Source organism: Streptopelia decaocto (genome assembly GCF_964273445.1).
Source record: "Streptopelia decaocto genome assembly, chromosome: Z".
NCBI classification, from domain to species: Eukaryota; Metazoa; Chordata; class Aves; order Columbiformes; family Columbidae; genus Streptopelia; species Streptopelia decaocto.
Genome location: NC_138657.1, coordinates 47749111 through 47893289, shown reverse-complemented (window position 1 = coordinate 47893289; position 144179 = coordinate 47749111). Strand labels below are relative to the sequence as shown.

At 41.5% G+C, this 144179-nt stretch overlaps 1 protein-coding gene across 5 annotated transcripts; it reads left to right on the top strand.

Annotated features, from left to right (window-relative positions):
* Positions 1–24134: 24134 nt before the first annotated feature.
* Positions 24135–140762, top strand: SEMA6A (semaphorin 6A). 5 transcript variants are annotated; one of them, XM_082074647.1, is made up of 19 exons: positions 24135–24672; positions 76019–76156; positions 78811–78928; positions 84372–84432; positions 85899–85961; positions 86814–86915; positions 89698–89788; positions 92719–92838; positions 93890–93978; positions 94891–95108; positions 97974–98105; positions 100881–101036; positions 102455–102631; positions 103357–103497; positions 103593–103673; positions 105671–105729; positions 107554–107574; positions 114693–114857; positions 136728–140762. In XM_082074647.1, the coding sequence occupies exons 2-19, from the start codon at positions 76057–76059 to the stop codon at positions 137915–137917; spliced, it is 3084 nt and encodes a 1027-aa protein (XP_081930773.1). In that variant the 5' UTR covers positions 24135–24672; positions 76019–76056; the 3' UTR covers positions 137918–140762. The 5 variants fall into 5 exon arrangements, with proteins under 5 accessions (XP_081930773.1, XP_081930775.1, XP_081930776.1 ...); XM_082074648.1 differs by lacking the exon at positions 24135–24672 and adding an exon at positions 26565–26586; XM_082074649.1 differs by lacking the exon at positions 86814–86915.
* The last annotated feature ends 3417 nt before the right edge of the window (positions 140763–144179 follow it).

The window sequence follows — 144179 nt, the reverse complement described above, 5'->3', positions numbered from 1 at the left end:
TTTTTAGATGTTCCCTGTAGTCTGACTTCTCCTTCAGATCTGATAACAATATGAAATTATATATTTCTCTTTGAAAAAAAAAATAAATAAATAAAAACTAGTCTGCAAGTGATTCTGTTTGCTGCAGGCACTGAGAAAATTCTGTGCATTTGCCTAAGTCTCTCCTACGATCCTGGTTGGATTAGGGTTCTGCTGTGTAAAGCCCTATTGTACAAAAGGCTTCCAGTCTTACAGACCACAAGCCAGGTTCCAGAAGAGCCTTCAGGAATCTGCAATAGGCTTCAGCTGAGTAAAGATAAATTGCAGTCCTCACAAATGTCACTGAGTTGCTGCCTAAATCTGGAAAGTGCTCAGGTTTTCAGCATTACACCAACTCAGATTATGGTCATTCCCAAAATTACTGGGAAGCCCTGACTGGGGAGCACTTTCTGTCTCATGTTCAAGCCCCCATGAGTCCCACAGTCCAGGTCTGTTGCCTGCTGAGTGGCTCAATATAATCTGCCCTGTGATAGCACACCTGCCAGACCTTGTCCTGCAGAAGTCATGGCCATTGCATTGCTCCCAAATGTACCAGATGATGGACAGGGTATGCCACTGCTCCTGCTGCTTATGGAAGATCTGTTTTCATTCTATTCCTTACCTGAGAAGAAGGGAGGGAGGGAGGGAGGGAGGGAGGCAGGCAGGCAGGCAGGCAGGCAGGCAGGCAGGCAGGCAGGAAGGAAGGAAGGAAGGAAGGAAGGAGAATATTTTGTAATGCTACTCATGCCTAGTTTGTGAAAATGTCAATTAGTTCTCAGTTACACACTCAGAGCATTACCATGACATTGGACAGCCTACCAGACCTATTACCATGCTTGTAACACAGGTATTCTCTATCCTTGGACTGATGGAGCTGAATACAGCTTAGTTTAGTTAAAAACTATTACTGGTTTGATGGCTGATGAGTCCTGTCTTTCATTAGAAGTCCATCCATTGTGAGGGAGTTTGGATGTGCTTGTTTTTTGCTGAACTCAGTTCACTCTCTCTTTCTACAAAAGTTTGTTTTTGTTGCAGGATTCCCTGCTTTGGCTACATTTTTTTCTTTTCCTTTCTTTAAGTGCCCTGTTTTTTTTCTAATTTCAGACAGAGCAAAAAGAAAAATATTGCGAAAGATAAAAATCTTCAGTGGAGTCACAGTTACAAAAATTTACAGGCCTGTTTCTCATCCAAAGACATTTAAGAAAGTTTGATCAATCTCTGAAATGAAACGTACAGCTCTACTGAAGCTCCGTGTCAAGGCATTACCACTTCTAATACTATCAGTATTGCGCTAACATGCCAGAGAACTTCGGTCCGATTTTACAGCAGCTAATCACCTCTGTGGCTCTGCTGGCCTGCCTTCACCAAGGCTTTCGCATCACACACATCGCCCATCTGCAGAAAACAGGCACTAAACCACTCTCCAAGATCTGTATAGATACCAAAAAGATGCACATTTCCCTAGAGGTCTCCCAGTCACTTATTGTTCCCATTCCCTCATTCCTTGGAAGCGTAACTCTGGAATTAACCCTTTATTCCCAGGAATACATCAAAGTAATAGAAGCCTAGACTGTATGATACTTTCTAAGGAATAGCCACAGTTCAAGAAAACTCTAGAAAAATATGCTGTTATTCCTATTTGTTGCAATGTCCCGTCTTTCATTATTACACTTCTCTCTTGCAGAGAGACCTCCAGCAGCTTTGGTGGGGGAAGAGAGGGGGAGGTGATTCAGATCCCCCTTCACCAAGGTTAAAAAAAAACACCACCACAAAACACATCCATACGAGAGGTCACTTCATTACAGGTTTCTCAGGGGAACAATCCAGACCTTCATTGTAAATGAATTATGGTTTCTAAGGTACCTTTGTGTTTTGGATGGCGATTCCAAGTAATTAGAAGAAATATACAGCATGTAAGTAAAGCTAGTAATTTTTATCAGGCGCTTCATTGAAAAATGAAGCTGTATGATTTTTCTCTCTGGGTTTTAGTAAAAGGGAAAATATAAGAAAAAATAAGATTTTTTTCTTCTGTTTGAATTCTGTTGAACCTTACTTGGACTGAACAGGGAAGAGAGCTATAGAGGCCCTAGAAAACCCAGTCTTATCTGTTCAACTAGTACACTGATTTATTTTGCTTTTGAGTGAAAAATGATGATTTTAAAAATGCTTGTGAAAAAAAAAAGGAATCTCATATGTCTATCAATTTCCAGAATTTATAGCTAAGGCAGCATTTACACTGAAATTTCTTAGCTTCATTGTTCAGTGTTCAGAAGCCTTTCTTGCATTTTAACCTTTCCACAAAATTCTGTTTCTGTTTGTAGCAATATATAGGAAATCAGTAGTCTAGGCGTTGTGAGAAAACAAAATATATTAATATTTTTGAGTATTTGAATCATGGAAAGTTAGACAAGTCACATCATTTTATTTCTAGATCTATTCATAATGATCCTACATATTTAAGCCGAGGAAGGCATTACAAATAAGCCCTAGACACAGTATACTTACGAAGTTTAATTTTTTTATAAATTCACATTTTCTCTGAAAGTGAAATCTAGTGATCTGTCTTACTTTCAACTCAGCAGATTAAAATAATCTCTTAAGGTCCTACTGAGAAAGAATTTTACAAATACTTCATTAAGTCTATTTATTTAAAACTTCACTACCAGCACCTCTGCATCTACAAAGCAGCATCTTTCCACAGGTCAGTTTGGGGATTTTATTTTCCCTTTATCCAACAGTGGTATCCTCAAAAATAATGAATGTTTCTGTCAGAACTCCCACAGTTCCTTAAGAATACCACAAGGACTTTATTGCTAATTGAAGAAATAGATAACATGTGTCTTCACTTCAGCAGCCTTTATTTATTTTATGGACATTTTTCATCAGCTTTCAGACGTTTTCTATTTGAAATTCTGCATAATTCACTGTTCCCCATCTGGAATGTTAATACTCAGCATGAAGAAAAGGAAGTCAAAGGGAAAAAAAAAAAAAAGAAGTAACAACATTTCTTTGACTCCCGTGTCAGTAGTACCAATTAGCTACATGAATTTTCCATCTGCTTTCGCTAAAGAATAGGTGAACAGCTGCATCCTACAGGAAGACAACCTGATGCAGCCAACAGAAACTGTCAAGCACCTGGTCATTTCCTGTCACTACCTTCACTAGTGCTGCAGATATCAAATCACACAGGCTTTGCCTGCTGACTTTGAACAAACTCTACTAAAAAAAAAATGCTGCTATTCTGCATTCCCTTAGTGAAATCTCTTTGCCTACTGATTTAAGTGTTTTGGATTTATATTTTACTTAATGTGCACTGGACTGAATAGCAAAATGCCATATGTGTGGAAAATTATGGGCCTTACAGTCTTCTAAACAATAAATACACCAGAGTAATGCTGCAAATTAAAGAGAAATCAATGTGGTTTTGTTGGCATGGCCTAACTCTGCTGTTAATTGCTAATATATATTGTGCTGGGTGGTTGCATCTTGTCTATTTACTTAAAGAAATACCCACCACTTTGTCCTTATGTTTGACTGTATTCCATGCAAAGTTTATAATTCCTCAAATTTAAAATGGAGAGATTTTCTACCTTCCTCCTCCCTACCCCTTAACCTCCTCTCCCCGACTCAAACAAAAAAAAAAAAAAAAAGCATAGAGATTATGGGCATAGATAACTTCAAAATGTCTGACTCACTCACTCACACAACTGGAAGAACGGATGTTGTCAGATATTTTTGCATGAAGCACTAGGTTTCTTGCAAGATAACTAGACCTTTTGCTAGTGCCTCCTGTCAAAAATGTTGACACAATATCTTTCTCCTTGTTCATTGTTGAAGCAATCTTCTTACTTGCATGGTATTGTTCAACTCTCTGGCTGAATCAGTGGAAGGCTTACGAAGAGGTAAGACCACCTGTGGTGTTAGGAAGAGAGTGAGAATGCTTTCTGGAACTGTCAGGGGAATTAAGAGATTTCTAATATTTTTAAACCCAAGGACTGTGAACCCTATAATTTTGACCTTGTGAAATAACCAATTTTTAAAGAAATAGATCATTTTGAAAATAACGGTGTCAGAATTTAAACTTACACTCAACATATCACAAACAGCAACTGAAAATCATACATTCATATACAGTTTGGGACATAATGCACATGTACTGATGTAATTTCAGTGCTGCATCTCATATCAGGAGTTTTGCCTGACTGTAAGAACTGCCTAGTAGACTGCCTGCCTTATTAAATTTGCTGATACCATGGCTGTGGTCTGCAGAGCTGTGAATGCAAGACCATCTTCTTCATATTTCTAAGTTTGTTAGGATTTACATTCCTCCTAGTTCCAAATGGTCCGATAAACTGTCTTTCTCCTCAGTTTCCACAGTAATCAGCTTTAAAAAAACTGTTGCAACAGAAGTTTTGTATTGTACATGCATGCGTGCTCCATGGGAATGCAGTCAGGATTTGAGAATAGTTTCATGCCTAGAAATAGGAAAGGTGTTTGGGCAGAACTTTCCCTGTGCTCTTTGAATGCCTCTGTTGCAAAGTCTTGTTCTGTGCTGCTTCCCTGCTCCTTAGCACGAGCAGGCTCGCAAAGGGAGCAGCTGGCAGGGAAGCACACGTCCACATGGGAGCCTGGGCAGACGCTGGGGGACAGCTTTATCTCAGTTATGCTAGCATAGCTGCATCTTCACAACCTAATATTTCTGTTAGGTCAGCTCACACTGGGATGTGTGGCACAGCAACAACAGCCTCTTTGTGTCATTTGACTGGGAAAGGCAAGTTTTCTGCCACAAACTCACTGTGGCACCTCATTTCTATGCATTTGTGATTATCCTGCATTTTTAGCAGAGGGAGTTGAAATACAGGGGTCAGAGCTATAACCACCAGGTGTCTTAGTTAATTGTCAGTATTCATCCCACAAAACCCACAGCGTAAGTTTACAGTGTTTCATGACATTTCATAAGTTACGGGTGAGCCGTTTCATCTCACTCCTGTGTTCACACCTGTCCCCACAGTGCCTGTCCCTCATCTTTTCCTTTCACAGTTGACAGCCCAGCCATTTTTTGGTCTTAGCCTAAGGAGCTAGGAAAATAATCATTTGGACTCTTTGATTTATGAGGTTGCAAGTAAAACTGAATAAGTATCTTGGAATGGGAAATGCATATGATTGGTATTCACTAAACTGAAGTTGTGATGGCAATTATTAAAATTCAGAGCTCACATGACCCCTCAGAGATAAAAAAGAGTTCTTTTATGACCCCTTTTATAGTATGTTTTTCTAGTCTCCAGAATACCCAAACATCTGTATCTATGAAAAAAGCAGTGACTTTTTAATATAAATATCTCTGTCTTTCAAAGATAATAGCTGAAGCTAAAACTGCCTTTCTTAAGATATATTTAGATCCTTCAGATAATGTTTGTTCATTCAGAAGAGAACATAAATGGCTATTTTTGGATCCTGAATCACTAGGTTATCATGTTATTAGGGTTTTTGTAATCACAATGTAGAAGTATTTGTTTCACAAGTACCTTCTCTCTTTATAATCCATTCTGCTGTGGATGTATCTCTGTTCTGTGTTTCTCTTTTAGGAAATTGCCCCTGACAATAAGTATGTCCTAACAAAATCAAACTTTAGGTCTGAGAACTGAAGATAATAATAGGAGATTCTGTTATTTGTCCTCACAGATAAGATAAAATACCTATAAAGCAAAGATTAAGCTGCGGTAGATATTCTTCTTCATTCCTGGATCTACCTGTGCAATGTCTATTTCTGAGTCCTGTTCAACAGCTTCTAAACTTGCTTTAGCCATATATAGGCTCCTGTTTCAAAAGATTTATGGTAGGTGTGCCATTATCTATAAAATCAGCTCCAGATACACATCTTTTGAAAATCGGCACCTATTCTATAAGTTCCCAGCTCTAGCTTACCCTCCATAAACACCTCCTAAGCACCTAGACATTATTAGTCTCCCATAGCAGTGTAACTCTCTTTTTAAGACTCTTTTATGATGACAAAATCTCTGATAAGGGCCTCCTAGTACATCAAGTTTCATCATTATCACCACTGCTTTAAAGGTACCGCTCTACAACACACAGACAAATTGGCTTTTGAAAATTGTTTTAGATTGCACCAAGTATCTGTTAGACAGACACATACAGTATGCCGTGTATCTGCATTGGATAGCAAGCAAGGAAGTGGCAAAGTAGCCCATTTTTTCAGATGAGGGTCTGTCTTACTGAATCATTCGTGTTTTACTGACTGACTCACTGGATGAACCAAATGCTGCAGAGCAGGGAATTATGTCAGATAAAAATACTGAACAATAATTCAGTTAAAAACTGAAACAGAGGTAGGTGTATTATCCTGTATTGCTTTATTCAGAAAGCAGAAGGATTTTGAACCTGTTGAGGTAAATTTATTTCTTTTGATTTACAAAGCCATCCATTTTGCAGTCTTTAAACTCTGCACATTTTGTCATGTAGTAAAGTTTCATAATCTGAAGCATCAATCACTATGTGTAACTAGAGACAAGGCAAGGACCTTCTAATTCCATAATAGCCACCATATAAATATATACACAAATACAGAGCATCAGCCACCAATTGCTTCAGTGTTTCCCATCAAGTTTAGAGCTCTGCTGAGTTAGGTGCTGTACTAAAATGGAAATATTTAATGCCTTTTATATTAAACAGAATGGATTTCATTTAATCCCTATGGTTACTTCCAGGCCTAAGGATGTAAGCAACAATAACAGATCATCAGAGAAAGGTTGATAACAAGTACTGCAATGAAAGATTTTGTATTTGCGCAGCCAGAGAGGTACCATACACTATCTGCTGGTATGGCTATACAATATTTATCCCCTTTAATCACCATGGAGCACTATAGAGAGACAGAGGGTGGGCAGCAGAAAGAGCAAAAGAATGAGAGTAAGAGGGAGACGAGGGAGAAAAGGAGACAATAGTTGTTCAAAGTGTGAGAGGAGAGGTGGTGAGGGAAGAAAAGCAATTTATTAGCAGCAGTCAGCTATGAGGAGCTCCACTGGGGAGACAGAAAGCGCAGCTTGAAGGCATTGGTGTGAAAACCATTGGCTGTGGTGTCAGTTTTGATGTGGTTCTGTCTCTAGCTACTACTGTGGTTGTTCGCACTGCTCACATCTATCACTCCCACAAGCCTGAAGGAGGAGGCAGGCTTTGTACTACCACCAGGTGGGTGTAAAAAAACAGAGAGCCACTGGACTGAGGAGAGGGAAGGAATTTCTTGCCCGTGAGGACACGTTGAGCCTGTCCTAGCAACTCCATCATTTAAATCACCAGAGCAACAGCTTGAGCTCCTCCAGTCACCCCAGCAGTAACGTGCTGTGAAGGGAGTTATGGTTTCTCGGTTACGCAGATTTGTGCCAGAAATCATCAGTGTCAGTGAAAATGAATAATATTGCATGGGAGGACTTGTGCTGATTCTGTGAGTAAAGCTTTACAGTGGAGACCTCACAGCTTTATCATAAAGATTTCTAAAGGAAGAAGCTGAAAAGATGGTGCTTAGTGTCTAATTTCAGACACTGTACACCAAGAGAAAGGGAAAAGATATTCAGTGGACGTTGGACACAATCACGTCAGTCAACCAGCAATATCTTCTTTCTTGTTGTACACAAAATATTTTCCATGTTGTTCAAGTGTTCATAGATTTTTTTTTCCCATCTCAGTGATGTTACTATTATATAGGCAGAAACCCTGATATAAATGAATTCCTTGTTCTATTTGTCAAAGTAGTGGGACCCAAAGTATGCCTTACTAGCTATGTGTAAATGACAAAGACTATAAAGAAGTCAAGTTAATTAAAAAGATATGAGAACATGAATTGATTGTTTCCCATTGCTGCAATTTTTTCTTATAACTCTTTATGCTCTTTCTTGATGCACTCATGTGAAAAATAATGCTGCTACTTGAATCAGTCTTCCAAACTCTTTTCAAGTCTACTGTGCACTCCAACCTTTAACGACAAGCACTTAAACAAAATGCACTGTTCCACTGGATTTACTGTGAGCCTCTTAAGAGATTCTTCTGGTCAGCAAACTCATTTTAGAGCTGGAGAATCTAGGGTTTTTTTCCAAGTTGAAGAGGAGCTAATTTAAAATCATTGTAGAAATCACATGTAGGAAATTAAAGCAACGTATCAACAGAGGAAAGGTGAACAGAATTAAAGGGCTGGTATCATCTTCTCTGATCATGGATAAGTTATGCAAAGCTCACCCCTCTTCCTGCTGGTACTTCTTTAATATCACTAGGGGTGAAATAGCTAGTTAATACACACCCTATGAGTAAAAATAATCTTAAAATATTTTTCCATAAATGCCCTCATTTGAATTCATATCTCTGTTGTGAATTAACTCAGTATAAACTATATGTCTAAACTGGTTTCCATGTAGCATAATTTCTGATGTGATCAGTTAACAGGAGTTAGACAATAACAAAACTATGTTTGGATATATTTTTTCTTTTGAAACCAGTTACAAACCAATTTATTTAAGCCATAACCCTGTCTTAGTGGTCCTGAAACTAGTTACAAACTTGCTAAATTATTTTGACTTAAAAAAAAAAAAAAAAGTAGGCTTCAGAAAACCAAGGGAAGTGAGGGAAGTGTATCAATGCTACCTCTGTCCTTTTTCATCTCATGGGTTAGTGATATATGTGCTCAGCCAAGATCAGCTCTCTCATCCCCCTGATGGGGATTTCAGCTGGCACCTCTTGCAGCACACTGCCTCTATCAACATGCCAAAGCTTATTCCAGGATGATCAGTCTCCCCATTCATATCTCATCAGCCTCACTGCTGTCTTGGTGCGACGACCCTTCAGATCGGTCACATGAAGTGGGATAGTGTCACAAAGAAGGCTCGGAGCACTCCAGCCTCGCATACATGGCAGCACTGGGGCAGCAGGAGCCCTCCTCTGAGTTCTCCAAGCTCCAAATCCTCTCAGACAGAGGAGGGATCAAACCCAAGCCTTGCCTGAGCTATTGAACAGACCAGTCCTCAGACAACCAGATGGATGAAGCTGCTGCTGCAACTACAGCAATGCCAACATATAGCTACTAAAACTCTCAAGAAAAGGAGATCACTCAACTTGAAGCTGAGCATGTGAAGTTTTACCCTCTTCACCCCTCAGCCTTCTGATTTTCTTGCCCAGGCTGTAACCCACATTGTGTTAACCTTTTGATGCACAGTCACAGAATCATAGAAACTTAGAATCATAGAATCACAGAACCATAAAATCATAGAATAGTTTGGGTTGGAAGTCACCTTCAAAGGTCGTCTAGTCCAACCACCCTGCAATGAGCAGGGACGTCTTCAACCAGATCAGAGCCCCATCCAGCCTGGCCTTGAATTTCTCCAGGGATGGGGCATCCACCACCTCTCTGCACAACCCAGGCCAGTGTTTCACCACCTTCATTGTAAAAAATTTCTTCCTCACTTCTAGCCTGAATCTTCCATTCTTTAGCTTAAAATCATCACCCCTTGTCCTGTCATAACATGCCCTGCTAAAAAGACTGTCCCTATCTTTCTTATAGGCCCCAAAAGGTGCTGAAAGGCTGCAATAAGGTCTCCCTGGAGCCTCCTCTTTTCCAGGCTGAACAACCCCAACTCTCTCAGCCTGTCCTCATAGCAGAGGTGTTCCAGCTCTCAGTCCCATATAACGGTGGTTAATCACTTTGTCTTTTAAAAACTCCAACAGGCAGTGTCCACCCTGGCTCTCTGAGGTCAGCCTTCTGCAGCTCGCCTGGATTATCACCCTCTTCAATCTGCCAGGGGAGCTGTTTGTGTGATTGTCTCTTTCATACATGTCAATCTGGACATGTCAGGCTGGAAAAACACTACCACTTGAATTGTTTAAGTCAGATAAAACACTGTTTAAAGAGGCACATGAGGACCTTTCACACCTATTCTCCCTAAAAGTATTTCAGAGGCAAAATAGACCTCTCACTAGTGGGAGAAATGTAGAACTGTTGTGACTTTGTGAACAAATAAAAATAGCATGTCATGGGAACTTCTTGTTTTTTCCCAATGTCTGCAAAAATGAGAGAAAAGTAATCATGAATATGCTGTCCTGTTTTACACAGGACTAGATCTCAGACCTGAGATATAGTCAGAAATTGTTAAATCACACACAAGTTTTAATAAGACACAAAACAAACACCTTCAACTGTATTTTAGGTCCTTGCCTTTTTTTTTTTTTTCCTGCCTCTACCCTCTGCTGACTCCCATATGGAGAACTACCTTATATTTTATTTTCTTTAAACAAAACTGTGATTGCTTAATTTTAAAATAATTTTACAGGAAAACAGGTTTTCATACAGGTTTTGTACTTGGCTTTTTCAACATCTCATCCCTGAGATATGCACATAAAAAGATTTCCATGATGCTATCTCTGTCTGCTCCTAGTTAACAGTCCCAGTGCAATTCTGCCCCACTGAACTCAAAGACATTTTAAGGTAGATTGCTGTAGCATTGGACTCCTTACCTATTTCCAGGGACAGCCTAGAGAAATCTAGCAGCATACGTTTTGCTTTGAATGTAATGGATTAAAAGTGATGGAGGGCAGATTCATGTCTCTGTCTTCCCACTTGCTGCTGCAGCTCTATTTATTAATTCTGCAGTGGGTATTTTATAGGTGCCATGCAATGCTAGCTGAAGGTTACCACAATAAAGCAGAAAAAAATATGAGGACTACAAAGTCATTGGCAGTTTATTTTAATTCAGCTGGATAGAGCAACTTCTGCTTTTATCATCCTTTGTATTTGGCAAAGGTTAGAGTTTATCTGAGTTTCACAAGCTGCCAAAATACTGAGTAGATCCTGCCATTGTCTCAGTGAACACTGAATTGCATATTAATTGAAGATCTAAGGCTCTACATCAAACAATAGAAGTGTAACCAAACATTGCAGATCTGGGACATGAATGTCTCTGGAGCTAGATGGGAATGTTTAATTTAACAAGACCCTATAAATGTTTCCTACAGAAACATCGCTAAATTATTTGAAACTTTGACAATGTTTTGCTGCTAGCTTCAGTTAAAAATTGTTTTCTGGAGGTCAGTCCAGTCTGCTTACCTTGTGGTCATATCCAAACGACCTGTGTTAGGAACATCCCCAGCATCCCATCTCCTAGGACTGCTTGAGATGACAGACATCATGGAGATTAAACTTCACCTCCCAGAAGGCCTCTTGATCATGCACACAGGCACGTTCTTACTTTACAGCTTCCTAATAAAAGGAGAAATAAGATGAGGGCCATGAGAGGAACTGCCTATCTCATCCTTCCAAGAGGTGTGTGAGTGTCGCAAGGGCAGAAAATAGCAGCCAAGGGAGACCTAAACCAGCAAAGTGACATTTGTGCACTGCTTGAATAAACAGGTGTCTTCAGTCACACTGTAATGCATTAAGAATTTGTATCAGCCACAGACAAGAAGACATCTGCGAATTAAATCCCAGCTTCATCAATGAAGAGGTAACTGGCAAAAGTCAATATCCTCATGGCTAGTTAAGTCCATTGCCTTAGAGGAGGACCCATAAATACATGTTACAGTGTGGATATGATATCTTAATTGCATACTAGATACCTGAATCTCTTTTTGGATCTGACTCCACCTGACTGCCCTGTGTATATTGTTTGTCATTTACACTGGATATTTTGCTGAGCAAATCCCTACACATCATTTTTCTCATTGAATTTGTTATGCAAAAGGTAAATAATGCACAGATGTAGAAGACTTGCAGGTATAAGTAATTAATGATAACATATGTAGTTTTAACAGACCTTCTTTTAAAAGAGGATGGATTATAATCTTCAGCATGCAGTGGCGTAATTTTAGATGTGGTCTAAAAGTCTAGGAATCAGACATTTGAAGTACTAAGTATCTGCCACAATTTTAGATTCTCAATTCTGTAAACTGCAGCCAGGAAAATTTGCATTCCAGAGCTGGATATCATCCAGAGAAGATCTTCAGGCTCCTACAACTTCTTATAGACTCACCATAGCAACTTCCATCTCTGCCTCATGCATACAGCTGACTGCTTTCCTTCTGCCCCACACTTTGCCGATACATTCATAGATATTTCCATGGAATTCATGGGGAAACTGACTCTTAAGATTGCAAACAAAGGTTTGGTGAACTGAAAGATGTTAAGGCTGTGTTTCTGTATTCAGTGCATATCCTTTAAGTAGCAGAGGTTTCTTGAGTTTATTTCTTTTCACACGGGCATATAACTTACGCATTAAAAAACTTTGTCCTACCACTGCTGAAGACAGAACAAAGAGGTCATGGTTTTGAGAAGTCATTTATTACCAAGTACCTCCTTATATAGTTAAACATACATAAAACCTGTGATTCTAAGAGGTAGCAATAAAAAAAAAAGGCAGCAGTGAGATAAGGGAAGTAGGTTCAGTGAGATAAGATCTACTCTGTGTAAAAAAAAAAAACTCTACATCTTTCTCCTATCAATACAGCAAAACGTTTTTTACTGTTGTTTATATTTCACCTAATTCTACCATATGCTGTTTTACTTCAAAGTTACTACTTACACGCACTAGTATTAGACATGCTATATGCTATAAATAAATTACATTTAGCACTGTTGTAGAAATGTTAAGTTCTATAAACAAGAAAGTGTGTGCGAGAGCGTCACCTCTCAAGGAAAAAGTTATAATGTAAAACAGAGTTCCAAAAGTAAAAGATACTATTCGTGATTTACCCACATGCTCAGAGGTGACAAACAATCCCCACCCTGCTACAAGTCTAACAATAAAAGAATGCTTCATAGGTAGTTCTTCCAAGACAAATTACAACTTCAAAGGGAAGAGTAGCTCCATTCACAAAATAGGTCACCAGCAAGAGCTATCAGGTGGAAGGAAATGTAGCAAGGAAGAAGCACAGAAAAATTAGAAGTAAATTTACTGAGATCTCCTTCATTACATACAAAAGAAAAAAAGAAAACCTCCACCTGTTCTCATTATCTCTGGAGAATTTTATAGCCTTGCTTTTCTAGCTCTGGATATGGAAACTTCAGTAACCAAAACAAAACAAAACAAAACAGAATTTTTTATGCACAGCGCAAATTCAACTGGAACATATTCTCTCTTAAAAGCTTCATGTATATATTGCCCCACGCAGTAAAAATAAGAATAGCCTGTATTTTATCTCCAATATTTTTTAAAATTTCCTCATTCGCCACTGAATTCATTCAGTCTTGTTCTTCCAGTCACATAACTTGAGGGCAATAAGTTGTGTAATGGAACCCTCTCTTCAACTCTTCAAAAAAACCTGAATTGTTTAGCTAGTTTGGAGACAATGGTTACATAGGAGCCAAACTTGCACAAATCTGCATCCACCTGTTCTTCAGAAACTGTTGTCTTCTTTCTGCCAGTTTGCTTGTAAAACATATTAAAAGCTCCTCCCACTCTTTTGTGCAGCCAAATAGCATAGCTGGAGCTTTTCAAAGAGATGGCCACCCTTACTTAATTACCTGTTCAGTTATACAAGCTGAGCTAATAAGGGTAATTGAGTTTCCCATGTCACACTGTAAACGCATCTGTAGAAGGGATCAGTCTGCTGATCTAAATAGCTGGTGCATTTTGCCTCTCATCTAACAAACAGTGGTCAGAGAAAATATGGTAGTCACAGAATTTTAAAAGTCCTCATATATTGCCCATTGCCATACAGTATTGTCTTCAGTGCTTCCCTGCCAAACTTACAGACAGGGCGTTCGCTATAGAGTGTGGTAATGGTGTTGTATTTTAGGTTTGTAACACCAGCCATTTGTCTGGTAGCACAGCACATACTGTTTTGTCATCCTAAATCCAAGGAGGTTAAGAAGTGGGTTCTATCAGTTCAAAATTAAATGTGGATCTACAGGACTCCTCCATTTTGGTTGGGTTTGTTTGGCCGTTGTTTTGTTTTGTTCCATTGGGTTATTGTTTTGTGGGTTTCTTTTTTGTTTGGTTGGGGTTTTTTGGTTGGTTTGTTTGTTTGTTGGGGGGCAGGGGGGTTGTTTTGTTTTTGGGGGATTTTTTTGCAGCCAGATATTCAGCACTGAAATATCCAGCTTGCTTGTTCCATTGTATTTCCTCCCAAAGGGGACATTTATTTGGCTGCTGAATGCCCTGTATTTTCTCTCTTCACTAATCATGCATACTGTGTGATGTAGAGTTTGAACTGCTAAACATAGTCTGATTCACTTTCTTATGTGAAAAAAAAAGGCAGGACTGTTGCACTTCACATCAAAATCAGCAAGTTTGTAACTGCTGGGACTTTTAATGATTGATGAGAGCTTTGGCATAGTTTCTGTTTGGAAAAGAGGGCTTTGAACTGGTGGATGAAATAGAAGAGGAGAGACTTGCATAAAGGGCCCATCTCCCCTAATCTCCTCACCAAAGAATACACAAGGAAGAAAAACAAGGAGTCCCTTGTAACCCTTGCAGTGACGAGCGCCTTGTTTAATGTATTCAGTTACTTATTAGTAGGCCAATATAAATCTAGCACAACAGTGTGCAAAGTCAGCAGGGGGTCTGAATCTTGATGTTGTTTTTCCCACCGCTGAATAAATGATCGCAACCACCAGCTTCAGAAGCTCATCCTCATTAGTATGTATGAAATAAGTGGAATAAGCACTGGGAGATTTATATTGTTCTGTATTCAATTTAATTAATAAGAGACGGTGCCGATTTTTGGAGGAAAGAGGAATCCATAGATTCCTGTGCACCTTTCATTGTTACTAGTGAAATCTATCACAGCATGGAGGCCTTAAAAAGTGCCCTCATCATTTTCTAATCCTACTGACATTCATTAACTAGACATTTTAACAACCTGCATATTAAAATCAGCCACCATCATTAAGGTCACGGTAGAGCTTTCATTATAAACTCCCGACTTATAATGTTTTGTAACTCTAGTGGAAAATTTAAGGATAACCAAGGAGCACTTTTTGCAGTAGTCTTGTTTATTTTTAAATCCTCAACAGGCCAAAACAAAGAACAACATACATGCCACTTAAAAAAAAAAAAAAAAAAAAAAAAAAAAATCCAAACCATCTCTCTCTTGGTGTTTGCTCTGAGAGCAAACATTACAGGTGAAGTCACCATGAAAGCAGTCCCCAAGAGGCAGGAATAGGATAGTCATTTCACGAGCATGAAGTAGACTGTGTGAAAAGGTGGCTTATATATGTCTTATCTGACATACACACAGACCATGCTACAATGTGGATTTGGACTTGAAAATCAGCATCTGACCACACTGAGGTCAGCTACATTTTTGCCATTGACTGCAGTGAGACCAAGAATTGAAGAAGACTTTCCAGTTTAACGCCTATTTTATTTTATTTATTTCATTTTACAGTTACGGTCTTCTTAATTTTCTGTTTTCACAGAGTTAGGAGGTGTGGTTATAAACTGGTTAATGTTACAGATTTTGCATGTCAGCTGATGTTCTGGTCCCATGAAGGTCAGTGACAAAGCTCACAAAGACTTCTGTAAGTCCACTTATTTACCCCAGGCACTTCAGCCCACATCAAACATAGCTCATTTATAAATTTACTTAGTTTTTTTCTTCAACTGACCAGGCAAATAAAGATTTCAATAGGCCCAAGCAAAACCTTCATACTCTTAAATCAAGTTTTATTTGTCTTTGACATAGGATGTAAGTAAAATCCACATATGTTTTCTGCTGATTTTCTGTGTAGACTAATGGATATTCCACACAGGACTGAATGTACAATCCAAGCATCATCCACAGGAAGTCCTTGCCAAAAGTGAGGAATAATGTTGTCTCCAGGACAGACCAAATAAAGTTAGTCACCAAGAATAATACTATAAAAGATACCCTGGGCAATAATACATGAATTTATTTTTCAGCTAGTGGGAGTTTCATCACTGATGGCACATAAGTGAGGACACCTGTGGTTTATTTCATGCAAGTTGATGTTTTTCTCTACATTTCATCTTATTTATACATAGTCCTGACACTTCTGCACCTATGAGGTATCCTTTATCTACTAAACTTCCACACATGCAATAGTAAGCACACTCTAATACACTATGTTTGGTATGATGGTTTAAGGAAAGGACAATGGTTTGACTCAGAAATCAAATCTGTCTCCAAGCAATGCAAACCCTCCTTTCACAGAGAGCGAAACCAGCTTCTCCTAGCAGTCAGTTTCTGCACCGTCTCTTGCCCTTCCTGTTCAATCAGTGACAAACCTTCCAAATAGCTTTCCCTCATTTCCTCTCAGTTTTGCTGCACTATTATCAGGCACAGTAGTGACTGAAACTCACTTGGGCAGGGCTGGAATGTCTGGGCTGTGATTTACCTGGGACAGTCACACCCATGAGCATCAGCTAGCTAATGATTGCCAGGAATGAGCAAACACGGGAAGTCTCTGCTCCTCTTCCCTCATTCCCTAGTAATAGTCCAAGCTCCATTAGCAAACGTTTTTCAGCTCTAATAATCACCAGGAAACTCCAGACTACAACCAGCCCGCAGGGAGGGAGGGAAGGGTTGTACCTGGCAGTAATGCTGTTGCCATCATCATCCTCAGATGGGCTAGAAGCTGTCACCTCTGCACACAGTGGGAAACATCTAACTCCACAGCTACCTGAACTAGCTCCAGTGCAGCTTCTTGTGGAGTAAACCCCTTTTAAATACAGGTACCATTGGCAGAGTACAGATAGTTATCTGGAAAAATCTAAAGTACTGAATTTGTGTCTCCAGCATTCTTATTACTACTTTTCTTGACCTAATGCAATAAAGAAAAAAAAAAAAAAAAAAAAAAAAAAAAAGAAAAAAGGAAACAGGGCTCTTTCCATGCCAGTTAATTGAACTAGAGCTAGAAATGCCATCCTGTCATTTTCCTCTTAGGAAAAGGATTATGGACAAGCAGACAAAGGAAAATATAAATTTCAGCACTTTTTCCTGAATAACATCTTCACTAGATAAAGCATACTTCGAAATCACTGAAAGGACTCCATCAGCTCCCCACTGCCAGTTCCCCACCTTATCCCATAGAAGCCACACTGCTGGAAACGGATGGCTCATCCCATGTCCTCCCTTGGAGAGGAATAATTTTCTGCTCTTCCCCATGAGAGACAAAGGACATTAACTTGCTCTTGGGCAGGTGCACAGGAGGATGGGAGAGGTGTGCTCCTGTTCACCTCCTGTTTTCGTCTTGCTCAGAGGTGTGAACCAAGAACTCCAGCCAGCCCAGCCAGGGGTGATGGCTGCTGGGCACCACACTGCCTTTCTAGAGTGATCCACCATCTAACCCATGTCCTGGACCACTGTTGTTTCCTGGCTACCCTGTGTCACTTTTTCCACACAGAATTAGTTTCAAATAGATATCAGGCTCTGTAGGGAAGTGGCTGACACTGATGGAAATTTCTTTGCCAAAAGCAGGACGTGCTTCTTTCTTGCCAAATATTTTGTCATGTCTTTCAAGTAATTTTCAGTCACTCTTCCGTATCTTAGCAGGCCATACTATGTTTGACATTAATTTCTCCTTTACTATGTAAAAATATTCATATTGTTTAAAAGGAAGTGTAAACCTAGAGCAACTGAGCCTCTTGTTTCTTCTTGTTTTAATTCACCAGTCTTACAGGAGCAAAGATAATTTTCCATTAGCTGCTCATCTGTGAAGGTTTAACCAATCCCATTTTTCCTACATTGCTTTACTATATCTCACTAGCCTTTTGCTTCACACAGAGACTATTGGCTTCCCTCTCTCTTTGGTCCTCTTTGCTCCTTCCTCCTTCCCCCATCACTTCTCTCTGTTTTCCTTCCCTCCCACTGCACACTCTGCTTCACAAATTTTCTCAGCTGGACCCTTCTCCCCATTTCTTCCATTTTGTCCTGGCTGCTCTTTTCCCCTCTATTCTTCTCCGTTTTTTTTTAATCTGTCAGTAGCAGACCAGTTTTTCTTCCCACTGCCATCATATTGAGGGTTAAAAATGGATGGAATGAAGCCTCTTTCTTTCAGATACTGAAACCATTTAAGGTTTGTCTTTGATAATATTGTATTGCCTGGCAATTCCACTTACTGAATGCTGATAGGGGGTCAGTTCAGCAGGAGGGACACTGAGAGCAAAGATTTTGACTTACTGTACTAATCACTTATTATGTAAAATTGGATTTGCTCTCAGTTTGATTTTGTAAGTGTATTTAAAACACTTTATTATAATATTGACCTTTTCAGTGTTGTCTTTCCAATTGTGATAATTTTACACTTAGTTCCCCCATTTACATCTGAAGCGTTCTTGGTTTTACTGGGAGCCACTACAATGATTCACTTTGGACCATACTTATCCACTGCAAGAACACAGGCAAAGCCAAAATAAGTCTATTCTTACTGTTTTCCTTAAGATCTTGATCAAGCCCCTGATTTTACGGAGTCCTGACAAGAACAGAGTATTTACCCCAAGAACAATGTATGAGTTTGACTTAATTTTCAACCAAAACATACTTTGCGTGTTTTCAGAAAGTCTCTCTACATCTCTTTGCCTGCTGTTCAAACAACTCGGTAGTTAGTGTCAAACCTTAACCATATGGAGAAAAACAGCATTTGAGAGACAAATTTTGTTCTGTTCAGTTCCTCACTGTACTCAAAGAGGATGCAACATCTGAGCACAATGCTGGAAAAGCTGGGGAGGAAGGAATGTCTGAAATAGTGAACTGAAAATTTAGAGCATAATACTTGAAACAAAACCACCATGAAGTAACTGAGGAACATACTGTCTTCACCTTGATGGGAAAGAAACCCTGAAAACTCTCTTCGGATGCTCTCTGTACAGTTTCTGATTAATTCTCCTCTCAGAAACTCTAAGTAGACAAGACTAATGTGAGATCATCAACATACAATGTGCAAAGACAGTAAGCTTCCTTTTATAGAAAATCAGACAAATTCAATAGCAAAAAATGTTTCTAATGACTTAAACAACTGTCTATGGAACACAACAGATCAGTTATATTCCTGTTGTAGAGCTCTACAGGCTAGTTAAAAATTAACATACACCCTCTTCCTGGTGAAATTTTACAGAACAGATCATCAGCAGGTGAAATTGATATGGATGCACTAACATTAATAAGATTGTTAACTTACACCAGGAAAGAATCTGGCCCATCTCTTTTTAGAGTAATTTGATAATGAATATCTGCAAATTTCTGTTCATTTTAAGAACTGTTAAATTCTACATCACTTTCCATGCTCTGTTGTTTTGTTTTTTAATGGGAAACCACTCCCTTCACCATATGGTCCAGCTGCTATCCACAGTATTCTCTGCTTATTTCACCATCATGTAACACTCTCCTCTTCTGGGAACTAGATGACACAGTGACATGTGAATGTTGCTTGCAGCGCAACATGAATTTCTGCTGATTTTTCTGGCACAATACAGCAAGGCCTGACCAGGGCAGCCTGCTGCATAAAACATCTGCTCCGCAGCCTTGCTTGCCTTCCAAAATCCTCCATAGTTGTAAAGACCAACCTGCACAGAACTGGCAGTCTTTGGGTTCCCCATCAGAGACAAATGGAGTCTCTGGCATTTCTAGTGAATATTTTGAACCGCTTTGCTGGATTTTGAATACTTGGGTGCCCCTACTGAGCACACCCCGAGTCAGTCTACAGTCATCTGGGCATCCATTTGGAAGATGTCTGAATAAAGTGATGTAAAAAAGCAAATCCATATATGCCATCTAGTAACGAAAAAATGTGACATTTCTAGTGAGGTCCTTAGTTATAGAAGGAATTTTGCAGTGATTCACCAACCATTAAAAATCACACCCATGGAGGAAACTCATGGTTTACCTGTTCTTAATCTAATCTAATCTAATCTAATCTAATCTAATCTAATCTAATCTAATCTAATCTAATCTAATCTCATTTTACACTTTTACAGTGGTCTGAAAAATGTCTAGTGCTCATAATTTTGAACTATAAGGATGACTCTGCAGGAGTCAATTGGGCAAAAGACCCATTGCCATTTCATGTTAAGAGACTGAGAATTGGGTCTGTGCTGGGTTTTATGAGCCTTCCTTCCTTTAGCTGCAGTGTGCCGAAAACCAGCTACCTGCTGACTGAAAACCTGCCCATTTTCAACCGCCTTTACAGAGCACAGCTGAGTTTTGTGAATTTCTGAGAGTGATTAAAAGAAAGATATTATTTTTCTCCGTGTAGGAGTAATTACTTTGCCAGGCACTCAATAATGTTGTCTTGACAAAAATAATATTTACAGTTTGATTAAGATGTCCTGCACTCAACATTTTGTTTTTATTTGTGATGAGATATATCCCCACAGGTAAAGGCACCTCTTCTAATGCCAGAAAGGGAGAGGGGGAAAAGGAGTTACAAGCACTCCAAACATTACAGGCTTCAACTGCCTCCTGGACCAAAAAGAACCCATAGTGTTTCTCAGACAGCTGTCAAAATCCTCAGCTCTGCCACTCTTGTGAGTTGTTTCTTGTCAACATAAAACTCTGCTGCACTTTGAACCTTGGAAACGGGTAAAAATGAACTGAACTAAATCTAACAATAACAATTGATTCAGAAATTGGGGAGCATTTTACAGGTTATTATGACATGGGAAGATGAGTGGGGATGTGCTCAACAACACAGTGCCATTGTTACCCCTGCAGCATCCCATCTCCTTAGAACTGTATCTAATGGGGTGCTGCCTCTGTGGTCACATAGCTCCGGGGAGTTGGTGGAGTAGACAATATACACACCTATTGTGTGAGGCTCAGCACGCCAACTGGCATCACACTTCACACAACCCAACTGAAGGAGTCAGTTGCTGCTAGGGAGGGAGATCCAAGAGCCCTTCTCCCATACAGGACAGGTGTCCCACAAACTTCAAGTCAACATATTTTGTATGTGATTAGGAAGGAGAGGTAGAGGTAACATTTTCATATCAACTCAAGTCAAACTTTTGGTAGAGACCTACTCTGAAGTGGGGTTGAAGCGAGTTGGAGAACTTATTTGCGGCTTGTGTGAAATGTTCAGATAAAGCTTTTGAAATGCACAGCTCCATGGAGACCTCACCAAGTATTCCTGACTGGAAACCCACTATACTGTACTTCTGCAGCTGCCAAAAAGCAGCCATTGAAAAATCTGTCTTTTCCCATCAGTAAGGGTAATAATTCCCTTCCCCAAGTCAGTGTGAGTAGCCCACAGTTTTTAACTAGCCTGGGCAAAACAAATAAGGTTGTGTCTCTGTTTTCAGAAAATCTGACAGCATGGAGAATTGAGATTGATATTAAAGTTCCACAAAAACAGCCTAAAATAACTTGATGGGAGAGGAAACACAAGAATAGTTTACTGGATTTGGTACAGAGAGAGAAAGGGAACAGGGAGTCAGGTAAAGGAAAACAGGGTGGTTTTTAAGTCCTGAAGACATGTCCAATTTTGCAGATTGATTCTAGTAAGGTAAGAGCAGAAGGAGCAGTGAAAAGAATGAAGGACAGAAAAGCTGACTTTTGTTTTGGCAGAAGGCTAAATGAAAAGGGGCTAAACTGTGTGACTTAAGTGAAGAAATCAGGCAGTGCAGGCTTGGAAATTAAAGACAGGGAAAAAAAGTGGATGAATGGAAAATACTATTGTAAAAGAAACTGAATATAAAGCTTCTAGTAACTGATGCCATAGCTACTACCACTGTCTGGAAAACAGGGGTTTTTAGTGCTTTCTGTTTCTTGCAGAATTTTCATAACATAAAAATCTGGTCTGTATTTTCAAAACCTTAAATATAGGGTGAAAAAATGTTCTCTGTCAGTAAGACCTTTTTGATTAATGAAGAAATGCAAGTGTAAAATAAACCATTCAGTATTGTGGAAATATTTCTTGAGTATATGAAGCACACAGTAAGGGCTCAATCTAGATCTGCTTACAGTTCAAACCCACAACAAAGTCAGTGGAAGTTTTGAACACCTCAAAACGTATGCAGTGATTGAGTATAATGAAATAATTGAATGTCAGCCTTTTGTATTGTTGAATGGGTATTTTCCGCAAATCCTGACTGTGTTCACTCTTGGTTCTTGTTTCCTGACAGAGGAAGAAGTATCATGAGATGATCGGGGGCCTCTCTGTGGAAACACGGTTTGCAAATCAAGGTACATTCATCTGGTTTACCTCCCTGACACACGCTTGGGTACCCAGAAATTATTTGCACCAGTTCAGTTTCTCTAATTGCTTTCAGATCCAGGGTAAGTTTGTTTTGTTAAAATGTATCTGTCCCCAGCAATTATTCTGTTTGGTACAGAAGTCGCTTCTGTTTTAGATTTTCAGGGAAAGAAAGAAAATACATATTAAGTCTAATTTCCTTTGGCTAGAAAATTACCCTAAGTATACATTCGGTTTAAACTGACTGAAAGGAAAGAAGAAACTTTTCCTTGATACAGATGAATGTCTTCCCTTATAATCTAACAACTAGAAATTGAATGAATATGTGTGTAATTTTAGCTCCCAAATCAAATACCGAACCAAAATCAATTTCTGAGACTCCTTTCATTACTGAAAATAAAAGGCAAAAAAACCAGCTGTCATAAACAAGTAATTATTTTAATTTTAATGCCACACTCCGTGGTCCGACAGCAATTCCCCTATCTGCAGTCTGTCCTTTCACTTATCTGGTTTGGAAAAAAAAAGAAAAAAAAAGTATAAATCATGTTAAAGCAATTGCACATGTTAAATGAATCCTCTGGAAACTAGATACGGTCGCACTGAAATAACTAGACGCTCTCTTTGCAGTGTTACTACGGCGAGACCTAGAGGGTGGAAATCACGGCTAAAACTCTTGAGGGAGTGCTTGCCGCCGTCAAAGCAACGTGCACGCGGATTTTCAGCTCGCCGGCCTGGGGCTGTTTTGTCGGGTTTATATCGTGGTCCTCTCCCGCAGCTTGCCTGTCCGATCCCCGATGCTCTGAGAGGTCAGCGGGACGCGGGGGGCGCCCCACGGGCAGGCGGGTCGGACCACACGGCGGCCCCGCCCGTGGGCAGCATCTGCGCGCCTCCAGGTCGCACTGGGGTCTGCGATCCTGGCGGTCCCGCAGCAGCTCCCGCTCACGGGGCCGCTGTCCCGGGGCCGCGGCGGGGCTCGGGGAGGCGCGGGAGCCGGGATGGACCCGCGCGCGGTGGGTGGGGAGCGGTGTCCGGCACAGCCCCCTATCGCCCCGCCGCACCGGGACCGGAACCGGCGGGATTATCGGCGGCTGGGGAACCTCGGTGCGGTGCGGAGTAAAAGGGAATTAGCGTATTAACGCCTCTTGCTCCTGGCCCTGGCGGGGGCAGCTCCGAGACAGGGCTTAGCGCAGCGAGGGACCAATGAGGCACGATTTGAGCGGAGGAAGGGAGGAAAGGAAAACAAGCGGACGGCCAAGACCTGCACCAGCCCGCAGCTGCGGCCCCAGTCCCCGGTCCCTCGAGGATGCGCCTATGGGATACGGCCCGGCCCGGGGCCGTCTGCCAAGCGGCAGCGTACTCGGGGCCCCGCCGCCGGACCGGGCTCCGCAGCGGCCCCTGCTGCGCGCCCGCAGGCCGCGGAGGAGCCGCACATCCCCCGAGGGGCTGAGGGCGGCTGCCCGGCACCGTGCCCCGCGGGCGGTCCAGGCCGCTCGTGGGCGTCTTCGCGCGCCCCGTGGGCGTGGAACGACCATGATGCTCGCAGGCGGTGGCAGCTCAGGAGGGACTAGCGGGGGCCGCGGTCACCTGGTCGACATTAGCCCGATAACGCACCGCATCAGCCCCGCGCCGGCGGGAGGCGGGTGTCTCCGGTAAAGAGCACGGGAACGAGAAGCCCAGCCCCGCCCGCACCCACACGCGGCGCATCAGCGCCATCGCCCTCACCCGGGGTGGGCAATCCACGCACGGCGCCAGGCACCGCCCCCGGCCCCAGCACAGCCCCCTCCGAAACACCGCCCGGTGGGGCGGGGTTGCCGGCCACGTGCCCCGCCCGGCGGGGCGGGCGGGGCGAGAAGAGGGGCGGGGAACGGGGCGCGCCCGCCCGCCCGCCCGCTGGGGTCCAGTCCGGGCTTTGTCTCCGCCTCCGCCGGAGGAGCCGCGTCCCAGGGGCAGGGAGGCGGCGGCGGGCGCCGAGGGGACGCAGGGCAGCGGCGGCCAGCAGCGGCTCCACCGTCCTCGCCGCGCACAGTCCAATGCCCGGCAGCCCGGGACGAGGAGCGACTGCGCTTTCCTGCCGTGGCACGGCGAGTGCCTCCAACCTAGGAGTTTTCCTGAAGCAGCCGTCACACCGGGAGCACTTTTGGTAGAGAGGGAGCAGAAGGAGACCCCGAAATGACTTACCTTCCGAAGCGCGACTGAAGGGGACTTACTGGAGTGGAACCGTAGTGGAATTTGGTTCTGGAAAGGAGTTGCTAACGCCTTTTTTTTTTTTTCCTTCTCCCTGTTCCCTCTTTTCTCCCATTATTGGAAATGAACAAATTGCATTTGCAATTCAGAAAGTAGAAATATTAAATATTCCATCCCCCGGGAAGCACACATGTAGTAATGACAAAGGATTGCAAAGGAGAGAGTGGCTCCAGTTTCCCAGAGAGATCCCCTTAAATGGATTACTAAATGGGACACTACATCAGCTAGTTCTGTCCTCTAGCTGCCTAGATACATGCACCGAAAAGGTACAGTACTCCCCCGTCCGTATCCCTACCTAATGTTTTGGGGTTGCTCGGAAAGGAAGACTGCCGGGTCGCCCCGGCAGGCTCGGGAGGACCAAGGCTGGTGTGTGGCTGAAGGCTGGCTGCTGCTGTCTCGACAGCGTTTGCAGCGCCTAGGGAGAAGAGCCGCCTGCAAGTGCACACGCTGCGCTTGCCGTTGCCACTTTCCAGGCATCTCATGGCTTCGCCTTTCTTTTCTTTTTCCTTCTTTTTCCACCCACCGCCTCCAACTGCTTAACGTGCTAGGCTGCCTCCTTAGCCCCTTGGCACGGCTTGCACGCGCGGTGCTCGGGCTCCTCTCCGCCTCCCCGGCCCCGAGCCCTGCTTGCAGAGGGCCGGCGGCAGGGGGTCGCGCCCGCCGGGGCGCCGCGGAGAACTGGGCGGCCGCGGGACGCCGCCGGGGGACTGGGGCCGGGGCCGCCACCCGCTCACCCCGGGGCCGTGGGGGATCGTGTGGGGCTGGGCGGGGTGGGGGGGAGGGTTGTCTTTGTTACAGGGACAATGTGGGAGCTCCGTGCAGAGGCGTAACCCACCGGTCTCCGCTCTTTCACGCGTGGTAGTTGGGTTGCGGTTTCCGTGTTCATTTATTTATTTCAAGGCCGGGATTCCGTTATGGGGGAAGGGGCCGAGAATCGGGGAAACTTATTTCGCGGTGCAGCCCCCTGGGCTGCCACAGGCTTTGTTCGCGATCGTGGGCTTGGGCCGCGGGCTCCCCTCCCCGCCCGCTCCCCGCGGACAGCGGCTCCCTTCCCCTCCGTCCGGCCTCGACGGGGGAGAGTGCCAGCTGCTCTCTCATCGTCCCGGGACAAGGATGGCTCTGGGGCACGGCTGCTCGCCCCTCCTTTTTGCAGGGCGCCGCCAGCTTCACCCCACGGGGCTGGTGGCTCTGCCAGCCGCTTTTCCGCGGCTGGTGCGTGTGGGCAGGCGGGCTGGTCCCGGCCCGAGCCAGGACGAGATGAGACCCGTCGGGGCGGGCCGGTGGGTGGGGAGCAACGCGGGGGAGCCCAGCTCCTCTCCCTCTGCACCCCGCGCCCTCGTCCTTCTAGTCCTTCAGCCCCTCTTTTCCCTCTGGTTCCGGGAGAGAAGGGCGAAACGGCGGAAAAGAGAAAGTTTTTCTAAGGAGGAATAACAGGGCTGGCCAGCACAAAGGAGTTCCTGTTCGGCTAGCCCTCCCAGAGGGGCTGCGGGCTGGCGGCGCGGCGTCCTACACACACCCTACGCCGCCGGGGAGCCCCGGAGCCGGCGATGGGGCGCGGGCAGGCCTGGTAGGGCCGGGAGCGGGGTGCCTTCGTGCTGGGGATGCTGAGGTGGGGAGGGATGCTGAGCAGGGAACAGGATGCTGCTGAGGAGAAAGGTTGCTGAAGAGTGGAGGGAATTCCCCTTAAATACGCATACCCCGTTCTCGGGTATGCACGGGCAGGGAAGACTCCCAGCTGAGGGCAGGGTGCATTAGGAGCCCTGGCTGCGGCCCCGCATGAGCGGGAGCCCGCACGCCCCGCGGGCTGTTCTGCCGGCAGCGTGCAGGGGCTGCGGAGCCAAAGCGCTGGGGGCGACGGCTCGGGCAGCCGCTGAGGCCGGCTGAGGGTCAGCACCGCCCCGCGCTCCGCCGCCGGGGGGAGTAGGGGGGGCGGCGAAAAGTTTGGGTGTCCTTCATCAGGCGTCGAGAAAGTACCTGCTTCTTGCGAGGGCTCGACCGTCTCACCACCCCTTCCTTGCTTCCTTCCTCCCTGAGGGAGGCGTTTCCCGGGGCGGCTCCGGCCGGCGTGCCGGTGCGGGGCTGGCTGGAGAAGCGGGGCTGAAGCTGGAGCCCGGTCAGTCCCAGCAGAGATGCCCTTTTGCCCACGGCCGCCGCCTCTGTCCTGCCGGGGTCTTCCCAGGGTGAGTCGCAAGGCGGTAACTGCTGGGTTTTCCTTAAGCAAATGGCTCTTTTTGTAACCTTGACGGCTTGTTCAGAGGGAAATTTGTTCTCCTGTTCCTCTCCCGAGCTAATTGCTGCTTTTGAAGTTTGTAAACATGCGCGTTTGTGCCAGCGTCTGTGCAGCGCGGATCTCTATCTGCCGCGGACGGAAAATTATTTCACTAACAGAGCGGCAAAAATAAAGGCTTTAGTCAGCTCTGTGATAAATTGTAAAATACGCTAATTCCTGACTCTGCAAGGTGAATGCTTGGCCTTCCGAAGGAGCACACCCGGCTTGCAGGTGTTGTAAATAAAGAACAGCTGAATCTCCACAACCATTTTCTGTCACAGAGCTGCATGCGATGGCTTATTATTTAACATAGATTCTGCTAACTTTTGTTTAGTATCATCCAGCAAAGATATTAATTATTAAGCTAACCTCAAATATAGTAGCTAGAGGTGTGATTTTCCCACTGTCTTTGCAAAAATTAGTTCAGCGGCTGGTTTTGTTTGCATTCATTTAATGTAAGTGTTATCCAGTGAGCCATTCTCATGCAAGTAATCTCCTACTTGGCAGGTAAATCCTTTGGCATCAACGTGAGAAAGTCCAGCAGAGTCAGGCTCTTTTAATCTCAGAACTCATGGAGATTTTGAGGAGTCTGTGGCATTTCTCTTGGAGTATGATTTATGCAGCTGTTATGTTCAGGGCTTCCTTTGCCATTTGTTTTCAGATCAGAAAAGTAAAATTATCTTCTTCTGGTTAACTTCTGGGTGTTCTGTTTTTTGCGTGTTTGTTTTGGGGTTGGTTTTTTTTTTTTAATGTATTGTGAGGCAATTTGGGTCTGTTCCAGCAACCCCCTTTTTTTATGGAATTGCCTCATACATGGCTGAAAGCAAATCCTAGCTTCAGTGAGATGGGGAAGGCTTGTTACTCTTAAAAAAGATACAGTTGCCAAGGCATTTCACTGTCTAGGATATAATTTTATCTAAAAGAAATCCACTTTAATATGATAGTTTCTCATAAGGTATAAGACAAAGAGAGATTATACTAACTCTCTTTAAAGCTCAACAATTTCCTATGCATGAAAATGCTGATTTCCATCCTTCCCCACTCTTCACTGGAGAAAATCTCTGGCTTTCATGGAAGTTTAGTTCAGGAGAAAAATGCCCAGATGAGGTTTCTGTCTGAATGCTGAAAGAATTTTTAAATAGTAAGTAATACTATAAAGTATATTTGCAACATTTGCTTTTCATGCAGTAGGGGTCAAATACTTGAAGCATGGGTGAATACTCTCAGAGAAGATGAATCATATGGTCACAGATTTTGTATGTATTTTCAATGTCTACATTAAAACTATATTCTTACTGAATAGCAAAACCAACCTTATCAACTGAACTCACACCACTTGAACCAAAAAATAATTGGGCGATAGCATCTGTGAGAAACACAACTAAGTGACATCTCTAGCTACTTGAAGATGAGACTGAATATTAGCCATGATCCCCTCTTAATGTTGGTAAATAGAGGATCACAGCTATTGGAGTTTAAGACTAAAGAAGGAGGTAGGTTGGGCTATGGATGAGGAGTTGCCTTCATTGAATTTTTGAAAAGAAAAAAAAAAAAGGAAAAGGAGAGAGATCAAATTAACGACCTGTGATAAATCCAGACTAGAACTGTTTGCATTAAAAAGGAAGTAGGTGATTGTGAACTTGGTTGTGCATGTTTTGTGAAGGGAAGGGGAAATTTGTCATCTTGTTTTGAAGAGCCATACATAAATACACATGAAAGGAGTTCACATGGTTTACAGCAGGGGAGACATAAAATGGTTTAGGATTAAATTGACCTGAGCTAATACATGCATTGCATTAAACTTGTTTGCAAGAACACATTGTTATACTACCCATACAAATGTTTCGTGTGTGGTACCTGATTCCCATACATTATAGAAGAGTGCTGAAAACAAATAACAGGGTAAATTCTGGAAAATAACATTCAACTCTATTAAATGTGGCATATGCTAGAGAAAAGTTGAAACATAGTAAAGCAGAAGTTTTTGCTATACTAATTCTATACAGATACTGCAGTATTTTACTTCCTACTATACAGCTGTTAAGGAGGTGAATCTTCAGCCTATATAGTTCCAAGTCTCATTCATGCAAGTAAGCTTCAATCACCCAACAAAGCCTTGCTTGCCTGAGAAATTTTCTGAGAGTAAAAGCAGTTGCTGAATTGTAACTCAAATAGGGACTTTTTTCATGTTTAGGCCCAAATCTGAAAATACTGTTGTCTGTTGGGAATCAATACTTGGTGACGACCTGAAGGTATGGCGCAAGTACACTCTCTCTGGATTGACCTTCAATGTTAAGTCAGACTTAGGTCTGCGTGTTGTGGAGCAAATTGCGTCTGACAAATTCTGACAAGCGTTGTCTTGACAGGGCAACTGAGAAATAAGAGGAATAATCAATCTTTTTTACGGACCGAGCATTTTATGCTCTTTAATTCTGTGTATCAGAATTACTCAGACATGGGTGAGGCATACGCAGATTGTTTTGGCAGTAAGATACAGTCAGTAGTAGCACAGAGTCCAGCTGCTGATCAACAAACAGCACGCAGCAACCACGAACAGTGTTCAAAGGCAGAAACAAACAGTTGGGGGAAAGCCTGAGCCTGACCATGACAACCCTCTGTAGGAATATTTTTACTTTTGGCCTGTTGCACTAGTCTTGTTAGTGAGGAACAGCTTAGAGGTGTGTGTAGGGTCTCTGAAGGCAGAAGTGGACTTCCTCAGTTCAAGTGCTAATGTGGCAGAGCAGAGTTTGCATGTCTTTATTTTCTTTATGTGCTCTCTTTTGGGGCAGCTAAACCCATTACTTATGGCCATGGAAGTAACTGAATGTTCAAGTTTATACAGTGTTAAGGGATTGTTAATTGTCCATGGTGAACAATGCTTTGGTTTTGGGTCTTGATTGCAACATGGCAAGTATGGACGCACAGCTCCAAGGCACTGCTTTAGGATTTAAAGGGAAGAGTGCCACCTACTGAGTTACAATTATACACATTGCACATCCTGCATGTATTCTGGAGTTCTCAAGCTGCTTGTTTGCCTATCGTATTTTAGCAGCTGGAGGATGGGAAAGGATTCAATATTAAATGTGGTATGAGAATTGAGGGAGAAAAAAAATATAAGAAAACGGGTATGCACATACAACCCCAGGATGTTCTGCAAGTCTTAGGAGGGGTTCACTGAAAGGCAGACATAGGGGCATTTGCAGTTTTTGTCACTTCAGATTTATAAAGGCTGCTAACATTTAACAGAGAGGCCACTAGAAATAGGGAAGGGGATGAGATATGTGTGCCTCCCCCCATAAAATAATAATATTTTCAGCTTTCATACACCAGGTGAATATAAATGAGGCTGCCAGACTTAGGTCCTGTGTAATCTAAAGTTTAGCTCCAGCTATAGTTTAATACACAAAAAGGAAGCAGATACCAGTTTTTTAAAAAAATCAACTTTCAGAAAAGGGAGAATAAAACAAGAAAAACTCAACATTAATTGTTCTGTAATTCGCTGCAAAACCTCTTGAAGTCTTTCTCAGTGTAGAACTGTAGTTATTTATCAGCCAACAGGAGGAGTGTACTATGCTCTATGTGAATACGGAGTCATTTTTGTATGAAAGGAATTTTCCCCCAAGCCCCAAAGTGTTTCTTTAATGGCTGAAATAGAGATGTAAAATGAAGTAGATAAACCAGCTATTAACAGAACTGCCAGTTGCTGTATCTCTAGAGTGAAGACATATGGTAATTCACTACATTCAGTGATGACCTTTCCTTAAAAGTATTGTTAATAATAATAGGCATTTCTATATGGAGTATTTATACTGGGTACTTGAAATTCAAGTAACATGGACTACCCCGTGCCATTTTAGGGTGGGTTTCTTTTTTTTTTTAGCTACTGACAAAATTGCTAGTGAGGAACTTTCTACAGAAATGCAGTTTTACAATGTTCATGCAATGCCCAAGCTAATTGCAGCACATTGTGCAAGATCGCAGCAGATGTGCTTTCCTAGGTGTGGGAAGCCTTCAGCTCCTTCTCCCTCACCCTGCCCAGGTAAAGCCTTGCCTTGAGCGCAGGGTTATACCCTTTGTGAGATACGGGCAAAAAAAGCATTCTGTGCTTTTGTGATCTCTGTACCCAGTTGCCTGTATTGAAAACTTAATGTTTATGAAAGTGGAAAGAAATAAAGAATATTTTTATTATGCCCCTTCACCTTAGTCTGAGACTGTCTAGTGGATAAGGACTATTATACTAGTGTTTCTACTGGAGATAATAGTGGAAGTTTGATTATGCGCTTAAAAAAAGGTATCCCTTACCATAATCAATTTTGCAATGACCCTGACAGACTTACAGGGCCTTCTAGTAATGAAAATGTATAGCGTATATAATAGATATGGTTGGGTGTTCCAGTTCAGCAGATGGAAAAAGTACTATCTTATATGTATCCTCAACACAATGGGAAAAACTGTGCCCTAATATATTCCTGACTGCAGCAAACATTATTTTTACTTTCTTATCGCTGCCTGTTCAGCTTCATTCAGATGTTCTCTATACTGAGTATTCCTACGTATGGATTTGATAGTCAGATGGGAAATATGCTGTGTTGCTTCTTTTCCTGTTGTTCATGAACATTTATCCATTGCTTGCACTCGAGGCAGCCGTTCATTGAAATGTTAATGAGAATTTGAACAGTTTATAGTTTTATAGAATATTTTTTTTTTAGCAGAAAAAAAATCTGTTTTGTTGATATACTTTTTATTGGTAGATTGAGATGGATTCTATGCTAATTCCTTCTGCATTCCTGAATTATGGCCTAGCTAGGCACTGTTGCTGGGATCTTCATCTATTAATCATGGAAGCTGCTTTCTTATTCGGTTGCCATAGTTTCAGTGCCTCAGATAGTCTTGGGGTGCCTTGGGAAAGGCTTGAGATATACTCGGACTTGCAAGCCTTGCAGTTATTTTGGCAGTAGTAGAGCTCTGAAGGAGCAGGGAACAGCATCCAACATTATTCAGAGTTGGATTAAAAGAGGAAACTTCTGGATATGTCTCTCTGGACCTTGTTATTTGAACATCCAGCTGATATTTACTCCCAAGATTTCTTTTTGTTTTGTCTTGCTGGTAAAATTGTACACTTCAGAGACTAATGGCTACCTTTACCCGTTGCAAGAGCCAGAAAGGCTTTTCATTAGTTCTGCTGATAAATGGTTGGGTAAATTAGGGCATTTAGGGTTTCCTAAGCAATCCAGGTAATTTGTTTTACATTCTCTTTTAACCTAGCTACATACAGCATGACATCATGTTTGAGACTGAGTTAATGTTTATTGTTACCTTAAATTTAATAAAATGACAACAAGTACCCTTTTGTTAGCTGCAGAGCAGCTTGAATTACAAAGTAGAAAAGGGGAACTAAACTCTTTCAGACAGAACTATTCTTCTTTCTGCACTGCATTGGCAGTATTTTTTAAAAACAGTGTTTCGATATCTGTTCACAAATTCAGGATTAAAACATGCATACTTTCAGAAATATGGAGCTGTGACCAGTCAGAAACACCTTTTTTGACAAATAAGAAAAATGGTAAGGTAGTAAATAGATCTAACAGGAAAGTTGCTGGAAGACTGACTTGTCAATGTAGTGCTGAATATTAATTATTTTGTCAGTTATGCGTAATATAAAATAATACAAACATCTTTCACTAAGCAAATCGTGGTCTCATTTTTCCTTTCCCATTGAGAAAAAAATTTCTTCACTCCTTAGTGAGCAGGAGTAAACCACATATTTTAGCAGGTATTTAAATCCCATTTCTTTTGCACTTTACAGTGTCTCCAGTATTAAGTGATTTCCCTTCAGTTCTAATAAAGCAATTTGCTTCTTGCACAGATAAGCTTGATACATATCTTCTGTTCACAAAAAAAAAAAAAACTTGAATATTCACATCAAGCAAAGAATCATGTTAAAAGCTGTGCAGTTTAGATTAAAGAATTCAGTATAATTGGAACTAATCTGGAAAATTAGCCACTTTTAAACTTTCAGATGGTTAGCTTGAATTCAAAGATGAGTTTTAAAGCTTCAGCTTGGGACTTTACTACACAATCTTGTCAATTTTTCAAGTGAGATCAACAAGCAGATTGAGAACATGTGCCTGTTATTTGTAATCCACCCTCAGGAGCCCTACCACTTAACAAACTGAAGTCCAGAAATTTCACATTAATTTTAAAGATGGCAAAGCTTGTTTTGCTGGTAGATGCACAGAAAAATCTGTATTTCTAATTTTATACTCTGATAGTATGGAAGTTCCTGTTTTAAAGTCTGTTTTTTTCATACTCTGTTGTATATGTATATTTGACATGAAATTAACACCAGCCTTTTTCCTTTTAAACTCATGAAATGCATGTATCAAGCACATTGACAGTCTGATAAAACAAAATAATAGGCCCTGGTCATTTTGTTGTTCCCTTTGAAAAGGAGACGGTGATTGTGTAAGAAAATTGTTACAGTGGAAAAGTATCTTAGGTCAGAAGCTTTAGGAGTACAAATTCTATTGTGTTTTTCTTCTCAGAATTTATTGTTCTCCATTTAGTTTTAGGTTAGGTATAGAATCGCTCTGTATAGAAATTAATTTAAGCCATTCTGTAGGGTAGGTTTGTGCTTTCTTTAACATTATTTTTATTGTTTATTGTTTAATTTTACCTCTAAGATGCAGAGAAGTGAGTGATAAGTGGTTGTGTAGTCAGTAGAGAGGCCCAGTCTTGTTCCTTTTGGAAAGAAGAGTTTCTACTGAACATCTCAGCAATATTGAATACCTCAGTAATTCGGGTCTACGAAGATGATCAGTGATCTGGAGCACCTTTTGTATGAGGAGAGACTGAGAGATCTGGGCCTGTTCAGCATGGAGAAGGCTGAGAGGGGATCTTATCAATGGTGATAAATATCTTAAGGGTGGGTGTCAAGAGGATGGGACCAGACTCTTTTCAGCAGTGCCAAACAATAGGATGAGGGGCAACGGGCACAGACTGAAGCATAGGAAGTTCCATCTGAACATGAGGAGAAACTTCATTACTTTGAGGGTGCCAGAGCACTGGCACAGGCTGTCCAGAGAGGCTGTGGAGTCTCCTTCTCTGGAGACATTCAAAACCCACCTGGACACATTCCTGTGTGATCTACTCTGGGTGAACCTGCTTTAGCACATGGGTTGAACTAGTTGATCTCCAGAGGTCCCTTCCAACCCCAACCATTCTGTGATTCAGTAATAAGCCCTTATTCCATTTATAGTTCAATTTTGTTCTTTCAGTTTATTTTATGGTTGGTCATGTGAGTTCTTCTGCATCCCCAAGCAGCTGAATTTTAGCATCAAATATACTAATCTCATCAAGGAATGAAAATAATCCTTTCTGAGAAAGTAATTTGTTACATTTGTGTCTTTATAGCAATGTTACAGAGTTTGCTTTGCAAATCTTGCGTGTTAGATAGCATCTCATTGCCTGAATGTTCCTGGAAGGCTAAAACTTGGCTTGGGCTGCAGGCTCACCAAGCGGCCTGAGCAAGAGGGACAGCCCTGGCTCAGCCACGGGAGTCCCTGCTGCCCACAGCTAGTCCCTGTGCGTGGGCAGAGTGGATCCCTGGCCGCTTGGAGCGGGTGGGGTGGGCAGGAGTGGCAGGACGGCAGCGCCTGGGTCTGCCGGGAACCCCTGCGTCTGCCATCTGCGCAGGCCTTGGGGATGCCGCTGCACCCTGCCCCAAAACGCCAGAACAAGGAGAAGGATGGGATGGGGTGGTTTGGTGCCAACTGGAGCTGCTTTTTCACTGCTTGCTCTACACAGAGGGTGTAGCCCGGTCTCTGTCACCTGGTGGCAAAGTAGAGGTTGAGTCTCACAGGATTATCTTCCTTTGGTAGTACTTCGTGAGCACGGCTAAATCCAGCCTGGTATTTGATTCAAAATGCCTCATAGTCTGTTTAACTGCAATCCTGAACCTCAGGTCATAGTCTTTACAGTACTGGCCTTTCGTCATAGCTCTCTAATGAAAGAGGGGCATCGTGCGTTAAAATAAACTTTTGAATTAAGTTTTCTGTATGAACAGAATTTGGAACTATGTGCGTAAACTTCTAATGGCATTCAGCCCACTCCGCTTCTGAACAATTTGTACTTATTAATTAGAAATGCACAGCTTTTGCAGTTACAGCGTACTGATCCTAACCATATTAATCAGAAATGACCACAGTTAAATTGATTTTTTAAATTTGCTGGAGTCTGTTTTAGGGAGGTGATTATGAAACATATTTTTAAGAACTGTCTCCGTGCAGTAAGACTTTCTTTTATAGAAGTATGTTGTGCAGATGTTTTTCGTTCTTGGAAATGAATTGAAGTGGAGAGTCTTCTCAGGTTTTGTGAAGAAGAAAGAAGAAAAAAATTTTGTAGTCATTCTTTGGGATGCATGTTTTCTCAGCTGGTAAAATTATTATTGAATTTGAATAGGAATTCATTTTTCTTTAGAAAGAAATTAAGAACTGAATTCTTAAAGAGCTGTTGTGGGAAGAGGAAAGATTTTTGCATGAACACACTTTTTCATTATTATCTGCAAGGTGTTTCCTTTTAATTCTGTTGTAGGGAAGTTCAGCATGTTCAGATACACTGATTAATTCCGTCACGAGACACGTATATTGTAGGGTGGTGTCGTCTTTTTTGCTTTATCCTGTTTTAAGTGTAAGACCTAGAGATACTGCCAGAACACTTCCTTTCCCAAGTACTAAAAAAAAAAAAAAAAAAAAAAAAAAAAAAAAAAAAATCCTGTTCTTGTTCAACAGAATGTATAGTCCAAAAGGCAGATTTAGCCAACCTGCAGCTAATAGCCTGAAGGTGTGAGATGAAGGCTGGTGACTGGCTGACTGTGGGAATAATGCAGTTTTGATTTGTCTGAACATTTTTCTTAAGAGTTCTACTTACATGTGTTAGAATATCTATCAGAGAAAAACTTTGAAAATAAAAGGCAAAGTGTGGAGTAAGAGTTCTCTGACACACAAATTCTAGTCCCTTTTCAGAGCACTTTACATTTTTGAGCAGTTGTTTTTGTTTGTGTTCCTTTGTGTTTGTCATGAGCTCTCTTGTGTAGCTGAAGGTAGCACCCATTCAGCCAGGCCATTTTTGGTAACACATTGGTGGAACTAAATGCTGGTGATATGCTGCATAAGCGTGGAAAATGTAGACTGTATAATGACTGCTCTTGTCAGAGAAGGGGTCTGTAAGAATGCTTGCATTGATTTACCTTGAATAGCAAATCCGTTCTTTAGACTTTTGTTTTTTCCTCTATAAATGGTCAGTATTCTATTTTACTTTGAAACAGATGAAAGAATTCATTGTTGCTACAGTCAAATAACTTGAACTTTGCAAAATCTCAAGCACCCCTACATAGATGCTTACACCACTGTTTTTTCAGAAGGACTAATCCTGACGTTCTTTGTGCAAGGCTCCCAAAATCCAAGTATCTGGAATGCCACCTGTAAACATCTATTCAAACAAGTCTCCTTAGCTTACATTAATATGTCATCAAAACCAATTACATTGCCCACATGGATAAGTTCAGAGGCACAAAAATATGGGTTAGCAGTATCTAACTTTTGATGTGTTAACATCAAACAAAAAAAATGAGGGCACAGTTTTGCCTCAGATTGCATGCCCATATTTATTTCACCAGGTATGGGATTTGTCTAGAAGAGCTGACCTCTGGCTTGTTCTTATCAGTGACATAACTCCTGCTGAAGTTAGCAAGATTTATTCATTACCGAAATTTAAAATTTCTGGAGGAAATTAATTAATGAGCAAATTAATACCAAAACCATCAAGGAGGCATTGTACTGTAATGGCATCTGTAACGTGGAATTGATATTTTAGCTTTAAAGAGTCTAGTTCTGGAAATTTTTCAGCAGTAAACCAGCAGAGAACATGTTAGTAGGGGGGCTGGAGTGCTACTTCGCAGCTGCACTGCCTACTTCTAGACAACCATCATATGACAACCTGCTCTGACAACTACCCACATTTAAAAAACAGGGTTGTGTAAGAATGAACACAACACATTTACCGAAATACATTTATGGGAGGAGGGCCTTAAAGATTTCAACGGACGGAATTTACTGAGAGGTAATCCATTGCATTTTCATTACATTGCATGTCAAAGCCTGGAAGAAGGCAAGTAACTTTTCTATTACCTTAGAAAATGCTACAGATTTCAAGAGAAAAAGACCGAAATGTAGAGGTATGTCTGTAACTAGTGGAACAAGGTTTTTCAAAAAGACGGACCCAATTACTTAATAAGACTGCTTTGAAATTAAGTTCATCTTTTTGAAACACCCTGTATACTGTCTGGAGAAACAGAAGAGGAGCTTGGTCACATGTTTTTATGCTGAAAGTGAGAAATGCACCTCTTAAAGTTTTCCGACAGCCTGTTTGTTCCACTGGGTGTGTGAAACCTACTCGGAAAAGGCACTGTGCTTTTTCCTTTGCATCCAGCCTGCCCTCTTGTGTTCCAGGATTTCAGTGCAGACGCTTCAGGTGTCCAGATGATAACGAAGAGTAGTGGAAAAACATGGAACAAAAACAGGAAATGATGGACACAAGCCATGCTCTTCAAAGGCACTGATTTTGTTCATGCGTATGCGTGTTGTCTTACTGTTTGCAGTGCAAGAAGCAATATAGTTTTCAGCTTGCTTATACAGAGACATGAGAAAGTGGGTTAGCCAAACTGATGTGTGGAAAAGCTCTGGGAGTGAATTCGCAGCGACGGGTAAAGGCCGTAATGCATATGATTAAAGTGAGATATGCTGCCTACACAAGGAATTGCTAACAAGATTCTTTCACAGCTTTCATGTCTCAGCCCTGCTTTTACAGAAAATAAATTCATGATTAGTTTCAGTGGTTGCACTATTTTGCTCAGCCCTACAGGATAGATAAGACAATCAAACTATACAAGTGCAACCAGTTGAACATAAAATAATACAGTTTGCACTGTTAGCAAAACAGTGTCCCAGGTTAACACTTGCTTGGTCTATCTTGAACTCCTGCTCTCTTACTGCTTAGTTCTTTGATAATCATGCGGAAAGGAGTCTAAAAGCACAGATTAAGCTAAGGAAAACCAGTTGCATTTTCAAGAGAGAAGGCAAGATAGAAACAGATTTCATGTCCTTTAAACATTTTTTTTTCTTCTGTTCAAAGAGGAGGGTAGAAATTGCTTCAAGCTATTAAATAGTTTCTTGCAATATTTCGAGCACTTCCTCTTACTTATATGAAGCATATTTTCCTTAGCTCAAAAGAGTATTTAAATACTCTCTTGCTTTTAAAGAACTTCTAGAATTCAGAATTATCTAAAGTTTTTGCAAGATGCAGAAAACAGACTGCAGCAGTTGTGTATTGTCCCAGTGTTTGGAAGAATAAATAAATAGTAATTTAAGTAATTATTTCTTTTAAAAACCACTTAGAAATCAGCTAGAAATGGGTTTGGCCCACAAATCTAAGACCATTTTAATTTTCAGTTTTCCAATCAATTTTTTAACTTTTTGAGAAATAGCATGCATTTAGATTTTTTTTTTTTTTTGCCTCAGGTGAGGCCCATAGGAACTCACTGCTTATTTTAAATCATTGTGTGTGTCTTGCATGAGACACAGCATCTTTCAGCATAATTTTCTTAACAATAATCATAGTATATATGCAGAACAGGCAAAATGCAGATTCTGGAAGTGGTTCTTTTAGGATCCAAGGGTTACTTTTGCATTAACAACTCAAATCCAAGTGGTCAAGTCCTAACAGAAAGAACTTGCCAGGGTTAGCATGGCGTGTTTTGGTTTGGTGGTTTGTTTTTGTTGTTTGTTTGGTTTGTTTGTTTGGTTTGTTTGTTTTGAGGGTTGTTACTTCACAGCAACATACCCATGGAGAGAGTTTTGTATGTTTTGGAGTAATTTTGCTCCCGCAACTGCTGATCTCTTGAGATCCACACAGGCTGATAAATCAGCAGAAGGGCGCAACTGGCTGATCAAGATGACTAGGCTCACGTGCTGATTTTGAGTCTCTTCACTTCCCTTGTGGATTTAAATTTGTGCCTCTCCTGAATCTGTTTTGCCAAGGTACAGTGGACTCCCACCTGGGGAAGACCCTTCTGAAAAGGTGGCATGTTTCGATTTTGCAATTGCTCTTTGAAAGATGTTCACTTCTGGCCCCAGTTCACACCTTTACTCTCTGCTCAATCTGTACCTCATTCTTAGATCTGGAAGCCTGCAGGTGGTTTTAGGCAGAGCCTTGTTTAGAAAGCTGCTGTCAAGGAGCTGGCATTTTGTGTAGGAGAAAGGCAATGTGTTCACAAAGAAAGTACTTAGTTCTTCAGTCTCTGATCAGGTCTCATTTTTTTAAGAAAACATAGTAACTAGTGTGTGTTTAGAATGTGTCATGGCTAAAATGTCTAGAGACTTACAACAGAAACAACTAAAATGCATACATAAATAAATGAGATGTGCCAAAGCTTTCTCTTCATGGGTACACTGGGAAGGTGATGCATGGAAATTCATCTGCAAATGAAGATGTTGCCTGATTGTTTCACTTGCACCTGTTACCTGCTGGTAAACCAGACTGTTCAGACAGGCATTTGTTTATTTAGATTTCTGCTTTATGCGAGCTAGTAATTTCAGGTTTGGAGAAGTTAAGACTATGGAAGCCCCCAGGTCTTCTCAGTACAAATCACAGACTCTGTAGGCATCTGTCCCAAGCTCATCTCAATATTGACTGAATAGCCTGGAGAATCAGGAGGCTGTACATTGGAGACAGTGTTGGATTTTCCATGCAACCAACACAAGGTGAGAAGAGATGGAGAATATCTTGTACCACCAAGTCATCTTGCCGAGAGTTGTGTCTCAGCAGCCTTGGCTTTGTGGACATGATTCCAGCTCAGGTCTCGGTGATTCAGACAAGGAATGGGGGTCTCTGCAGCTCTGCAGTGAAACCAGTTAGGATCAAACAGAAGTGCCACTGAGTGACAAGGCAGCTCATACTAAATAGACAGATTGTCTTTTAAGAAATAGGTGGACAATCCATAAACTATTGTGTTACTCTCTTGTGATGGAACCTGTCGTCTCCTAGGAACACATGCAGCATTTCCATTGACATCAACAGTGTCCATCAACATGGACACTGTCTTTGGCTATGGCTTTGGCCTAGAAAACACTAGGATGTCTTAAAGCGACTGCTGTCATTCTCTGCTTTAAACTCCATTGCAACTTTTTGTTATGGTGTGAGATATAAAAATGTTAAACGTTTTTTCTGGAACCTGCAAGAATAAATGGAAAATTACGGCCAAGATGTCTCCTTTAACTGCAGGAAAAAGCTTTACTTTTTATCAGTGTAAATGAAATCCTCTTCTTGAACCGAGTTCTTCATACCTAATACATTTTTTTGGCACTAACTCAGCAGGCAAAATATGAGAAGCTGTGTTGTCCTGCTGAAGGGTACATTGTAGGAGAATAAGTAATAGAGAATTTATCTACTTCAATATTTGTGGTGTCTTTGAAGTGTTAATAATATTTGGAAAAGTTTATATGTCAGATTAATGCCCGCTCTGTGAGCTTGTGAGAGAGAGATTGCAAGAAAGCTATGAATAATTTGCTGATTTTTTTTTTTCTTTTTTTCCATAGCAAAACCATTAAGATGGTCCAGGCTGAGGTATCTCTTTATCTTGACAACATTTTTTTTTACTGAAGCTTCACTCAAAATATTTTAATGAAGAACAAGGTGCTTTTGGTAGGTGCACCTCACTTAATGAAGTTAAATTTATGGAGGTATATCAGTGCCTTTGATATATGTAATCTCTCAGAAACATTATATTTGGAAAGATAACATCATGACTAATTCAAGAAGAAACCCATAAACGTTGAAATTATGAGCAGAGACGGGTGTGGTACCATACTGCTCTTAGTGGATCCCTACTACCCCGTGTAAGTGGTGGGACAAACACAGATATGCAGACTAACTTTTAAGGAAAAAAATGGTTAATAGGAAGAAAAGAATCATAGAGTACTTTGGGTTGGAAGTGGCCTTCAAAGCTCATCTAGTCCAACCCCCCAGCAATGAGCAGGGACATCTTCAACCAGATCAGGTTGCTCAGAGCCCTGCCCAGCCTGGCCTTGATGTCTCCAGAGATGGAGCATCTACCACCAATCTGGGAAAGGTGTGCAAATGTTTTACCACCCTCATTGTACAAAATTTCTTCCTCATGTCCCGGCTGAATCTCCCATTCTTTAGTTTAAAACCATCAGCCCTTGTTCCATCGCAACAAGCCCTGCTAAAAAAGTCTGTCCCCATCTTATAGGCCGCTTTTAAGTACTGGAAGGTTGCAATAAGGTCTCCCCAGAGCCTTCTCCAGGCTGAACAACTCCAGCTCCCTCAGCCTGTCCTCACAGCAGAGCTGTTCCAGCCCTCTGATCAAGGAAAGTATTGAAAGGTTGAGGCAGAGGAGTGGAAGGTTTCTAGAAAAGAATGGATTAAGGGAATAGCTGTAGGTATATATCCATACTGCTACAGAGGGGTAGCCAAAGTGCTGAGATATAGGAGGGGAGGGCAGAATAAAAGTGCTGTATTTTCTCTACCTTACAAACCAGCAGTATGCCGTGGGATGATTCTTTTCTGATGAGCTGTCACCCTCTAAAGTGTATAGGAAGCTTGGAGTGGAAAAAGCAGATGGTACAGGGGAGATGCAAGTGACATGGCTTGTCTCTCTGCCTGATTTCTTTACCCTTCGTACAGAATTCGGCAGTTGAGGGAGGAAAAAAGCCCAGATGGGACTCTCCTCTGTTCCCACACCCTCCTCCCTCCCCTGGGAAATCTCACAAGACTCCTTCGACTTCTCTCACAAGCTATTGGTAGAGAAAATAAGGTTTTCCATCATTGCCGAGCATCTTGCGTGATTGGCTTGGAAAGGCGGGGTTTGTTTCTGTGGGGAAGAGGGATTGACATGTAGCAGTGCAGAGGTGAGGCATTGAAAAGAAGTACAGTAAGCAATTTGTTGTAATAAATCCTGGGCAAAGAAGTGGAAGAAGACTTTACAATATTTGTATTTTGAGGACTGTATGATCTTCTGCCTGCCAGGCCAACAGTGAGTTGATGTGTTTGCAGCTATGAGAGAAGGGCATTGGCATCACCCTTTGCAGCTGGTGGTCAGCTGTCTGAAACAAGTTCATGGCTTTTTGCCAGTTTCCACTGAACTACTAAAACTTCCTTTTTTTAAAAAAAAAAAAAAAATCCCTGGACCTGGCAGTGTTTAGGAAAATTGTTGGTAGCCTCAGCAGGGAGACAAAAGCCTAGCTCAACAAAGAGTTTTAAATCCCTAAAAGTTAGATTTTGTTATAATATACCTTAGAAAAAAGGCAGCCTGTCTTTTTGGAGATAGAGTTTTTGTGGGTGGAGAAGGGAAAGGGAGAGGCTGGTGGCTCTGAAGGCAGGAGGACACCTGGTCTCTCCCGGACCCAAAACTTGCTGAATGAGCAGAACTAGTCTTTGTGCAGGCAGCAGGTACAGGGTTGGTCTTTGTGGTAGGGAAAGAATAAGGTTGATGCAAGGATTGTAATTTTAAGGTGTGATTGTCACGCCGTGGCTGTAACTGTTGATGTACCAGGAGGCATGTGAACTTAAAAGCCTCTTTTCCAGCTCTGGACCTGTATGTTCACTGTGGAAAAACCTGGTGAGCCGGCAGCTCTGGAGCGACCCAGGGGTGTGCCATGTGGCTGGCCCAGTAGCACCAAGAGGCAGGGCAGTGTGTGTGGCAACTCCGCCCGCATCATGGTGAACGTGAGCAATCTGGTGTTTGTCACAGGTCTTAAAACTAAAACTGAGTGTAAATAAAGAACCCTGCTGCAAGCAAGCAGTATTTTCATAGCGGTTTCCAGGAATGAAATCAAACCTAAACTGCAAGGGAAATATTCTCTGCCATATTCAAAGTTTGTGTACAGAACTTTTCAAATAAATGCTCTGTAAAAATGATTTAATTCTGCTGTGATTATGAACCTTCTCAAACATGCTGTTTCACGTTACTCTCTTAAATAAATTAGATTACTAACAGCTGTGACTCCTCAAGTCCTTCCCCCCGCCCCAATTTTGTTTTCTCAATAGAAAAGAGTTCAAGAAATCCCCAAATTATTGTAAATGAAGATTTTGTTTGTACTTCAAGCTAAAATGTGCTTGACAACATCCTAGCAATAGTTAGGTGAACACACTCCTGCTTGGAGAGGCTGCAGTGAACTGCCTTCAGTTCAGACAGACTTTTTAGTTCCTGGAGCACTTTGTGAGTATTAGTTGCTGCATGCTGAACAAGTACTAAAATCTAAGCCAGTTGTAAACGATGCTACTCCATGGCAGCCTGTTTGAACCCAGACGCTGGCTGCCGTGGCTGCATTGTGAGTTACTCCCCCAGCTCCCCTCACAGACTAGATGCAGACGCTCACCCGCTCCCACACACACATATATCGCATATGTTTTCTGACGGTGATGTTTGTTTACCGCCCGTGTCTGTGTTGGTTTGTTCACAATATGATGCTCTGTGGTACAAGACAGTGATCGGATGCTGAGGACAGGTGTTGTCTTTCCCACCCGCTCTTCCTTCATGCAGAAAACATACTAGGTTAATGGAGAAAGGATGTCCTCTGCCTGTCATGCTCTGTCCTGTCAAATCCATTGCTTGGCTTCCCCCCAAATGTGCCCAATTTCACTCTATGGCACAGTGTGCAGCAGAGTTTTCTCTTCGTTAGGAGGACAGACTTTCCTGTCCCCAGTTCTGCCATCAACTGCTGTTGCTGCCAGCGCTGGGTGACTTTCTGCACGTGTGACTGCAACCTGCTTCCCTGCAGTCCTTGATGTAAGCTGGGGCTGCAGGCAGACTTTCCTATACATGTCTGCTAATGAGCTTGTCTGCTAATTAAATAGGAAGATGAAGCTGGCAATGTCTTTGATATTTATTCTCAGTGTGGCCCTTTTGACATGTTTAGAGTTTCAGGGTGGTCTTGGGGGAAGAGGTTTGGTAAGCAACTGCTGAGTTTGTATTATACTTTATCAACACTGAAACAAAGTTTGCAAAATACTGTTTTGTCCCTTCTAAGCCAGATAATGCAATATAATCTAAAAAAAAAAAAAAAAAAAAAAGTGAAGCTTAACCCAGACCCAACTTAGAATTTAGAAGCAAAAAATGTCACGTGGGAAACTCCTTTTGAAATTTATTAATGTTTTTGTGTATGCAACACATGTTGCATACATCCATAATGAACAACAGTCAGAGGTTAAACAGCATTTATTACACACTTTTGACCACCTTACTTGCACTTTGCTTCCTAATTCTCCCTCAAGATTATTTTATCCATTTCAGCCTTATTGAACAGCTTCAGGCAGCTGCCATTTTCTTAAAGAAAAAAACAAAACCAAAACAACAACAAAAGCCAAAAAGCTAGCCCAGGATAGGAAGGTTGCTGTTTACCCAGGAAATGAAGAGAGTCCTACCTAGAAGTATATTTGCCAAGGGTAAAGCAAATTTTTTCCGAGGTAGGAAACAGGTTTAAAGCTGAGATCCTCTGATCTGGTAGGGTGAGAGGCAGGTGGCCAGATGCCCAGGTGATTTGTATCTGCTTACTCACTGCTCCTCAGTACTCTGCAGTATGCAGAGTGGGAGATTTCCATACCTCCCAGGAGAAAGACGCTACTTACCTCCTAGTTGTGTGACTTATATAGCCATCAGAATGTAAAGTATTCATGCGCTTAAAAAAAGCTAGACTGGGTCATTCCAAGGTCTGTAATTTTTAATTAGGTACTGTTTTTTCCTTCTTTCCCCTGTCTATCTGCCTCTGTAGCTGGGTAGCTAAAGCACTGAAGCTGGATATTCACAAAAATATGTGAAAAATGGTACAAAGCTGTAAGACAGTTTAAATATGTGAAATGTTACAAGGATTCAGTAATGCTGCTTCTGTTTGTGGCTCTTCTCTGGAGGTTTGTTCATAGTTGTTGCTCAAGACAGGATAGATGTTTTTATGGTCATGATGGCCAGTATGTCCATTCCAATGTTCTGATGGTGTGGATAGTTTTGGACATGTGCCTTGGTCTGCAGTTCAGTAAAAGAGTTACTGCTGGAGGCTTGTATGCAGATTGAATTAAGAAATTTAATTTTATGACACCGGCCTACTTCGCTGGGGTCAGGTCAATAAAATAATAAAGGAAAAGTTGAGATAACCGTATGTCACCTTGGTGGCACGGTTATTTTCACAGACTTTCCATACAGCAGAATGATTTGTGACTTCCCACAGTTACTTCACAGTGGTAATTTCAAGCCCAAGAATCAAAAAACTGCAGGTCTACTGGTGTTGATTAATACCTGAGAGACCAAGCCTACTTGTAGCCTTTTGGCAGTCCTGGTAAGTGGTTTTGAGTATGTGGCAACCATCAGGCTGTGTGATCCATTTCAGCTGCACTCATTAAATGGAAACAGGTGCTGCTTACGTTTGTGTCTTCTGAACGAGAAAATTTCAGGTTCAGAAATTGGCATTAGGAACAGATTGTATTAAGAGAGATTGTGAAAATCTGCAAACATTGAGATCTGTGTTCGGGTGAACGGCATTGAAGGATAGATTTGTGTTATATAGGATAATGTCTCTAATTACTTCTTGGTAGTTCATTAATATTCAGTATGTATGAGAACTGATCTAGACGTAAAGTAAAATGGAAAAGTGGCTAAATAATTTTTATTTTTATGATTATGTAGAAGAGAAATGTGAGATCTCTTTATAGGCCATACATGGGCGAGCTAGGCTGGCAGGGAAAGCACTGTAGGTAGAGTTATTTTCATTCTGATCCTTTCAGTGATCATGACTTGGTACTAACCACTAAATATATTGTCTAGTTAGTTCAAAACAGAAAAAAAAAATATTTTCCATACAGGGGCTTGAATAGGTGTAATATTAATTGCCTGCTCTGTATTTTTAGTGGAAATACTGCGGAGTGATCAGTTTTATTATTTTTCTTAATGATAAAGATTCACACTCAAGAGAATGCTCTACTAGAGATGTATCTGATAATTTTCCCTCTCTTACAAATGAAGTTATTTTAATGTTTTATTTTCTCCAGAGGTTTGCTCTTATGCTTAGCTTTAGTTTGCATTTGTGGAGGCTTAAGGTAGATGTCACAATTTTCAGAACTGCTGAAAAATTAAGACCTGCTGGTGCAGTTGTTGGCATGGGAAGGTGCAGGATGCTTTCAAAGGGCAGGCCATGGATCTGTTCTTTTCACTTACAAGAACAGGCAGCACAGATCTTTTCTATCCCCATGGACCGTTGGCATCAGGTGGGGAATCGGCCCATCTGGTGCAGCCACCCCAGCCCACTCTGCCCCTTGGCTGGGCCTGCTGGGTTGGATTGGGCTGAGCTCTGCCCAAGGGCCGGGACAAGCTTGCCTTTGTCTGCAAGAAGTGATACTTGAAAAGCTTGTTTTTATCAGTGGTTTGAATTCCTTAACCTGAGTCTGACAAGTGGCAATAAAATACGTCACTGAGTCTTTTGTAACTCTCATAGGAGAGTGCTGGTTTTTTGCAGTCTGGAAATACGAAGGGACACGGTGTTGCCAAGCTCCACGGATTGAGTCTTCAGAATTATGAAATAGAGAAGCTTGCAATATGTACTCAGGGACCAAAGAGTTCTCTTGCTCCTGGAAATTCATTTAGTATCATGATTCCAGAAGCCAGAGCATCAAAGAAAATACCTAATGTTATATAGTCTTGTCATAAAAATTATACAAATTAGCAATGCTGGCACACAGGAAAACTTTTATTTAAAAGTATAAATAGACATTGCATTAGCTGGCAAGTGATCTTCTGTTGATTCTTAAGTTGTCTTCAAAAAGGCATATGTTTTTGTGAGCTACCACTTAACACAAAAGGTGACCTGATGAATAAAGCAATAAAGAGTTTATAAGCTTTGGTGTTACCGTTCATTCATTGTCTGGTGTGTCAGAAAAAACGAGACATTCCCTGTGAGCAGACAGCATGGGAAACTAATGGTGGGCCTTCAGATGCCAAGCCTATTTAGTGATGGGTTTCTTGCAAATCAGTCTTTGGATTTAAGTCATGTTTTAAACAGATTTATTCATAGACTGTGGTACTGGAAAGCAAGGTCAGTGTAGAGTCCATACTGTAGCTATTAAAGCAGATGGTTGAAAAATGCAAGCAGACATCTGCATCTGCTTTGCATATTTAAATGCAAAATAAAAAAAAAAAGACAAAGCATCTCAAGTTCTGTGGGTCTTTTAGACAGCAAATGTGTATTTCTGAGAGGAAACTCAGAATAACTTTAAAAATTCAGAAGCGCTAGGGCAGCATGAGAGGGAAATTGGGAAGAGTGTCTGTTGGGCAGTAGTTTTTTAGAACTCATGAAGAATATGAAGAGCTGTGACATTGCAGTTTGATTCTTGAACTTTGTACAAGAAATTTAGGCCATCATCAAAAGTCAGACTGTCACTGGGAAAAGAAGTATAATCGGGATATTTTTTTTTACAGAGGAGAATTTTCAAAACTTGTCTCTGACTGTCAATCCTATTGCATTTTAAAGTAGGTACCAAAGCTACTGTAGCAGGGCTGACCAAGAAAAAAAATATAAAAAGTGAGGGTCGCTCTGAATATGCTGAGAGGGTAGTTCCACAGTTACCAGCATATCTAGCAATGACTCTATTTAAAAAAAAAAAAATAAAAGAAGAAGAAAACTTACAAAGAACTGGGAATTCATTCGGTAGATTTGCTGCAAGTACATTCACTCTCTGGTGAATGGATTTGCAGCAGCTCTGTGCCCGCTCCAGCTAGGTGCTCTTGTAGAGCAAACTGACATGGAATGGCTTTTTTAAGCCCTTGTATGTAGGCGCTGGAGGAGCATCATCATGGCTCAGTGTGCAGAGGTTTACCAATTGGCACTTGGTGATTTGTGCAGAAGCCCTATGGCTTTGTCAGCACAGGGCTCTGCCAGGGTGAATAAACTGCTTTTTATGGTCCTGTAACAAACTCAGTCCTTTGATGTATGCTCACTGTTTTATCATAGTAATACTGTTCCTATGGAATATTCCAGGAAATAAACTGATTTACTTGAGTATGTCTGTATAGAAAGAGAAAAAGAGTATGAAAATTCTACACAGAAATATTTTCTGGTGATGTTCACAAATGAATCAGTCTTATGGATGTTAGAGCTATTAAGATTTTGCACCCACTTTCAAAAACAGGATATAACATCTAGGTAAAATAGATATGTTAAACTGACACTAAATGGTATCTGTCTTCCTTACAGAAAGACCAAATATTTGATAATTGCTTGTCATGAAAAAAACTCTCCTCCTTCTGCTCAGGTAGAAAACATATTTGCAGCCAACCCTTGTAGTGTGCGAACCCTTCTGAAATAAAGTCAGCTAGTGGGAATGAATTTCTTACTGGAATTCACAGTGGTTGGAGGTATTATTCAGCCCAGTCTCACATAGCTAATTTGCAGCTCTTTGAAACTCCTTGCTTTGGAGAAGTAACAATACTGTAATTTTCAGGGCTTGAAAGGAGGGGGGGAAACTATAGACCCTGACTGCAGACTCTATGGAAGAAAGTTCCCATTGCCTTTAATAGCTTCTCATATCCCTGGGAGCTGCAGAAACCTGCTGTTATCCCGCACATGGCACGATGAGCCTTCAGAGCAGCCCTCGGTTACGAAAGCCTGGCTTGGGGACGTGCTGGGGAGAGGTGTGTGAAAACCGTGTCACAGCCAGGGGCTGGCCGTACTATTCCTGGAAATCGGCAGGATGCAAAGGCACATTGTTCACGGCTTCTCTCCCTTCTTTATTTCTTGTGCAGTGGTGTTTTGGAAAGCGATAGTTAAGGACACAACCTGGCAGCCCTGTGCCAACATCAGATGACTGCATTTCTGAAAAAGTCTTGTTGCAGCTTAGCTGCAGAGATCTGTGTCCAGTTTACCCTTGGAGCCAGGATGACAGCACTGAAAGGGTCTGAATGAAAAAATAACTTCTCCTGTGAGCTGGCCAGAAAAGTGCTGTTCAAGCCTGTGGTTCAAAAGCAGAAATAGTTCTTTATCATGAAACAAGAAGGGATAAGGAAATATTTATTAGTTTTGTGTTGGGTTGGTTTTTTTTTTCAACTCCCTTTCCTTTTAGAACACATTTTTTAGTTTTGTTACTCATTGCACATAAAACTTACTAAACTGCCAGATTTAATCTGAATGCTAATTACAATAGACCTCAGCGTTTTTGCATGCTTTTTTGGAGCACAAAACACCTGCGCTCCACATGGCTGAATTCTCCACTGATACCACCGGAGCCATCTTCTCCAGGGTAAACAGAGACTCCAGACATGGCTGGCTGGAAGTGGTGGGAAGAGTTTCTTCATATCAGGCAGTTGTTTGCACTAGCTTTATCCTTATCAGAGAATTCAACGGCAGTTACTTGAGAAAAGGTACTTTTATTTTATTTGTTCAGTGAGCTCTTGTAGTTTATAGCTAGAAAACATCTCAAAAAGTTTTTGTCTGAAAGGAGCAAGGGAAACAAACACCTTGTGTGTACAGATGTCATATGGGCAGTCGGAAAGGAATTAGGGGAACTTGGAAGCCACTGCTGACGGGATTGAGGTGGGAAGTGGGTCCGTGTGTGAAGGAACAGTCTGATGCGTGTCAAAGTCCTGCAGTCTTACTGCCTTAGCTAAATTTTTAACTAACAGGAACAAGAGAGGTGAAATATCCTGTGCTCTTGCTTGAAATGCCTTTGCTGTTTTCATTGTTTCCTGTAGCAATGCACAGGATATCCAGCTGATTAGCCACAGCAGGCTATGTGATCTTCACAACATCTACAGGAACCTTTTTGGACATAATGTCATGCTGAATCTGCAGAAGAAACTTTTACAGCTTACAAGTAACTGCAAATAATGGTAGAAACTGTGCACAGCCGAGGGTGACAAAGATCTGGTCAGGATAAAGTCTTACCATTTTTTTACCAACCAAACCTTTTCAGGTCTCTTATTTTCTCTTTATCTTTTATCTACCCATATCTTCTTTTCTTTATATTACCATGTCCTTGTTCTCCAGGACATAGATAGGTAAGACTCACTATGTGCATTGATCGCTGTATGAGTGTATTTATTCTGAAATGGCCCTACTTCAGCTTAACTATGCATGATTTGGAAGACATGTATGTTTTAAGTACCAGCTTCAAATTAATGTCTTTCCTCAATTGTCTTGACTTTCCTCAGGATCCCAGAATCGACAAGCTCCTAATCTTTACTGCAGTTCAACCAATTCCTTCCTTCCTCTGAAGGATTAATATTTCAAGCCTTTCTCCTTTCTTCTTTGTAGTTGCAGCTGCCTTTCTGTGCACATCTTGATTGCAGTGGTGCCTGCTCCTCCATATTGTTCTTGCTTTTGCTTAGTTTCTGACTCTTTACGTCTTGTTTGTTTGCCTTGGTCTTCCAGTACCTGACAACATCTCAGGAGGTCTGATCTTCAGGCTCTTTGATGCCTTGTACCGTCAATCTTTGAGGACAACCTGAATCATCTGAGATTTAGGAGATCCCTGAGAAGGAAACAACATCATATTTGCCGATCCCCATTATATTAATAAACATAGTTTCTTTGTAAACAGTGAGCCTGGCACAGAGAAGCAGCATTATTTATGTAAATGTGAGGAAAATGGGGATGGAGCTCAGGATTTGAGCTGGAGTTCCAGTTGCAGCTGGTTCTTAATTTTTCCCCAGATCAAAGCAACTACTGCTAACTCAACCAAAAAAAATAATGTTGTATTGAAGGAAAAGACTTGCATTCATTTTTCTGCATCATTAAAAATACTTTGACCAATAAATAACATGCTAATATGAACAAAATTGTCACTAGCAGAGCTGTGGTAGTAGTTAAATCATTTTTAATAAAGCCTGTTCTTGCAGCAACAGAAAGTGTTAGCTACAGCGTGTGCTTGAGAATGAATGTCAGAGGAACCTGTCATCTGCAGGTCTGTCTACATGATTAGCTGCAAAACTTGTAACTTTTAAAGCTTTTATTTAGGTTACTAACCTCTATGTACAAAATAGGCAAAAATATCCAGCAGTGCATCTCCATCTTAAAAGAATGGGTGCTTTCCTGTTCTTCATCTTAATAAAAAATGGGTGCTTTCCTGTTGGCGTCAGAGCGAGTGTGAGTCTCCCAGCAAGAGAGAAATACTTGCTCTTGTGAGGTCAGTGGAAAAACTCTCACTAACTCTGGTTTTGTTCCAGGTTCTTGCCAGACTGCTCTGAACACGTGTGGATTTATCCGGGGTTGAAACAGCTGGGGTGCCCTTCACTGCTCCCTGCCAGAGTGGCCTGTGCTCTCAGCCCTCTGCGCTGGCAGCAGTCAGAGCTGCCTGTGGTGCAGATCCATCTCCTCTCACTTGCATCCACATCAAGGCTGCTTCCTCTCCTCTGCTTAAAGCTGGAATTCAGAAGTACTAGTGCACACATGGGCTGTGCGTGTCTCAAGAGCAGTATGTACCGCTTCCCGGTTTGGAAAGCCTGTAGTAGTTTAAACATTTTTGTATTAACCCCGGTGCATACATAGCTTGCTGTTTCTTGTGTTCGTTTTAACTATTGGCAAAGGTGAAAGTAGGGATGGAGGTAGTCCTTTGCTTGAAAATAAATTCTCCAAAGGGAAAGAGAAATGGAGAATGAGAAAAGTGGGAAGAGCCACATCACCTTTCATGCCCCAGGTTCAGCTTGCAAGTGGATCCCAGAAGCGGTCCAGCTGGAATCTCTAGTGACCGGGGCTGCTTCAGTACATTAACAAGGAGTGTACGCAAGATACAATTGCTCAGGTCTGGCCAGAAAAAAAATAACAAGCACACCCTCTGGTACTCTTTAAAGTTGCACCAGTTGCAGCTGGCACTTATTCAAACCTGTCCTCACTTCACCATTTTTGCTAAAAGGTGAAGGCCTATGCTTTTCCTCTTGTTTCATCTGCATAACTTTTTATAATCTTCTAGTAAATAAAAATGCCACTTAGGTTCCAAGAGGCCTCTGGTCACAATGCTTGGTCTTATGGAAACTCAGATTTATTAGCTTGTTTTAACATGTTGATTATTCATCTCAAACAGAGTCAACAAACATGAGTGCAGAAAGTCTTGAGAAGGAAGCCATGTAACTGGGTAACTAAACTTTTTAAGATGCAAAGAATTAAGTTCAAAACTGTTGGGGGAAAAAAAATGAAATTAAGATATTCTGAAAATCCATGGATATGAGAAATGCCATGACCTTCCTGTTTGCAATCGTTAAAAAAAAAAAAAAAAAAAAATTCTTAATCATTTGTAAGGGAGGCTTTCCAGTTCATTAGGCAAAGAAAAAAATAGCAAAGAAATTGGAGTGTGAGGGCTATATGCAATGTGCATTATATTTATTATTTATTATTTCAAGGGAAAAGGCCTTCAAAGCTGACTTAATAATACACCGTATTTTTAATCACTACAAAGGCCGAAAATGTACGCTTTCAAACCATGGAGGTTAGGTGTCCATTGAATTATTGTAAAAAGCATGTTCTACCTCACTTCACTATCACAGCAGAGGAGGTTGGGAATTATACCACCAAAGCCAATACCATTGTTGGGTATGAATGAATCTGGTGGCAGTTAGGTAAAAGTCTTTTATTTCAGTGAGTACCTAATGTGGAATTTTCCTGTAGAGCAGAATTTAAACAGTGAGAGTTCCTGTGTAGTTTTCACTATTGCTAGTGTGGTATTCTTTGCTGGGACTAGCAGGATGCATATTTTTCAGTATATTGAAGCTTCAAGGAGTTCCGCTGAAAGGAGCACCATGTTGGTAAACAAATGTCTGTGAAGGCTGAGGTTGTTCTCAGAGTCTCTGGGCCCGCAGAAGTGCTTTCTGCAGCCCGCTAGCATTGTGTCTGCTGCACGTTTCTGAATGCTCTTTTTGTGATTGAAGGGATTTTATTAAATCTGGCAGAGTGAAATAACTCACTGAAATCAGAGTGCACTAATTTAGTAATGGGGGTTACAGAAAGCAAAAAGACATGTGAACAAGGGCATGATGCAGCTACACAGGAGAATTCCCATGTGGATAAATCAATCTTCTTTAAGGCTTACAGAACTTAGAGCTTTTTCCTGTCCTAGATATCCAGCTGCCTGTAAGATAGCAGCAAGTGTGCTAGAATTACTACAGTGTTTGAACCTGTAATGATAATAACGTGTTAAGTACTGGTAGACAAAAGTTATGTGGGTGGACTGTCATCATCAGTACATAATCATTAACCCCTTCCTATGTCTATGGCAATCTTCTTTTTAGCAATTACTTCAACTATATTTTTAGTATGGCGTCTTGTATGATGTATTCATTCAGAACGTCATGGTTTTCAAATTAAATCTCTCTGCAGTTGTTCTTTTTCTTCTCAAAATGGACACCTTGTTTTTATACGACACATAGAAGGACTGCATTGTCTAGTTTCACTTCCAACAAGTTCAGGATTTTTAGACTAAACTAATCCCAATTAATGAGTAATTTGCTTCAGCAAGGCCAGCATGTAATTCAAGCTTTCCTTTACTGCTGGGTTTTTTTCTTACTGCACCCTACACCTGCTTCCCACCCCCAAATCTCTGCAAGTGTTCACAGGGATATTCGGCCCTCAGCCCATATGGCACAAAACCAATTGTCGACCTTCAAACACTCTGCAATCTTTTAGGGAGCTCTATAAAGAGCCTTTTCAGCAGGGATGAGAGAACTGGTTTTTTTTGTTACTGTCGGTATACCTTGTTTTAATTCCCGTAGTTTACACTAAAAACTCTGACACTGAGCCAACTTTGCTAGTTGAAATTTATTTGCGAAGAGTTTTTGGCATCGATTTAAGACAGAGCAATAAACTGTAGCGCAAGGGTTAAGAGAGATTAAAATTAAGCAGGGAAAAGGGAGAATTGTGCCAACTAGGAAAAGGGGGAATTTCCAGGGAACAATAACATTACCATACACTTACCTAGCATCCTTTATTTGATTATCTTAAAGCTCATTATGAGAATTAATGGAGCCTCATAACTTCCTTGTGAGGCAGGTACTGCATTACGATACTGATTTGCAGATGAATAAACAAAGGCTTGTGCAATCTTGGGACTCTCAGCAAAGTCATAAATATTCCCAAGAGGAAATTGGGAAGAGGTAGCAAAAGATGAGCTAACGTAGCATGGGCTGGTATCTACCAATGAACCACCCATGCAGCGTTCAGTCTTAATTCAGCATGGCTGCCTGGCATTCCTCTCCTGGAGAAAATTGGCTTTGAATGTTAAGAAGAGGATGCTGAAGATCCCTTCACCCTAAAAAAAAAAAAAAAAAAAAAAGAACAACTTTTGAGACCTGGTAGTTCAGTGGGCTCCTCACCTGCCACTGAACAGCCACTCCAGTCCTGCTCTGCCTTTCTCTCCTGATACTTTGTTTTCTGGTTCCTTCAGTGCAATACAATTGAGTTAGTAGTGGCCTGTCTCTGCTAACACTGGGTTTGACTCAGCAGTCTAAAGGGAATTTCTGACTTCTGTATTTGGCTATGATTTATTCTTAGGGGAGAAAAGATTTGGAACTGGGAAAAATCATACATTTCCCAACCTTTAAAAAATAAGCTGAAAGACCACCAGTGGGTGACAGCTTTATATCTCCTGTGTTTGCCCCTACTGGAGAGCACAACTAGTGAGAGGAAAATGCCCCACTTACATCTCATCATGAAGAGCAGGCTTGACTTGCACTGTGACTAAGTGCCTGATCCCTGCATGCCAAAATACATACCTCCTAATTGACATGAAAGCAGCTTCTGACTTGGTATTTAGGATGTAACACAGCTCCTAGCACAGGCTTGGTTTGCCAGAATAAAGCACATTCTTTTCTACCATGCATGTTAATGCATTGTCCTTCTTCCTTCTCCTAATAGCCCGTGAGATTTGAACTTGGAGTCAGCAAAGTAGAGGCTTTGTGAAGCACAAAAGAACACCAGGTTTTTATCACATCATGCCTGTATAAAGAGCTGTTCAACCATTCAGTTGCTGCTTGTATTGTGCAGCTGTTATTCTGCTGCTGAGAACATCTTGCTGTCGACACTGAGTAGTACCTGCAGGAAACCCTGGCACACTGAGCTTTTCAGGAGGAGCTGGGCTTGGGCATTTGCCAGATCCCTGCATGCAGAGCCAAGATATTTTTCTCCCCCCATGCCTTTGCCATTCCAAAATCCTTGTTATTATTCTTACTTATTTAGTAAGAAAATTTTTTCTGCCTGCCAGCATCTGTTCTGGGGTGTTTGACAATGATGTCTTCCTGACCTGATGAAGGTCCATGTTTCTTGTCTTCCAAACCTACTTTTCCAAAGCTGACAGTGGGGCTGTGATGGGTGATGGCAGCACTGAGCTGGCTGTGTTCTTAGTGGGGGCATGCGGTTTTCTTGCACAACGGCCCTTTCTTTGCTGAACTGATGGTCAGTATCTGGTCAGCCTCATCTATTTAAAGTCAGCCAAGCAGGAATCCCAGTGCTGGTGGAGAGGGTGCTTTGTTTGCTTACCAGTTAACAGGAACTTCAACTGTTTCCAATTAAGAACAAACAACTGTGTGAGGACAGAGTGAAGGAAGTGTCTGAAACCCACAGAAGAGAGAGGGGTCAGAGATAAGCTCAGGCTCATTCAGCCTCCAGGGCTAAATTTGGGTCTGTGAAACTGGGGATACAATTCCCACTGTAGTTCAGGGCTGAAATTCTTCTGACCAATTAATGCAAATGGCTATATTTTTAGCCTGGCATCCTAAAGAAAAAAGACTTGTGTGATCATACTGTCTGTGTATACGCATTTGCCAGCTTCCAGCAACTTTTGAGTTTTTGAATTGACTTAGGCCAGACTGCATGACAGTGGTTTTGCATGGTGCCTCCTGAAACACCGTGCAAGCAGGTGAAAGCGTGTGGCTTCAGAGAGGCGAAGGGCATATGGGGAACTCTGTCCTTTTAAAGACATCAGCATCAGGACACAAATTCCTAACAACCAAGGCTTCTCTGGTGCTAGTGCTTAGTTAGTAGTAACATTTCCATATAAATAAACAGAACGTTCCTGCTGTAAGGTTGTGTGAGGCTGGTTTTAGTATATTGCATTTCACAGTGCCCAACACATCATATAACATAAACTGGCAGACTAGCTAGTGCAGAATATGAATTTCCTAAGTCCTGACTTGCTGGCTACTCTCCCATTTGCTTTATTAAATTAAATGGCAGTTTTGCCTGCCTACGTTTTTTCAGGATCCAGACGCACACTTTGTGTATTTTTAACAGTTGGAAAGTGTAACAGTACATAACTCCTGATCTTTGCCATATGGGTTACTAACCTTGTGCACCTTGCATGGGAAATATAACCCTATTAAAATATGACAGTATTAGAAAAAAACATGCATGGAAAAATGCATGGAAATCAGTGAGCGTATGCAAAGAACAGCAACGTGTTGGATAACAGCATGGCTGGCTGGAAAGTGATATACCCATGTAAAATATCTATTGTATGTGCTCAGCACTTAAATGTTGTCAAATATTTGTGATTTGTTTGTTCATTTTTTAGTTGTTTTTGAGAGGAAGAATGCTGGAGGTATGTCATCTGTATTTCTGACTGGATCCTTTAAATCCAGTGGGAATCTTTTCACTGACTGAGAACTGAACTGATCCCTCATTTTAAAAATTAGCCTAGTCTTTCTTTCACTTCGAAGTGGTGTAGCAAACATTTAAAACCCTTGAAAGTACAATTTCAGGCTGTAAAATGGAGCATTGTAGATCCCCTTCTCATGTGGAATTGATTTGATGTCTGGGACTGCCAAATTCCAGTCCGATACAAATTGCAACAGCTGAGTTACAATTTTTAAATCAACCCTGAAGATGAGGGATTTATGATGGTTTCATGGGAAGGACGTTTATCTTTGCAGCTGTATGAAAATAGAGGTCTATTCCACTTAGATTTATCTACCCAACTCCCATGATATAAGTTAGGTACACGTTGTGTTGGGCGTTCTGTATATATCCTTGCTCCCTCTTATTTCTTGCAGGTTCGCTTCCTGCTGACTGTGCTTCTCTCCCAATCCTGTCCTACCCATCTTGCTCTTCTTCCATTCCACCTTGAGGCTTAGAGGTCTTTTCCCCTCCTTGTGGGCCATTTGTCAGTCCTCTCTGATGCATCCACTGACTGAGGTGTACGATGGTGCTCTGCAGAAGGACATTTTCCTGTGCTTTTATAACAAGTCCCTGTGCTGCAGGCAACAGACACAATGACTGTATAAATCAAGCCACACATGGATACACACAGGGAGCTGGGCCCAGACTCCAAATCCTTCACCTCTGAAACATACGGACAATTCTCATACACAGGCAAAACTCCCTTGGATCAGTAAGTCTCCAGGTTTTTCTACTTTGGATCTCACAAGAGTGGTATTGTTGTTTGGTGGACCACCTGTCTTCCCACTCATGATCTAAAAGTGACCTTCCCTTTCATTTATGATTAAAATGCATCTCTGAGACAACAACAATGTTTACTGACAGTTAGATGGCTTGTGACGGAGAGGTGCTGGCAAAAGTAGTGACCCATGGGACGTAAACTGTTAAGCTGCATTTGGATGTAGCCATAGCATTGGGACCTGGAGTCTTCCTGTGAACCAACTGCTGGGAAGGTAGCATCTTTTCCTTCTTTAATACATCAGCTGATATACAGAAGATTTCCCTGTGTCCTTCCCTCTCCTTGAATTATTTCTGTAAGATTAAAAAGTTGATGAGTTAATAAAGGAAAAAAATAACACACACCCATGAGAGCCAATTTCCAAGCACAGACTCCATATGAAAATGAGTATGATACACAATGGTAGCTTTAATTATGTGTTTTCTTACTCTTTCAATTCCTTCCATCCAGCTGATGTCCTATTCTTATTTCCATTTTCTTATGAATCTCCTCTGAATCTTTTTCCTTTCTTGTCCCTTTGCCCGTAATTGTGTTCCTTCACTTTTGAAGATGCTTTTACACATATCTGCATCTGTCCTTCTGCCTCACAGTCTTTTTATAGCTGTATTCATTTTGAAATGTCCTTTTATCTTTGTATTTTTTGCTCCATCTCGCACTCACCAATCGTTTCTCTCCCTCCATGCCCAGATGCCATGACAGCTCTCCCTCTCTAGTCTGCTTCACCTGTCAGAACCTTCAGCTTCTCAGTTTTCAGAGTCTTTGTTCTCTGCTTCCCAGTGCCTGTAATCAGGTCTGCTCCTTGTTTTCCCCACTTTAGCCTTGCTCTTCCCCATTTCTTTTCCAGGTTCTTCCATCCACCATGTGTAAATATAACTGTACCTTCAGCCACTTCTGTTCTTTAGTGTGGGAAATCTGTGTAGGAATCTGAGAGTAGGATTTCATCTCTAGTATAAGATACATTTTGGAGGCTGTGGTGGTGATTCATGCCTCCTTCTCACATTAGGCCCACTCCTCGTGTTTACTTAGGAGTCCTAATAAATCACTGGCACTGGAGAACATTGGTTTTTCCATTGACAGATGTTACTACATCAGTATTGCCTTGAAAGCATCATAGTATGAGAACAGATTAAGACAGCCGCCCTGTAGTAGTGCGATGTGGGTAGATGCAGCCAGCATCAGCCCAAAGGTTGCTGAAGCTTGTAACACTGCCTCATCTCTCTGCATCTTCACATATGCTCAGGTATATTCATACCTCTTCTGTGTTGGCTTTCACAGTAGTTTCCACAAGGCCTAAAACATAGTCCATGTAGGAGCACTGCTTGAATTTAATCTCTCACTGTACCCACCACTTGATACTATACCAGCTTGTACAAATGCCTTAATAACTTCTTCTGCAACTGCTCCCCATAGTGAAGTCAATAGGATTTCTACATGTGGAATGAATGACAAACTCCACTACTTTAGAGTATAAACACTTCCCAGAAGTAAGGAGTGCATCTCTCTGTGTCTGTACAGTGCCAAGCACACAGCTGGTGCTCAATAAATAATATATGTATAGGCTTGGTAAGGAATGACTGTTCGTCTAGTGCAGCTGAGGTGAAACATCTTTTTGTAACGAGTGGCAATGCACGATCACTTTTACTGGTCTGTTTTATAATTTAGGCTTTAAATGATGAAAGTGTATTAGCCAGCTAGTTAAGGGGAAGCTCATTTACACCGCCTTCACACAACATGTCCCATGTTTTAAATGACAGGAAGGATAGCTAGTTCTCTACAGCCGAATGCATAGTGATTAAACTGTCTGGGCACCAGCAGTAGGCAGCCATCGAACAGATCATTATTAAGATGGCTATAATTACAGAGTCAAAGCAGCCCCTTGCAGTGCACTGGTAATCTGCTTTGAAAACTGGGGGCACAAAGGCATATCTCCTTTATATGTTGAGGCACAAGCTGTGCAAAGTAGCTGCAGATTTTTATGTTACATCAGTCATGTTTTAAGCTGTTAACTGCCCCTGTCTGCTGTTTGGAAGCTGGCCTGTTTTTCTGACCAGGGGGATCTCAGATAAGTACTGAGCAAAGGGCTGTTTGGGAAAAAAAAAGAAAGAAAAACAAGAAGTATAGCTGTGACACCTCTACAAGAGCTCTCATGGTATTGCTTTAGTCATTAGCTGAGTGGATACTTGAGCTTAATCGGTATCAAAGGGACATACACAAAGTCATCTATTTCATTAAGCTAATTTGCATGACTCGGCTTACCAAGAATCAAATTTTCATGTATTGTCCATCTTGCTGTCAGCAAAATAAGGGGAGGGGGAGGAGTAAATGGTAAGCAATGAAAGACTGAGATGTGGTAGTGTTCATGCCTTTTTTCAGAGGTACCTGCTAGTCTCTCAGGAGCCTTCATTGCTTTTGGATACCAAACATACAGACTAGTAAGCTTTATAATGTTTATTTTTAGTAACCTCTACTTAGAAATGAAACTTACAGAGCTTTATTAAGTGCAAGATCTTCCAAGCAGTGTATAGTTAGGCTTTTAGCTGCTGCTGTGGTTGAAGTGTTGGTTTGGGAGAAGGTGAGAGGAGAATTAGAATGGTTAGCTAAAATAGACCTTCAGCCTCCTCTGGTCCCCAAGAGACATCAGTGGAGTGTTTTGTGTGTAGCTTCACACAACACTGGAGTCCCAAGGGAATTGCTACTGCTGTTTATTTTGTACCAGATCTGGCCGTGGCTTTAACAGAAAGCTGTAAAGTGTTGAGAAGCTGTTCTTGTTCTTCTGTTGTGTCCCTGGTGCTCATGACACTGTCCTCCTTCAGTAATTAATTTTTTGTCTGTCTTTCTTTCTTTTTCTCTCCTTCTCTCTTTCCTTCTTTCTTTACTGCTATCCTTCCAAAAGAAAGGTAATATTTAATATCTTCCTTTCCATTACTGCTAGAATTGAAACTTAATGACTGTTGAGTGAAACCACATTCTTTTAGTTGTATCATCTGGTAACTGTTTGCATATTAAATCTTCAATTTGTCCAAGGTACTATTGACTGAGGTTTGCATTAAAGTGTTAATTTGTTGTGATGATTAGATTATTCTGGTTAAGACCAGCTGTTGGAGTCTAATAATTAAATGTAATTTAACTTGATTGATTAGACAGAATGAAGGGACACTTTCATAAGACAACTGAAAAAAATTGGGGCATCATTTCTCTTTTTACTGAACCAAGACTGAGTGGTGAATTCTGCAGTCTGCTCCCAGACCCTGCCCAGGGTCTTTCAAATATCAGTGTTTCTGAAGTCTGCTGTTTAAGAAAAAGATTTGATAACAACTCTTTTGTCATTTGGGTAACTTTTGTAAGTATCGCTAGAAAAAAATGTAGCTGTGACTGATCAGTTCGTAATGATGGAAAAACTAAACAAATGCATGACTATGAGTTGAATATTTCCAGTGAGATGAATCATCATGTTTGTGTTCATTGAACTGCAAAACTGTGCTCCGAAGCCATGTCCCTTCCGAAACAGAAACTGCAAGCAATAACCCATCTGTCTTGGGGAATGGGTCCCATGTCTTTGCATGTGTGAATGCTTCGGCTTTTAAGGACTTGATGCTGGACCGAAGTCAGCAATTGAATGCTTTTGTTTGAGCTCAAAACATTGATGTGACCAGTTTGGGATGCTGAAAGTCAGCTATGGAGACCGTTACGCTACAGAAATGCTGTCAATATTTTTACAGTTTGCTAACTAAAATTTTTGCTTAGGAAAAGAACAGGGCTAAAGAAGATGTGTTTGAATCAAGAACTGCAGATGGGAACAGTTTTTCTTGCACGTCTGAAAATTGAAAAAAGCACCTTTATCCACTTATGTATATGTTGTCTATGTGGACTGTAAGCTTTTCAGGACAAGGCCTTTTTTTTCTTAAAAATTGGACAGCATCTAGCATTCTTGGGGTAAAACCCAACTATAGGAAAAAATAACCAAAAAGTGTTCCAGTGCAATAGCATCTTCTGCCAACGAAGATACCTTTTTTTTTTTTTAATGTTTCTTTTCTGTTGGTAGTGCTACTTTAAGCCAAAGCAGTATTTTGCCATAGGGGTTGTAGCTGTAACTTTATAATCGCACCAGTGACAGACAGACACTAAGTTACATTCTTCTAGGTTATAGTTGGGTCCAGCCAGCAATAGAAGTGATAGCGTGGACAGAACTGCTTAGTGCACTACTTTGTTCAGCTGATGCAGGACGTTGTTTGACTGCAGATGATGTGCAGTTGCTTTGTGACAAAGCAGTAATCAGTGATAAAATTGTATTGTAGAAAATCATCCATTCATCTATTGTATTGCTTTGCAGAGTCAAAGAGAAAAGGGTATAAGAAGGAAGAAATGTGGAGAAGTGCTTTGTTGCTGAGTAAGTTCAAAGGAGAGGTTTCTTATCCTTGTATTCAAAACCGTGTTACCTCTGAAGTTGCATTTGGTTTTGTTAATTAGAACCGCTTTATTTCAGGCCTGTCATAAAAGAAAGCATACCTTTTGTCTGCATTTACATTAGAAATACCTTAAAAGTGGCATATTGGAAATGAAAGTTTCTATAGAGTTTGTGTGTGTTGGTTCATGCAGTGCAATTAATCCTACCTGAGAGAGATCTAGGCAGAAGGGCCCTGTGGAGGATGTGTGGCTTAGCACTTTTGTCCTAATGCATTTGCTCTTGCACATTGCTAAGCATACACAGCAAGAGAAGAGGCTGAAGTGGAAGTTGTTATAAAAAGATTCTTGTCCTCATTTGCATTTCCAGTCAGGCAAAATTCTTCTGGATGACTGTGTCCTGCCCCTGGGGAACGCACAGCAGGGGTGACCCGCTTCATTCCTGGCAGAGCGAAACGCTTATTTTCATTTGGTGGGCTGAGGAAAAAGAGGGTGCCTAGCTCTGTCAGTTGAGAAAGAGCATGGAAGTTGATCCGTCTCAATGACAGAAAAAGAAGGAACGTGTCTGGTGAGCCCCAGGGGGAAGCAGCTTCCGCTCCATCTTCTTCATTGTTCTCTCTAACACCATTTCTCTGTATAACACCTGCCTTCAGAGCTTACCAGCATTCGACTAAGAGAAATAATGCTCCAAGTCAGGTTTATTAAAATGTACATAAGAGGTGTATTCCAAGTTTAGTCACCCTTGGATCATCAAGAGCTGTTTTTTTTATTTATGTGGAGCACTAGCAATCTTCTTAAAGCCGTCCAAAAAAGGAGGGAATATACCATCTGTCCCCATGAGCTTGCAGCAGAAATAATGTTTTCAGCTTTGGGGGAACGTAAGGGTGTGTGTGAGTAAGGGGAGTAATCTGTTCTGCTGTAAGGAAAGCCAAATCTGTTCTTGCGTGAGGAAAGCCAAGTCCTTTTACAAGGGAGAGTCCCTGAACGTAAGTGCTGGGAAGGGGTAGGTTTGTGGGGAGCTCCCTAGGATTCAGACAGAGAGCATACAAACATTTCTCACAGATTCTACCAGGGAGGCAGGCATCAACATTCTCAGCCTCACAGACCAATTCCATTCTTTATAAAAGCACTTTATTGTGGAGTATTGCCAGTTTGCAACTCCGTCTTGCTCATCATAGGTTCGTGTTGCCCCTCTTGTCTAGGTGCTTCTCCTGGCAGACCATGCACAGGTTGTTTTGTCCCATCTGGGGCAGTAAGTAATATTTTCAGGACACTGAGGAAAGAAAGTATGGTTATTTGCTGAGGGAAAAAAAACTAAGGAATGAAGTTGTGGTAGACACGGGTATTCAATTAGGTAATCGTAAATTATCAGGGAATTACCACCTTTTTCCCATTTTTTTAAATATGTGAGAACGTACTCGTTTTTACTATTGTTATTATTAACAAATTTGTTCTTCAAGGTCTTCTAAGAATGGCATTTGTTCTGTGACTGGACATGTTTCTGACACCATGAGCAGTAAGCTCCTTTCTGGAAGTTTTGTGAGAACATCGAGAAGCTCTGGACTGTTTGTCCCACTGAAGTGCCTCAGCTGTTGCTGACAGTTCTGAGGCAAAGTAGGTGTCAGGTGACAGTGTCCCTCTGAGCTTCAACAAAAGATTTTGTAGGTTAAGTGCTTCCTTTCGAAGTTACGTTTTTCCACTAGAAGAGGGAAAATGTCTGAAGGGGTGTCCTTTAGATGTTTTTGTTGCTGCAAGTCATTGAGAGGGGTCTCTTCCAAAAAGCTTTTTCACTGAGCCATCACAGACCATTTTGTAGGTGGTGTTGCTCCTGTTGTTCAGGATACCAGAAATTATCAATGTATACAGCCATAGACGCTGCAAAAAAGACTTTCACAAGCAGAGGTTGAATATAGGGGCATACACATGCCAGTAGTTTCTTACTTGATGTAGTGATGTTTAGCACAGAAGAATAATACCCATGAGATTCTGTTTTGAATTTCTCACAAGCAAATTTTAACAAGAAGGAATACAGTGCTGAATATGACCATCTAATTTGCTCTACTCTAAGAAAGCAACAACTCAAACCAAAAGGAGAATTTATTATTTTAAAATATTAAGTGCAACCTCAAATTTCACAGGAAGTTTGGATCTGGTATTTCTGTTTCTTCACATTAGATAGGAGACTTTGCCCAAAAGCCATATAAGTTGGTAGATTTTAACTGAGTCTTTATGTAAGTATGTGTATTTTTATGAGGATTCGAGTATTAAATGTACACAGTGTTTTCTAAGTGGAAGGCTTATAGGTAGAGCAACACCACTTTTGAGCTGATGCAGATGGAATGAGCTGTAGAGCAGCTATAGTTCTTTCTGAAGTCTGGTGGGAATTGGTAGTCCACAATAGCAGATGTCAGTATCAGCATTTCCACTGGCATAAATAAAAACAAACCGATGCCCTTTAGTTGTAACTGCTAACAGTGTGACTCTGGTGCAGGCTGGAGAGTCACTGCTCTGCAGTGCAAGGGAGCATAATCTGTGAGACATCATTCATACATGTAGGCAAGGCTTGACATGGGGGCTGCCAGATTGGAGTCCAGTTGTGAATGTCACACCTTGATGGCAACCTGGATCTCCTCAAGCTTTTTTAGTGAGTTCACCGTGGTCTGTGCATACAGCCTTCAGCCTCATTGAAAAGTAATTTGATTTTCCTGGTCTAATGTCTTTTGTGCTTTTTTTTTTCTCTTCTATCTGCTGGCAGGAACTTGAATCTTGGCTGTAGATCGGCTCTTGGCAGCTGATCAGCTGAATGTCCACGTTATTGAGGCCAACCCAAAGTTAGAGGAAACTCTGCAGCATTTGATATAAATCATATAAGCGGCAGAACTGCAGAGTAAGAAATAACAGCAGCAGTTTGCCAGCTACTCTTCTTTCCTGTTCCTGCACAGAAATTTCTGTTCTGTCAGACAAGCTAGGAAGGATTCATTTGGTTTCAAAAACACCTGGCAGTCTTGTTAAAAACCCATAACTGTGTATGCCTACTTATCAAGCAGTCTTGTCGAATTCACATAGATGCACTCAGCCATTGCTTTTCCTGCATCTCCCACTTTAAGGAATTAAGTTGCAGAGGCTGGGGGAGAAGAGGAAAAGATTTGGGAACAGGTCTGTGGTTGTCTGGGAAAGCCTTATTATTCTGGTTAGAGCCAAACTTTCTTCAGTGAGCACCAGAGCGAGAGTCTTCCCATCCTGGTGGATGTTATTTAATCACTGGGATGATGCCTGCGTTCTGTCTGTTGCATAGTGTAGGTTTTTTTTAAACTCCACAAAATTAGCTGGAATATTCATAATGATGTTTCAGCATCAGTCATTAGCTTTGTGCTAGTGCCGCAAAAAGGACTTCTCTTCCCGTGTATCTCATTATTTGCAGTTGGAACCTGAAGGCAGCCGGTCATTCCCAAAATAGCCATAGGAAGTGCGAGCAATATAGAAAGGTCTTTGTCTCGCTGTGGGGCTTTGGGTTGCATAGCTGAGCCTGCCCTAGCGCAAGGCCTGGAAACAGGCTGCTGTCTCATCTGGGTGACAGTCTGGGTTGTCCTTTGCAAAAACACTGCACGTGGTATTGAAAAGGCAGAGGATATTCCCTGCAGAAGAAAAGAATGACTTTGCCTTGCTCTACCAGTGAGCCGGGGAACAGATTAGAGGCTTTTCCTATCCGCAAGGAAGGTCATCCATCATGCCCCATTGAGGCAGTCATACTCAGTGGGCTTGTTCTCTCTTGCTACACTGAACCTTTTTCTCCACAGCTTTTCCAGGGAAGTAAAGCACATAATAACAGAACTGTTGCTTTTGTAACTTGTACTACAGGCATTTTGTCAATGCTGCTTTGACTTCCTTTTCTATGCTGTTCTAATTCCTTCATGCTGTGCTAGGAAACAGGTGTGAACAAATGTGTAAGAATGCGTGTATTCTTCAGTATGTGGGTGAATGCGTGTCAGGAGAAGAGAGCAGTGTATTTATGTGGCTCATCTCTGTCTAACCGTAGTATTTTTTAAAATTTTTCTGACCCACATCACCTCAATTTTAACTGTACCCTTGAAATCACATCAGATAGTTCCTGTTTCCTCTCAAAAACAGACCCTCACTATTTAGAGTGATCTTACACTGTTCTATTAATTACAGGAATTGTGACTTTTATGTTCAGAGGTTAATTGATGATATCTGCATATAGCATTTTCCCTTAAAATAAATAGAGTTACAGTAATTAACCTTATGTCCAGGTTAACAGACAATATCATTTGTCTCAGCAGTATCCTGAAGTAGGATTTTTCTTATGTAGCTGTTGGCTTCTTGCTTTGCTTTCTGTTTTCTTCATAACCCTGAAGCAGTGAAATGAAGGGAAGAGTGAAAAATGTGTCATGTTGGCATATTGAGGTGATCCCTTTACTCAAAATACATTCTTTAGAATAGTGTGCTTTCCTGTATTAACTTGTCCACAAAGCTGTTTGGATTATCTGTGATGTAAAATTTGGGAATTTCTTGGGCATGAATCTAGGCAGAGCATGGCTCTGAGTCTGACACTTGCAGCTAGCAATTACTAGCAAACTGCAGGAACTGGATTATTGCAAGCATCATGCTCATCTCAGAGGAAAAGCAAACTACATAGATTTTCTGTCTCAGAGTCAGATTTATTCCACTCCTTTAAGGTTTCCAAAAATATCAGCAAGAAGCATGGGACAACAAAGAGTAATCACGAAAGATAGAGAGAGATCTATGAAATTCTCTAACCTTTTCATAAAAAACATTTCCTGTGATATCTGAGCCTTTTAAATTTGGGTGAACATCTATGAATATATGGGCACATGTGAATGGGTGGATGTCTGAGGGAGAGAGGTATCAGAGGTAGTGCTGAGAGACAATATTCCCAGTCAATTTTATTGTTTTCTTAGCACTCAGAATCTTCTGCGTTTTTTTTTTTTTCCCCTACCTGCTCGTTCTTATCCACAGGCATCTTTAGAATTTCCCTCAGGGCTTACATTTGTTCTGTGGACATTTTTCATTTCTGCGGTAATCTATTTCATACTCTTCTGCAAGGTGCAGAGAAACTTCAGAAATCTGATTTCATAAACAAATTAGGGGCTGAAATTATAAATATGTGTTGATAACTGTTTGCTTACCTGCATTTATTTACCTGTCAGAGACAAATATAACTTATCCTGATGAGTTTGCCTGATTTCCAGAGGGAAAAGCCTTACCTTTTTTTCCACCTGTAAGAATCAGCTTGCCTGACCACAGTGTGTCTGCCTGTCCTCGTGCAGAGCAGCCTTCCCCAGAATACGATGCTGACATTTAGCCTGAGTTATCCTGTTGCTGTGACTAGACTATTGCAGTGTGGAGCAAGTGGTGGCCTCCCTCGAGGTGGCTGTTGGGGCAAAGCACTTTTGGGTAGTCTGGTGTCCACAGCTGGAGTAATTGATACGTCAATGGTAATGTCTGCTCTTAGCGTTTGCAGTGTTACAGTAGATTTCATTCACATTTTGAGGGTAGGGGGTGTAGTTTGAAGTTGTATCAAACCACATCATGACCAAATTGATTGGTGATTTTTGAAAAAATACTCTGAAAAACTTGCTCTTTCACTCAGGTGAATGAAATTAGGTTAATGGGTCAATTTCTGCATAAATGGATTTAGGACCAGAACTGGCTAAATTGCACAAAAGCTAACCATTATTCTCTGGTTACTTAACAGCTGACTTAAATGTGAGGATTTGTATTTTTCTACTGTTTTATGACCTTAAAAATTGACGGTTTCATTTCAAATAAATGGGACAAGTTTCCTGAAGAATACAGCCAGGGCTCATGCACTAAATGTATGTATGAACGTTTCTTGGATTAACAAAAAGCAAAGGAGAACTGTTTGTGATTACATTGAGCTTTAAACACAGTAGTATGTTGTATGGGATCCTAACTTATTTTTCAAAGTTAACCTATGCCCTTGTATATTGATCTGATCTGTTTTGCAGATGTAAGAGGACTGGAAATTAAGGTTTTCTTCCTGCTTAGAGGGTGAAGAGGGACTGCAATCCATTTAAGTATGTACCAGCAGTGAAAGGAAGCAAATGCTAAGTATCTGAGGGAATGTGACCTGAAGAGTTGGCTGAGCTGTAGGGATTGTTTTAGGATTACTGCCCGATCCCAATGTTATGTTTACAGCAGGCATGTGGCAGCTGAGAAAATGTCTGCAGAGCAGTGTCAAACTTTTAATCAGTGACAGTTGTCAGTATTGTTGTGAAAACGTATCAGGCATTGTGTTTCACCTTTGCTATCTAAAAGGGGAGGAAGACAAAGGGAGACCACATTTCTTTCCCGTTACAGCTTTGGGTCACCTGCAGTGATGTAATTTTTATTCCATCCATCAGATGAGAGACTAGAAGGTCAGTTGACTGGCACTGATATTTCCCAGGCAAAGTGGGGGCTGGGGAGAGTAATGGTGTTGCTGGTAGTGTATCTGTTTTCTATTAAGCATTCTGAGATGAAATAGCAAAGTATGTATTAGAGATGGCGTCCTGTCAAAAGGCAGAGATTGCTACATTTAGTTCTTAAATCAATTCAAAATCTTGACAGAGGTTTGCTGAAGTCCCACAAATAATCAATAGAACTATTTTTATCTCTTCAATGAGTGAGGCTTTTAAAAATAATAAAGACATCTTTGTAATGACCTACCAAGCTGTTCCAGAGTTAGGTCTGTTGCTCTCTGTGGTTGGGAGTGGTGAGTGAAAGGGGTTATTTAGACTTTGCCTTTGTTCCATTCTGCAGGTCTATAACCCCAAAATAAAATTGCAAATGTTTCTGGCAGTCATTCTCCAGGCACAGATGGCTTTCCTCCCAGTTTTGGCAAGCCTGATTTCAGTATGAAACTGAGCAATTATTAGAAAGTGAAATATTGCATGATATAATACCACTGCCACCACCATCAACATCGTGACAAATGGAGCGTTCATTGTTTCTGGTGCCATGTGAGAGAGCTAGTGCCCCTGCATTACCTCTTCCTCTAAAACCTGCACTTTTGCTGCTGCTGGGGATGCATAGACAGAGGGATGGAACAGAGCAGATGCTTTAGCAAGGAACTGTGGCCATTTTCTCATTTGCGTTGGCTCTATATTTCAATGCAAATATCACTGAACAGGTGGCTGATGAGGCCCCTATGGACTATTTACAGTAAAGGTTACAACCAAAATCGATAGGCCTGAGATGCTTCTAATTCCATCTGGGAGATGTTCATCTTCCATCTGACTGTTCCCTCTCTGAACAGCAGCATCCTATTAACACTGCAGTCATCGGGGATGTCTCACTCGGGTCAGCAGAAGGTTTCTCCTATTTAGACCTCCATTTGTTCTTTACGTTTTCTTTTTGCACTGCACTGAATCAAGCAGTAATGTTGATCTTGACAAGACAGGTTGCCAGCATTAAGCATGCTGAGTTTTGCCTACTGATTTGACACCTGCTACTACCATTCGGCAGGCCGAGGCTCATCAGTGCTGCCTGGGGGTTGTCCAGATCTTTTCAGCTTATCACTTACTGAAGCAGGAGGTAGTGATGTTACATATCATAGCTGACATTATTGTGCGTGATGTACAGCTTGTAAAGTTGCAAACGAGGAGAGAAAAAGCTGGTAAGGACTCACGTTTGCACAAACCTGAACAAAATAAGCAAGTATCCGTGAAACTTGGTTGAAAAGTACTTTGTATTTTGGCCAAAATTTTATTTTAGATTTGCTTTTTTGCAAGTCTTAGTGGGAAGATCCGTATGGTCCCTGTATCTGTGCTTCATCTAACTAGCACTGAAGTTTGTATTGTTCTTTTTAATGAAGGTAGATGCTGTTGCTTACTATATGAGGCAAAATCGCTCTCACTGGTGTCTTTCCCTTGGGCCTAATAGTCACATCTGGCATGCAGCCCACAGCAGCTGGGCAATGAGTAAGCAGTACTGAATCCAGTTAAAATGGTAGTAAAGTGTGTATACCAGAGGGCACCCCTGCATTCCTCTTATGGTCAGGGAGAACTTGTTGATACAACAAAAGATGCGATGGAGCGTGCTTCATACACATAATATAGGGTCAACAGGGATGTTGGAGAGTGGGAGGCTTCCCCTGGGCACTGCCTCTTTCTCCTTATTCAGGAGGGACCTCTTGCCACCACATGATTTGAAGGAGTGCAGGTGAATATCCCAATGCAGCCTCCCTGTCGTAAGGGCCAGCTACCTGGAGTGCTAGAGTGCTTTTTTCGCTACATGAAATGAATGGCCAGCTGTAGAGACAACAGGAGCAGGACAGGAGAGGAAAGATAGATGATGGCTGCACCATCAGTCACAAAAAGATACTGAAGGTTGGTAGTGATGATGGGCATAGAGTTGGCATTAAGTCTCTGTGGCCACCTGCACCACCATTCTGGTGACTGAGCATGAATCACTAGAGAAAGGACAATACAAGCAGAAGAGCTGGCCATCCTGGGCACTGTCCTGTCATGTGCCAATTCAGTTGTCAGGTCTGGCACTCCACGCTGTGTCTTGCTGGTAGCCACTTGTGTCTCCTCTCTCTTGAGCTCCCCAAGCACCCGCTGAGCTTCTGTTCACTCACATCTGTCTGAGGCCCTTGGCACCACTCAGCCTGGGCATTTTGCACCATCCTTCCTGCTGCCAGGTGCAGCCGTGCAAGGTGGCTGAGCAGCAGCTTGCCCACCACCCAAACAAGCGTAGATGAAGGTTGCTCTCCCAAACAGCTCTGCTGTGCCGGCCTAACTTTCCTTGTTTCCTGGAAGCTGCAGCCTGCAGGTTGTATTCCTTTCTTTTTTGTAAGTGTTTTGATGCGTTATTCCTAATTTCTTTCTCTGACTTGCACAGAACTCTTGTCTTTCACTTTCTAGGAACTGTGAATTTAAAGGGGTAAATAGCAGTAGCGGTGTTTTCTACTCAGAGGTTTCCAAAGGCTTAGCCAAAGGAGATGAAGGGTGCTTGCCAGCATCGCATGGCAAATCTGTACCATGGCAGGGAACAGTAGTCAGGCCGTCCGGCAGATCTCTGGGCTCTGTGGCAAAGCATGTGCTGCGTAGATCAGTATGTGCTTTTTCTGCATGGATAGATAGATCTTGCTCTGGAAGTCTCTTTCAATAAGACACTGAAGTAGGATTTGGGTTTCTGATTCATTTGCATGCCTTTAAATCTCTTACTGCAGGGGAGTCTAAAATGTTTTTGTTACCTCTGTTATGCAACTCAAAACAGTCTCTTCTCTGCTTTTCTTTGTGGTTCCTTTGTTTTTCCCAGGGTAGGAAAGGAAAAGCTGATTGTGATGGGAAGTGCTATTTGCTGAGTATTTCAAGAGTCGTTTCACAGAGGCTGCTACTTTTTCTTGTCGCACATATTTCGTTCAAATTCATATAGCTTCAGTTTTTAGTTTCCTCACTGTTTGATTAAATGTTGTTCCTTCTTGCTAGGTTTACTGTCTTTTTGAAGAATAAGTCATTTCTACATGTTTGCAGAAACAAAAGAACTTTTTTAAGACAGCCCTGTTTTTTATGGCCATTAGATTATGTGGTCTTGCTTCATGCATAACACAGACCATTCAATTTTGTCTGGTAATTCACACATTAAGCTTAATAATTTGTGGATCGAAGTGCAGCTGTCGTGTATGAACACAGCCCATCATAGTATAAAGAAGGTTTGAAATAAATGAATATAACAAGATCTCTCCATTACTGAGCGGGTTTACTGTGCCATGGGAAAATTCTGACATGATTATATACTTTGATTTTACTTGGAGTTCCAATGGGGTTAGCTGAACATACAGTGCGGCCAAAGCAGCAAGATGGGAGGTTTTCTAATATGGAAGAAAGTCCTTTTCTCTCTTCTGCCAGCCTGACTGAATTTGTACATTTATTCCTCTTGATGTGACACAGAAATGACTGAGCAAGCCGAGACAGGGGTAAGGAGCAGAGGTGCCGGTACAGCAGCCTCGGGAGAGAACCAGCAGCTGGTTTATACGGCCAGAAAGTGCAGGGCAGTGAGGAGGAGGAAGAGGAGGAGGAAGAGGAGGAAGGGCAGGGCTGGAGGGTGAATCTGGCTGTGCTGGAAGAACTGTCGGCAAACAAACTGCAGGATGGGGACACAGCGAGATCCAGGTGGTTGAGGAGAGAAGCCAGGACCCTGGTGCCACTGTAGGGAAGGAAGTTATTTATAGATGTGTCTATGCTGCCATTGCTGTTGCTCTTAAATTTGTTCTCAAGATTAAATCTGGCCTTACAATTTTATGGCGTTTACCAGGAAGTTAGCTCTTCCATTTAGCATGTTTAATGTGATTTGTATAACCCTTCTGGAACTTAAAACTGTAAATACAGTAACATGGTTACCAGGGTATTATGGCAGCAGCTATGTAACCATTTATTTAGCCAAGCACCTATTCTATATGTATTTCCGCCCAGACTGTTGATCCCTAATTCCTAAAAATATCAGACAGCGAAAAGCTCGTTATGGTGGCTTCATGTTGGCTCAGGTAGCTGTGGATAGCCATGGTGGAGGGCACTTGGCACACAAAAATCAGACTTTTATACTTGGTTTGGAATGATTTTTACTTTCTAAGCTTCAGAAACTCCTTCCTAACAGCAGCATGATTTTTACAAAATTAAATGCCCCTATGTCGAGCATCTGGGACAGGTGGGGAGGATATATGTATATGAATATGTGTATTTAAATTTATACGTAGTCTTTGAGTGAGTAAATATAATAGTAATAGAACTATATTGCACTAGTGTCCAAACATTCTACATGGAGGTGGTTCACCCTTGGGCTGTAGTGTACACAGAAAAGTTTATTCCGTGTAGGAAGGCAAAACTTCAATTTCCATACAGGTTAAGAAATCATATGGTTTATTTATACTTGATCATAATATAACAGAAAGGAGAGAAAACATACGTAACAGGAACAAGTCATCTTACATAGCTATTTGAAGCACTCAACTTCAGAAAGAAGAAAGAGCACCAAAGTATCGTGTGTAAAGTTATATTTGCATTGGTCTTAAGCATGAAAGAAGCAGATTAGTTGGGTTTTTTGTGAAGCTTGGAAGAAGTCTCATCTACTCCACCGGCTCAATGGCTACCAGTTATTGTGTTAGACATAGATTTATAAAACATGCATTTGGAGGACTGTATTTTATTAGCATGTTTGCTAATAAATGAACACCACCAAAACTCAGTCTTCTTGTCACCTGTAGCTTCTTTCAGCAGGAGCAGTAATCATGTTTTGAAGAGGGAGAACTGAAGTTCTCAGAGACAGTTCTCTCTCAATCAGTATGGCCTAATGCAGGCCAGATTGAACTGCAGTGGTCTATATTGACTGAAGATCTCTCCATCGGTGTTTGTAAAACCTTTATTTGAAGACAGTGTCTGTACTTGCTGGGCATCACCGTCTGGCTACTCATGCTTCATCAGACACTGCGTTAACAAGCATTTTCGATTAGAAGGTAGTTTCAGCACAGTTGCAAGTGAGAACATTTGCATCACTCCCAGGAGCCCAACCAGAGATGAGTATTTGCTGAAAAGGAAATTCGTACTAAAAATAAATGTGACCTTCTCGAATCAGCACTTTTCTGAAATTCCATGGAAATAGTACAGCTCTTTCCACCATTGTAAGAACAGCAAAAGTAATCTTATGTTTGAATAATTATGTCCTAGTAAAAAGCTGCCTTTGAATGCAACATGAGACCTATTTGATGTTACTTTATTGGCACAGGCATTGATACAGATGTGCAGTCCACTTGAATCATTGACAGATTTAAGTAAACATTTTGCATTTACTTTGTATGGATTCGAACAACTATGTTAGCACTACAGCAACAGTATTATGCTTTTTTTCTCTCTTCTTCTTCTTTTCTTTCCCAGAAGCTACCCTTAAGAATGACAGAGAATATCATATACTTAAAGATGCACTAGTCTTTGTTAGAAGGCAATATGTCAGTTCATTTGTCCATTAATTCTATTCAGGTAAAAGAAAAAAGATCTGGCCCAATAACATGTACATAAAACAACAAATAAGAGTGCTGTGCATTGCTCATTTTCATGGAAGCTGTCTCCTGTATACATTTACGTGGAGTACACGTGTCTGCATGAGAAGGAGGGAATGATGGTGCAGAACTGCCCATGGGAGAAGTTTTTCAAGCTCTGAAGTGGAGTGGCAGCAATATGTCTGCGGTACCATACTCTTTCTTCATAGCATACACACATTGCTAGATAGGGGATAATGTGCTGATAGGGAGTAACAGAGAGCAGCTTTTCTTACGCTCCGGAGTCTCATTGTGAGCCAAGGGGTTTGAACTGTCAGCTTAGAGACTGATGACTGTGGATGAGTAAGGTTTAAGTGGAAGAACTGGATTGCTTGCTAAGTTTCTTCCTGTTAAACTGGTGGTCCTCCTGTGCATTTCAGAAAAGACTTCTGCATTGGACTGTAACAATTTCAAGAAAGAAAGAATTTAATTTTATTTGTGTATTAACACACTTTTGTCGCTTTGCATTGAACCTACAGGCACAAAATTTTTAAGGGGAAAAATGAAGTTGTATAGAAAGGAATTAACACCTTCAATGTATATATCTCACTTTTAATTCAACCTTTTGAGGGAAAGTGTGTTCCCCAGAATTATATTTAATTCTGCTGCTTGTTTCTACTTTGGACATTCCTCATGGCCCCAAATGGTGTTTCACTGGACATGGAAACAAATAGGAACAATTCCTGCCCCAGAGAGCTGAGAGTCAAGAGAAAATATAAGAGGTGATTAAAGAGACAAATGGAGGAAACAGGTAGAGAAAGTGTCTGCAGGCAGACATAGCTGTGTCAGTAATCATACACAGCTATCGGCCTAACCAGTGCTAGATGGAAATGCTTCTCTTGGGGCTTGTGTGTACTATCTTCTAGTATACGTTCTCACATAAGGTATAACAGGCAGACAGTGTCTGCATTGTGTTGCATTTATTCTTCGTATTTTTATCCTTTGCCATCCGTCTGACACTTTGTTCAGTTAAGGTGTCAGTCATTGTCTGACATTACATTTAATTTTTTCTAGTCTCAGTCTAATTCAGTCTCTCAGTTATTTTGTTAACAGAAGTAGAGAGTCAGCCAAGTGTCCAGTTTGTGTGTTTGAATAATAATAGGCAAACACAGAGTATAATAAATCATTAGTCCCTATAGATCATATCACCAGAGTCCTTATTCCAATCCAGTTATAGGAGCTGATATTTTATTTGAAAGCAAATATCTGATAAGGCAAATTAATTATTGTGACATTTTTCAGTTGGGTGAAAGATGAGGAATCAGCTGTATCTGTGAAATTACAAATGAAAATGCAACACTCAAGACTTGTTGATGCCTTTTTTGGCATCAAGAAAGGAGACATAGGTATCTAATATAAAATGGTGTTGCAGAAGGGCAAGTTAGCACTTTGTTTGCCAAATTAAGTTTCAAAGACTGTGTAGGTTATGAAGTTTGACTTTATGCCTGTAAATCTTGAATAACTGACAGACTACTGTAAAATACCTTTGTTCAAAAGGAATCCTTGGCTGGCGGCATCAGAGGTTTGAAACTCTGGAAAGGATGAAAAGAAAACCCCACTTTTACACTGATTTCCCCTGCAGATCAACATCTGTGTGAAATTTGCCTGGGAGTTATGAGCTATTTACTGTATTACGTGCTGTTTTCTTTCACTGTATCCAAAGGCCCCTGTGGTTCCTTTTATCTTCAAGATTTAGGGATATTTTTGTACATGAAATGTGAATGAGTGAATGCATCACTAGAACACAGGGAAAAAATGATGGTTTTAGACAGTTCTGTTCTCCCTTATTTTGTCACAAGCTGGAGTGTTGGTTTTATGGCACCTAAATTTGTGGGTACATATTTTTACGGTAAGGCCCAATGACATGTTCTGCATGCTCCATCAAGCTCTCTCAGTGTTTCTTCACTTGATGCACAACTCTACAGGGTAGGAATCAGTTCTGTAGTATAACCCCTAATCTCTTTTTAACCACAATAATCTAGTGTGGGTTTTTTTTGTTATTTATTTATGGTGTGTGTCATGGTGTCATCATGTAATTATGCAAACCAAAGACGGGGAAAACAAAGTATTTCCTGCAAAACTCTTGTCAACTGTTGATCAGTGCAGGAGACAAAGTTTCTTTGTTGCATATAAGCAGCTGAGGCAGAAAATTCTTCATAACTCACAGATGTGGCATTGCTGGGGCATTGGCTAAAGGGACACTGGCCCAGTAAGGCAGTTTCTGCTTAGAAACATGAGATACCTCTGCAGGTACAGTGAGAGGCTTGAGGGAGAGGAAAACTCCCTGTGCTTTCCATTGACTCTTTTTAGCTTTCTGTTTGCAGTGGTTAAAACGGCACAGACTGAAGACGCTTAAGGCCTTGTTTGTCTTCCACAGGGTGAAGTGAAGAAGTGAAGCCTCCCAGCTGAACTACTATGAGGTCAGAAGCCTTGCTGCTATATTTCACACTGCTACACTTTGCTGGGGCTGGTTTCCCAGAAGATTCTGAGCCAATCAGTATTTCGCATGGCAACTGTAAGTATAAGAGGCCAGAAGAGTTCATTTACTTAATACCAATCAGGGGTCTTCAAGGCAACGGTATTTTGTTACGGTTGCAATGAATATTGTTTTTTTTCTTAATGTCTCCAGATGATCCAATTTATTTTCTCAGATACTGATATAGGAATAGGACTTTTTCACGTTGACACATTACTGGGTGGTAAACTGCTTGATCTTCCAAAAACATAGCCTTTGTCCTTTGCAAACAGAGACACTTCAGTAGCATAATCAAACCAAGTATCTTGATCTATCCTGCAGCAAAGGAAGGAAGCCTCCTCCCCTTCCTGCCCCTTAATCCAAGTGTTCTTCACCTGACTTGTGAAAATGTAGTTCTGGATAACCAGTGAAGCACTCAGACTGTCAAGCATACTATACTAAAGTAACTGAGCTCTGAAAACATAATTCTTTGGTCTAATACACATACTTGAACTTATTTCTTTAGAGCTCTCACAGATTCCACTTTAGCATTAGTTATTTTTTGCTAAGCTGGAAATGTAGCTAGAAACCAAATCAAGACAAAGAATCTTTTGTAAGAGAATCTCTCTTCTTTCTTACTGGCAGTAATTGGCAAACTCTCAAAAATCTAGAGTAACACTGACAACTGCAAGTGTGTGTTGAGATTTGGTGGTTAAACAGGTGAAGAGCTTTCTGTGCCTTTTGCCATGCAAGTCAGGCTTAGCATAACTGATTCTTTCACATTTACCTCCACTCAATTACTGTAAAGAAAAGTCTTCTGAAGTCCCAAAGGTTCAGATATTTTAAACAAATTCTAGTGCCTGGGTCTGTAAAAGTATGCTAAAAAGCAGCAAGTCAGCAGTGAGTGTGCTTAAGTCTACTTTGGGTCAGGAACTTTAATTTAATTTCTTGATTGTCCTCGCTTACTGTGCTTTGAGTTGGCCTTGGCACCCATAAGCTTGTCTGTCATGGATAAGACCGAGCTGAAAGACAGAATCCAGGGGTGCACTTGATGTGCTCCAAATGCTAATAGGCATCTGGGATACAAGAGCAGGACAGAAGTGCTCTGAAGCACACCCTGCTGAAACATGTCTAGTGTGAACACTAGGTCTTCAGCACCAACATTTTCACCCTCCAGAAGGGTGATGTTAATCATCATTGCTAATGCAGAAATAGCCAATCTTGATCCCTTTGGAGAAACAGAACACAGAATAACTCCTTCCTCTGCAGCTCAGCATGCTGGAAGGCACATGAATGTACAAGAACCCAGCTCAGATCTGTGAGTTACAGAGGAAAGGCTATTGGACAGAGACCAGCTTGACAGTTAAACTTGGAATTTTGCATGTAGGACTTAGTCAGAAGGAATAAGCTTCTGAATGTAAATCCTGCCTGAGTTTATCTTAATTTGTTCCTCCAAGAGTTCTCAGTATCTCATTTGCAGGGATGTTCCTGTTTCTTTACAGTTTTATCACTAGGCTTTCTGACACATGGCACTCTCAAGTGCTTTGCTGAAGCCAAAGTACAATCAATACTTTGACCAAGCTTAACAGGAAAATTACTTTGAGAGGACAATAGCTGAAAACACTACAGCAGTAGCTGAGTTTCTGAAGAAACAGACTCCCTCCAACAGCTCCGTGTTTCTGTGAAAGCATATTGATGGGGAAGAGGCTCAGGCATAGCTAGATGCTAGTCAGCTTTCTATAACATGCACATGCAGCAGTTCTGCAGTGGTGATGATGCTCATCAGAGGTTTATCCTCATCCTGTCTTCTGTCATTTTATTTACACGACTAGCTCCCTAGTCTGTGCATCTAGGTGTCATGATCACGTATATGTATGAAGTCCAACAGCAATGTGGCTCTTGGTCAGAAGTGTTTACAGTTGCTATAGATTGTACAGACAGATCTGGGGAGCAGCAGCACATTCTGTGTATGCTGAGGTTGCACCAAAAAAATCATGGGAATAGAGTGAATGTCCTTGCTGTCTGGTAGAGTGGGGCATAAAGCTAACTTGTTCATAGCATAAACTTAGTACAGGGCTTCCAGTCAGTATTGTTGTCCAGTTGCCAGAAGAACTGGAGTATCAGACTGGTTGCCAAAATAATATGCAGTGACTTTCATTTTATAAAGTTCAAGTGGTGGTTTCCCACCATTTCTCAGAAATCCCCACAGCTGTTCTGTGGTGGCAGTCCAATCCTGTAGGAAAAACAGGGAGCTGGCAGCTTGAACCAAGGAGAACCAAGTCTTTTGCTTTAACCACTACCAGTCCAGTCACTGTGATGATTGATGGGCCACTGTGAAACCCCTTTGTCCTGCTATACACACTTTGGCAGCCAGGAGTGAGCATTTAAGCTCTGCAAGCAGTGAAAGAAAAACTGTGAAGAAGTACTGTGTACCTTTATGCCAATAGCGCCAGAACAGCTTTACGCTCTAAAAAACCTCACATTTTTTGTTTTCTACAAAGGTGATGGGTTTCTCCTTTGCAGATGCAAAGACTGTAAGCTTCAAAAACGCTCCAGCCGTCTGTGCTCATGCCTTCCAAGCCCAGGCCATGGCCCCAGGGCAAAACAGAAACCACAGGTTTTGACTGTAGCTGGACCCCATAGAGCTCTGTGTTGCATGGTTTCAGCTTAAGATTCTCTTTTGACCCTGTTTTATTTTTTTTCCCTTCCCACAGATACAAGACAGTATCCGGTGTTTGTGGGTCACAAACCAGGGCGGAACACTACGCAGAGGCACCGGCTGGACATCCAGCTGGTCATGGTCATGAACAGGACTCTCTACGTTGCTGCTAGGTCAGTGGTCCCCTGCTCAGCCACGCCTCCCTTGATGCTTTCAGAGGAGGAAGGAGAAGACAAGGCATATTCTGAGTTCTTTTCTGCTCACCATGTTATTTTTAGGATTTTCATGACTAAGAGAGCGGTTTGCAGCCTGTTAGTAAAACATATTTGAAAGCTTGTTAGCTGATCAACTAAGGTTCAGTTTTGCAAGGTGCTGGGAGAGTTCTTTCAGGACTACACACCTCTGCCTTTCTTTGAGTCCAACAAGAGTGAAGTTGCCAGAGAAATTGTTCAGCCCAATGGAGGAGAGAGTCTGTCATCACCCTGTAATTTTGTTTGTGCACACCATTAATGATATATTTTAGAGAATTATTCTAATGGTGCACAAATACGTGTTTAGATAAGGGTTATTAAACTGTAACATTGCTGGTTTAGGCATGTTTTTGATATCTTAAGACAAAAAAAAGAAATAAACATGTTTGCTGCTTTTTTGTTGATGTACCTGGCGAGGTTAATTGAATTTGGTGTCTGGATTTTTTTGGAGAGCTGTACTGTGTAGATACGAGCACATGCCTTTTTAGAAAAATTGCATATAAGGCCACTCATTCTGTTTGCTTACCTCAGCATGGCACCATCAGCTTCAGTGGAGCTACACCAATTTACACAGCTGCCAACCTGGTACAGATCTGACATTAACACTTCCTAGACTGGGAATTACCTGATGGTCACAAGATAAATGCAAGAAAGGTCCAGGTTAGCAGGAGTGGATAGTCCAGTTTAGGAGCTCTTGGACCCAGACCTTATTTGGGACCTCCCTGCAAGCTGCCCCTCTGGTAACAGCATATTTCCTGACAGTTTTCTGATCCTTCTCCTCCATCAGAGAAATATGCACCCTTCTGTGTGTGCCACAGAGAGCCAGGCTGTTGCTGCAGATGGGAGAGGTGGTGGGTGGGATGGCCAGGAGGTGAGAGGGAACAGCTGCTGAACAGGCAGCCTCTCGCTACCAGCCCTGTCCTCAAAGCCCTTGGCAGCCTTCAGGAGCTGCCTGGCTTCCTTTTCAAACAGCCACTCCCCATTTTCTGGGTGGTCGCATGTGTCCTGTGGTGGAGGTTTGTCTGTTGATCTCCATTCTGCACCAAGTAATTAGTTGTGTTACATGAGCAGAAAGCTGTTTTTTACATGGCCATGTCCCTGGCTTCAGGAAGACCACAGTTTGACCTGCTGACCTACCCAGGTGTTGCAGCCATACCTGCTAAATGCAGCTTCTTTCGGTTTCCCACACATGCCAGTTTGTATGAGATCTGGGTGGCAGAGTTCTGGGTTCTCACTCATAGAATAATAGTATAGTTTGGGTTGCAAGGGACCTTTAAAGGTCATCCAGTCCAACCCCCCTGCAATGAGCAGGGACATCTTCAACCAGATCAGGTTGCTCAGAGCCCTGTCCAACCTGACCTTGAATGTCTTCAGGGATGGGGCATCCACCACGAATCTGGGCAACCTGTGCAAGTGTTTTACCACCCTCATTGTAAAAAATTTTTTCCTCATGTCCAGCCTGAATCTCTCCTCCTTTAGTTTAAAACCATCAGCCCTTTTCTTATCGCAACAGGCCCTGGTAACAAGTCTGTCCCCATCTTCATTACAGGCCACTTTTAAGCCTAATGCCAAGCCCTTGCATCAAGTCCAGGCAAAGAGCGTGCATCCTTCCATGGGAGCGGCAGTGGCATTGATCTGTAGGGCTCCAGGAGTGGGCATCCGCACAGCAGGGCCTCCCTATGCTTTGCCTGAGCTTAGGGCTTACTGTTTTTACTGCATTTAGTGTAATAATTAGCGGGGTGGGGGAGCAGGCTGAAGGGGTTTGAGAGGTGGTGGCAGGATTTCCTCCTTTTCATGGCTGAGTTCCCTTTGCTTTCCTTATTTGTTTTCCTTTAAATTAGAAAATCATTTGCAGTGAGAAGGTGGTAAATCCGCTTTGTGTATTTTGCTTTGCTGTATTCATAGCTTGTTCCCAGACTGAGACTGACGCAATTAGACTGTCACAGGGCCCAAGCAACTGGTATTACAGCAGGAAAACCCAGATAAACCTTTTGGAAAATGAAACCATGGTGTGCACAAATTATATAAAGAATGCTAATATTTGGAGGATAGTATGTGTATTGGTATGTGAATATGCATTCTTATGTATTATATGGCTATATATTTGTATAAAACCATTTACTACAATAAGAGTGCTTATATACTGTTAGAGGCTAGTGACCTACAAAAAAGAATAAAGACCTGGTCTGCTGTGTACTTACGCAAGCCCAAAAGATCTTCTTACACTCTTTTCCGATGTTAACTCAAAAACTCTTTTGACATATTCTTTGCCCCCTCCACGTGTTACTGAATAAAATCCCTGCTGGGCTGAGAAGCCTGTGTGACACAGTTAAAATTCAAAGGTCTTTTTCTATCTTTAAGTAATAAACTTTAGAAAATGAGTCATCCTTTAGTAACTAGTGTGAATGAAAATTTATAACTGCAATACTGCATCACCTTTAGAGGTAGTAGTAAATCTAGAGACTGAAGCAGCTGTGTACACAATCAAAGGTGTTTCTCAAAGAATTTTGTTACAAGATTCATTGAAAACTGTAGCTTACATAAATCCCTTAGCTATCATATCAGATGTTGCTTTCATGCTGGTGTTTTTAGACACTGAAATACAGTGATGCTAAGTTTATGTTTGTACCAGTTACCTGAAAAGCAGTCAAATGATTAAATGTTGAGAGTTTCTATTTGGGGGTTGTTTGGTTTGGCTTTTTTTGTTTGTTTGCTTGTTTTAGGAAATCCAGCTTTTGCTTTGCAGACAGCTTCCCTCTGCAGAAGACAACTAACTCAGATTTGAGAACCGCTAACACGTTATTACTAACCAACTTGGCGTAGAATAAAATTTCTGTCTTTCAGTTGCTTGTTTTGTCACAGAGATTATGTGGCTCCTGTATTAGCTATTACCACATGAAATTTCGTATTGCTTCAGGAGGGCTTTATTTCGTATTTTCAGGCAGAGATATCCAGCCAGTATGAATTAGAGTAATTCAGCCAAAACCCATGAAGCCGTGCTGTCTGAATATCTGGCTTGCAGTCTGGAAAGGACCAGCTCTATTTTCTTTTTTCTCGTGGGAAGGGTACTCTTTCACTGTCTCTCTCACGCTCACCCACACCAGCGCACACACACCCTTTTCCAAGTTTGCCATCTCTCCTCCTCCCATTGTCTTCTGGGGTGGCAGCTTTTGTTTGCAGTATCTGTCACCCCTCATGTGTATGTGCAAAACGTTTTTTTGAGCCCACAAAGCCTCTGGACGGCTCCCTCCTCATTTGCAGTTACACATTTCCAGACGATGCACCAAGCGGCCAAGGGTCAGGCACAGCCGGTGGCATTATTTAAATTCCCTTCCTCCACAAGATTACGCCATGGCAACAAAACCCGCTTCTGCTGACTGGAGGTGGGAAAAACGGAAGCTCTAGGATTAAGTCAATTTGTGTTAGAATAACTTAATTAGCAGGGAGCTGTGAGCTGTACACATACCACAGCTAGTAGGTAGTAGGAGTTGGGCAGCAGTGGGAAAAGGAGGGCAAGGACAATCCCGCATTGTCTGTGGTTAGAGAGCCCTCCCCTGAATCTGACAGCTCTTTCGCTCTCTGCTGACTTTGTCAGCACTACGTTTCACGTATGGCATGGGAAAATATGTAATTTGCCTGATACTCACCCTCTTTCTGACGATTCCGTAACTTAGCATCTGAGTTCTCTTTGAGCTGTTTCTTGAACCAGGAAAGTAAGTCCCCTGGAAGCTGTTTCATTGAGAGTGGAACTAAATGACTCAGACCTCATTCTGAATACCACCACTGTATGTTCTAATTGTCTTGTTTAAAAAGAAAAAATCATAACCACTGGAAAACAAGACTGATTATTAAAATCAAGAGCAGTGCTGGAAGAAGGTTTTTAGAGCACCAACTGCACTTAATTTGCAATTCAAGAGATTTTGTTCTCACTTTTATATAGTAGGAGTGACAGGAGCACAGAGTGATGTACATAAAAGGGGAACCATGCAGTAATATATGAAGCTGATATCATGCTAATAGGTAATTTTAGTCCAGCTCCAACCCTGACCACTGCTCCGCCAGTAAAGTCAGGCGAATAATAAACTGAAGCATTAAACCGATCTTGGAAGTAAATGGCAGCTTCAGTTTTACAGAGTCTGAAGGAGAAGAAAACCCACAACCCCACAGTTTGGCATCTTACAAAGCAAACAGCCTCAAGCACCATATCAGAAGTAGATTTTTAAAAGCCAGTTCCCCTCAACAATGCTGCCTTTTTTCTCCATGTGAGAGAAGTGTTGCTTATTCCTCTTATAGCAGTGTTTTGTGTTCGCTTTATTTAAAAGACTAGAACGATTTCCTCAAAATGCAGTAAAATGAAGCTAACCTTGAGAGTAGTGATTTCTAAAATGGAATCCTGCTATCAGTAGACCCCTCCAGTGCTGTGGATCATGCTCCAAATGCACAGCTTCTCGCATTTTGAGAAAATCCAATGTTATTTCAAGAAAAAATGAGACGGTCAGTCCCAATATGTGTGGTGGTTACTAAACTGTGGTTTGGTGGGATTTTCCAGATTTTAAGTTCCATACAGAGATGTCATTGTTCTCAGCTTATAGAGATGAGAATGTTTAAATATATGTCTTTACCTGAGTAGCTGAGCCTATTTCGTCTTTTCAAGGAGGGACTGGCAGCTAACAATAGAGAGGGGACAGCTTCTCAGGAAAACAGGAAATCAAATGCAACCAAGAAATGTGAACTTTGTTTTAGAGGAGTGTTGTACAGTTTTGTTTGGCCACCAGTGTGTGAAGAAAATAATGCCTTCTAGGAATAGTTTTGTGGCTGTCAGCCTTTTGCCTACCATACTCTCAATGAAATTATCATAGCTGAGGTTAGATGCGTAATTAAAAGACAAAAAAAAAAAAAAAAAGCATTAACCTCTTTTTAACCCTGAATGGCTGTATGTGGGACAGTGACTGCCAGCCCAGGAATCTGTCAAAGGTTGCCTAAGCTATTGTAGTTGATTTCAGGATACATAAAAACATCTGCATATTAGATCATGCAATCTGCCTTAGGACCTATAGAGCAGAAATTATATGAGGCTCATCTCCTTTCCAAAATTTCATTTGTTCAAATAATTACTTCTGGGAAAGAATTTTGCTTTGAAGTTTTGTAGCATTTTTCTTTTGTTCTTTATGGGAAGGAAGACAGTTTATATATGAAAGTGCTTTTCTGGGAGAAGCAAGCAATACTGTCAGTAATGTTCCCTGGTAAGACCTGTGATATTTTTTTGATGGATTATGGATTATGTTGTGATAGATAGCTCTCTTCATAGAAAAAGAACTGTCTGACTACTCTATTTGACTTTGCATTCATTTGCTTTTGTTTACAGGGACCATATTTATACTGTTGATATGGACACATCACATACAGAAGAAATTTATTTTAACAAAGTAAGTAGCTTTTATCATCATCCAGAAACCAAGGACACTAGAACAAGCTTCTAATAAATAGGAAGATGACGTTGTTTCAAATAACTTGCCAGCACTGCTATAAAAACTGTAATAAGCAAGTAGGATGGCATTGCTAATCATATTTGGGGAAAGCTAGAATAGCAATCATGTCCTCTGTAAATTTCTGGTAAGTGGTTTAGCTGGGCTGATAAGCAATCCGTACTGAAATACAGTGAGGTCCCTGATGGAACATCTGTCAAACATCTATTCATTTATATTCAGCAGTTTCTGTAACAGCTATACTATCCCAATTAAGTATACTGTGAAACTTTCATCATAAAAAGCAAGTGCTATTTGCATATTTTCATGCACACAGATTTTATTCAGTCATGCAAGTACTCACTAAATAAAATCTTATTATAACAGCACTTTGTAGATGTATTCACATTATCTCCATGGGAAGTTACATTCAAACTATGAAGAGTTTTGTCTGCATTACCATATTGTATATTAACATAAACATACTAGAAATAATCTCCTTTTAGCTCCTTTGCATTGCGTACACATTGTGTAATATGTGCCAAACAGAGCCTTGGTCCAGCAGAGTATCATATGAGTTTGGGCACTGGTGAATTCCACTGTAGGAGTGGAGAGTGTTTCATTATAACTATCAATGATGCTGAAGATGAGCTTATGACCAATTACTTGTCAAAAAGTGATGGCACCAGCTTGTAATGGAAATAAACATTTGTGGTTACAGTTTCAGCTTGGGGCCCTTCATGAATGCCCGTGTTACTGACGGGCAACACTGTCAGGACTGTCATGGCTATAATGTCTAAGGTCTTACAGTCTTGGGTCAGGTGTTTTTAAATAAAGTTTTGTTTTAATTAATCAGCCTACCCACATTTGACCACTCCCAAAACTCACCGCAAAAAAGTCCACGCTAGGACCTCTAAGTGTTCTGGAGGAAGAGTATTAGCAGATAAAATCAGCAGCATCTTGATAAGTGGTGGACTCTCTGAACCTGTTAGCTGGCTTGAAGTGATAAGAATTACCTGAATTTTATTTATTTGCTAATCTAAAATTTGATTTAGAAACCAGTTAGGGTTTATAGTCCATAAATGTTTATTCTGATTTGCAGAGCAATATCAAATTAAAAGAAGAGAGCATCTAGTACTTCTAAGAAAAGTCCACATATTTTTGAAAATTTGCCTATTGCTGAATTCTTTTGGTTCAGGCTTTAAAAAATGGGATAGGTTTCTAGTTTAAGGAATAGATGGAAACACAGAATTAAGTGAATGCTCCACATCACTGATCTTTCATTGTTGTGGTGAATTAATCATGGAGAAAGGGTGAAGAAAGCTTTCAATAAATATATGTTCAACAGCTACTCTTCCCTAAGGGACTTCTGAAATCAAATTCAACAGCCTCTGGAGTCTAATTGATTTCTTTCTTGATCCTTGCAGAAATTGACATGGAAATCTAGACAAGCTGATGTAGACACATGCAGAATGAAGGGAAAACATAAGGTATGCAATTTTCTTCTCTTCTGCATCTGCCACTTTAGTTTAGTTGCTTCACTATTATCTTGGGCTGCTGTCTGTGATGTGGAATGGATCATGCCATTCACTTCTTGCCAGTAATTGCTTTTTCTATCAACTTACTGAAGCCTTTAATTTGCACAAATAGTTTACTTTTAATGTGATAAAACATGATGACAGGAGCCACAGCAATATCCTGAAATACTTAAAGCAATGGGGATTTTGGACATAGTGCTTAGTGTACTGATTTTGCTTACCATTGTCTCAAAAGCTAAGTGCTGCTGTCCATCCCCCTGCAGAAATTTACAGAGAAGTTTGCATAACGCATGAGAAAGCATGAATGGGTGCAGTTGTAGAAGGACTGTTCCTCACACCAATTTTACCCTACAGTAACCTATAAATAGCACAAACGCTATCAGAATTAGATGCAGGCTCTTTGATTCTTTACACCTGCTTCCCCTTCTAGTTACAGATGCTTTATGCCAATACATTGCATTGGTGAGGCTACTGTCTTACAGCAACATAGATGAGAAGGTCACGTTTTTCACTCTTGAGAGAAACAATAATATTCAAACAAAATTCACCTGTGTGAACAATAGCAATATCTGAGCTATAATATGAATAAGATATCTTCAGTTCTTTGTAACCACTTTTAAATGACTAGAATATAAATCGTGTCTTGCTTATTGTCAGTTAAACATAGTTGAAATAAAGCCCAGAATATCACAGTGGCTACCAGCCAATTTCATTTTAGACCTGACAATGAATAATCATGGCATAAAAATAAAACCAGACACCCAAAATGCAGTAGCTGAAGTACTTTTTATTATTTTTCTTCAGGATGAATGTCATAATTTTATTAAGGTTCTCCTAAAAAGAAATGAGGATACATTGTTTATCTGTGGAACAAATGCATTCAACCCTTCTTGCAGGAACTACAAGGTATGTCATCTGTCTATGGGATTTCATTTATGCCTTATCTTTCAGTTGGATTTATTGTGACTGTGCTGGCAATTGCATGAGTTTGTCATTCAACAGAGCATCATTTAACTCTAGCATTTATCCTGACTTGTTGCAATGCTACAGAGTTCAATGTTGATTGAATTTCTGAGGATTGCTCAGATTGATTACCTACTTCTTTGCAACTCCTGCACATCAGAGTTTATTGCCACTTTGCATTGCCCTCCATAGGTGTGGAGTCCTTCAGATCACTGCTTGGGAAGGTAGTAACTCCTCAGAAAGTTACTCAGCTTGTCACTGACACCAACATCAAGTCGTAGACTGCTGCTGAGTTTTACCTGTGGGGCAGCACATTTTCAGTGTCTCTGTTGTACTGTTCTAGATCCCAAAGCCAGTTCTCAAGCCACTTGAGGGCTTGCCACAGCAAAACCTGGGAAAATTAGTGTTGGGGATCTGGCAGATACAGAAGCTGTGGATATCCTACAGTGTTGTATGCTTTAAAAGTGACTGACAGCAGATCTCCACAGGGAAAGGTACAGCAGGAGGGTAATGTATTCCTCACTAGCTGGGGATCTGCAAAGCCAAAACATTATCTAGAGCACTGTAGAGATCTGTTCTGGTCCATGGATGCTCAACATTAATTCTTTGACCCCAATTTCTTCCTTTGACTTACTGTGTCCCCATCATCTTCATTTTAACAGGATCCATTTATTAAAATGTTTTCCATTTTCTCAGGCTTGCATCAGTATAATCTGATGTAACCCCCAACAGTGGATGTCCCTGGAGTAGCTTTGAAATGAATTCACTTAGGACCTTGGTATCCGGACTCGGCTTTTTGAGGCACTGCTGTGGCCCACAGGACATTTCTCATCCTTCTTCAGGAAAAGGGACATTCAGCTTCATTAATGCTGCTTCTGATAAAGTCACAGCACAATTCTGATTCATTTAAGTGGGTTCAGTGTTATTGCAAAAAAAAAGAGTAAAGACATTAACAGCTAGGAAAACTACTTCCTTAGTGGTATTCATTGTGACTGCTGCTATTCCCTGCTTTTTCTGCAATGCTGCTTTACCTTGTTTAGCCACTGTGATGGCTATAATCTAGGAAATACAGGAGAGAAGCTCAGCATAATCTTTTCTTTCAGTCTGTGGAGGAAGAATCAAATTTGAATAAAAATACAAGCCTGCATCATGGTAACTGTGTGGTACAAGTAGCTGTTTTGTTAACAGCCATTTCTTCTTTTCTTCCTTTCCTTGCATCCTGCTCCTAGTATGCAATGAAGCTTCTTGGTCTCAGTGCTGTATTTAGCCTTCCACCACGGTTAATCATTTTTTAGCTCTCAATACCATTAATGTGGCTAACAAATCTCAAGCAGTCCCCTTTCTAGAAAGTGGTATTTTAATACAAATATAGATTTCCTTGGCATCCTGATGTGAGGGATATAAATGGCCCTCTTATCCTTACTGCAGGTGTTTCATTCCCTGTGGTGCCTCTGCAGCTGCCTCACCTGTTACTGAGCAGAGGGGCTGACTATGACACCTCTGGGGGTCAGCAGAAGGTCTTTCCAACACCTGCCCTGGCTTTTCCTCCATGTATTTCTGTATTGTATTGGTACAGCACGAAAGATGTGCCAAACAGAAAACAGGGCTGTCCCTCCAACCCTGCAGATGGAAGTGTGGACAAGCCTGGGGTGTGAGGCTCGGCACCGGGAAAGTTGCTCAGGACTGTAACTCCTTTGCTCTCACTGTCATGTCAAATGCATTTCAGTCCTTGAGTGAACACAACTAATTCCCTTCAGAGTGGATTTTGACAGGAAGGATACATGACAGAAAACAAATGATGACAAATCATCCACTGGAGGACTTGGGTGCTGTAACATATGAGCTAAAAGTTGATTGGAGTAGTTAATGGTGCCAGGTGGGTTATTTTTCATGCTCTGTGAATCTGTACTGTATTTGATTTATACAGTATGAGCTGCTGAAGTTACCTGAATATGCTAGAAAGAATCTTATTCCCAAAATACCATAGTGTAAGAATCTTAAAGAGGTGAGATCTTTACCTTTCCCCTGCAGCTCACTAAACCGTCTTGAACTTAGCGTAAAGTTGATCTGTATATTCGTATCATTGTCAGTGCCCAGGGTGAATTTATTTCCCAGGAGTTACACTTAAGCCTCAGATTTTACAGTTCCTGCATGGATTAATTCTTGCCTGATGGTAAAAGGATTTCTCCATGACACAGACTCAACTGATACAGTAAGACTTGGAGAGCATCCTTCTGAGTATGTAAATCAAGGAAGAGAGCACCACTGTTGAGACTAGAGCAGAAGGATCTCCGGACTTCGGGGAGAAAAATGCACACACAGATAATTATCCCAGTGTTGTTTCTTCTGACTGCTGTGGCTTGCAGTCTTTTCTCTGTATAAGAGCGCTTCTGTTGGATCAGTGTTGAGGATAAATTTTGAATCCTTGCCAAAACTACAGACCACATAGCCTGCTACAGTTCAACAGTAAGCTTGTGTACTGATAAAATATAGACTGAAGACTTTTGTAAAATGTGCCGGGGTAAGACTGATTAGCTCAAAAAGAATGCCTGACTTACTGGGCACACTTTTTTCAGACTGGTTGTATTTAACACGGTGATTTTTGTCAGGCGCTTCATTCATAGTCAGGAGCACAGTTAGAGAAAGGACCTTCCTCCCTGCCCAGAAAAGAAACACTGTCCTATGCCTCATCCTGGGTAAGAAGTTTTGTTTCTGTGCCTTTCAGATGGATACCCTGGAGTTCCTGGGAGATGAATTCAGTGGAATGGCCAGGTGCCCCTATGATGCGAAGCATGCCAACATTGCATTGTTTGCAGGTAAAATGATGGAGATAAAACTTTTTACTTTCTGTCTTGCAGCCCAGCCTTGCCATAACACTGTGTCTCTTGAGTCCAGAATGGCAAAATCTAGAAGGTGGCAAAGGAAGTGAATACTGACTAAAAATAGGGGGCATAAGGAAATCACTAGGACAGAAGCTTTCCCTTCTCTGGAATTAACTTCACTGCCATAAATATTGCCTGAAGACTCAGTTTCCTGGTTCGGTATTTCGCTGTTCCCTGGGTTCATGACAATATAGTGCCAGACCAGCATGAGGCACAATTCCTGGCTGCATCTGGCTTCTGTGAAAGTCAAGGAAAGTCAAGGCTTGTGTGAACTTTTATGAGGAGTGGGCATGATGTTCTTTTTAACAACTCTAAGCTTAAGTTAACCTTCATAATAAAAGGAAGTTAGGGAACATGCTGTGATGTACCCTTTTCTAGATCTAGAAGGAGAGGGAAGGTGATTTTCTTTTAAGCAGAAAACATCTCAGTGTGGTGTTACCAGCTGTTGTAGACAAAAGAGAGAAGTCTATGCAGCAGAATATGGTTAACTCTGATTTCTACTACAATAATTTTTGAAAGCGAGTGCTTATTAATCAGGTTAATTTGTTGATTGTGAAAAGGTATTTTTGTACCTCTCTTTGTGAATCCCTGATTAAATTGTTTCTTTATTGAACTTCTCTTAGTGTGAACCCTGCTGATCTTTTCTTTTAGATTTGGCTGTAAAATAAGTGGTAAAGATAATATAGAAGTCACCTATGATAATGTCAGTCCTCTTCAGCAGATGTGATGCTAGAAAGCTGAGCCTGGGTGCTCACATGGAAATACTTCAGCCATTCCTCTGAAAATTCAGGAGTGTGCATGTATTTGAGCCACTCTCAACTGAGTCTGTGGCCAAAGGGCTACTGTGTTTGAGGTGGCATCATCTGCTGTAAAAGGAGAGATTTTGTAGCAGGTTGCAGGTTTGTTTTGTTTTGTTTTTTCACTCTCTATAGTATAAATAAATTAGTCATTTTATTTCAAAAATAATGGTGATGATCATGGTGGTAGTATGTAATTTCCTGATAATAGTCAAAAGCACATAGAGTAGAAACTCTCTGATTGCAACAGGTAATTCATAAGCCATGAAAACAGAGAGACACCTTTAGAGAAAGATTTATCCCCTGTGTCTCAGATCCCCTATCCTTAGGGCAGTCTGAATCGTCTTTCAGAAGGGCCTTTCTCACTATACCGGCCAAGAAGATGTTTATGACAAACTTAATGTAAGCATCTGCCTTGCATACAATTGAAATTTGGTAAGACTCCCACTCTGTCACTGTAGAAGTCATTGTATTATTTGAAAATAAAAAGAATATTTATAGAAATTATTTTACTCTTTCATGATGATTCAGAATAAATTTAATACTGTTCAAACAAATTATTGTAGGATAGATCCTGTAACTCTGCTAGCTTCAGAAAAATCACGGTTTGATCTGACATACATATTGATACTCATGATAACTTTTCAGAGTGCAGTGAAAAAGCAGTTTCACAGCAGTTTAGGGCACTAATCCAGCTCATCTGAGTCTGTTGGGTGCGCTTACATGAATATGGCTCTTCTTTCAGCCTGTAGCTATTCCAGCTGATATGTGCAAATTGTAATTGATCACATAGTATTCAGGAACTTGGCAGGAAAGAAAATAAATGTGTGATTGTATTAACGTGAGTTCAGATATCCCTATCTAAGCAATTCATCTTTTTATTCTATTTTAAAATTGGTTGTAGTATCTGCTTTTTTTCATAATTGTTTTTTCTGGTTTTCCTAAGAAAAAGCCCATTTTTAAATAGACAAATAATGATGGGAATTGTGGGGCTTGGAACAAAAAGTACAGTCCTGCTAATAACAAACAGTCTTATTTTTACATTTTGAGCTGAAATTAAATGTTGTCTGTAAGTGCAATGAGGAGAGCTTGACCAACAGAAGCCTCTCTGCTTTGTCCCAGGTGTGTCCTCAGCACTGGTGCCTTCAACATAATCTCCATCAAAGGAGATGTAGGCCATTCTGATTTTTATGTAGACACAACAGAGACACAAGTTGCTGTCCTCCTGCCATGCTGCTTATGCTCCCACCAGATATCATGTTCCAAGATCTGGTTCACACACAAAAACAGCCCTGTACAGTTGCCATGACCTGCAAACAGATTAGACAACAAATATAATTTTAAAATGTTGTTGGAGCTCATGCTTTTACCTCCTGGTAGTTTTGCATCTTTTGCTTGTCCTTGGGGTGCCACTTTGTAAACACTTTCTTATCACTTGTCCTCCAGGTCTTTAAGAGAGAGGAATGCATAATTCAGGCAGGAAATGCCTAAAACGCGTTTTAGAAAAGAAACACAGATAGGCAAACCTCCTCTGCCCTCTCTTTCAATCCCTGTTTTGCCTGGGCTCCCTGCATGCTATTTTATTTTTTTGTTAGTGATATTTGGCAGCAGAGAAGAGCTCTCAAAGGGAGAAATTTGCATAAGTGTCAGCTTACAGTCCCTAAGACCTGTCTGGTTTGCCCCCCCCCCCAATTAAAACTAACAGTTCTATTGCAACTTCCCATATTTATTTTGCTCACATATGTAGGCAGAATTGATGAGCATTGAACCAGAGGCACGTGCAGGGAAACTGGATAGGGTAGCTCAGTTTGACTTACCTAAACTGGAAAAGAATTACTCCATAAGGTCTCTTTTCCCACAGCATTCCTTTGAAATTATCTTTTTGAAAACCAATGACTTGCATGTTCAGTGCTCAACCCCGTTTACCTAGCTGGATTTTTTTCCTTCAGTGTTCCTAAGGAGATTGTGATGATTTTGTTTGCCCCATCTCATTCGACTGATGAGAGAAAGCAATTGCATTCTTTCTAATGCTCCTCCCCTCTTGTTTCTTCTTTCCTTGCTCCCCAGAGGGAAAGCTGTATTCTGCCACAGTGACCGACTTCCTTGCAATAGATGCAGTTATATACCGGAGCCTTGGAGACAGCCCAACTCTGCGGACAGTTAAACATGACTCAAAGTGGTTGAAAGGTAGATAAACAAACAAAACCAAGAAAAAGCGACATCGCTGATGAGAGTCTTGGATTCCTGAGAGACCTCTCTGTCATTTCATTTCACCAACGCTTTCTAGAAGAAAGAAGGAGCTAAATTACATCTCTTACTTGCACTGATCTGTTTATCTCCTTCCCTGTTCTCCTGACCCCCCTGTTACAGCACCTAACAGAAACTGTGAGCATGGTAGATCAGGATATATATTCCAGCAAGCTTTCCCAGCTGAAATCCATCAGTTTACAGCTGTTGGATGTAAAGGTTGGAACTTGCATGGCTCTGTGTGCTTGGGCTGTGTTTGAAAATATTCCTGCCCCACACTGTGTTAGGCAACAGTCAGGGCTTCATGAAGTATAGAGGGTTTGTCCTGTAACATTAAGATTCATCAATGAAAATAAAATTATGGGAATATTTCACAAAGCCGTTCTTTTACAGTTCTTGGGGGCTGTACAGCTGCCATTGAATTAGGCAATTTCTATGCTCTAAATGCCCTCATTGTTAAGAAAAGTGCTGTTTAGCTTCACGTAGGCGTTATGAATAGTTAGCATTTGGAGTGATTTTAACAGGGAGCAAAGCCATAGTTTGAAGTCTTTTTCTGCATGGAGAAATGTTTTGCCAGGTGTCAACTTTAGCTGTCCCACTTCGCTTGCTGCTGCAGACACATGTGGGCAGAACGAGTTACATGGTTTGTTACTCCCTCCACACACAGCCTGCCTGCCATAAAGAGCACTGCTTAGATGCCTCAGGCATACCCTTATATTGCCTCTTTACCTTTCCTCATACACCACATGGGCAGATATGTTAGTAGCAGACATTTTACTTTGCAGTGAGGCTGCACAGACTTACCTCAGCTGTCCTGCCCCATGATGGTGTTTCTTCTGCAGTGGTGATGTTGCCAGTTGTGAAAACTGAGCAAGTTTGCCTCATGCAGGCATTTCACCTTTGGATGTTTAGCCTGAATGTATTCGATGTCCATTTGCATGCTGTATGCTGTACATGCTGCCTAAACAGGATGTCTTGGGCTTTTTTCTAGAACCATACTTTGTCCAGGCAGTGGACTATGGCAATTACATTTACTTCTTCTTCCGGGAAATAGCAGTAGAGTACAACAGCATGGGAAAGGTAAGGGCAAAAACATCGCTTTGAATGACTTTGTCAGATTCAGGAGGAGGAAAACATATGCTATTCTTGGACCGATGCTGTTAGAAGTGACCTTGAAATGAGAACCATAAATCATGATGACAAGGTCATCATTTTGAGAAGATTCCTATTGCTCAAGCCAAAAGGTTGGTTGGAGTGAATCATTGCACTCTCTTGAAAGGAAACAGAGTGGTTTCTTACAGTGATGGTAAATGTAAATGCTGGAATCTCTCTTATCAAATCGTAAAAAGCACAGGGCAAATGTGGTTAATTCAGCATAGTAGGTAATTGTTAAAAATGGATTCCGAAGCAGGGAAATATTTTTCTTTCAGAAATCTGAATTGGAGTGCTGATTAAACAGCAGCAGGAATTCTGTGCTCTGCCATTCTGCAAAGAATAATTAAACACTTTCTGCATTTTTGCTAATTTCACAATAGCTTTCTGACTAAGCACTCAGAAAAGCTGACCAAGGTCACAAAGGTGGAGGGTGAGAATAAAAGCCCAGCAAGATTTGCATAGTTTTTAAGTGCTGAGAACACAAGAATCAGAGTAAGCAGCGTGGGTTGCAAGGATTGTGAATATAAAATGTGCTTTTGTTTGGGGAAATAGAAAGCTAAGCAGTCTGTATGGAAATGAGTTTTATATGGGTTGAGAACAGATATCCTGAAGGATTTATGGCTGTATAATAAATGCCACAGTCTTATCTTTTACAACACACTGTTCCAAAGCTGAGTTTTTCTCTATTTCTTATTTGTCACAGATTATGGAAACATGGGATTAAATTAAGCACCTTGCTGTGTTATTCCAAATGTTTGAAAAGCAGAGTTTCAACAAAGTCTTTTAGTTTAAACAAACATTTCATTTTCTCCATTATTTTCGCCCTACTGCTTCCAGGTGGTTTTCCCAAGGGTGGCTCAGGTTTGCAAAAATGACATGGGAGGATCTCAGAGAGTGCTGGAAAAACAGTGGACTTCCTTTCTCAAGGCTCGTTTGAACTGCTCAGTTCCTGGCGATTCACACTTCTACTTTAACATACTGCAGGCAGTTACAGATGTTATCCATTTCAACGGCCGGGATGTTGTTTTAGCAACCTTCTCCACTCCATATAACAGGTAATTGGCACAATAACCTTTTACCTTCTCCTTCCTTAGTGTTTTGCTTTTCACTGCAGTTTCTTTTTGCTTTATGAAGGTACAAGAAGTGATTGTTCATACAATGTAATCATTATGTACCATGCACTTACTGATAGTTTGTGCTTCATTTTAAGCTACCCTGGTATTGCTTACTGCATTTTATATCTGGTAATTTAGAGCAGGTTTCTGCCATTTACTACCTGGATATGTTCCCTGGCTGCACTTTTCTTTACGTGGGGATAGTTCAGACCAGCCACCAAGACATTTTGCAGCATGTAACTTTCAGAATGTTACTCCAAAGAGAATTTTTTTTTCCCTCACAGAGAAGGGACTTGATCTGTCTTGTTTACACCTAAACCCCCTAGAACCATGTTAGTGCTCCTTCCTTCTATTTCATGCATCCCTACTGACTCTTGCGTTTCTCCTGGGAGAGACAATATCCTACACCATTCTGCTGGCTGGGGAGGAGGCTCCTCAGAACACCTGTATTTCATTGTTCTCATGGTTTTACAAAAGCGTCGGTTCATCTGCAAAGAATTTATAACCATTACAGGTTTTAACATGCTTCTCCAGAACTTGTTAGGAGAGTATCTGTATCTAATTATTGAGGTCTCCCAGAGAAGTTAAAAAAATAGTAGCATTCTATTAATAATTAAAAAATATATTGCTCTTTCACAGAGTAACGTTTGATCTGAAAAGGGAACTTTATTGCTGAAATTCATCTGTTTTTTTCTGTACGCTCACCACCTCTTGTCAAAGCCCGACCTCACTGAGGTCATGCACAGAACTGACTTCAAATGAGAGTAAGCCCAGGCCTCTAATGCATGATTGCTGCTTTTGACATCAAAATGTTAGGAACTGCAGTGGAATAATTATGCCACCAATAGGGAATACAGGCTTAAATTAGGATGGTCTATTTTTATGCAAATTGACATAATAAAAACAAGTAAACAAACAGAGTCAGAAACAGAAAATAGGTTGTATCTTGAGATAATCTCAAAATTGAGATTGTCCTCCTGCTTTGTCACTATTGCCTGTGTTGTGTCATGAATAATACTCTTCCTTAAACCCTGCGTTTTAAAATCTAAGTACTTGGTGTTAAAATCAAGGTACTATTTTATAGGTCCCATTTTTTTTGCCAGACATTGAATATGACAGGAAGGCACATAGGCTTGGAGACACCTCATTAACAGAGCTACCTCCGACACAGACACTTCCCTTTCATTCCTCCTGCGTTGAGGAAAAGCTGCAACAAACACCTTTGATCTCTGGATCGAAGCTTCCCCCTAGAGTGGGCTGGAAGAGATTCTGCATTCTAACCTGAGGTTGCCCAGGGTGGGAGTTCGTCATGGGTTGTAGTCCCATGGCTGGGAGATGGCTTGGCTGTGTCCCACAGTACTCCCTCTGTATGACGTTATCACAGTGCAGACCCGCAAATTACCAGCCTCAAGAGTGAAAGATGTTGCAGTGTTCTCACTGCAGCGATCCCTCCATCCCTGTGGATTTACGTGTTGCGCACATTCCTCAGCACATTTAGTTCTGTATAGCACACCTCAGGATTGTAGGGATGTTTTTTCTTTAGGGCTTAATTCAGCAAAGTGCAAAATCTAGCTGGCTTGGTTCTTGAGGTCTTTTGGGATGAGGTCCCAGATAGACCCTCGACCAATTCTTACATCGACATGTGGCTGTCTCCATTTGAGACTCTCGCTGTGTAGTATCATGTTAATATAGAGCTTTGAAGTTTCCTTCCATATAAAAACACAATCTGTGGAGATCAAAGTAAGACTAATACTGTCTCTCTACTTATTGTTTCCTCCAGTAAAAAGCATTTTGACCCCTTTTAATATTCAAACAGTTATTTTCCCATCAGTTTATAGGCCTTCAAGTGTTTAGTTTTATTCTCTGTTAAAGTATTATGGTTTATATGTTATTTCTTTGGTGTATAATAACCTACTAACAACAAGCAGAATTGAAAGTGTCAGCCAGCTGAGCTTGTGCTATTTACCTGATAAAATCAAGCCATGAAAGTCAGACATGAAAACAGTAGTTCATGTGTAAAAAAATTAAAGGTGGATAAATGAACAAATCATGCTTCCAAGTGATTGACCATGGGAAACCCCTAAGCCTTTCAGAAAGTATGTAGGTAGGGATATAATTATGTTTAGACAATGTTAACATGCAGTTACATGCAAGTAGTCAAAAAATTGTAATGTACAACTCTATGATCTAAAGATAAAATCGAATTTGCTTCTATAAGTGTTTTATACCTCATTTAGTTAAGCAAATTCCTAGGCATAGTTAACTCATTTCCATTTGGAAAAAATTTGGGGAGATCAGGCTGTGGGAGGTTGGAGTAATAATGTGTAAATGCCAGGTCAATGGCATGTTGCAGCATGCTCCCAGTTTGATCAGCATCAACTTCTGAACTGTCTGCAGTGTATTTTTGAGGCATGACAGGGACTGTGAGAATTAACCCTGAGAGATGTTGTGACTTACAAGAACTTAAATTTTCAAATAATGGGTGATAAATGAGACTGGCTATTATGCATCATACATCGCCAGTGGTACACAGCGTTTCTCAGATTCTTTCCCTTCTTCAAGATTATTGCAATTACTTCTTTCTGTGGAAGCTTTGAAACAAACTGTGCTTGCAGGAACTCTCTGCTGATTGGTATATTTCAGGCTTTTCCATGGTGCTGGCTTTTGCTGTCAATACTCAGAGGTTACAGAGTTCAGGATTGAGTAGCCTGTGACAGGAAGACTTCTATACAGCATGTTTTCCACACAAGATTTTATGCATAACTGCAGAATGAGTAACAATTTCTGGGAAATGTCATTTTGCAGCATCCCTGGCTCTGCAGTCTGTGCCTATGACATGCTTGACATTGCCAATGTATTTACTGGGAGATTCAAAGAACAAAAGTCTCCAGATTCCACTTGGACACCAGTTCCTGATGAACGAGTGCCCAAGCCCAGGTAGGTTTCATGTACAGTGATATTGTTCTTTTCCTGCACAAAGGATGGAGGTTTTTGACAATTTGAACAGCCTTGTAAGGTGCAGATACAATTGAAGATAAGTGTTGTAACAGTAAGATAGTCATTGAGTTGCATTTGGATCTAAGGTATGCAAGTGAGAATTTATCCACTTAAATGAGATTTGTGTAACATAAATCAGGCCGGCATCAGATTTACTCAGTCAAAATATTCAATCAGGTAAGAGTGGTGTGGGTTACACACCTGTTGCAAATTAGTTTGGTAATAGATATATCTCGCTATAAAGCCTGCACCAGTTTTGCAGTTTGCTGTTCTGCAGTTAACATGCAACTTACGTGCCACAGAGGATTCATCATGGGGAGAAAAAAACAGCATTCCATCAAAGTGGAGATTCATTTTACCTCATTTCCCCTATGAGTTGTTTTCCCTGCTTCCACTTCCCTCCTGTTCGCACGTAGCTCCTCTATTACCCTCTCCGTACTTCCTACAAGCACCTGTTCTGCACAAGTTGCTGTTGTCAGCCACTTGTTAACTCATTTACACCAGTGGCATTTTTGCTCTGAGAGTATGATATGAATGTAGATAAAGCAAACTCATTTATCTCAGTCAAGTTCTTCCACTTTAAGGTGTGTTTTATGTTGTGTGTGATATCTTGCATAACATCAAAAGAAAAACACCTCTGAAGCTCTGTGGTGGCAACCAAGCTTCTACCTAGATCAAAAGTTGGCCCATCATCTTTTACAGTTGCCGAGTATACTATTCCTGTGCTGTCTTTATTCCGAGGTTGTCACTCGAGAGTCTGGAGGTGCCTGGAAAATGTGGAAAATTTTGTGTCTATCTTTGGTCTAAGCCTTAGAAAGGCACCCACTAGCACCGTTGCTGGATTTTATTTTCCTTTTTGCAGTATTTCAACAACTTGTTGACATGATGGCTTGCCTTGGTAGTGCGAGGCTACACAAGGGTTCCAAGGTCATTTGTTTGAAACTTACTCAGATAAAGAGTACTGGCAGGGAAGAGGGAAAGGAGAAAGATAGATCTTCTCATTCAGCAGGAAGGAAGGATAGAAAATTGCATTGTGAGTTTCTGGGACGAGCCAACAGCAGGCTAACAGTTATGGTTAAGATAATACTGCTCTGTCCAAGTCAGTAGGAGATAACATGAACTAAATTGGTGAATGCTGTTTCATGTAACATTTGGCCGTCAATCTGCTTAATAGAAATAATAATTACTTATACGTCATGTTGAAATGCGTGAGAGGCACAAGACATCTTTGAAGTAAGGTCATTTTTGTTTGGATATCTCAGTGAGGGGCAGAAACATTAGTGCTCCTATTGATCTTAACATTTCTCAGCCTCACTTCCCTTTTTGGCTGAGGTGCACAGCAGGGTTTACTCAGTTTTATGTTTACTTGATTAAACCAGTTTTAAGATTAAAACAGGATTAATTCAATCATGTGATTAGGATTTAGGAGGAAGTAGGCCTCTAGATTAGACATACAGAAACCCCAGGTACCACAATGCCAGAAGGCTGCTCCCTGGAGTTCCCTGGGAATGTGACCTCCTGAATCAGTGCCCTTGCAAGGACTTAGGAGAGGGGCGATGCCCTTGGTTTCTTCTTCTCTCCTGCTATTGCGAATTCTTTGTGCTTTTGCAAGGTTTCAAAGAGGCAGAGCACGCAGTCTCTGCATGTAATATTCATTGTGCAGCTGTATGGGACCAGACTCATTGACCCAGCTAGTCCCCTCCAGTCCTGTGCTACCTTCCTACATATTATAACATTTAGTTTACCCGAGGTTTGAATATTTATCTGAATGTGAGCAACAGATAATGATAGAACTAGGACTAGGGCTATATTTTATTCAAGTAAGCCTTACTCTGTTGATGTCAGTGGCTCTCTTCACATCAAGGCAGATGAAAACTGGATACTGCATTGTATTTGTGAGTGGGTGGTCTGTCTTTCATCTTCCCATCTCACAGTGATTCAAAGCCTTGAAGAATCAGAATGCTCTAGGAAATGGGATCAAATGGACCTTTTGTTGGAGCAACATATTAATAGCAGGCAAAGCATTTTCCTACTCCCTGTGTAGGGATGACCTGTTCAGGCAGGAAAGTTGTTACCTCTTAGGAGCAGGGTAGATTTTAGGAATAAGGTGAGCAGATGTGCATTTAAGTTGTTGACAATGGTTAGATAACATTTCGGTGAAAATCCTCAAAGCGCTTACAATAATAAAACCATCTCATCCAAACTGAAAGGAGGATAAAACCAATTTTTACATGGATTCTTGCTAGGTTGTCTTCTCCAGTAGTCCACATTCCACCACACAGGACTGAAAGCATTCTTTTGCACATGCTAAAAGAATCAACTCCTATCTCTGTGTTAGAGACTACTTTTATTCCAGGAAAGAGCAGTCAGCTGGGTAAGTTATGGATCAGAAAGGACCACTGGGCAGCATCAAGCCAAATGCACACATGCAGTGGTTAGCTTCCACATGAACAGATCAACTATAAACTCTGTGTGTCACACTCCTACTGAAGAAATGTCTCTGTGCTTTTAGGTGACATGTTAAGTCCTTTTGAGTGGAGGATCAAGCAGGATTTTAGGCTTCCCCTGAGGAGCTGAACATGTCCACCAGACTCTTCAGTCGTCCATTTAAACCCTTGTAATGCACATTAGATTTCACTGAGGGCCTCATTACAAAAGGAGATTTGCAGTAGGCATTAAGTAAGTGTTTTGCTTTTACCCTCTTGTTTTATTTAGGCCTGGTTGCTGTGCTGGTTCTACATCGTTAGAAAAATATGTAACCTCTAACGAGTTCCCTGATGATACTCTGAACTTCATCAAAACACATCCGCTGATGGATGAGGCTGTGCCATCCATTGTCAATAGACCCTGGTTCCTAAGAACAATGGTCAGGTATGTACCTCCAAGTGGACTCTTGCCCTTATTGTAGCTGTCAAGTTGTGCTAACAGTCTTGCCCAGAATACTCTAACTCTGCAAACATCCTCAGTGTGCTGGGCATGAATCCAGCTAGGAATGATGGCAGAACTGAGCAGATGCCACAGAGCTCCCTGAGCAGCTTTGAAGACAGGAAAAAGCCTCAGTGCTTTCCAACCATGCTGTGCTGAAATGGGGTCTTGGAGGAAACACTGTGTGGGGAAGGTTGACCTGCCTGTTGGCTCATGGATCAGTGTTTGAGACAGCTCTGTAGAAAACTTTGGGCAAGGATTAGCGGACAGCCCAGGGATATGTACACAGGATACAAACATGCCTGCCAGGATATGTTCACAGGATATGAAGTTGTCTGTTGGGATACGTACTGGTGTGTTTTAATGTTTACAGAAGTGTACAGGCAGAAGTAATCACATAATCTGTATCCTTTCTATGGCAACAAGAGGAAAATAATAATGAAGAGATTTGGACAAAGACTGATAAATCCACAGGCCTCAAATATACCATCCACCTCCTATAAAAATACATTCCTACTCTCTGTTGTGGTCCCTATACTGCTTATCTACCCTCTGGTTGTGAAAAGAATAATGTGACTAACTTTTCCTGTATTTTCCTCTTGTCCCCTGTAGGGGTAGAGTTTTGTGCCAGGCAGAACACCCTGGAATGATCTGACTTAGTTTTAGTAATGTGTATTCTGTCAGGTTTTTATGTCAGGTTCTGTACCTCCAACCAAAGATGAGAGCAGCAAACCCTGCAGAGTGCTTTCCTTTGACCACCAGTACCAGATAACTGGTACAAAATCACCAGTACTTGTTGTCGATGAATTGTATCATCCAAAGATTCAGTATAATCTCAGCACTGAACTCACTTAGTGGCAGTTGTGGGATTATTTTTAGTGAGGTAAAATGGTGCTTATTGTCTCACATTTGCACTCACACATCTTTTGCTGCCAAAAAAAAAGTTAAATGTGGATCAGTTACCATTATTGCTGCATTTAATGTGACAGAGCTTGTAATCAGCCAAAAATTACACTGTCCTATTTTCTTTCCCTGCCTGAACAAGTCATCAGGCTAGTGCTTTGTTTTTTATTGGAAGGATAATTCCTAAGTAGACTCTTTGCACCCCTTCAGCTTTCTGCAAACACTTCTGCTAGCTATTGGACATATGGACATGGAGACGAACACATGAAAATTCCCTAGCATTTGGGGAGCCAAACTGTTACAGTCTGTGTTGACTTAAAGGGTTATTCAGCTAGGAAAAGTGCTTAAATATGTTATGTGGTTGCTAGAAGGCTACCACGCAGTTATCTGAAGTGGAAAAAGTGATAAAATGAATGACAATCTAATGCCAACTGATGCAAAATGCTGTATTGTTATTCTAGATACCGCCTGACCAAAATTGACGTGGACTCTGCTGCTGGGCCATATCAGAACTACACGGTGGTTTTCTTGGGATCAGAGAAGGGAATCATCCTGAAGTTCTTGGCACGGACAGGAAACAGTGGTTTCCTAAATGATAGCCTTTTCCTGGAGGAGATTAACGTTTACAATCCTGAAAAGTGTGTATCTGATTATTTGTACTCATGTATGGGTGACTTTGAACTTCTGATTTCCCAGAGAGCAGGTTGTCCCACAGAAGAGGAAGTGGTTAGAGAAGCCAAGTTTTTTGAGTAATTTTAAATTGTTTGGGGAGGGGATGTCTGCTTATCAGTCTCTACACTGCAGTAAGATAGTTTTTATTCAGTATGTGCAGAAAATAGCCCATCCTATGCAGCAGTTGATGGAGAATTAAAAGTGAAATTCTGCAAAGGAAGATTAGTTTTCTAATCCTATAAAAACCTGATTCCTCTCCAAATAACTCAACAACAAGCAAGCCACTCTTCAAGGGAAATTTCTTGCATTTCAGCCATCCTCAAATATGCCTAAGGGGGCTTTGAAGTGGCCCATAATCACACAGAAATTTCAGCTACTTTGAGTGCCAGAGAAGAACAAACACAAAAAGCGAAGTGTCCTCAGAAGGCTTGTCTGGTGTGCTGTCTTTCTCCACTTCTTATTCCCATGTCCCATGCATTTTCAGCACTCATTTGTATGTCTATCAGTGTTTGTAGTTGCTATTGTGTGTTCTTTTTCCTTGGCTTGTTCAATTCTACCTTCCTCGGGGTTTTTTTCTGTGGTAGTTTTTTGGGTTTTATTTTTGTTTTTCAGTTTGAGGACTCATTACATTTTCACCTGGTTTCCTAGCAGAATTCGTTTATAACCTTATCTCACTTTTTTTTCAAATCAGGTGCAGCTACGATGGCGTGGAGGACAAGCGGATAGTGGGCATGCAGCTTGACAAGCCCAGCAGCGCCCTTTATGTCGCCTTCTCCACTTGTGTCATTAAGGTTCCCCTGGGACGCTGCGAGCGTCACGGCAGGTGCAAAAAGTATGTGTTTTCTGGTGGCTGTCAGAAGCCCAGGCACCAGGCGTGGGGAAGGTGGGAGGTCCCATGAATGCTACCTTGTGCTCTTTGTTCTCCAGGGCCTGCATAGCGTCCAGAGACCCCTACTGCGGATGGATGAAGGAGAGCGGGGCATGCACACAGCTGGTCCTTGGCTCCAAGTGAGTAAAAGCTCTGGCATGGATGGACCATGAAGCTCTGGCAGTGGCGCCAGGCGGTCTTGGGCAAAGCTATTTGAAACACGGGGCTCTTAGGAAAGGAAAAATGTGGGAAGTGTTTGTTTCTACCTTATTTGCATTCACCTCTGAAATGTCTCACAAATTTTTTTGATGTGAGCTCTCAGCTGATTGGTAACTGCTGAAAGAGGAGGAAGAAGAAAATGAAAGAGCTGTACTAAGGTCTGCATGTTGTTGAAAGGAGGGAACTGGATGGGTATGTCTGGACCGGCCCCCATTGGAGCCATCACAGCTGATTAAAGAGGCAATAGAATCCAAATTAAATTACTGAAGCAATTTGTCCACTGGAAACAAAACCAGTCCTTCTAATTTACTGTGCATTACTAAGAGGAAACACAGAGCACAGGAAGAGCTTAAAGCAGTTTCAGAGAAGTGCTAGATCTCCCCTTGCTTAACAGTAGAATTTAATTATTTTATAATAATTAAAGTCTGTGAAGGTTTGTTCAAATGCGGTTTACTAAAGCCTTCTGGCAGGAAGCAGACCCGCTTCAGACCTCTCGCTTCTTGGCCACATCTGGCACACCTCATGCTTGCCCACTCTGAGATACAGCTATGCTTCCTCAACGTAGTGGTGTAAGTGTAGTGCAAACATCACACAAATGGGATAGCCCCACAGCCAGCCCTGCTTAACCCTGCTTCTGTATAGGTCTTCATTATATAAAGGATGAGTTACCATCCCTGTGCTTGTGTCATGTTCTTAATTTGCCATTTCAATTCAAATTGTTATGTCCAGTGGGGATACTAGAGCTATATCTGTAGATATACTACAGATACTACAGTACTATATGAGTATGGACTGTTCCTGACTGAACATGTGGTAGAAGAATGTTAATATGCACCCATGTCCATATAAGGTCTTCTCAATATTGCAAAGATGCTTCAGTCTTTTTGCATTTCCATGGCAAGTCACATGGAACTTCTGCATCTTGCCCTTAGAAGCAGCTCCCATATTTATCAGTAGATCCATCAAGACAGAAGCAGCACAGCTTGTGGTGGTGCAGTCCAGAGGCAAGCCAGGCAGGTCATTCTCCGTCTAGCACGTAACACTTAGGAAGGGGATCCATATCAGCTGTGAAGATGCCTGGTGCACTTCTAAAGTAGCCAACAGGAGGCAGAGATGTTAGGTGCCCTCCTGGAGTAGAAGCCAGTTGAGCAGGAGTTTTAAGAACATGGAGTTGGGAATTAGGTGCCTGCAGGGGTAATTGTGCCTCAAAGGCAGGATCCTAACTAATGTAGACAAGGGCTTGTGTTGGAGGTTTCCCGAGGCTCTTGTCATTCACCTTTGACCATGCAGGAACTTGGAAGCACAGCTTCACTGGCTATGCAAAATCAGAGGCAGAGGTTAGGAGCATAAACTGGGCATGTCAGCTGGAAAAGCCTGGGAGTGTTTTTCAATAGAGCTCCTTGAGTTCAGTGGAATGCCTTCTGTGGGCTGGACCTTAAGCCTTGTAGCCTTATCCAGTACAGTACATAAGTGATTGCTGAAATCCAGGTCATCTTCCCCCAGCACAGTACCTACCCAATGGGTTAGCCTCCTTCTCACGTCAAAGTGTCACTGCACCTTGTCTGCTACGCAGACAAGTTAAGGTGGGATCATAGTTCCTTCTAATAATGTCAGATATTATAGAGTTAACAGTTTAAAAAATATGAATGTTTGCCTCCCTTGACAATGAGACATGCAGTGGATTTAAGAAAAAAGTAATAATAAAAAGACAAAGCATCATCAGAAGCCAAGAAATCATTAAGCAGTGATAAGTAACTCAATGTCTATGTTGCAATTTTTCAGTCTTTGTATGTAGGTTCCAAAGAAATAGCCAGTTTCACAGCAGGGCTGTATTTCAATTGCATATGTGATAATTTCTTTTTGGTAGTGCCTCTGACTTGTTGTTATTCGTACTGATTTGTTTCTTTCTGTTATTTAGACTGGCATTTGAACAGGACATAGAACATGGCAATACAGATGGCCTGGGTGACTGCCAAAGTAAGCAAAGCTTTTACCCTCTATTTACCATGTGTCACAGCATCCTTCTGAATGTCTCAAATCGCCATTACCTGTTGGGTGTTCTTTTGTACAAATGTAAGCCACAACAGGGACAGCATTGTGGCTAACAATGCAGGTTTAGAAGAGGAACGGATGTTTAAATGTATTTAAAGAAAATAGCCCAGTTGGCGTGATTTATACAAACACTGGACTTCAAAGCAGTTATGTAGTGAGAAAACCTCAGTTCCAGAGGATATTGATTATAGCAATGACATAATTAATTGGCTGTTCATTGTCTTTACTAGCCACGGTTGTTGGGTTGTTTATATAGATGTACAGAAGTGGCTTGGTTTTGTTGGTGTAGACTGTGAATTGAACTACATTCCCATGCAGCACAGGGAGACAGTGAAATATATCTTCCACTTCGGATCCAAATCAAGACATAGGAACTACTTAGTTTGTGAATCTTACTGGATCTTAAACACAGGGGGACCATGTAGTGGTATTAAGGGTCAGGCACTACTGACCCTGCCTAAGAAATTTTAATGGTAAACCTTAGGTACTGTCAGCATGAGTTGGAAGCTTAAACACAGTCTTTTAAGCATTTATGTTTTGCACTGAGATGTTTAAAAGTGCACAATGTGCATTGCATGCAAAAAAACACCCACCTTGCCTGTTGATTTCCAAGCCTTCAGGAATACTAACATCTGTGTTCAGGACAGCTCTCATTTCAAATGTTGTTGCCACAGTTGATTTCTTTCTGAGCCCCAAACATTATTTAGAAACCTTATGAAATCAAGAGTCACATTCTTTTTGGTTCAATTTGCACGGATGCCTATAGATGCAATGAAACTGCTGAAGCTGAGGAAGCAACATACAGTGAGAGAGCCATTACTTCTGGAATACAGAGCAAAATAACAGAGGGCTGGAGTGTGTCATGGGGTACAGTGCAGGCCAGATGCTCTGGAGAAGGCCAGAACCATCTCATGCCTTGTGCATCCATGTTCGAGGGCCGTTTATTACTGTGACCACTGTGTTTGAGGGAGGGCAAAGATTTCAGGTTCTGCATGCCCTCCATCGCAGTACACCTCCCTCTGCCTCCACCCTAAGATAAGGTTACACAGGCTAAGTTTTTTGAAGGAGGTGTAGGTATACTCCCGCTGTGCTCCTTGTAAAATGGGTTAGGACCAAAATCAGGTCAGTTCCCTGCTGGTGCACCTTTGCCCTTTTCAGCCAGTTCTGCTCTTCTTGGGCAAATAGGTTAGACAGGAGAGGAGCGTACCTGATAGCAGTTAAATACAAAAGAAGGGTAGGAAGTGATTCAGAAACAGCACATTGTGCTCATGGAGGGAGATCTGCTCCTGTGCAGAGAGCAACAAAGCCCATGTCCTGCTTAATTCCTTCTTTAGCCCTGAATGATGCATGGAACCTTGATACTGCACAGGGGTAGATTTCACTCCCTGCTAATCCAGCTGATCTTATAACTTCATGTGGTCTTGGGTCATGTGAGTTTTGTCCTCATTGACTCACATTGCTGGCTGCATCACTTGTAGTGCCTTGTGTTAGATTAGGACTTGATTTAGAAAAGAAAACCATGGCAGGGAGGACACTGCCCCTCCCACTTGGTATCCCATGGTCATGAACACTTTCAAAGCCAGACATTTGTTTTGGGTATGTTGGAATATTAGTTTTGCCTGGGTCCTTAGGGTACTAATCACCTGTTTATAAATATCAGCTGAAGCATAAAAGATTGCTAGCAGCAAACTATTAAAAAGAAAAAATGAGAGAGAAATAATTATTTTTCCCCTGTTATTTGTCTTTCAGATTCCTTCGTAGCCCTGAATGGTAAGGAAGTTCTTAGTTTCATTATTTACTGACAATAAATCCATTTAGGAGGAATCATTTTTTTACTAAAACTGAAGTCTTTTCATACTTTTGTTTAATGTTTCTTCCCAATTTATTTTGTTCATAGACATTTCAACTGCTACACCTGATCAGGAAATGTCTTACAACACAGTGTATGGTCAGTTTTCAGGTGTTTTTAAAAATTCTCCCCAGATCCTTATGTTAGCTAGTAGTTCCTATACTCAAATAGCCATTACACCTTTCTGCTTGTTTTGTCTTGTTTTTGAGGGCCTGATTCACTAATCACAACTGGGATTAAGATATATCTTTTGATTTTCGATATCTCTGTTCTCGTCCTCCCTCAAAACTGCCTTCATTAAATTAAAGGCAGATATGGCCTATTTTAATGGTATGGCAGCAGATATGATTAAGAGCATGCTTCATCTGAACACTCACAGAAACAATTGGGTACAGTGATGCATCTTATTTGTTCACCGGGAAAAAACAAAATAGCAGCTCACATCCCACTCACAAGTGTCTGGTGTCATGACTGCTACTGCAATCAGTCAGAGATACCTTAGGGAAAGGAGCAGAACTGTTCCTGGGTTACAGAAAGATCTCCCATAAGGAAAATTAACCTGTTACCAATATCAGTTGAGACTGCGCTGTGCCTCAGTTCCTGAAGGTTCCTGTCACTTCTAGAGTGAGTCATTTCTGTATCCATGTTTGCAGTATCTTAATGCCCAAATGGTGCCTGATCTGTAAAAACAGGGATTCACGTAGCCAGTTAAATGGCCTGAGCTGAAAAGGAGCATTTCTGTAAACCTTGAGCAGTAGTTTCTCATGAGGCACATGTTAATCTGTGCTCACAGTACTTTGTTCTGTATATTTGGTTATGTCTCAGCAAGGAACCATTGCAGAATAAATAACCACTTTAAATTCAAATGTAGACTTATATTGCAATAGTTTCTCTTTATTGGCATCCCAAACAAAGACAAGTACTTCACAAACTAAGAGGGTGTGTAGTATTGCTCCCAGTGAAGTCAATGGCAAATTTCCATGTGGGATGGGAGCTTGCTTGTGAGGTTGCTTTCAGGCTCTACAAGACTAGCAGTTCATAAGAGCTAGGGCAAATTCACCATATGTTTGGCTGAATGAAGCAAGAGGTAGGTTAGTGTGCAGTTGCAATGAACATTTAATTGATCCCTTCATCTTGTGCCTGCAAAATACATAGCTACAAAGCAGAACCAATGACAGCTCAGTACAGCAGAGTATAAATAGCTGGAGGCACAGTAATACTGTTCAACATTTGTACAAATAAAATCATATTCCCCATGCTGTTTATTACCAGGAAATGGAAAATGTACAGGTGAAACTTGTTTGAAAGTATAATAATGAAAACCAGTGAAAGGAATATATAAAATCAAATCCTGGTTTCGTCTGCATATACAGTGTGGACTTTCTTTAATTTGAAAATTGCTGTATTTCCAGTGCACAAAGCAGTAATTAAAGAACAGTAATAATAAAATCTGTACTGCTGGATGTAAAGAAAAATAAAATGGCCTTGGGCATAGTGCTGATGTGCCAGAAATGTCCTATGTTTCTTGTTTCTAATTGCATTCGTAGGCTTTACAGTTATAGCTGTTACAGCTGTGAGACTGTGGTTTTGGATCCTGTCAGCTACCATATTAGTAGGGACTTAAGCAAAACTGTTATCTTAATCTGACCAAGAAAGCATAAAAATGGTTCAAGTGAGCAGCAGGGTGAAGAAAGCTGCAGTCCCAGGGAGTACAGGTTATAAAAGTGGCCCATTTGACTGTCCTTGCGTGTCAAGCACAAAGACAGATTCCATGAATTAACCTAAAACTTCAAGTAGGACCCTACTGCCAGATGCAATGGAGAAATGCTGAGCCAGCTTTAACATTGGTTCCCGTTCATGCCATCTTTCGCAGATGATTTCATTGACCCTCCTCAGGTGCATCCCAATAACGCTGTCTCTAGGCAAGCCAGCTCTTCCTTTTCTGGATTTAGTTGAAATACCCATTCTGATATACCCATAGTTTCTTTATCCCTACTGTGGCAAAATATGAAAGGAAATGTGCTAGTCACTTCTATTGATCTCCTACATGAAAAGTGTAAAAAATACTAGCACGAGGTAGTAAACCAGTCTCAGTAAACATACTGATGTTTGTTAACTCTACTGTCTGGTCTGAGTAATTCTTATAGAGAAAACTGAAATTTTATAAATGGTGCAATTTAATGTTATTGAGTACAGTTAAATACGTAAGTAAATGGTATTTTATAATAGATTAAATCTCTGAACTCTAGGATGTACCAGAATGCCAACCAAGTGAACACACAGGGTGCTTTTGGATCCAGTCAGCTAAATATATCCAAAGGCATCTGAAACTCCAGTTGCAAAAGAAGCCTTAGGGCTTGATTCCCTTGATTTACTCCACTATAAATCAGATCACTTCAACAGACTTAGTGACAATCTGTAGCAGCGTGAATGAAAGGAGAACCGGGACCTTAATCTTTGTATTCTTGGCATCAGCCTCCTCCTCAATTTGGCAGATGGGCCCCGTTTTCTAGGGCAGTCTCACATGACCAGCTGTAAACAAAGTGCAAAGTGTACACAGGTGACTGCTCCAGTGCATCTCTTTGACGCCCAAGAAGAAAACAGCTGGCTGAAGTTCTGGCTCAGAAGGTCACAGCAAAATGATGCAAGAGCCTCATACTTAAACAAGTACATTAGGCTAGATTCCCCTGCAAAATTGTAAGCAGCTTCAATTACCTTTGGAAACATCAGTTCTTAGTGAATTGGGCCCTTATTTTATCCCCTAGCCATAGTTCTTTCTCCCTCTGCAGTATTGATTTAGACTTTCCCTCTAATTGTCTAATTAGGTTGCTATAGCCGTTAATAGGATACTGTGCAGACATCTTAACCTCTGAGATCCTAATGACTTGTGCATATTAGAGCAACTATCAAATACGTATTGAATCCCTGTCTTTGTTTTAAACCTGAAAAAACCTCCTTATATTTTACAAGTGCACTTCAGAACGAACTGTAGTTATAGAAGTGCAGCCCTTCTGAATCATTATCCATGCCCGTAGACACTAAGTGCTTTTAAGTCTCCTTCTGTTACTTGATTACAGCACTCCAAATGAGAAGTTTTTGCAAATAATGGAAGCACCTAAAACAGATTTTTTTAAAGTGTGTCTATTTTGCTTTTTACATTTGCTTTAAACAAGAAGTTTGAAAAGCACTGTGTCTGCAGTTTTTCAGATGTATTGTTTTAAAACAAAGACAGTATTGTCTTTTTAGATGTTTAGGTATTAACCGATATTAACACATACGTAGTGACCACATTTAAAATATGCAAAAGCCTCTTTTAATTGCAGCGAAGCCTATTTACAGAGTCAGAGTGGTAAAAAAGGTATAATGAAAAAAGAAAAAAAGCACACTACATGTTACAAACTATACAGCACATTATAAAGGCTTAATAATGACTGTGTGTGAGAGGGCCAGGAGTGGGTTGCCTGCCACTTCAGTCTTTTCTCTGTTTATGAGGGACACTTAACTAGCTTATACATTTGTGGTGTCCCTTTGCTCAGAGGTGAAATTTGCCCAGCAGGACTGGCTGTTAAGGCACTTACAGGACACAGTGGCTGCTCTGCTGATGGGGCAGCCACTGCCTGCTAGTAAGTGTTTGCAGAATACAGCTCTAACCCAAGTGGGACAGGCTATTAAGGTCTAATCTGCTCCTGCCCTGCTTCCTCGAAATCAAATGAAAGAAAGTTTATCTCGATTATGTGTGGAAGGTTGTTTCGCAGTGCGTACTAGACTGACAAATTAGTAACAGAGCGAATACACCGATTTCTTGCGTTTGTGTGAAACCCTTCTCTGCCTAACGACCATCTGGTACACATTAATGTCTTCACAAAGCCTTAGGTTTCCATTACGAAGAGGTTCTCTATGCATTTGCAGCATATGGTTCAGGAAATCTTTTTTTCAGAAAATGTGTCCCTTAGGCATATATTTCCTTTAGATTACTGTATTAAGAAATGTTTTTCTTTAGCCATACTTATGACTTTTCCTTAGAATTCCCCCTTTAAGCACACCTAAAGTGCAAGTGTCTGGACAGAGATACAGGCATATAAATGCATATCAAATACAGGCATAAAATATGATTGCTAGTTGGCAAGATTTTGTTCTCTTTTACTTCCTTATCAAGCTATGACTAATGGCTTTCTTGTGTTGAGTACAGCATTATTTGTAGGCTGACCAAATACTGTGCACATTATTGCGGTTGCTGAATGGAGTATTAACTTGGAGACTGGAACCCCATGAATGCTGGCACTGTGGTTTTAGTCCTTAGGGAAAAGAAGACGTGGATATCTTAAAACTTCCTTTTTCTGGCCTGTTCTCTGTCCCGTTATTTCTCTTATTTCTCGGGCATGAACACAGGAGTTGACAAATATCAAATAGGATGGGGGTGAAAGGTTTCACACTCCAGCATATTCTTGTTTCAGGAGGGCACGTGTTTTTAGTCATTGGAGCTGTACCTGTCTGTTTGGAAACAGGCAGCCCTGCTGCAGGACTGCTGTGGAGCAGGCAGCACATTTGAATTGGCGTCCGTCATCCATCTAACTGTGTGTTACCAATGCTCCCAGCCATGCTGTGACTTATGGAAACTTTTTAGAAGTGCATAATGTTTGGCTTCTCTTTTCTATCTGAGTGATATTAAGAGCTCTGTCTTGAAGAAAATACAGCCTCTAATTTGCCGTGTTAAAGAAAGATGGCTGGGGGAAACCACACTTCCTATCATGAGAGGTAAAAAATAATACAGTGCTCTTGTCAGTATAAGCCTTCAGCCCGAGGTCCATAGCTAAATTGTGTTAATGATTAGCTGTAGTAGCTGAAGGTTGGCTTCATGATGAGGACGCTGTGAATCTGACCAATTTTCCCTGCTAAGCATAGGAGTCATAGGAGCTAGTTGTGTCCATGTCCTATGCAAAACACAGTCCAAAGTGCTGCCGTATATAATTCTGTGCAGTGAATCAAAAGGACTCATCAAAAATAGATGGAGGAGCACCGACATTTTTTTCCTCTGTAAGATGATTAATATTCAGCAGGACTTCTTTAAATCATAGCAGCATCTTAATAGAAGCTTCAGCTTTTTGCTGCCTTTATCAGTAGTTCAACCCCATGAAGCTGGTTAAAGGGCTGGATAAAATGAAAAACATGGGCACATCAAAAAGCTTGGGAGCATTGGTGGCCAACCTTTAGATTTTTGGTTGCTAGAGTGAAATTGGGGAGCTAGGTTCATCAGGTCTCTGTGAGCTTCTGAGAGCTGTGCCTGGATGGCTTTAGAAGCCATCTGAAGCAGCCTTTTTGAGATACAGCTTCCAAAAGCTTTATGCTTATCCAGTGACTGTTTAAAATAACATATAGAAGCACAGTCTCTACCTGACCAGCTCTGTGCTTTCACTGTGAGCCTCTAAATTTGGCCTACTTGTGTTGCGCTAGTGACTCTCAAATTATTTTTCTGAGCAGTGAAACAGTATCAGGGGATGGGGATCAAGGGAAGGAGTGGGCAGAGCGTCCCTGCTAGGGCAGTGTGTAGCCTGGTAATTGGACTCCTCTCCAAGGGAGACTCACATCTAAGGAAGGAAAATTAATTTTCAGGGCTGTTAAAAATGAGGCAGGAGAAAGGAGGGCTACTGTCAGTCTGCCTGGTGGTATATGAAGAGAAAACATTCTCTGCCATTCTGTCTATGAATAATCCGATTCTATTAGTTCGTCTTTGAGCATGTTTCAAAAACCCCTGTTTTGATGAACTCTTCCAGAAAAGTAGGTAAGGGAAATACAAACTACTCCGTGTCAAATTAACGAGGCCCAGAGCTGCTTGAATCCTGCTGAAAAGAACTCATTTTGATGCATGCGCTGAAAGGCAACTTTCAGGGACGTGTTGCATTTTTAAGGTCAAAATGTTGTTGTGTGGATGGAGTTTTGGTGTCCCCTCCACAGCAGCCATGTAACAGCCCAAGCGACTGGGAAGTCCAGGTCGGAGCCATCTTCCACAGATTGTAGACTCCAAGCACTCCAAGCATTTTGGGTGCTGATGTACTTCTCAGGATCTAGCTGAAAAGGATGTATGAATCTGCAAACACGTCTCTGCCCTTGACAAACCACTGTTAAAATTGTGTGGTGCTTCCGGCAGGGCATGTTCTGTAAATACACTGGTTTTGGAGTGGATTTGGTCTGTGAGGAGCTCCTCAGCCTTATTCAGGACAGCAGTAACAATGTTTAGAGTAGTCCTAATGGAAAAAGGGCATATGAGTCCTCTGTCCCCAGAGGAGGCTGTGGCAGCAGCTGCTGGAGTCGTTGCTTCTTGGGCAGATCTATGTAGAAAGGCGTTGTCTTCACTGTCACTCTGGGCAGAAATGATGTTCAGTTTCGTACTTGTCTCAGAGCCATTTTGGACCATCAGCTCAGGCAGGACTGATGACGAGGGTGCAAGCAGCTGACAGGCCCTGCATGCGTGCCATCCAAAGGGTGATGCCGCAGGGTAAACATGCCAGTGCTGGGCACTCCTTCACTCCCCTGGGCGCACAGGGCCACTGACGTCCCTGTTTCATAGCTCTGCTGGCTTTCCCATTCCATTTCAGCCGTATTAGAAGCTGTTCCATTTAAAATTGTTTTTAAAATTGCTTTTTAACTAAGCCAGTGCCAGACAGCATTGGCTAACACTTCAGTGTCGGTCAGGCGTGAGTGCTGAATCCTGCCAAAGGATGCTTGACTGAGATGAAGTGTGCTCACCCCCTTCCACACACATTTAATTCTGTTGAGTAAAAGCACGCAACCGCAAGCTGAGCGGCAGCCTCAGGCACGTGTGCACCTCTTAACACCCTCCGCCTGACTGATCTGGAAGGTTCAAATCCCCTGTTTCCTTGGGGCGATGCTTTGAAGCACTTTTGAAATATTGTTCAGCCTCATACAAGACGTTCACCCAATACAGAAGAAAAGCAATGTGTACATTCCTCAGCATGGTGAGGTAGCGTGGTAAGTGACTAATGAGACTTGTCTTCCCTACCTGTATTTATAATATAAACAGGACACTCCAGTTCCCTAGTCCCAAGCACCACCACTTCTGACTCTCGCGCTCGACAGGGTTATGATGCTAGGGGACACATGCTGGATTGGAAGGATCCACTTGATTCATCTGAAAATACAGATCCATATGTGGCAGTTTCATCCCATAATCATCAGGACAAGAAGGGTAAGGCCTTGGAAATGACGTCCTGTGGTGAGGAGGGAGGGGGGAGAGAATTAAAGTGTAACTGCTTCCAGCTGGCTCCGAGTAACATGTAATAAAACTCCTGTGCTATAATTAAAAGCTTATCGTAAAGCCTGAAACTAAACAGCCAATCTCAGACTCAGTCCTAGATAATTCACTGCCTGAGGAAACCACACAAAACAAATAGAAGTGTATGCCTTTGCAGTGTGTGTTGTGCATGTGTACGGGAAGGAGGGAAACAGTGGGGATTTAGCTCTCTTTAAACTTGATCTCCCCCATTGTCTGGCAGAGGAAGATCCATGGCTTCCCGTTGTTCTTAAGGGTGCACTTTTATATTGCCTTGTTGTCTGAATTCCCAGGGCAGCACAGCACATCTTGGCTAATTTCACATTAGTTCTGTCTCTCAACAATAGACAGAGGTTCTGAATGTCTACTCTAGTTTAACCATTGAAGTAAAACTGTCACCAGTCCTAGCCACTGGGCCTAAGTCCCACTGTCTTCAATGAGACCTGAGCATCAAATACCTTTGAGAGTGGGGACTGAGGAGATCATTGGTGTATTGTAGAAGATAGGGAGGTGACTATTGGTGAGTAAAGATTCTGTGTTGCAGTTTAAAGTGCCAAAAGGTTAGGATTTAGGTGGTGTTCCACAGCGTTCAGCCCTGTGCTGAAGCACACCTGGGTCTAATACAAGTGGCAGCCCTGTCATTTGGCCTCCAGTCCCCCTTTGCTATGCACAGGGAGAATTAGGCTGTTGCCTGAATTTGTCATTTGAACATGCCGAGAGAAGGAGAAGCTTTTCTCAACTGTAAGGATGGTGATGCCCCCTAATTCCATCTTGGCCCCACATCATTCTCCCAGCTCCTTTTAATCTGTGTCTCAAAGAGCTTAAAATGGTTCCTTTGTAAATAGGAGACTTAGGTTCAAATAGCTCCACTCACTAGAGAGATCTGAGTCCTTGTTATCCTTCTCCAGGGTGTTCTTAGATCGCTTCTTTCAATCTCTTCTCTGTTGAAGATGTTTTCCTCTGTATGCACTAATTAAGTACTCAGTGGGTCAGGAGGAGGATGGGTATGAGCAAAACTCACTTGCTGAGTGGTTAGGGTACTCACCAGGGGCAAGAACACACATGAGCCTTGGTCCTTTCTGCTATGAATACTTGATATAAAACACTTAAAATATTAATTGAAATGTGGATTCCAGTCTCTATTGTTCATGCATTTTACATGAAAAACTCATTAGACAAAAGCATCAGCTGTTCCTGGAGAAGCTGCTGGCATGCCAGACGTGCTGCTTTGAGTTGTCTGCCTAAACTAGTAGGTTACTAAATCATGCTCCATCCCCTCCCATCTGACCCAGTGAGTCTTGAATTCTCTGCACTGGCTGTGGAGACTTTCAGCAGGGGGTAATGAGCACGTTAACATTGCAGGACAGTCTTCAGCAGAGCTGCACAAACAGCTGGTGGTGGTCTGGACCCAGACTGTGAACTCAGTGCCTGTTATTCACAACAGCCCCAGACACGGTGCCTCCCAGAGTCCTGGGATATCCTGGATTTCTCACTGAACTCCACAGGATTGACCCCAAAGAGCCTTCACAGTTCATAGCCAAGAAGGCAATGGGCAACACCTGGCTGGCACAGCAGACAACGCTTGAAGCACTTTTCCAGCTGAGGAGGCCGGTCAAATTAGGCAGGAGATGCGGTAAAATTTCCTGAGATGCCATGGCAAACATTAACCTAGTAGCCTTAGCTTTTAGGCTGGATATCAGGAAATGGAATATGAAGATTTGAATTCCCTCAGGCAGAGAATGTGAACTTGTCTCCCAGTTCCCAGCAATGAGCTTTTTCTATATAAGAAAGGGCAAAACTGCCTCATCCTTTAACTGAGTTTTAGAAGTGGCCGGTTTGAACAATTTCTTTTCAGAGCTTGCTCTTGTAGACATTCTGGGAGAATAACTGCAAATCTAAAGCAACAGAAGTTCATTCTTAGAATGTGGTCGGGCTCACGTGTGAGTTAAGTTTACATGTGAGTTATGCACAAAGCTCCTTTGCACCCTGCAGACCTGTGGGCTGCTGAGCCTCAGCAGAGGAAGAATTTCAGGCAGCTGCAATACTAAAACCCGTAACTTAGGGTGCAAGGAGCTGAGGGTGCTGAAGATGAAAGCTCAGATTCCTAATTCCTGATTAAGCTTAGTCTGAGATATTGACATAATTTTTTTAATTCCTCAGCCCTTGCTCTTCAGCTGTAGAAGGGCAATCCAGAAAAAGTGATTTCTAGGTATCACATAGGTAGAGAAAGGAAGGCAAATAAGCCTGCATGCTCTTCTAAAGATGGCATGTGATTTACCTAGCACTCCTCTTTCCTCACAGCAACAAATCAGTGATAATGCTGACAGACAAAAAATAAGGCTTTTTTCTTTCTCTGTCCAGTCTTGTTAGTAACATCTGGCATTCAAAGTGCTTAAGGTGAGAGGACATTTCTTAGAAAATCCAGTGTTCCCTCTTCTGAAAGTGGTATCTTTCTCTCCTCCACCCTGGGAGGATGGAATGTCATTAAGCAGATTTGATGAGGAAGGAAGAGATCCTTGAATTCAGCTCTTCTGCTGGCGTCAGACAGGGGAGTGGTGTCAGAAACCACCAATAGTGGAAGATCTGGCCCTTTTTGTACCCAGAGGAAGGTGCAGACATGTTGGCATTTTAATGGTACTGTTTGTTATGTGTGGGTCCCTACTTCACAAATCTTTTGTGAAGCAATGCTTAATAGATGGAAAGCTAGCTCTTAAAAGCATCTTGCATGCCACAGCAGCTTCCAGAAGAGCATGCAGTGAAAATATTAATAAATGTGTAGCTGTTGGATTCTAATCATTTTCGCTTCAATTCACTGACTGATGAGGTGGCTTACATTCAATAGTTCCCTCCCCAGGGAGTGATGGTTACCAAAGAGCCTTATTAGCACTTGACAGGGTCATTTAAATATCATGCATTCTTTAGTGCCTAATTATGAATATTGACAAAGCTGGAAGCAGTCTACACACAATCAAAACAATGGCGGCAGAGGTGTCCGCATGGTTGTTTACCATTACCATCTACTTCTGTGTTGTTACTCCTTGCCTTGCCCAGTCAAAGTCTGTTGGTTCCAAAATTACTATTGACTTGTTGTTTTGAAAGGGCAAAGGAAAGAGTTCTTACACAAAATTAAAACAGAAAATGTTATGCTTACTGTCCTTTTATCAAGATTTGGTTTTCACATTTGCTGTAATTTCTTTTACTTTCACTCATTCACAGACGCTTTTTTTTTAAACATTTTTCTCTTTGTTTTGCAAGGTGTTTTGTGGTGTTCTTCATTGGTTGTGTCTAATCCTTTGGACAGTGTTTTATTTCTTTTCCTGTGCTCACAAATGACTTCTTACTGATTGTACTAATTGTACAGAGTCCACTTGCTGCTTTCTTTAATGTAATACGAGTGCTTTGATGATGTCACATCCATCCATATGCTTCACTTTTAATTGAGTGCAAGCATCTTGGGGAATATCTGTGGGGGCGTGCAGAGGGGGTTCTTTAAAAGGGCTGACTCATGGGAATGTGACATTTGTGTGCCACAGCTTTGGTAGCTAAATATACTCTGGGATTGTTGTTTCTGATCTACATCTCTTTTCTTGCCAAGGTGAAAATGTGTAGTGCAACCCTTAGCGTGGGAACTATGCTTTGCCATCCCACTGGCATTTTCACTTTGGCCATTAAGAAATCTGCCCCTCCTGTTGCAAAACAAAACAAATTGGCTCTGATTGGGCAAACTGCACCCTTCTTTCCTGTTATCCTCCGTCTCCTGCCCAGGGAGAAAAAAAAAAAAAATAGAAAAAAATATATAAACATGTTCTAGAGTATGTTTACTTTTTGTTTCCTTTCTTGCTGTGTTTTAGTGTTAATTTGTGTGTTTCTCACCTTTGTCGAAACAGTCTCCCTAACCTTGCCGTCTAACCTTCCCCCTGCTGCCATTGTACTTGGTCTCCCTCCCTCCGCCGTCGTGAAGCTCCTCCCGCGGAGTGCTCCAAGGCTTTACCCTCTACACCCCAGTAGTGCTCTAGCGTTGTGTCTCTCTGTAGTCGTCCTACTAACGAAGGGGGGAGTAGACACGTACCGCTCCTAGACAGGCCTACGTGAAGAAAACAAAGAGATTTTCTTCAGAAGTAGCTGGCCTTGCCCCTCATTACCCTGCTGCCCTTCTCTGCTGCCTCCTGTCCTTCCTGCCTCCCTTCAGAAATGCCTCATGCTTTTCAAGTGTGGGGTTCATTAGCACAAACGCAGCCAACTGCTCGGTTTTCTCACTGGCTCCCTAAGTGCCTGGAGCTTGCCTTTTAATCACAGTGTTGATAAATTGGTTGCAAATTCAGCTTACTGTTTTGTGGTTCTGCTACAGCTTCTTCTCCACAGCATTCACATGGACATTGCTGAGCTGGGCACTGAATGACAAAAGTGTAGCGGTACTATTAGCAGGCTTAATGCTTGTATACTTTCTTGTCTTGACATTCATTAAGTGAAGATTATATGGTGGTATCTCCTTTCCTTAACAAGCCTTTTGTCAATATCCAAGTAGCAATGGTAAAAAGCTGATTAGAAGCGGGATGTGGTAGGCAGTTTACAGAGTTAAGGGCTTCTGATGTATTTGGATCTCAAGAGTGCTCCTGTAGATACAGTATCTGGTAGAATCTATTAATTTAGAGAGTGTAGAATTATTATTATCATTTGTTTTTATTATATTAAAGATATAAATACACATATTTCTATCTTAATAATTTTATTAACAACAATAATAATAATAATTACTGCGGTCCTTCCTCTAGTACAGAATTAGACATCATTAGCAATTGTCAGCTACTGTGTTTGGAGAGGGCTGTGCTTCTGGGGAGCCCAAGTGCTGTTCATTTCAAAACCTGACTCCAGAAGGTATTTCATATTGTACACAAGTGGCAGTGTGACTAAATTTTACTGTGATTATCGCTACTTGAAAGATTTGCCAAGTGCTGACAATGCTTGTCTCCGGAGAGTCTGCAAATGTTCAGGCAGATTCTGCTGTAGTGAGAGAGACTTATATGAAACTTCAGGTACAGTTATGATAAAGAATGTAAAGTGCTGATTTAATAAGATACTTTACAAATAGACATGAAATGAGAGAAAAAAAAAATCTGTGGCAAAGCAAGGCTTCAGACTCTTTTTTGTCTGAATTAAACAACTGATGTTTATCATGGGAGGGCTGAGTTTTGCACCAGAAAGTACATTTGCAAAGTATGTTTTTACACAAAAATGTTGTTATGTGCTAATATGTGAAAGGATCTAAAAGATTCAAAGCGTGTTTTATCACAGAAAGCAGGGAGAAGTTATTATCTTGCTGGCATTTTGCAGTAATTCAGAAAATTTAAAGAGAGATTTAAAGAGATTTAAAGTGGCACAAGATTTGTCAAAACTTATCCTTTGAGTCAGTGTTTGCAGGTGGGGGGGAGTGGCTTGAATTTTCAAGGTGAAGCGAATATTCTGTATTAGATCCATATAATCATCCTGTCACTGTCTGAAGGAACTTACTGATCATAAAAAAGGTGTTAGGCTGAAATGGGAGAAGGAACTCACTGTAGTGAGTTTCTGCGTGCATGGGGTTTGAGAAGAGCTGTGAACTCAAAGGGTGTGTGCCTGGAGGGGGCTACACAAACGTTGCTGTTCTTGCCCATGTCTCAAACATTTGTACGCACAAACATAAAGCAGATTGCAAGTATTTTGCAGTTCACTAACAGTGCCAAGTGCTGACAAAACAATGAAGATCAAATTAAACCAGATCCTTAGCTTACTATTAAGTATTTTACCCACAGTCTAGTAAAAGAGAGCTGTGAGAAAAGAAATAGGGAATTTGCCCTGATTCTGTCTATGATTCTGCAGCATTTGGCTGAGATTTGACGTGAGAGGTGTGGTTACTTGGAGCTGTAGTGCTTCACAAAGGGATTTCACTTACACAAGACAAGCTGACATGGGACTTAGTCCGTTTAAACTTTTATAGATCCGCATCTAGATTAAAAACCACTTACTTTTCCCATTAGGATTTCAATAGATTGGTTGGATGAGTCTGTGCTGAACAAAACCTTATAGATTTTTTTCTGAAGTGTGCTTAAGTAAATTAGCATCAGCTTACTGTAAATATCACTGTTCCTAGAGTGGGAGCTTATTTACATTTGTCACATAACACTAGCTACTTTGGTGAAATACTAAAACGAAAATATTTTTCAAACAAACAAACAAACAAATAACCCTATATTTGTCAAGAATGGCTCTAATGAGCAACTTGTCCAGGAACTGAATGTTTCAGAGACTAATCAGAGTATGCCTGCTGTGGAGCACTATTTTAGCTCTGTATTAGATAAATACCAGAAAGGCATTGTTAGCAGTTAAATGGGACCAAATTTTTCAGCAGAGTTTTTAATGGCCAAATGCCTGTGTCCCCAGACCAGGCTAACAACTAGCAAACATGACAGAAGATTGATGGTCTCAGCATGCTGGTCTCTGGTATCCTGTGACGTGCGCCAGAGGACTGTGCAGTCCGGATTAAGGGAACACATGAGACTTGTCCAGAGGAATGACACTGATCCTTCTTCTGCTCTGTCTTGCATGTACGGCCTGTCTGCTCCCAAGACTAGAGGCAGCTAATCATCTCAGATTGCAGCCTTGAGTTCAAACAGTGGCAGTAGAAAAGTCAATGCTAATTAATAGAAGGGAAATGGTGTATAAAACTGATGAAAGGAGAATGCTGGAAGGATGTTTCTCACAACAGACTGTCTTCAAACTTCTTTTCATTATGTTTTTTGTAAGTTTCTGTGCGAACAAGAGTGAAGAGGCAGAGAGGAGACAAGGCATGCAGAAAAGATGACAGAAACTAATTCCATGGACAGAACCACATCCTTAAGCCAGTTTTAATAAAAAATGCTGATTGTAATAGAATACAGGGCAGTGATTTAGTGTGGCTTCTCTGTGACTAAATCTTCATTTCAAACTGTACATAAAAAGTCCCAGCTCATTTAGTCACACATTTCTGTAGTAACCTTCTGAAAGTGTAAGGAGAGGAACAGATAGGCAAGGATGAGGACATCAAAATAGTGGAGAGGATATATTCCAACACACACCAACTGCCTGTACCAAACCTAAAGAAATGCTTGTACTTCAGCACTGGCAGTAACTTAAAAGATTTAACTAGCAGAAGTGGAAATGTAAGTTGCAGGATTAGAACCAAGAGCAATTTGCTATATAGTAGCCAGAAAAAAGACAGCATTGGTAGTAGAAGAGACTGTGTCCATGTGTGACTCCTGGTTATGAAAGTTATCAAGAGAGCTTTTATTTCTAAATGTCCCAAATTACTGAATCCTACAAATAAAAGAAGGGTGATGTTTAAAATAGAACTCATCAAATGCCAGATGTGGCTGCAGGAAACAGCAGGTATCCTTGACCCGTAATTGTCCGCCTGCATAGATTTGAAGTCAGGCAATCCATTTTCAGGCTGCAACGAGCAGTAGAAGCCTGTCTTACTAAACCAGGGAAAAACTGTCATTGCCCCAGGACCTTGATCTGCTTTTTCAATAAAAGAGGCCACGTCTAATTTGTCAAGGCAGCTGTTCCGCGTTCAGGGTATTAGAGCTATTGTGTGATGGACTAGATCCCCAGCTGCATTCATCCTGTCACCCGGTGAGGACAGCTCGCTTGAGGAACACAGGCTGCCTCGTGCTCTTGTTTGACCCTTGTAGCATTGACATATTTATCAAGAGCTGGGAATTTGCTGTAGGGTATGTTGTCCCCACAGGGCCACCACTTTATCTGAAAATAACAAAGCAAAATTGGTGGACAGGACACTAGGTAACGCGAAGTTTCTTTTTTGCGGCGTTTATATCGAGTACTGGGAGACGTGCCATCCAGAGATGCTGAAGTGGAAGGGCAACCTAGCCATTTAAATAAGAGATTTCTGAAACTGCTTTGAAATTCAAAGGGATTTAAGAGCAGAAAATCTGGTATCTGAAAAACACTTAAAACACCTTTTGGTGTTAGTGCCAGTGTACAATTGAAATGTCAATATGCTGTTAAAGATATTTAAATAATTCATTTTTTCTCATATAGGATGTGCTTAGTTTCGATAATTGAATTAATTAATAGTTAAGATGTCCTGTAGTAACTTTACAATGACTTAAACATTGATAGTCCTGGTTCAGGGCACTTTTAATATGATCTGTGGACTGTGAACTGTTTAATTACATACCTCTGTACAAAACACCACCTGCGTTATTCTCATATAGATACCTTTTAGTGAATGGTATCAACATCCCTTTCAATATGTAGAAAGGATCCTGACTGACTCTCTTCCTTTTTTTCATAGTTTTCTATAAGACTGTAAAAAAGGTGAGCTCAATTCTTTATGTCAGAATGAGCTGGTGCTTACTGATTAACAGCATGCAGTTAATTAAAAAAGGAAAAACCTGGAGAGAGTATAATTTAGATTTTGCCATGTTAATTTTACTGATCATTAAATACAGATAACAAATGTTGTTGTGTTTGGAAAGCAATTTTTCCTATGAATAGCCTCAGTTTAGTCAAGTGTTAAGGCAGGTGTTACTTCAAGCTCTTTAATAGTCATTTAGTGAGACACTATGGTCCCTGGTATCTGATAACTGTTGCTATGACTTTTGCTAGATTTCAGTCATGTGTTCTAAAATTTTCTATGCTTTATTGAGAAGTTTTGAAGCCGACAGTGCAAATTTACCATTATATCAAAAATCTGCTGACATCCCTGTGAGACAAAAAAGAGCTTCATTGGCCTTGCTTAAGTTTTTTGAAAAATATCAGTCCCTCATACCCAGAAGAGACTTGTCACTGTTAGGGAACTAAATACATAGACAGCTCCATGTACACTGAGCATCAGTGCTGTGACTGATAAGCACTTTACTAGCTGATAATCTGACACCTCTCCCTGCCCCTGCAGATCAGAGTAAGTCAGAGTCCCTGCTGAAGTAGATTTTAACAGGTCCATTGGCATTAGAAAAGCTTAGAGCAGTTGATAGAGGAGTTGCTTAGGAAGCATTAAAAGGTATTTCTGGCACAATACAGCACACATTTGGAAATGTCTTAAGAGCGCATTCATCACCAACTTCGTGTTGGCTGGGAAGAATACCTGTAATCGTCTGAAACCATGAGTCCCGGTGGATAGCCTCCAGACCAGATCCAGCCTCCCATGTCTACCAAAGTGGTTAGCCCTGGAGATTAAACTGTAGCTCTCCCACCAGCGACCAAAGATTGCTATCTTCCAAGAAATAAAATCTCAGATGAAGGTGCAGCTTTATAGCATTGTTACAACTGGGCGTAAACTAGACGGTTCTTTCATATGCCCAACAAGGATTTTTTTAATTGGAAAATAACACCAGCTGCATGCTGTCAGTGATATGCCATCGTGTTCATGCTCCATCCTGTCTTACACACAATTGTGATAGAAAATAAAAGAACAGCTGTTAAAAAAAAAAAAAAGGTGGGGGGAAGCAGGCACATTTTTAAGATCCTACAAAGCTACTGTTACTCACTATCATGTTCTTATAGAAAGAAAAAGAGGGGTTTTTTTCAGAGTCTGAAAGATCTGCGATTACTAAACACAAACAGTACCAGCACAAACAGGGAATTTAAGCATGCACAGAAATACCTCCTAAACAGCAGCACACTGAAGCCTTCATTAAAATAATTTCAAAAGTGTTTTGAGAAGCACGTATTTTCCAGGTGTTTCCTTATTCCTTAAACCAGAAAACTACTGAATTCCTGTTTGGAAGCAAGCAGGGTGAGTGAGACAGAAGCCATAACACTGGGTAAACACTGAGTTTCACTTGTTTTTAAAGAAGCTAACGGAAGTGGTCTTGTTGTGTGGTGCAGAAAAAGCCATTGGTAGTTTGTTTGAGCCTGTGGTCAGCACTGAAGAAATTTAATTCCTGCCACAAGCTTATAGCTCCCATCGAACAGTTCAACAATTCTCCATGTGTGTTCGTTGCTGAATGAGTCCCAATCAGAGGCTCTCAAGGGAGGGCACAGAGCAGGGGTGCCCTCTGTCCCTTCTTCTGCCTCCTCTCCACACTGAAGCTTCACCACAAAGCCTGCCCAGAGGTTTGGGCAGTCACAGCTCATAATAAAGAACATAAAGAGCACTGCTCCTTTTTTTGCAGATAGCGGCCGGCTTTATCTCAACAAAACACTAGTCTCTATTCAGTATCTTAAAGAGGTCTTACAGTCCTGCAGCACTTTATATACCTTTTGTCTAAATACAACCAAGCTACAAGCAATGCTCTGAGGCACTCATCCAGTAAGACCAATTAATTTTCCATACCCAGGGGGATTTGTATATCTCAGCGTGCAGTTCTCACTCATTGAACTAAATTACTAGTATCAAATCACTAGGTGCTTTTATATACCCAGCATCACAACATCGAAAGACAATGCAATTTATTATATCTCTACTTGCTCATGGCAAGACAGCTTGATAACATCAGCTGTGCTTCTGCAAAAGGTTTGTTCTCACCTACACTGTGTTTAGAAAGGAGGAAAAAGAATAAATATATGTTACTGAGGGAAAATAGATTGTGATATAGTTCGTTAGGGTCCCAATGCTAGGAAAAAAATGAGGCTTTAAGCTCTCACATAGAAATTTGCGTATCTTTAGATTAGTAAACATACGTTGAGAGCTAGTTTACAGACATGAAAAAAGCCAGTCGTGTTCCTTGTTCGAGCACCTAGCTTCATGTTGATTAACTAGATGTGTGAGCTGCCCACAGCAGTGGAAAACACTGGCTTAAAGAGTGTGAGCAGAAATCCAACTAACATTGCAGTAAATCCAGAAAGCAGAGATGAGACCCAGTACAACAACTGAGTGGAAGGCTGAGGGAGTTGTTGTATTGCAGAAACACTACTGCCTGCAAGATGTGTGATAAAGCGAATATAGGGGTATGTCTGCCTGGCCTGCTGCTGGACAGCCAGGAGGTTGCCTGGATGGTTGCTTTGGATGCGTGGTGGAGAGGACACGGGTTTGTGCACACTGCTGTGGCTGGATTGCTGCTGGCCCCAGGGCAGCTTTCTTGGAGCTTGCTGAAGTATGTCCTCTGAGGTGAAGCTGCAGGGTCACCTCATCCCAGGAAGCAGAGTGATCAGAGTAATCACTGAGTACGTTCAAAAATGTACAGATAGGAAACGTCAGTGAAGTTATGACATCAAAGTGTAAATGTACATGCAGTACCTGCAAGGTGAGGAGATGATTAAAAAAATTACGTCAGAAAAGGAGAGAACTATAAATTTGACAGACATAAAAATGCATGGAGGAAGCCACCACTGGAGACAGAAGATGAAGTAGACAAGAGAGAGGTTATAGCAGCACAGGACAAGAAGTCTGTCAGGAAAATGCTCTTTTTCCTCAGAATGTGCTGGAGTAATGCTACTTGCTTTCCTGGAGATATTGCAAATTCCAGTGATTGTAACTGAGAGGGATGAAGGCTTCTGACATTTATATTGGAAAATCAGTGAGATACAGAAAAAGAAGTAGCAGTAAAATGAGTCTTGCTGACTGTTATGGCCAGTGTTTCAAACTCATTGCAATTCCTCAGTCACTTAATGTATTCAAAGGCAGATGAGGTTATATGACTGCAATATGGAGGGAAATGATAAACATAACATCAGATGTGTATAAGCTATTTTTTGCCTACAGCACCAGCCATGCAAATATTTCTAGAAGAAGCAGTTGTGTCTTTTACTGGTCACTGGCGGCATGTTTTAATTCTCAAGTCCAGGTCTTTTGACTACACCTGCAGTGTTCATGAGTGTAGCAGAAATGAAGAAATAATCCACAGTGTTGACTTTCTATCACAAAATAACAGTGCTGGCATTTTAGTAACAGAAGAGGTTTCTCTGTGTAAGAGCAGACCTAACTTGGGGTCCAGCCATGTTCCTAATGTGCACCAGCAACCCAGCTGTGGACAGAGGGGCTATCTCTAAGAAATACAGTGCATGTATGTTGGCTTGGTCACATAGTTGTTCAGCAGTTAAAAAATAATTTCCAGGGACCTCATGGAGGAGGATATATAGGGTACAGCCTTATTATTTAAATGTCTTGGATGTTTAATAGATGTCTTCTTTGTTAATTCAGCTGTATAATGTGGTCAGTCACACTAGTAGCTCAAAACTAGCATTTCCATTTTCATGTCTTTAAAGATGATCAGAGCTGATGGGGAAACTATTTTTGCTTTTAGGTCATACACAGTGTTTGAAATTTAACCCAAATTCTTCCATGAGGCTGCTTTGAGCTTCAGCCTGCTAAGCAGAGCTGCCTATGTTGACATTCAGCAAACTTCACTTTTCCCTGTTGTGCGGAAAGGCCATAGTTCAAAACAGGCTGTAAAAAAGGAGAGGAAAAGCCACAGAATTTCTCAGTGACAGCTTCGCTTTCCTTGACACTGTTCATAAAAACTGCTTCCAGAAAGGCACTGGGCTGCCCAGAATACATAATGCCCACAGTGGGAAGAAAAAAAAAATACAGCATTTTTTCTGCACATCAGAGGAGCTCCACGCAGTGAAAAGGGAACTGTGAAGATGAGAGATTCACTTTGCAGGCTACAACAACTTCTCTGGAGCCCTAAAATCATGCATATTCAGCCAAACATATGTAAATCTGGTTTAACCCAGCTGTGAGACATCCCCTGAAGTAAACTAATAAAGAGCAGCTGGATATGTTTAAGCTCATACCAGGCATGGTAGAAAGGTCCCAGAATGTGCACTGAGCTTTTTTTACGTCATTAGAGGAAATGCAGCAGACTTTAAAGGAAGGTTGTGTTTTAAGATGCAAAGCACCATAAAGTTTGCCTCTGCTGAGACAAGCTACAAAAGAATTAATTTTCCTTGACATTTGGGTCTTATACGTCTTATTTTAACTACTGTGAATGCCTTTGTTTTACTTTGTTAAAGAACCTGCTACGTCTGCTTATTCCCCATCACACAGAAGCACCTAAAATTATCGTTGCTCACTGGGAAAGGGTGAGAGGTGAAGGAAAATACTGAAATCAGAAAAGTTCAAACTGATCAGCCACTGCGTACTGCTTGCCAGTGGGAGAAAGGTTGCCAAGCTTTTTCTAGTGCAAGAGCTGGCCTTGAGCCTAGCCACTGGGACAAATAAAATTGGGCTGGCTTCACGACTTTAATGACTTTCATCATTATATTATAGATCCAGGAGGTTGCGTACCTCAAACCTTCTCCCATACCTGCAAACTTGGTAAATTGGTTTATTTACGGAGGTACTGCTTAGACGCTAAAATCAAAAAAGCTCTAAGAGCTTGCTATTCCAGTCTGTTTCAGATCTGTCTCCCTTTCATTTCAGTGGGGGTGGGAGTTGTCTGTGCGTGAATTTGCTGGTTCAGATCTTGTAATTTCCATGTATAATAATCCCTTTCAAAAAATAACTGCTTGTTTCTCATTTCTCAAAATTCACAAGCATGGCTATGGTGTATGTTTTGTGTGGCCACTGTGGCATGCAGAAAAATTGGATTGCAGGCTCATAATCAAACTAAAAACAGGTAATTGAAATCCATTCTGCAAATGTTATTTGAAGACTCACGGTTTATCTCATATGGACATGGTGGAGTTGTTTCTCTCACCTTTCTTGGATCTTCTCTCTTTTAGTAAGATAAAACCATCTTTTTTCTATAGTGATGCAGGTCAACAGTCGTTCTTCAAAAGTGGATAGAAGGGATATAATTTGGACCAGCTTAAAAGTGAAATAAAACCACCCCTAGAGATCAATAGATTAACCTATCCTAGAGGGACTGCCTCTGAAATAGATCTGATTAAGAGCCAAAAAACCCTGACAGAGGCCACTACGGCTGATCTGATTGTTTAGATCCTCTTTCAAGGCTTTGTTACATGTCACCTCACGCATTTCATATGTTGATTTTCTTTTCATAGTTCTGAAATACAATTTCTCCGTATACCTCCAATGATCCCCACGCTTCTTGTAACTTAAGATTTTTTCTTTACCAAATTAATTCTTCTCTCCAAGCACATGCATCTGCTTTATGTTTGCTGGATATCTCAGACTGCTAGCTTGGGCAATTGGCTTTGAGAGCCATCGGGTGGAATCTGGGGAGAGATGGATTGCTCTTCTCAGCACAGTCATGCAAAACTCATAGTTGCAGACCTTTACAAATCAACGATACAGCTTTACTGCAAGAAGAGGGAAGGGGGAAAAATTGCCAGCAGAGCAGCTTTAACTATGAATGTTTTAGCTGTTTTTTTTCTAGCTGGTGATACTGAGAGTCCAGAAAAAAAATGGACACTTGGTAGAATTGCACTGAGTCAGCAGAACAAGTCTTTGCAGCCAGAAGGAACATGAAAGAAAAGGCTTACTTACTGTTTTCAACAAACTGGTTCCAATGAAGTGGCAAATATCAAATCATTGGGATTATAATGTGGCTGTCTTATGTCAAACCTTGACATTATTCCTTCAAGAAAAAGATGATATAAGGTCATAGTAGGCTCTAGTCATTCCTGAATTTGCTATCACTTTAAATCTGTGTGTCCAGTCTAAATTAATCTGTGGGGGTTTTTTGTTGGTTTTTTTTTTTTGTTTGTTTTGTTTTGTTTTTTGTTTTGTTTTGTTTTGGTTTAATTCATTCCTACTGCTGGGTTAAAAGAAGGAAGAAAGCTTGTTAATACCTGCAGGGATTTTCCAGGCTGAAATAGTCTTTTAGCAGCATGAAACAGCCTGTAAACACAGTTCTAACATCTGGAGACACATGTTGAAAACCTGTTCAGTGATATTTTAAAAAGATAGTCTGAAGCCCATAAACGCCTCCATTCATAATGAGACTATACCAGCTTTTCTTGCAAGTCTAAACAGAGGGAGACGCACATCAAACGGAGAATCTTGCACTGAAGAGTGAAATAAACTGCAAGGTTTTCCCTTTAAATAACAGCAGTAAAGAAATCATTGTGCCTTTCTGGAACAATGACTTGTTCTGTGGAAAGGCTCAAGTGATTTTGTAAGTGTTGGAGATGGAAGTGGGCTTACTCCCATTTAGCTAAAGAGGTGAAGTTTAAGACAGTAATGACACTCCCTGACAGCTGTTAGTGTGTGGTCTAGGCGTAAGTATTACCTTATTCCCTGATAGATATTCCCCCTCTTTCCTGCCAAAACATCATTCTTCTATTCCCACCTCTGCGTTTCAGTTTCGTGCATGCCACTGTGTTGGGTTATTGCTTTACCATCTGTTGCAGGCAACCTTGGACAGCTGGACAATGACAGCTCCCTGCGGAGGTGACCGCAGGGTGCACGTGGCATGTGGTCCAGGGTACACCTCTTGCAGCCATGCATCATTTCTGGGACAGAAGCGTCTTTGTGTCCACACTACAGATGACGGTAGTGCTTGAACTGAAAGGCGTTATTCTTGGTGACGGGTAACTAGATTATTCACACACAGGAACCAGGGATTGCTCTCTGAACAGCTTTTGCTGTTCTCTGTGACTTCAGCTTGGTTGTGAACACAAGCAGAATCCAGAATATTGTATCACTAAAACAGCCTAAAATTCAGCTATTCAAACTGGGAAGCAGTTTGTTGTTTGTTTTCATTCATCAAGCAGTTGTGAGGGTTGTAAAAGCTGGAATTCCAGTTTGTGCTCACTGTGAAGCATACACCAGAACCTAGACTTAGAGGAACATGGCTGTGAGGCTCTTCTTTATGTTCTGCCATCCTTGTCCCTAATCACAGATGAGAAAAAGAAATTTGAGCTTTATCATGGGATGTTTCTTTTTATACTTATGTGTTAAAAGGACACAGCTCTTTTGCTGGGCCTCTGCAGTTGAGGTCTCCTCTCGGCAGATGCCTGGTAATTGCTCTTCTCCTGAGACAGACACCTTACTTCAGATCTCTTTCCAGGTAGGCCTTTGATCAGTACTTTTCACCTGCAGCTTTTTAGCAGGTTTTAGCTCATTTGCTTCTGAGAAAATAAGTCAAAGACTTTAGAGAAGTCAAAGGGTATCATACTTAATGTTTCCCCATTAAAAGTAAGCCCCTTATCCTGTCAAGAAAGGAAGTTTGTCTGGTTTGATGTAATCTATTCTAGATAAATTTGCTTAGGTGACTTTTTTTTGTGTTGGTTGGATGATTGCTGGTTGGTTGGTTTGAATATATGTAATTATTTTCTCATCCTTTGGATGCTCATAAAATTGATTGTTTAGTCACTGGTTGTAGTGTCATTCCCATTCTAAAAATTGGACTGGCATGTCTGACATTTTTTAGGTCCTCGCTTTAGCTCATCTCAAAGGCAAATAATATGCTTCTCCTTTTCCAGAGGTCTTGATGTTCATATCTCCTCCAGCATTCTCCAAGACACTGCACAGTGTCTAGAAATTGCTTTGGCTAGTTCCTTAAGCAGTCAGGGAAAAGTTCCTTAGACTATTTGAAAGCAACTGCATTACCTAAATATGTTTACCTCTTTTCTGGTCCACACTCATTCCCTGACTTTGTTACATTGCTGATCACGGATCAGAGCAGGTATTTTTGCTGAATAGTGAAGTAGGAAAAGCAGTAAATGCTTCAGTCTCTATGTCTTTGCTTATCTGTCCTCTTTTATCAAAGCTTATTGTACTGATAGTCAGTATTCTTATTCTGTTATGCTCATGTATTCTTTAGAATGATGAACTCTATTCCTTTGTGAGTATTTCATCCTAATTACATTTCTGCCCTCAGAAGTTCTTTCCTGTTAGAATTAGAAGGAGCAGGACATGCCCAGAATAGCTTCATCAGCACTTTTGTACAATAATATTTCAGCACTGTGCATCTCTTGCTTTTAAACTTGTTTTTTAAGTAGATATAGAGATACATACCTAACCCTTGAATACTTTTTTTTAATTAGTGAAAAAAAAGAAGCCTCATCTCCTTCATGCTTATGATGGTATAGTATGTGGTAGATCTGTATCACCCCTGGTCTTTTATTTTCTCTCTTATTTTCACCCAGAGACATTCAACAAGTCTGCTTCTCACCTCTTCCAGAACTTTAGAAAAAGTATATGTATTATTGACTTTAATATCTCCTTGCTTTTTCCCCAACTACCTTTAGTGAACAAGCTAGTTCAATATTCTGCTCATGTGATTTATCCAAGCACTAGCTGATTTCAGAACTGAAACACTTTGAAGGTTTGGAAACATTTTTCTTAATGTCCTCTTAACCAACCAGCCAGCCAACACTGTGTACCTTGCCTACAAGCTCTGCTGGAAGATCAAATTAATTATGTATAGCAGAATAATGCAATACTATATCAGGTCTTCTCTGTCATTAGGTGAGTAAGAAGAGGTGATTTTGCCTGTTCCAGACTGTTACAGTACAGGCCATACTGGCTGAGAAGATGAATGGTGATGTTAAGGGATGCAGACAAAAGGACATGGGATGAAATTTCAGAAAGTTAGTGGAGGAGGAAGGATCAGGTTGTGTACAGGAATCGGAATGGCCACCAAATGCACAGGGTATCAGATTACTAGCCTGGCTCTTTTAGTAGCCAGAAATAATAGTACATCACATGTGGGAAGACCCTGAAGTCATAAGCCCAGTTGTGATTTGCAAGGGACAGAGCTTGACTTAACTGGAGGACTTCAGGGAGACAAATAAGTGTCAGCATGTTTGTGGCATTAGCGACACGCCAGGTCTGATCCTTGAAGGTGCAAATATTTAACCTTGTCTGTGTCTTTCAAGCTTTTTCATTTTTACTACTGTTTTAACTGCCAGACTTCTCCCAAGTATAATGTTAATACAGGTAATTCTGTCAACAATATCCCTTTCCAAAGAATAGCTGGTTATTATCCGTGGTGATACATCTTCATGTACTACAGAAAGCAGTGAAGAGTATGGATGAGCAGTTCAGACCACATAAAATAAAATAAGCAATGTATTTTCACATTTGGAGGGAAGATATTGCAAAAAAAGAGAGTGCTAGGTGTAATGTTTTAAAAGTAGAAGTATTTAATTTAAAATAATTGTTTTCTTATTAAAAATAGGATAAAAATAATATAGTGGTGTGTATATCAATCATATTTTATAGTCTGGTTCTGTGGCATTTTATGCAGCCAGACCCGTCAGTTTTCCAGTATATAATGTCTTAGAAGGATGACAGATAATATATAGCAATAAGACTTTTCAATGGCAGACATTTCCTCAAAGCTGGGAGTCTGAATACTTTGACTTTCAAAAATGTAGGCCCTACATCTCTCTGATAATTTCCTCCATTTATTTTAATTCTTTAAGTAATGAGTGCTATTGAATGTTGCTGGACTGAGTCTTGGGGACTGTGGTGTTCTTTAAGAACTGTAGAGTAGGTAAAAGTACACACAGTGCAGTTTGTGAAGTGGTATGAACACTGTCCTGTTTGCTTTCAAACTGTCTTGTTTTCGGGACATATTTGGGATCACATACTTGCTTATGCATCCCAGTCTTTGAAGGCAGTTACTACTGATGCGAGGGGCTTGATTGATTGTTGATTGACAACAACTGAAGTTATCAGCCTGCCCCCACTGTGGTCATGACAAGTGAGATGCTGAACATTCTTCATACATTTTCATTACTTAACTGTATCTATACTATAAACATTAATGCAGAGTCAAATCTTCCCCATCTTATTTAAGTTAAAATTGTTGGGATTTCTTGCATAACTAAAGACACATGGATGTGATCCATGATAAAAAATAAATTGTATCATTAACCTGACATTGTGTCCAGAGAAGATCTGCCTGCCTAGAGCAAAGTCACTAATGTTAAATAACCTTTAACTCTAGTATAGAAAATACAAGAAACATCAGGAAGGTTTGAGCTCAGGAGGAAATAGCTGGAATCAGGCTGGTTTAAGACCCTTACAAATTTCTGCCGATAAAACACCTGCAATGTGAGTAACATCATTTCAGCTACCCCTTTCTTGAACACACGTGGTCACTCAGTCTGAACTGCATGATAATATTGTAACATGAGTTGTAATGATTCAATATCCATTGGTAATGTAAAACTGAAGATGTAATGCTGCTTTGTATGGGGTGATGCAGGTTTATGCTTAAGGCTGCCCTTCACAGAGGAGGACTTAGTCTAAGCAGAAGGCTGAAGGGTGCAGGACACGAGCTTTGAGCCATTCGCTCACATCCTGTCACCTGAGAGAGAGATCAGCGCTTACCTCTCCAGTCCCTATCATGAGGAAGTTTTAGATAGCTGTGAGGTTTCTAAGCTGAACAAATGGAGTATCTTCAGCCGCTCCTCATCAATCATGCCCGGTAGTCTTTTCACCGTGTTGTGCTCCTTTGGACACATTCTGATACATGGTTCACTGTTTTGGACACCAGGATACACTATTGACTCGTATTGAGCTTGTAATCAACCAAAACCACCGGATCCCTTTTTGCAGGGCTGCACTCCATCCTCTTGACCCCCAGCCTATACATCAAAGGATTAATTTAGGAAGGCTTGACTTTCCCATTGTGAACCCATGTTGGCTTTGACAGTAAGTGCTTACACCCTTATGTAGGCACTAAGCAGGGTTTTTGATTCTTTTTCATGAAAAAAAACATTGTACTTAGGTGATCAAAGGGGCACATATCTGAGAAGTTTGTGCATGGAAGGTGTCCATGCAATTAGACTTTTTAAGTCGAAGCTTTTCTTAACTTCACACCCAGCAATGCATTTCTGGATAAGACTTAACACTTCCCTGACCATTTTTCCTACCCATTTAAGACTCTGTCTCTGATTCTCCAGTTAATGACCACAGACAGTTTTACAAGTGTAAATAAATTTTGTCTCAAAATGCTGCAGAGTCAAGCATGTAAATATCAGCAGGTGAAGGTCAACAGAAGACCAACACCTTTGCAGTGAAATGTAGTTACTGCTGACTGTGCCGTAACCCGTAGACTGTGCTTCTGGTCTGTATACAGCAATTTTGTATGTGGATTTAAATTACAGAGTTAGGTTCTGCCACTGCTTGTTAAGTGCTGATGACAAAGAATAGAAAAATCTGCCTCTTACAAAGCTACTGAGCTCTAAAAGAAGGTTCTCTTATAAACACTTAATTTGAAGATTGTTCCTGATTATATATTGTTTTCTGATATCTACTTTCCTTTTTACTATTAAGACATGTATATTGCATGTGTATTGTATATGCAGGACCTTATTTTCTTACGTGATCATCCACTCTTGCTATTTATTCTCCCATGAAATCATAACCCTCTGTTTGTTGCAGCAGAGTTATTTCTGTGGCAACTAGCTGTAATGTCACATACAGGGACTTATGATTTCAAGAGCTGTTTTGCCTTTGAACATAAGTTCCTGTCTTGTAAGCAGATATCTCTTGTCCACCTAAACACTGTGATTAAATGGGGAGAGAAAAAAATATGCTGTAGAAGCAATACTATATCTAGCCAGAATACTTATCAAAGGTTTCTGTGAGATGGTGGCAACTTTTCAGTGCTTTGTAACATAATTTGCTGAGGAACATTTTGCGTTTGGTTCTAATTCTGGGCCACTAATACCTTCTCTGCCAAATACATGAAAAGACAATATTCTACAAGGAGCTGATTTACAACATGAAAGTTTCGTATCTTCACAAAGTCTCAGGAGAGCCTTGGAGCTACATTTTCTGTCTTGCTGTCTCTCCTGTAATAAGGGCGAGGATTTTATTTCCTTAGAGCATGTGAAGCTTTTAATGCCATGGCACTTGGACCCTCTCTGGAGAAAGAGGTGGGAGAGATGTTCCTTCAGCTCCTTCTCAGGCTGTGGCTGCTCCTTGTTAAGTGCTGAGAACAAAACCAGAAATGAAAAAAGCAAACTAGAGGCTCTGTGTTTCATTAGTGGTGCTGGCTTGGTGCCCAACTATGTCAGAAAAAACTACTTTCTTCAGAAATTCAGGGTATTGATTAATGCTGTATTAGGGGCTTCAGATGGAGGAGGCACACTCTGCCAAAGATACCTTCTCTGACAGGGAGTGCTTGGAGAGCCAGGTAGGATTTGACAATGATCCTAACCATAGCATAGGACCACAAGGTGAGGCCCTCAGGTTCAGGGCTTTCAGATGGGAAAGCATAGGCCTCAGCACAGAGGTCGACCTATTCATGTGTTAAGAACGAGAGCTTTTAAAATTAAAATAGCAAGGACAGCCGTCTAGCAGGCACAGCAGATTTCAACACTGTGCTCTTATCTTTCATAGTTATTTAAGCATCCTCCTGAAGCTCGGGCATGTGACACTGACTTTTAAAACACATGAGAAAGATAACAGAATGATGAGCAGAGAAAGAAGCCTCGAACAATGTGGGATGCACTTCTCTGCTATTTGCAGAGCTTCTGTCTCTTCTCCTCCTTTTAAAGGTTTTTCAATGTGAATGGTTTCCTGTAGAAAAAATAAGATGGTATTAGCTGAGGAGAGATCAGACGGAGGGAGAGGAGAAATGGGCAGCGTATTAGAGGAGAAGAACTAATAGCTCTGACCTGTTGAAGTCAGTATGAATTGCCCAGGGCCAGGACTTCAAACCAATTGCACTTGCCCTGCAAGTGAATTCTCTCTCCCCTCCTGAACTTCATAGTCTTCAACTCCAGATCTGAAAGCTGTACAGAAAGCCCAAGGCTGCACATGCAAGATGTATCTGTCAGGTACAGTATGTTTCCAACTCTGGGCAAGTTGATCAAAAATCACCTTGCAAAACACAAACAAACATTTTGGGATGTGCCTTTGAACAAAGTAGTTAATGATAAATAGTTTTTTCCCTGTCCTTAGTTTGTTTAACCACTGTATGCTATTCATTGCAGGAGTGATTCGTGAGAGCTACCTGAAGGGTCATGATCAGCTGGTGCCAGTCACCCTGTTGGCCATCGCTGTTATTCTTGCTTTTGTCATGGGGGCCGTCTTTTCGGGAATCATAGTGTACTGCATCTGTGACCATCGCCGCAGAGATGTGGCCGCTGTACAGAGGAAGGAGAAGGAGCTGACCCACTCCCGCCGTGGCTCCATGAGCAGCGTTACCAAGCTCAGTGGCCTCTTTGGGGATGCTCAGTCCAAGGAGCCAAAGCCTGAAGCTATCCTCACGCCTCTGATGCACAATGGCAAGCTGACTACCCCAGGCAGCACCACCAAGATGCTAATCAAAGCTGACCAGCACCATCTGGACCTGGCTGCCCTGCCAACCCCTGAGTCCACCCCAACCCTGCAACAGAAGAGAAAGCCCAGCCGTGGCAGCAGGGAATGGGAGAGAAACCAGAACCTCATCAATGCCTGCACAAAAGATATCCCCCCAATGGCCTCACCTGTGATCCCAACCGACCTGCCACTCAGGGCTTCTCCTAGCCACATACCCAGTGTTGTGGTCCTGCCCATAGCCCAGCAAGGCTACCAGCACGAGTACGTTGACCAGCCAAAAATGAGCGATGTGGCTCAGATGTCTGTGGAGGACCAGAATGCCACCCTTGAGTACAAAACTATCAAGGACCAACTCAGTAGCAAAAGTCCCAGCCACGGGGTTAACTTGGTGGAAAATCTCGACAGCATGCCACCAAAAGTACCCCAGCGGGAAGCTTCCCTTGGGCCCCCCAGCGCCTCATTGTCACAGAGCGGCCTGAGCAAGCGGCTGGAGGTGCACTCTTCTACTTACAGTGTGGACTACAAGAGGAGCTACCCTACAAACTCACTCACGAGAAGTCACCAGACATCAACCCTCAAGAGGAACAACACCAACTCCTCCAACTCGTCCCACCTCTCCCGCAATCAGAGCTTTGGCCGGGGCGACAACCCGCCGCCAGCCCCACAGCGGGTGGACTCCATACAAGTCCACGCTGCTCAGGCACAGGCTGTGACTGTATCTCGGCAGCCGAGTCTCACCACCTACAACTCGCTGACGAGGTCAGGGTTGAAACGCACACCCTCACTAAAGCCAGACGTACCTCCCAAACCTTCCTTTTCTCCACACTCCACATCCATGAAGCCCAACGATGCATGTACATAATCAGAGTCGGGGGGGAGGATGGCAATTAAGCAGAGGTTGCCCTTGAAAGCCAGTGTTCTGCAGCTGTTATTGCTTGCTCCTCAGAGAGGATGGTTGTTGCAAGCTGAAGATGTGTTGGATATCTGCTCTCTGGGAAAAGTGGAATATTTTTTTAAGCCCGAGCCATATGACCCATGGTTGAAGGTTTGCAATTGCAGGACTCGCCCCCACAACCCGCCAGTTCTTTGCTCAAAAGACTAACCCTCCATCACAGAAGTTGAGCCAAAAGCACACAGGTGAAAGATGACTGTGACATTTCACCCCCTCGCCCCCAACTGCACAGTGCATTCCTGAACTGGGAAAGAGTGCTCTGAAAAGCAAAACAAATAATTACAAAAACAAATTTTAAAAATAAAAGAAAAAAAATAATCCATTGATAAAGCTAACTCTGACTTCACGATGGCAGAAGTTTACTATGTGCAGGTACTGTGAAATGATGCCCATCAACATTACAGCCATTTGGTTACAGCAGTTAAATGCCGTGTTGGGCAAACTATATCATAGGTTTCTGCTACCCTTCTCTTTTAATGAATAACACATGACTGTTAACACAAGTAACTCCTCGTATTTATTGTTCAACTTTTGTTTTTCCTAAGGAAATAACTTCTGCATATCATCATGTGAGCAGCTCTTCAGAGAAGTACCTTGAAAGTGATACCTATTTAACGTGAAACCCATTAACTGGAGTAATTAAAACTCTTTTATTTTTCCAATAAATTCACTGACTTAGATAAGTTGGAGCTGGAATTCTGAACTTTGTGCCTGGACTGCCTGATTAGCTGAAAAACAGGGGATATCTATTTAAGTCTCTCAGCTAATTAGCTGTCTGGGCCTCTGACCTAAGACAGCAACAAACAAATACCGCAAGTTCATAACTTCTAAAGCAACTGCAAGAGAAACTCTAAAAAGCCGCACATTTGTGCACCATTGCTATCAACATGGCTTTGTCAGTAGCTAATACTTTCTGTGAAGGCACCAGCTTGTGATGTGCCATCTCATTTCACCTTGCATGTGAGACGGCAAACAAAATCCTCAAACAGTGTGAACTAGTTAATATGCCGGCTGTTACCATGCATAAATTATGGTCTTATCACACGGGTTTTTCGTGGGAATATATCTGTGAATAGCCTGTTTTCTTCCACATGTAAATTTGTGCCTTACACCCTCAGTTGTGTATACTTGTGAGCTGTAGTATGTAAAACCTTTTTTCCCCTTTGAGTAATGCAAATATTTATTGATCCTTCCTCCTCCAAGCCCCTTCAAGAACTGGAGTAAAGGCATTGAAAGAAGAACGTTGTGGTTATTGTCATAACCCCGTGCTCCTCCAAAAATTAGGCTAGCACCATACCCTCCACTTCTATTTGACTTTCTAGCTGTGCCAAGTCCTCTCTCAAAACCACCCACAAGCGCCGATGCTCCCACAGCACCGTGCTGGGGGTTCTGCCTTCCCACGCCTCCCACTCCCCCTGTGCTGCACATCAGCATGGGGATCCTTCTCATCGGGCAGCAGGGAAGTGAACAACACCCTTGTCCACGGGGCGGTGTGTCCCCCAACTGGGGACAAGTGCCACCGAGAGGGGCCGAGCCCTGCGGGGCACCTGGCCGCACACCCCACTGCGCACATGGCACACGGAGCTAGGACAGGCAGGCGGGCTCCTGCTGCAGCTACTGCTGCTACAGAAGGATGCTGCATCTACTCCTTTGGGGAAAAATGTATTTTTTTTTTCCTTTCTTTCTTTTGTGTGACTGTGCATGTAGCTAGTGTGGGAGTGTGCGTGCGCACAGGTGTGTGCGTGTGTGTGTGCGCGCGCAGGTGTGTAAGTTCCTTTCTGGTCTTTCAGTTTATGCAAAAACGTAGATGTGTTTTTAATCTGTTACAATAACTGTGTCAACATACTGTAGAAAAAAGATGGGGATCGCTTCTAAGCTTTTTATATATATATATCTACTGAACAGTATGTTTGAGTAAGGTGGTTGTTTCTGTTTCAATTTGTTTTTTAAAATTTTATACTTCCATTTGTTTTTTCAGGGGTTTGGTTTTGTTTCCGAATGATTGAAAAGACAGATTTTAAGTCCATTAGCTTATAGATGGTATATATAAAGTCTGGATGGTCTAGACCAAAGTGTGTAACAAGGGTGCTTGCATGTTCTTTCATTTCACTATGGCTTCTTTTATGAAACAGTTTTGTTCACCCTTAGTGAACTATGCAGACTGGAGTAGATAGATCTGTATCCAAAGCAATGTTGTTGTTTTAATAAAAAACAAACAGAAAATCCTTTGAAAACAGTAGGTAGCAAGGTCATTTTTTTTCACAGGAACTAACATGCAAACTTTTTACCAGGCTCCAAACCCCCGGAGCACCAAATGCGTAGGTCCCCTTGACATTATCCCTCAAAGCATTCTCCCAAAATGTAGAGACAAATAATCACGGCAACAGTTTGTGCAGAGCAGTCTGCCTTCACGATACACGTGGCACCAGCTACTGGGTTGACCTTGAAACATGCATTTTGTACTCAGTACTTCTGTTTTCGTCCTTTCCCAGTCCCAGTTCCCTTCCACCCTCTGTTTTGGGGGGTTCATGAACCTACGTGTGCCTTTGCTTTCCACCCTTGCTATACACTGGTAGATGCAACAAATTCAGACTCTCATTTGTTGTAAAGTTGTAAAGTATTGTGACGTCACCAGTTTCCCTTCATTTCCACATCCCCCTAACATCTGATTCACAACTTAATGTATGTTGTACAAAAAGAACAAAAAAAAAAAAAAAAAAAAAAAAAACCAAACAAACAAAAAAAAAAGGAGAGAGAAAGAAAAAAGGAAGAAAGAAGGAAGAGAAGGGGGGAAATAAAAGCTCTCGGTTACATATGGTAATAAAACCAGACTGTTCTACCTTATTTCTTGTGTCTTGGTTCTTTTATTTCTTCAATGATTTATCCTTTTCTTTAAAAAAATACAAACAAATCCAGTGCTGATCATTTAGATGAGAAAGAAATTTGTTACCTTCTGTGTCTCACAGAAGATGAACTTGACTTCAGAGTAAGGTGATGGTAATTAAAAATTGAATCACACATTTGCTCTCTCTCTATTCATATTCTGCATTTTCTTTTTATGAGCTTGTTCATCATCAAATATTTATGGCAGACTTGATAGTTTAAAAGATCAAGGCTGGGATTTAAGCACGCGTGGTCCACCAAAATAGATCATCATACAGACGTGACTTCATCTCCAGGAGGAGCCTCTGTTTTCTTTTAGCAGGCATAAATCTATTGTGCTTCATAGGCCTGATTTAGAGGATGTTGCCTGAGATTAATTCTGCAAGAAAATGGTAGTAAACAGATAAATAACAAAAAGTATATAATCTCTCTAATCTTGGGAGTCAAAACATACCTGCATTCTCTACATTGATTTTGTGTAAATGGGGACCACTTACAGTCACTACAGTACAGGAAAATGCATGATTTTTTTAGTTACTGGGCTTAGTGATTTTGTTCTGTGACAGGAATTTTGTGTGACTGTAAAAATAAGAGAACTGATCATACTTGGGCTTCCCTGTCCTGCCAGAACACCCTGTTCTGGACCTAGAGCCTTTCTGATATGTGCTGGTCCCCCAGCCCACACCACTGATGGCCCTAACACTGGTTGTGCAGAAAGTGGTGAAGTTACTAGCTTTTCTCAAGGAGCAGGACATGATGGATTTAAAAAGAGAAGTCGCAAAGCCTTGGCACGCGCTCCTCGGTGGTAAGCAGCAGGACCCTCTGCAGCTCCATCTCCCCCTCTCTGCTCTGAAGGACACCAGGGCTCCAAAGGTGGTGGCCTTGACATTGCAGTGACATGCAAGACCAGAGCATTGCAAACATCATTTTTCAGCGCCTTGCCCACAGAAGCATCTCTGTCCTTTTCTCGGGTGCAGGCTTCCTTTGAGCCAGGCGTGCTGGCATGCAGATGTGCAGTGTGGATGTGGAGAGGATGCCTGCCACGCCTGGGACATGGGGGGCTGCCCCGACTGATGCTGAGGGACCCCCAGTCTGGGGACCAGCGCACTGTATGGTGCTCCACATTCTGCAGAGTCACAGCAAAGAGGAAAGCAAAAGCTCTCTGGGTGCTTAGAGACGTGTATTGTTTTCAGTCCTGCAGCCAGTCCTTTGTGACGTTACTTAGTCCAGCTTTGTTTGAAATGCTTCATATAAGCAGCACCTAGGGAAGCTATTCAAAGATTAATATGCCTCTATTTTAACATTCATATTAATACTGTTCTATAAACAATTGCAGGCTCCTGCCTGGAGGACAGGGCCAAAGAACCCCTCTAGCAGTGGCACTGGCTGCCTCCTTTGCAGAGCTTCTCTTTCTGTTGCCAATTAAAGTCCTTTTAAAGCATGGGCATGAAGGAGGGAGGGCAGGAAGGGGACTGCCCTTATGGGTTCTGTAACTGCTCTGCTGGTGTTGCCACAAACTGCTGCCCAAGGGAAGGTGTGAACCTAGCCACTTAAAGCAATTTTCCTTTGCAACACCTCCCTGAATGTCCACCTCTGCTCTGGCACGCACAGACTCTCTGACAGAGAGCTGTCTCACCATACTGCTGTGCAGAAGTGACCAGGAGAGGAATGAAAGGTAACAGGGTGCATCAGACCCCACTGTGCTGTGGGGTCTTGCCCAGCCAAGCACAGCACAGGCACCCACAGCAGCAACCCACCTAGGAAAGGTCCCTCCACGGGGCACTCACAGCTCAGCCTCCCCAGAAGAAGCAGTGCCCACAGCCTCTGATGTGGTGGCTTTTGACAGGGGAGACCTCTGAGCTACCCCCTTTCTACGTAAATCATGAGATCAGGGATGACTGGTGCCACACTCCAGAAACTCCCTGGAGCTGAGCAGGACAAAGAAGATACCCAAGAGAAAGCAAGGGTGCTTTGAGCACTTCAGTCAAGTTAGTGTCACCTTATTCATCGTATTAGTGGTACTCATTTTGACCCCATTTAGCATGTCACTGAGGATGCATGGAAGTTCCTTTCCAATCAGCATTAATTTGCATACATGGCTTTACACAAAATGGGACCCAGCTGACTCAAAACAACAGGTCTCCATAGATAAATCTTTGTCCACTGCCCTGTTCCTTCTCTCTCCCTCCAATAAGCATACCTTTTCAAATGACACAAGAGTGTCCTTTCAAAGATAACTGCAAACTGCCCCATTGTAGTTTCTACAGCAGGGAATATTTTGCACCTGAAAGCTCCTCACATGAAAAAACTGTAGGCAACCAGGAAAAACATGGGCAATTCAGTGCACTTCACTGCCAGCAAGATGGCAATACACAGGGCTGATTTGGCATGAAAGGGGGTGCTAGAATAAAGTGCCAGAAGAGTAATGCACCAACACTAGGAACAACACAGTGGTCCAGCTGACTGCCAGAGTTATTTCTGGGATGCAACTCCAGATCACTCTTTCGTCACAGATTTAGCAGGATTACTCTGTGCACTCTCCCAGGGCTGGACATGGATTTTTGCTCTCTAAAGCTTGGTTATAAAGTTAATTTTAAGCACTGTGGAGGACTTCAAGTGGTAGTCTTGTCTACCCCACTGCACTGAGACAGGATCAAGCAAACCTAACCCATTCTTGATGGTTGATTGTCTAACCTCTCCTTGTAAACATGTTTTACTCTGGGAAAAAGCAGAAGTTACCCAAGGGATCAACATGAAGCATTTCAAAGTGTCTAATGAAAATAATAAGCTAAGAACATGGGTTGGACTGGCTTAGTTAAGGCCATTTTTCTATTTATCCAATTAAAGTTAATTTCCCAGAAGTATGGCACCTGCTCCAACCAACAAGTGTTAGAGAAACACTTCTGTGTGTAATATTCATATGCTTCCTGCTGATGCGTGTGTCTGCTAATGAGTCTCTAAGTAGTCTTTTTATTACTTTCTTCCTTTTTTTTTTTTTTAAGAGTAGAGATACTTTTCAGAATAAATACTAAGACCATCATCACATGCCTCGTGCAGTAGAACGATGATGTGTTAAGATTTCTTTGTATGAACAGAAACAGGTAAATAGTCATCTATCCCCTGACTTGGTAATTTAAACAGTGTAAGTCAGTAGGGAAAGGCTATAATTGGAGTCAGAGTAAGTGAGGTGAAAATTGCTAGGTGGCAGTACCATCTGCATCTTATTTTAATTAGCCAAGTTTATTATCAGAATATAAAACTTTCTGCTATTCAAGTCCTTGGCTTATTT

Coding starts and splice junctions, on each gene's coding strand:
- SEMA6A (XM_082074647.1), top strand. CDS start 76,057: ATGAGGTCAGAAGCCTTGCTGCTATATTTCACACTGCTACACTTTGCT. Junction 76,157..78,810: donor CAGTATTTCGCATGGCAACT/GTAAGTATAAGA, acceptor CCCTTCCCACAG/ATACAAGACAGTATCCGGTG. Junction 92,839..93,889: donor TGACTCAAAGTGGTTGAAAG/GTAGATAAACAA, acceptor GCTTTTTTCTAG/AACCATACTTTGTCCAGGCA.